Consider the following 135,224-nt stretch of genomic DNA (forward strand, 5'->3'; position numbering starts at 1 on the left):
TTTATTATAAAACTCATCAGTCATCACTGAGTCCGTTTATACGGTTTAAAACTCCGGTGTTGTGTTTGTTTGTGTTGTTCCCGTTTCACTCGCGTTCCTGTTCTGTTTACCGTTGCCATGCCAACGCATGCAGCAGGGAGGGAGGGGGCTCGTGGAGGTGCAGCAGGAGGGAGAGGTGGGTGGGACTTGTGAGGGAGGTGGAGCTGTTGATTTTCAAATGTTTGTGCTGTGCTGAGTGAAATGCCAGATCGGTAAGTATAGACCGTTTCAGAGAGTATAAACAAAGACAGGTGTTACCAAGGATACTAATTAAGGCTCCATTCCATTTAGTGTACCAGAGCGTTTTCTAATGAGCCACACCTGTCTTTGTTTATACTCTCTGAAAGGGTCTATAGAGAGCCTAAGCGGAAGCAGGAAGTAACGGTCACCATGGGACCTCAACTCTGAAAAACTCGCCATTCAAATGAACGGGACTGAAAAAATTATTTCGTGATCCGTTTGAATTGCGCCATGAGAAAAAAATATGTCCTCTACCTGTTTAAAACATCACGTTTCATCCCGAGAAATCAGCAGTTTGTTGTAAATCCATTGTAGAATAAAATTCAGAAGAATCTGTAAGCAGAAAGACTACAAGTCGCGTAGGTGACGTCACACACCAAATGCCGCCCTTTCCCGTGTCAGTTGGTGACGTATTTTCTGTGGGACACAGATCTGTAGTCCGTAGAGCGGTCTTTACACAAAATACATTCTTCTGTTGCTGTTTTGCGATAAACGGCTGATTTCTCTTCATGAAACGTGATGTTTTAAACAGGTAGAGGACATATTTTTTTCTCATGGCGCAATTCAATCGGATCACGAAATAAAATTTTCAGTCTCATTCATTTGTATGGCGAGTTTTTCAGAGTTGAGGTCCCATGGTGACCGTTACTTCCTGCTTCCGCTTAGGCTCTCTATTGCTTTAACAAGTGGTAACGTAGATTCATCCACATTTATCTTTTTTATTGTCGTGGAATTTTTCGTTCTGCCGATGGAGAAACTCCTCGTTGTCCCTTTAAATAATTTTCACGGGAGTTCGCGGCGGCCGTTTGTTTGACGTTGCCTAGGAGATCTGTGCCAAATCTAGTGAGAATGTGTTGTTGAGACTTTGACAGTTCTTGAACAAAGTGGATTTTCTCCTCATGTGTCCGTCTGAAAATTCCCATTTTTGTGTCAAAATGATCAGAAGAGATGTGGCTTATGGAAAAATTAGTTCAAAATTTACTTCAGTGACTGTGGGGAGAAAGGACAGACCATAATCTGTGTTCACGTTCAGTTTTCCCATTGGAGTCAATACACTCTCTGCTGCCTCTGGTCTCCCTAAAGGGGCGTGGCCGAGCAGAAGCCTAGTGACATCATACAGGAAGCTGACTCGTCATGGGGCATCTTGGTAAATAGAGTATCTTTGGTCTTGGTTCATAAACGGTCTTTGGCTGCACCAGAGACGTTCTAATATGTTAGGCTTAGGGTTATGCTGCACTCACCGCTCCTCCCCTCGGTCTCACACCGACGACCAGAGGTCAAAGGTCAAACCGTCCGTCAGGCTGCGGCTCGTTAACGGAGCTGCTGCTGCGGAGATGAATCAACACCTGTCGGCCTCGCCATGTTCAGACTGACTGACAGTTCCCCTCCGTGTTTTTATGAACCACGTGGTGAGTTTATGATTGACAGCTGGCAGGAACCAATGAAAACGCTGCTCGTGTGTGAGGTGACCTCAGATGGGCGGGATGTCACAGTTCTGTGGTGCGTTCACGTACGATCGAGTGTCGGGTTTTATGGTTTTTCATATAGTAGTACATTTTGGAAAGAACTTGAGAATTATATATATGTAAAACAAAACACAAAATCAACATTGAGGGGAAGAACGTTATCACTTATTTTGATTTCAAAGAAAATAAACTATGTACTATAGTAAACCTTTATATTTTATTGGGGAAGTTTCATATCCATAAATGTAAATTTCAGAATTCTTCACCATCATTTAAGTTGTTTTTGATTGAAGTTGATTATTATTTTAAGTCTCTTTAGTTGATTACAAACAATAAATGTATATTAAAGCAGATATCAGCTTCACGGCCGTTTCGGCTAATGCTGCGTTCAAGGCAGGCTTTTGAAACCGTAAGTTACAGCTTCAAGTCACAACTACGACTTGGTAGCGTTCCAGGTAACCCGTAGCTCGTGTTTTTACCATCCTGTTGTCTGTGAAAGTTCCCTATAACGGCCACTCGTAACTTCCGACCCGTGAACTCGTACCAGATCGAACTGGTATGACTTCACAGGAAGGAAAAACACAAAGTACGAGTTTCTTTGAACGCACCATGAGTTAGCAGCCCCCGCCCTTGTCAGGCATCAATTGGTCCTCGTGCTACGTCACCACATTCACGCGCATCCCTTGGCTGCACACACAGCCCTTCATGCCGTTCTCTCTCCTCATTGGATAACACTTGTATCCCACAAGGAAAATTTTCTCCTCGGGTTACAGCAGAGCAGAGTGACGGAGAGACTCGTGTTTAGGCTGAAATACTTCATGTAAGTGATTGCTGACGGAAAATAGGACTATTTAGGACTTATATTAACAAAAACATTCCACTGATATCTGCTTTAAAAGTATAAAAAAGTAATGTTCTTCAGTCTCAGAACAAATATTTGTGTATTTCTGGTGTTTACTTCTAAATTTGGTCCAGTGGGGGTCCGTGGTCTAATTTGTGTCAATTTAGGGGTCCTTGATGTACAAAAGGTTGAGAACCACTGGTCTACAGTATCTGGTAAACCCCAGGTGCCTCTGTATGTATGTATATGTAGGCTTCAGTTGTGTGCAGTCAGGTAGATGTTTATCCTCTAGGGGGCAGAACGATGCTGAAGTATCAGGCTCAGGAGCTGAAAGCTGCAAAGTGTTTTATCATCACACAGACAGATTTAAAGAACAGGTCGAGTTCATCATCCAAACACACAGAGGACAGCGTGTTACCGGACAGACGACACATTCACAGCTATTATAAGAAACAAGGAAATGCAGTGTTTGGCTCTTCTTCCCCTTTTCAAAGCAGGTGAAGCTGCTGCTCTGGTGGACTAAATCTAAAGGTTCATCAGCTCTCTCTGATGTTGACGTCCAACAACATGACCACCTGTAACTGCTTTTAACTGACTGTAAAAGTGTTATAATGTACTTTGACCACCGAAAACAACACAAATCAATTTGTTTTGAACGGCAAATTCCATATGTAATACACAAATGTAAACGTTTCAAAGTCTCATCCAACTTGAGAGGTTTTTTTTAATGTGAATTTAAGGAATACATTAAAACCTTAACATTTATTGATACTAAATAAAGCATCACAACTACAAATCTATACATGGACCAAAGGAGTAATCTGATCTGTTTCCTTTTCTTCTGATCCCCATTTCATTCTTTTATTTACCTCTGTTAATACTGCTCATATCCCTATGCGTAATATATTGATTAAGATTTATGTGACATTGTGGAGCTCCTGTCTGATGTTCTCTGTACATTTGTTTGTACAAATCCTTTCAATAAAGTTCATTGGGGGGAAAAAATCTGGTTAGCATGCTAACTGTAGTAGCTCATCTTTGACACAATATCTGAACTGTCATGTCTTCATGTTGCATTCATTTATAACTTTTTACTGGTTCAAGCCCTGAAACACTGGAGCCTACATTTCCCATAATGCACCTGGATAGTGTCAAACCCTGACACACGTTTCAAACTGCACACGTCCAGTTTGTGAAGCAGATTCATTTTTCTACCAACTCCAACTCTGAGCTGCTGATTAGCATGAGGCTCACAGGTGAAACTGAAAATGATGTGAGAAAAGAGAAATTTGTGAGTTTTCACCATTAGTTCATTAATATTATGCTGCGTCACTGACAAACAGTGTTTCACTCTCACAACACTGAGGTAAATTAAGAAGAAAATGAATGAAATGTACTGGGTCCGGATGTGACGTATGAATAGACCTATATGGACATCGCCATAGCAACATCGTGGCGCATTTTGCCGCCTTCCCGTCCGACTCGGACCGTTTCTTTGTTTTAGCCGTTCCGACCAGGGGCAGCGGCCGTCTGCCGACTCCATGTGAACGCAGCAGTCAGACTGATGTCAATCTTCTTCATGTGTTTGATTTCATGTTGGAGGAGGCAGGTGTTAAAGAATGAAAGAAGCTAAACATTGTTCATTTTATCACAAAACAAGAGGAGGCTTTTGGTAAATTTGAAAAAAAAAAAAAGACATGTTCAATGAGTTATATTATATTAAATGTGAATATTGTAATATATTTTTGATAAATATGGATCCAACGCCTGGCAACCCAGAGACGTCCTCATTGGCTCATAACTGACTGATAATACATTAACACTGTGGAAGATGTCCGGTCTGTAAAGATTAATTGTATTTGAATTGTTTGGTTCTCAATATGAATGTCCCTTTTAAAAAGTATAGAGCAGTAAATACATCATACAAGTCAACATCTGAACCGTACGTATATAAAAGGCTTCTCTCTGTCAAAGTCTGTGAAATAAAACGACACAGGTTTCTGTTACATTATTGAACAAACCTTTATTGATGATCAGACATGAACAAGGCCGTTATAGTGCAAGTCAACAAGGCGACGGGTCGTCATGACGTCAGGCGTCCTGACGCTACAAACGTCAACAGATTTAACTCCAATTTGGTTGAAAGGTGTTTTTTTATTTTTTATTTCTGTAAACGTAAATTCTGAGTAAACTTAAATATCAGTGACGTTAATAAACCTGAACTTAGATTAACATCTGTCTCACTTTATACTTTACACCTCAGGCTGGACCAGCTGTGTGTGTGTGTGTGTGTGTGTGTGTGTGTGTGTGTGTGTGTGTGTGTGTGTGTGTGTGTGTGTTGATCCAGCCGATTCACCTTGTTGCTTTTCAACATGTCTGCCGCCGATGGCTCCAAAACAAAAGCATCATGACAACAGCTACTGTATAAATAAAGGTGGAGTCCAGCAGATTGTGATTGAACAGTTAAACCCTGTGTCCAAGTCTCACAGCTCCATTACAGCTCAGAGGACAGAGGACAGACACACACACAGGACAGGAAACGCTAAGATTTTGGTTAATCGATTGAGCTGATACAGAATCATAATAATATTAATAATAATAATAATAATAATAATAAAGATGATTTCATTCCCTTTAATCAAACAGAAGGAAAACAATCATCCATCAGGTCGTGTGTGTGGGAACCAGCTCCCACACACACAAACTCACACTCACAGTTTCTCATTCACCTGCAGCCGCGGAGTCTGAACCACTGAACCACTGAACCACGACGACCGGACCGAGTCAGGAACCAGGAAAACCAGGAAAACCAGGAAAACCAGGAAACCGTTCTCTAATAAAAACTAAACAGAACCGTTCTCTACTGGAACCAAAGAGAATTTGTGTCCAAGAGATGTAAAGACCAACAGATACAAGACTTGTATCAAGGGGCTATAACATAGAGTGTACATTTCAAATGGCTCTCCCCGCTGCACCACAAGTGCTATTGACTTGAAATTTTACACACACGTCCTCCTGATAGTCCTCTACAAAAAAGCCTTCTGGACCATGAACGCCACTATTACAGATGTTTTGCTAATTTGCATAATGTTAAAAACAGTAAAATAAATAAACTTTTTAAATATTTATGCTATCAACACCAAACTTGGCATGAGGCATCGGGGGACCGAGACAGTCATTTCTATTATAAATGAGCATGATCGGATGAAAAACATGGCCGCCGTAAAGCAAAATATCCTTGCAAAGGGCGGGGCTTAGCGAATATCGGCTCTAAAACGTTAACCGTTTTTCCGATTGTCACAAAACTGGGTGGATATCTTCAGAAGGCGACTAAGAACAGGCCCAAAAAAAGATTTTGAGATTGGCACATAGGGGGCGCCACAAACGTCATAAAAGTGTAACCGAACACTCGGTTTGGAGAAACATGGGGCCTGTAATGGGCGTGTATTGCATGGAGCCTTCAGGGACCGAGCGGGTGATGTCGTCGGCTGCGGCCGGTGAGCGGGTGATGTGTTTGGCTGCGGCGGGTGAGGGTCAGGGTCGCTGGTTTGGGGGGGAACAGGTTAGAACCCGCAGATTGCCACTTGCGGCTATATTTTTATTTTATTTTATTGTATTGTATCACGTGTGTGCTGTATTTTGTATCACACTCTCATGCTGTATTTATTTATTAACTCCACCACCGTTTGCTGAGTTGTTTTATGTGTTTTTATGTTATGTATGTATGATGTAGTTCTTCTTTTTCTCTCTGCCGGCTGCACAACAAACTGCCCCATTGGGGAAAATAAAGACACCTTGAACCTTGAACCTTGAACCTTGAGCCGTTCTCTACTGGAACCAGGAGATCCGTTCTTTTCTCTAAAAGCCGTAAACCTCTGTAAACTGTTGTGAACCGTAGCTACTCTAATAAAAACCAAACCGAACCGTTCTCCTCTGTAAACCGTTGTGCAAACACTGATGTGATGTCACATTTCAACTCCAAATGAATTCCAATTAAGATTTTAATGATCCTCAATGTTTATATGTTCAGGATTAAATGATTTGGGCTTTTTTTTTCTTCCATTTGTTCCTGAGAGAAAATCTGAAAAACAAGAAACTTCACTCAGGAACCAATGTGTTCAATTAATTAATATATCAGCTGTGAGAAATATTGATCAGTCTGTGATCGGTCGCTCCTCGTCAGAGCCACAGTTTTAAACCAGTGGATCAATAAAACATCAAAAATATTAACAACTTTCGGATTTTACAGAAAAAAAAAAGACATTTTAACAGATATTTTGACTCTTTTCAACCAACTGATCAATAAAATCATTGGCAGATTAATCAATAATCATCATTATTGGCACTTTCTTTCTGTCTGTGTCGTATTTATCATGTGAGTCATTTATAAATACGTCTCAGTTCTTCTTTATAACATCGACTGTAAACTGCAGAGATCTGATTGGCCGACGGCGCCACGTTGATCCGAGCCGGTTTAAGACGACGACTTCCTGTTTCACTGTGAAACCTGAGTTCAACCCACTGATACAGACTCACACAGCTGCTGCACAACAACAACAACAACCAACACACACCACCGCCTCAGAGCAGAGAGGAGGAAACCGATGACCTCATCATCATCATGAGCTCACGTTGGTTTGTTTTGAAGTTTCCTGCAGAGAAATGACGACATCGTTCTGACTCTACTATCATTCATTCAAACAGGGAAAAATAAAAAATTAAAACTTTAAATGAAAAGGGAAACTAAAGGTTCAGATGGAGGAGAACGACGAGACAAGAGACTCCCTGAACGTCAGCTGACAGGTGGAGGAAATATATTAGAACTGAACCGTTGGTTTGTTTCCTCTCGTCTCAGAACAGAGATGAACTAAAGACCTGTGATGATGATGATCCTGATCAATAATCAATAATCAATGAAACAGATAGAGAGAGAGAGGGAGAGTCTATTCCCTGAAACACAACAGTGCTCTGCTTTGTTTGGGTCGTGACATGAGACGAAATGAGAGAGAGAGAGAGAGAGACAGGCTGCATGCAGACGGACCAGAGGAGAGGAGAGGAGAGGAGGGGAGAGGAGAGGAGAGGAGAGGAGAGGAGAGGAGAGGAGAGGAGAGGAGGGGAGAGGAGAGGAGAGGAGGGGAGAGGAGAGGAGAGGAGAGGAGAGGAGGGGAGGAGGAGGAGAGGAGAGGAGAGGAGGGGAGGATAGAGGAGAGGAGAGAGGAAAGGAGAGGAGGGGAGAGAGGAGAGGAGCAGGGCCGTTGTATAGGGGAGAAAGGTGATGATAACTCTAGGGGCCCAGCGCCCAGTGGGGCCCATAAAAAAACCCCAGTAGTCTAATCTTTGTATGACTGATTTATTCTGCGTAAGACCCTGACTAATACTCATAGTACACTGTAAAAACTCAACATCTTTCCAAGAATATTTGTCTCATTTCTTGTCAAAATGTCTCATTTCTAGTCAAAACTAATCTCTTTCCACTTAAAATAAGACTCATCACCTAAAAATTAACTTGTTTTTAGATCATTTTCACTTAAATTCACAATAAATAGAAAAATCTGCCAGTGAAAGTAAGTTTTTTGTGCTTGTAATAAGGAAGAAAAACTTGCTCCACTATCATACTATATTTTTTCTACTTATTCCAAGTGAAAATCTGCTTGAAAGAAGTAAAAAGTGTCTAAAAACAAGCTACTTTTAATACGATGAGTCTTATTTTAAGTAGAATGAGATTTGTTTTGACTAGAAATGACATTTTGACTAGAAATAAGACAAATATTCTTGCTAAGATACTTGAGTTTTTGCAGTGTAATGCTGCATTAGCATCAAAACAAAGAAGGCTAAATAAAAAACGATAATACATACGTAGTCTAAGAAAAAAAACTGGGAAAGTTAGGGGGAGGGGCCCACTTTAGTATTCTTTAAGGGGGCCCAGAATTCCTAGCAACGGCCCTGGAGAGGAGGAGGAGAGGAGAAGGAGAGGAGAGGAAAGGAGAGGAGAGGAGAGGAGAGGAGAGGAGAGGAGAGGAGAGGAGAGGAGAGGAGAGGGGAGAGGAGAGAAGAGGAGAGGAGAGGAGGGGAGAGGAGAGGAGAGGAGAAGAGAAGGAGAGACCAGAGGACAGATTGCATAGACTTATCAGAGAATTGTCCCTCGTCTCCTCCTGTAGCTTCAGTCTCTTGTTTCCGTGGTGATTCAGATTGTGAGACGTTGGTTCACATCAACTGTACAAGTCTTATAAATAAAAGCTGAGGGGGGGACAAGGGGGGGGGGGGGGGTAGTGTCCAGGAAGACGAAGACAGCCACGTGCATGTGTGTGTGTGTGTGTGTGTGTTAGCAGCATGCTAGGCTACTTGTGGATGAGCTCTACAGTGCAGCCAGCTGTTTGCAGGGCTTCATGAGTCCACAACCAGAACCAGGTCCACACTGCAACAACTCACAATCTTACCAAGAATATTGTCTTATTTCTAGTCAAAATGTTATTTCTAGTCAAAATAAATCTCATTCTACTTAAAATAAGACTCGTCACATTAAAAAGCAGCTTGTTTTTAGACACTTTTTACTTCTTTCAAGCAGATTTTCACTTGAAATAAGTAGAAAAATCTGATAGTGGAGCAAGTTTTTCTTCCTTATTACAAACACACACAAAAACTTGCTTTCACTGGCAGATTTTTCTACTTATTTCAAGTGAAAATTAGTTTGAAACAAGTGAAAATGATCTGAAAACAAGTAAATTTTTAGGTGATGAGTCTTATTTTAAGTGGAAAGAGATTAGTTCTGACTAGAAATGAGACATTTTGACAAGAAAAAGGACAAATATTATTGGAGAGATTTAGAGTTTTTGCAGTCCAGGTCTACGGTCCTAGTCCAGAACCAGAACCAGAACCAGGTCTAGGGTCTAGGTCCAGGTCCAGGTCCAGGTCTTCAGCCACTCAGCGGATGCAGGTCGACCTTGACCTTCTCTCCGCTGCTCAGCATTCCCACGGTGGGGAACAGGCCTCCAGGAGGAACCAGCATCTCCCTCCGGCCCATCAGCTTCCCGTTCCTGGTGAAGAACACCTGCAGCACGGCCACCGGGGGGCAGCACAGGGCAACACAGAGAGAGACAGAGAGAGAGAGAAAAGTCCTTCAAAATACAAAAAAAATCAATCAAAATAAACTTCCAGATGTATCGTGACATGAAAGCTATTTTTAGCGAGGCTGATCAACAACATATTTTCACTAATGGTTTGCGTTGTAATGTTAATTTTGTGAAACATAAGTTATTTCTTGAGTATAAAGAAAAATGGGCGAATGATATCTGGTTTAAACCAAAGCTCAGAACCTATTGCCAATTGAAAAATGTATATTGTTCAGAACCCGATGTGACTTTGCCACTGGATAGATCTAAGAGATCTTTATCTTTATGGATTCTCCCTCTGGCAGTAGAAGTAGGAAGGTTTAACTCAGTACCTGAGGATGAAAGACTCTGCACATTATGTAATCTAAATGTAATCGAGGATGAACTGTATTTTCTGTTTCATTGTCTGTTATATGACAAAGCCAGAACAGGCAGTTTCTGTTTCAGAAAATGCAAAACCTGAGTTGTTTTGGGTTGATGATGATGATGATGAGGTAAAGTTGGAATGGTTCTTCAGAAAAGAAGTCTTTACTAGAGCTACTTTCATAAAAAGTGCCTGGTCAAAAAGAAAAAGTGAATTATTGATGTGAATTCCATGTGGTTTCTGTTTCTGTTTGGTTTTGTCTGTGCTCTGATGATTTTGTTTGGTGTCTAAATATGATGATAATGTGCCTTGTAAGCCCTTATGGTGCACGACACGTAAATAAATATAAATTCATTCATTCATTCATTCCAGATTATTGCATCTCTTGTCTCCAGGTCTGTGTGTGAGGACCGACACCGACAGTCACGTTCAGTAGAAGGTTCAAGTGGAGAAACAAGAAACACAGACCTGGCAGATTAATATTAAAACACTGGATCAGAGTTAAACAGTATTTAGTTGATGCAGGTCGGTGTTGTTCCTGCCACACTGCCACTCCTGAAAAAAGGTTGAACAAATTGCAACAGAAGCAAACTCAACTGGTTTTGTATCCTCAACATGTCCTGAGTGAGGGAAAAAAAGCCCAGAAGAATCCCATTAGGGGAAAGTTTAGAAAAAGACCCAAATATATCCCATTCATACACCTACAGGCATATCATTATGTGAACAGAGTAACATTTTTTACCTTTAGATATCTCCATGAAAATTACTGAGTTGATTACTTACATTAAGACAAACAAAAAATGTATTACAAGTTTTTGAAATTATTTGTTAACATGAGAAAATTTGCATAAATTCCACCGTTTTGAAGGCACATGTATATATAAAGGTGCTGTGGTGATACCAACATGAAAACTGGAATGAGTCGACTCCAGAGGTTCATAAAGGGACAGTCTGTGTATTGTCTGGAAATTTCGGACCAAGTCACAGAGTTTACTTTCACTTTCGTCAGCTTACCAACTGTACCTTTAATGAGCTAGGTTGCTTAGGCTACCATGTAAAACCAGAACTCTTGAAAAATTGCAGTCATCTTGAAATTTAAAGTGGTCAACTTGTCGGTTGACCGATGGAGTCAACTCATTCTAGTTTTCATGCTGGTACCACCACAGCAACTTCATATATACATGTGCTGTCAAAACGGTGGAATTTATGTAGATTTATGCACATTTGCTCATGTTAACAAAGAATTTCAAAAAACTTGTAATACATTTTTTGTTTGTCTTAATGTAAGTAATCAACTCAGTAATTTTCATGGAGATATCTAAAGGTTAAAAATTTGACCCTATTCACGTGAGAAAAATAATGAATAGGTGTATGAATGGGATATTTGGGTCTTTTTCTTAACTTTCCTCTAATTGGATTCTTCAGGGCTTTTTTCCCCTCAGTCAGGACATGTTGAGGATACAAAACCAGTTGAGTTTGCTTCTGTTGCAGTTTGTTCAACGTTGACTTGACCTTTTTTGGCTTAAAATGACTGGACTAATAGACTTCAACATGAAACTACGGTGGCCCTGAGGTGCAAAACACAACAGCAAATCAGAAAACACAAGGACAAATAGTTACCGTGGTCATTTGTCGTTGTGTTTTCTCTCTTTTTGTGTTGTGTTTTCTCTCTTTTTGTGTTGTGTTTTCTCTTTTTGTGTTGTGTTTTCTCTCTTTTGCTGTTGTGTTTTGTGTTTTGCCACTCAGGGCCACCGTAGGAAACAGAGATAGAAGCAGTAAAATGAGATGTCAAACTGTGTCTGCTGCTCTGTAACGTAACGTAACTGCAACCAGGAAGCAGGAATATTGTTAAATAACTAGGTGATATGTAACGTGTGTTGTCTAGAGGTGTGTGTGTGTGTGTGTGTGTGTGTGTGTGTGTGTGTGTGTGTGTGTGTGTGTGGGGGGTTACAGTGTTTACAGTACATGTCTCTACTAAATCAGTGAGTGATCAAACATCATCCAGCTGAACATCAACAAGCTGCTCAACGCTAAAGACCCACAAGTCTCAGAACAAATACCGACGCACTGAAACAACAAGTGGGAGCTCTGTGGAGTGTGTGTGTGTGTGTGTGTGTGTGTGGAGTGTGTGTAGTGTGTGTGTGTGTGTGTGTTGGATAAATCAGGCTGAGTCACAGATCAAACATTCAGCGTGCCACCCACTCCACGAGGAAAAGGCACGACCGCCGCTCAACGACACACACACACACACACACACACACACACACACAGTCCTGCTGAATACATAAGGGATAATGTATAGTTCGGAGGTGTTTCATACAACATGAAGGGGTTTATTTCTCCATAACAACCGACCAACTTTACATTATCCCGCTTAGACCACGGCCTTTACAAGTAAAATAATTAATTTGAAACAAAATGTTGATCAAAATACGACTTTCATCGATTTATAATTGCATCATTTAGCGAATCTGCCAGTCCGGTCACGGCCGCTGTTTTGCCGAGCCTCCTCCCGGTCGTTGCATTATGAAGCCTTTGATAATCAATCAGTAGATCGATGGATTACCACACATGTGTTATTATGATGTGTGTAGGGATGCAAATTATCGAGTAATTCATTAATCGATAGTTGATAGACCTTATCGATCGATGATCGATTAATTGATAAGCGGCGATTTTCCTGAGAACCTAAATTTAAGGGGAAAATTTAAGCTCAACATTCCTTATGGACTTACACTAGTAGGCTATTTGTTAGTTTATTTTAAGAGCACAGCACAATGAAAATGTTTAAGTAACACGTTATTTAACCTTTAAATAATGTTGAGGATCAAATTATGTGACCCATTTTTACATTTAGGAACAGTAAAAACACCCTAAACATTTTTCCTCTGACTTTAAGTTGAACTTGTTCTTGGCCAACACAATATCTACAGATTAAATGGTCTTTCCTGCCACTACACTATGATTACTGTATTTAACTAGGCTACTTAAATCACAGTAGCATAAACTGATTTGTTGAACTCAGGACAGTCTGAAGACAGAGAGCTCTGAGGTTGAAGTCCTATCATAATGAGATGAGATGAGAGACACCGCTGTGTTTCCATTGCAGATTTTCGCAAAATAAAAGCGATATTTCTGAAACTTCGAAAAAGTGCAATTGCCATTTGCGGGTGTTTCCATTGAAAGGTATTTTGCGAATGAGCCGTAATGCGTCTTGCGTTTCTATGGTGACGGCACAGCGATCTCAGCTGCCGACAGCTGTTGCTGTTATTGTTTTTAACTTTGACGAAAACAGCGCTTGATTGCTGAAAGGCAAAGCCCGTGTGGCGCTGCAGCGGCCATGGATAAGGACGCACTCACACGGGCCATTTGTTCCGTACCGTGCTGAAGCTCTAATGCTCTTTTCACCTCCTCTCCCTCTCTCCCTTGTGTGCTGCAGTGCGCTGCACACGTTTACACAGAGATCTGCTACATTATGTCGGCTTTGCTTGTTTACATTTCACAGTAAAACTCCCATTGAAAAGGAACGATTAATTGCAAGTAATTTAATTTAATTTAATCGATTAAATTCTTATCGACAATTAATCGATAGTCGATTAATTGTTTACATCCCTAGATGTGTGTATTGTGTGTAGTCGTATCTGTCATAAACAAGAGATTAACTTTACTGTTTACAGGGCTCTGATCAGCAGGTTTGGTTTCCAGCAGCGATGTGGAAGGAGCCTCCACTCTCCTTGTAACAAGTTACACGTCATTTATCTAACATCACTATTAGTCCGAAGCTGTTTAATGACGGTAAAAAATGAAACATAAGGTAAACTTCACTGATTGATGAGTGATTGCTCCTCCAGTCGGCCGTTGCTATGGAGTCCCTAGCAACGGTCCGTTCAGCGGTGGTCTATCTATCGAGAAATAAACACCGCAGAACATTGGTGATTGACCAATCAGAATCGAGTATTCAAGAGAGCCGTGTTCTAAATATTGATGAATCCCTGCATGGTGATTGGTGCTGCTCCATCGGTAACCGCCGTACAAACATGGCGGCGCAAGATGGCGACTCTCTCTCTATCTCTATGTCTGCAACCGGTTTTCCTCTGAGAGCGACTTTAAAGGGACATTGTGTCACGTTCCTGCAGTCAGAAGTTTATTTAGTTAGTTAGTAGGAATGGGAATCTTTTACTTTCTCACGATTCGATTCGATTCTGAGTTTTGGGGCTACAATTCAATTCAAAATGGATTTTTGATTCAAAACGATTTGATTCCTAATGATTTCTGCTTCAGTCTGTCGGTGTGAAAGGATCCTCATGATCTACTCCAGTCTGCTTTACAAGACAGAATGACTGAAGTGTCTTTCTCACATTTATTGAGTTTTAAACATTTATCCATGCTTAGATGGAATTGTTGAAACTGTTGCATAAAAGCAATATCACATATTGCTTAAGTAACAAAATGAAAAGTGCCTCTTTATTAAAATAAACAGTGCAGTTCAACATGCTGCCTTTTAAATTCTAAGGAAATGGAGGCCGACAGCAGCAGATTTGTTTCATTTTTTTAAAATTGATTTTGGGACATTTTATATTGATTCTGAATCGTATTAAATGAGAATTGTGATTCTTATGTGCATCGATTTTTTGGCACAGCCCTACTAGTTAGTTCCCTGTCATCCTTTTTGTTTGATTGCTTGTGGGCGTGGCTTGTTACCGTTGAAACCGTTGTGGATGAGACACGCGGTCGGTGTGGAGTCAGTCAGAGACGCTGGTCCCAGATCAGTCTGAACAACAAGGCTGAGTCACTGCCCCCTGGTGGACACACTCTGCTCTATAACATATGTGTGCACTGCAAAATCTCAAATCTTTCCAAGAATATTTGTCCTTTTTCTTGTCAAAATGTCTAATTTCTAGTCAAAACTAATCTCTTTCCACTTAAAATAAGACTCATCACCTAAAAATGAACTTGTTCTTAGATCATTTTCACTTGTTTCAAACTAATTTTCACTTGAAATAAGTAGAAAAATCTGCCAGTGAAAGCAAGTTGTTTTTGTGCTTGTAATAAGAAAGAAAAACTTGCTCCACTGTCAGATTTTTCTACTTATTTCAAGTGAAAATTTGCTTGAAATAAATAAAAAGTGTCTAAAAACAAGCTGCTTTTTATGTGATGAGTCTTATTTTAAGTAGAATGAGATTTGTTTTGACTAGAAATAAGACAAATATTCTTGGTTTGTGTTTTTGCAGTGTGTGTGTGTGTGTGTGTGTGTGTGTGTGTGTGTGTGTGTGTGTGTGTGTGTGTGTGTTGTGAGTGTGTGTGTGTGTGAGTCTTCCTCACCGTGACCTTCTTGCCCTCCTGCCCCTGCTCGGCCTCTTCCTCCCCGTCCTCCTCTTCCTCCTCTTCGTCGTTGAGGTAGAGGAAGTTCTGGACGCCGCGGTGACCCGGTCGGACGTCCAGCCGCTCCCACTCGTCCACGTCACCTGGCGACGGCGAGGAAACAGAGGAGAGACGCTCAGCTGCATTAAAGGTGCAGTCTGTGTAAAAATGGAGGTAAAACCGTGACGTCCAGCGTTCAGATTGTAGATCACAGCGCTCAGAGCACGGAGCGATGAGGTGAAGATCTAAACCGTTTCACCACATGTCTGCTGTTTCCTCCTCCTCCTTGTTCTTCATTAGTTTATTTATGAACGTGAAACTCTTGCTCTCTGATTGGCTGGATTTTGCCTTCAGGCTGCCATACAAACATGGCGGCACAAGATGGCGACACTCTCTATATCAGGGGTCTGCAACCGTTTTTCCTCTGAGAGCGACTTTAACTAAACGAGAATGGCCGAGAGCTGCTCATGTTAGATTAGATTGATTAGATTGTCTTTATTGTCATTGAAAAAAAAGAATTCCAACGAAATTCACGTTGCTTCTCCGCTGTGATACCACACAACACACACAAGACAGAATAGATACAAAACATAAAACCTATAAAAACATCATGAAATATTAGTATAAAAGCATATGGGAACATTAGTCCACACACAAAAAAAGAGATATTGCATATTGCCCGCTGGGGATTGCACAACCCATTGTTGCCTATCTGTTCTTTAGGCTGCTATTTTGTTCTGTAACATTAACTCTTTACACTGGTAAAACAAAACTGTGTTTCCTTCTCTAAATGAAAACAGTCTGTTTTTTTTAGCTTCTATCACACTGATAACTGGATTTATTACTGTCAGGTGTTGTTCCTCCTCTATTAAATGTGAAAGGAGGCTGAACATCACAGGTCATGTCTGTTCTGATGATACAAGTCAGTGGACTGAAATGTTTCTTTCTCTTCTATAAAACACGTTCTACATCTGGAGGCAGAGCTCCGTGGGAAACATTTGGAGAACTGAGGTTTGGAGAAGCAGGTCCATAGAGCAGCTGATTGGTCGATTCTTAAAGTGAAGTTAAAAGTTGAGTTTTTTCCTCTGTGCAGCACGCGTGTGCATGAAAAAACAGGCGCACCGCACCGTCTGCACGCTGTAACAGTCAGTGTGCATGACGCACGTCTACACGTTACATCTGAACGGCCCCGTGCACGCACACACGCTTCAACAGAGGCGGCGCCATAGGCTGGGAAAAACATCATTATTATTAAATTATGTTTTGGCCCTTTTGCACTAGTATTATATTGCATTTAAATGATGTATTGTATTCAAATGATGTAGCACTGTATTTAACGTATGTCTAGGCTGTTCCCTTTGCACTAGTAGTGGACATTTTATTGTTTTAGACATAATTGTACGATATATATTATCATACATTTCCTCTTGTATTCTATCTATCCATCCATCTATAAATCCGGGATATAAAGTGCAAGTTTGCAGAGTGACCAATCAAGTTTGTATGATACATTACGTGTTACGTGAGACCCCTGTTCTAAAGCAAGATTTTATTTCTTTATTTCTGTTTTTTCTATTTTTATTTTATAGCGATTATTCACTTATACAAATATATGCATGGGTAGTTTATTCAGATTTTGCCACTAAACCTTGACAAATGTTTGACACTGGACCTTTAAATGATGAAACAGCAGGTGAGGAGGAGGAGGAGGAGGAGGAGGAGGAGGAGGAGGAGGTGAAGGACATGTCCATTACTGCTTCCTGTGTGTTAATCTGAACTGTTACTACATGTTGGGTAATGTGAAACCACCTGAGAGCAGGAGGAGGAAAGTCTATATTTGTCTCCGCTGGAAGAAGAAGACCAAGACCAAGAAGAATTTCCCCTCTGACTGACTGACTGCTCAGACAGTTTCCATGCGGGGGACCTTGGTCCGCATCCAGTTTCTATCCAACAAACACAATGAACGGCGTTAAGTCCGACTGATGCTGCAACCGTCTCTAGCTAAACCACGGTAATCAGGTTTAAGAGCGAAACCTCCCACGAACACGTCAGTCAGTCGGCCCCCACGTTGTAATGAATGAATGACAGAGTGATTCTGAACCCGGCGAACCTCACCTTCTCCCTCCAGGATGTAGTCCCGTGGGAACATGATGCCACAGCCCATAATGTCGCCTTTGAAACAGCGAGGACCGAACGCGTCTCCGACCCCGCTGCCGTGGAAGATCTTCCCGTCGTCTGTCGGAGAGAAGAGAGAGGAGAGAGGAGAGAGGAGAGAGACAGAGAGAAGCTTTAATGACTCTGTAGCTGTGTTAATGTTACACTGCAAAAACTCTACATCTTTCCAAGAATATTTGTCTTATTTCTTGTCAAAATGTCTCATTTCTAGTCTAAACTAATCTCTTTCCACTTAAAATAAGACTCATCACCTAAAAATGAACTTGTTTTTAGATAAATTTCACTTGTTTCAAACTAATTTTCACTTGAAATAAGTAGAAAAATCTGCCAGTGAAAGCAAGTTTTTTGTTCTTGTAATAAGAAAGAAAAACTTGCTCCACTATCAGATCTTTCTACTTATTTCAAGTGAAAATCTGCTTGAAAGAAGTAAAAAAGTGTCAAAAACAAGCTACTTTTTAATGTGATGAGTCTTATTTTAAGTAGAATGAGGTTTGTTTTGACTAGAAATAAGACAAATATTCTTGGTAAGAGATTGAGTTTTTGCAGTGTGTGTAAGTTTACCTGAGAGCAGAGGTTCAGTCAGGTTTAAGAAAGATTAAAAAAAAAAGAGTTTTAACACCTGTTCACACAGTGATGTTTGTTTTATATATAATGTCAGTGTGAAGGATGGAGGGGACCATATGAACTGGAAATACTGTATATATCACATTGGATATAACAATCTAATCCTAATAATATGATCAATATAATGCAACTAGAACCAAAATGGTTAAATCAATTGAAAATGATCAATTAGTTGAAGTTAAGTCAAGCTTTATTTATATAGCACCTTTAACCACGGTGCTTTACAATTACAAACAAATAAATAATAAATAATAATAAATACATTAGATAAAGGAGCAATGAAATAGAAACAATAAGAACCGTCAAGATAAAAACAATCAGTTTCAGTTCAGTGTTGCTTTATTGCTAAAAACTCAGCGCTTCTCCATTATGAAGCTGCCCGGTTCTTGTCTGTTTTAGTTGTTGTAGCTATATTTTTTATATACAGTGTTGGGAAAGTTCACTTTCTAAATGAACTAGTTGGAAGATCAGTTCACAAATTTTTAAAATGAACTAGTTCAGTTCATAGTTCATAATTGACCTCTGGCTAAGCCCCGCCCCCTCCACTCACTCGGACAAACAGTCAACATTCGGTGACGGTTGCTATGGCAACAGCTGTCACCGTAGAGACATTTCACAGGAGGCAATTGATGATTTTTGGAGACAGAAAGATTAAATATCATCTGGAAGTCACCAAAACTTCACTTAGCTTTACTGCTATGGCTGTCGGTTGCTGCGAAACGCCGATAGCGACGGGCTAACTTCTGTTAGCCTGTCTATGGAGATTTACATTATACGTTAGCATTAAGCTAGCGGACTTTATGCTTAGTTGTGATGCTGGCTAACATCTAAACATCTCTCACAATATGTTGCCTCAAATACGTTGTTGACTTAACTTAGAACAGATGTAGACATCCTTGTTAAGTTTATCCAGGTTTAGTTGGTGTTGTGGTCTACTGCATAACTTTATCCAGAGCAGACACTTCTCTCGGTTGAGATGTGGCTTGGGAAAAGGTAAATAAATCCCCCCCGTGGCCTCTCGGGATACCTAGTGTCAGAGTTGCATGTACCCCATGAACACTATTTGACCATTTTAAACTTAAAATGTCAAGAAAAAACATATAAAAACGAATGAAAACTGACTAACTGCGAAGTATTTCAATGGACGTGGAAGCAGAGAATGTCCCAGTGTATGGGCTAGCTATGCACACTGTGATTGGCTCATCGTGTTTGGGGGCGGGGCTTAGCCATAGGTCAATTCAACATTTTGAACTAAGTTCACGCTTCCGAAAATGAACTACTGTAGTTCATACTTATTTTTTCCCCCCAATACTTTGCTGCGAGCTATTTTTTTTTTTTTTAAATTGCCACAGCCCATTTAGAACCACAGACAGGAATTATTTTATCAGTTTTAACACTGAATCTGTCAGATTTCATCTTGGTTTTCTGAATCCTGATCCGATCAGAGTTTACATTAGCGGTGCGACACTGTGGTGGCTGCTGCTGCCAGACTGGGAGGTTTCCTGCTACATATTATGGCCTGTTTACAGTGAGTTTTAGCTGTGGGTTTCTATGGAAATCTGACACACTCTTCAATAAAGTTTTATTATTAGGTATATTCTGAGAGAGAGAGAGAGAGAGAGAGAGAGAGAGAGAGAGAGAGAGAGAGAGAGAGAGCGCCGTTCACAAACAGCAGAATGATCACGTTCATCAAGCGGAAATACAGCACGTTCAGTTCATCAACGACTGTTCAATGAACGCGTTCAGACTCAACACTGTATAAATATATTTATAAAACGGAAAGGTGAAATCCGGCGATCTGATTGGTTGTTAGCCGTGGTATAATGAGCATATACCACGGCTACTATTCTAAAGCCTTATCACAGCGTAGGCTATCACTCCGCCTCAGGCACGTATGACTGCCATCAAAGATATTCAATAAATGGAAAGATCCTCCATGAGCGGCTGCTCCAATGATAGAAACGGTTTCACTTCCTGTCTCTCTAAATGGGCGTGGCCAACCGTCACCTCCTCTGTGAACGTGTGTGGATGAAAGTGAGATATTTATATTTTCTCATGATAACATTAAATATTTACACTACTAACAGTCATATTTAGCATGACAAAAATAATTTAAATCATTTTCACGGGAGTTCGCGGCCGTTTGTTTGACGTTGCCTCGGAGATCTGTGTCGTCGTAGAGACAGAGACAGGTCTGGAACAAAGTGGATTTTCTCCTGATGTGTCCGTCTGAAAGTTGCCATTTTGGTGTCAAACTGTTCAGAAGAGATGTGGCTTGTGGAAAATGAGTCCAAAATTTACTTATAGACCATAATCTGTGTTCACGTTCAATTGTCCCATTGGAGTCAATACACTCTATGCTGCCTCTGGTCTCCCTAAAGGGGCGTGGCTGAGCAGAAGCCTAGTGACATCATACAGGAAGCTGACTCCTCATGGAAGGTCTTGGTTTATCCAATCGGTAAAGCTTGTCTGGCCGGCAACCATGGGAAAAACAATAAATGAATAAGACTCCTGTTTAAAAGGGATGCCACCACAGTTCCATACGTGATCTCATACTGGAACAATTTTTATGGAGGACACCGACTGGAAGAAGATTTGGCTCTTACCCAACCGATACCTGTTAACTAATAAAGTGAGAGAAATTTCATTTAAGATTATTCATAAATGTTATCCATCCAATGACCACATTGTAAAAAGATTTTAAAAAGACATTGATGTGAATTGTACTTTATGTTCTGTACTATGCTGAAACTGTGACCCATTTGTTTTGGCTCTGCCCTATTGTGCAAAAACTATGGCGTGATATTTATAATTTTGTTGCTATCAGTGTTGATGGTGATTTTATTTTGTTTTGGAGGAATGTTCTGTTTGGGCTCCCTGACCTGAAAAAAAAACAAGGAAAAAGCTAACATAACTTTTATTATCAACCTTATTATTTTAATGGCAAAATTTCATATTCACAAATGCAAGTTCATTAAAAAAAACCTTCCTTTACTGCTTTTAACAGTGAGCTCAAGCAATACATAACCTCCATCAAATTTTCAAGCAACCAGAAAGTGATTAAGACTTTCAATATATGTGAAAACTTGAACACTTTTTTGGAAACTTATAAATTCCCCCTGGCGTATAATGTAAATGTGCTTTATAAATTGCATTTTACCATGAAAAACTGTTTTTGTAATGTGAAACAAAGTTTTGAATAAAAAAAAAAAAAAAAAAAAAAAAAAAGGTCTTGGTTTATAAACTGTCTTTGCTGGTATGAATGGAAGTTGTTGTCATGTATCCATGACAACGGACTGTTGCAGTCCGTAGCCAAAGACAGTTGATGTTTTTACGATGTTAAAAACTGTAGTAAAGTAGTGTAATTGACATGTTTAAGGTGAACTTTCACCTCCAGAGGGTTAACAATGGTAGAGGGGACTGAGCAGTGACAGAGGAAAAGACCAGATGCAGAGCTACTTGGAGCTAACGTCTGGAGAGGTGGGACTATTTGTTTTCACAGTGAGGCTATTTTATTGGATAATATGTATTTCTTGTTGAATAAAACTACATGAAATTGATTGCGTATCCCTCTTTCATATTGTCATTATTGGTAACCGTTTTATAAAAGCAATATATCACTCCAGTCCGTGGTCTATGCTCATTCTACCACTCTAAGGGGGAACAACGCCCCTTAGCCGTGGTAGAATGAGCTTATACCACGGCCTGTCGTGATATATTGCTTAAGTATATACTCCATACATATATATATACACACACACATATATGTATAGTGTATTATGTGTATTATGTGTGTGGCTGCAGCTGTTGGAGCTTGCAGCTGTAGTTTTTGTGCTGTAGCTGTGGTAGTGACAGTGTTTTGCTGTTTCACCACATCAGAAACACAAGCTGCTACTTGTAGTTAAGTGACGACTTCCTGAGCAGCAGCAGCTCCGAGTCTCTGATCCACACAAACACAAACAGACCTCACAAACCTGGACCCAGACTCATCTGAAGGTCACGACCCATCTCACTGCAAAAACTCTACATCTTACCAAGAACATTTGTCTTATTTCTCATGTCTTATTGCACATGCTAAAAAACAAGGCAACGAAATGCAATTTGCATCCGACCAGAGTGCATAGCAGTATAATAACAGTCAAAACAAATCTCATTATACCTGAAGTAAGACTCATCACATTAAAAGCAGCTTGTTTTTAGACACTTTTTACTTCTTTCAAGCAGATTTTCACTTAAAATAATCTGATAGTGGAGGAAGTTTTTCTTTTTTATTACAAGCACAACAAAAACCAGCTTTCACTGGCAGATTTTTCTACTTATTTCAAGTGAAAATGTGTTTGAAACAAGTGAAAATGATCTAAAAACAAGTTAATTTTTAGGTGATGAGTCTTATTTAAAGTGAAAAGAGTTTAGTTTTGACTAGAAATGAGACATTTTGACAAGAAATGAGACAAATATTCTTGGAAATCCATCTCAGTAGCAGCGTCCCTGCAGACTGAGGACACATGTCGACCTGCTGCTGGTTCCTGTTGTGTGTCGCTGACTCTAATGTGTTTACCACAGTGTGTGTAACATGCGTACATGCGACGACGCGCCAACATACAGGACATCCTGACATTCCTGACAGACCATGATGATGATGATGATGATGATGATGATGGTGGTGGTGGTGTGTAAAGGTGAGAGCAGCAGAGTTTGCACAAGAGAGAAGAGACATCGACAACATCCAAAGGAAATCATCAAAACAACACATACTACAGTTGCGAGAGACAACAATGGAAAAAAAAAAAAAAAGTGTAGCGCAGCAGAAGAAAAACAGAGCGGAGGTATCCTGCAGACGGAGCGCAGCGGCGCGGCTGCTGCTGGTAAATATTTATGGAGTTGTCATGGGACCCGTCCCCGGCTCAGGATACTGTTTAAACAATCTCTATCTGACGGAGACACTGTATCATTACTGCTCCCATGCGGGCCCTTGTCACAACACCACACACACACCAGGCAAACACAGCAGAGCAGCAGAGCAGCCACGCCGGCACAGCAGCAGCGCAACCGCTAAAAATAGATGCAGCGCCGCCGCCGCCGCCACCGGCCCGGGGAGAGGGACAGAGACTGGAGCTGGAGGTGAGGAGCTGCTGGTCCAGGTCTGGGCCGAGGATGGAGCTGGAGCTGGAGCTGGGGGGCCGGATTCACTCATCTCAACACAAACCAAACACTGACAGAAGTTGGGTTTCCATCCAAGTCGTATCGAATTTAAAAGCGGATTTTGTGAAAATGCGCAAAAAGCAAATGCGGATTTATGACCGTTTCCATTCATTAGTGTTTTGCGATTAGGAGGAGTGGTGCACTGTGAGATTACGTCATAAGAGAGCGTGAATGTATCCAACAGTTGACACTCAGCTAACACTCAACATCATGGACAATTTACGTACTTTCTGGACTATAGACGCAACTGTATAAGCCGCACCAGCTACATTTTAAAAGAAAATACTGTACATATAGGCCTCACTTGAATATAAGCTGCAGGTTTTCATGTTGTAATATGAGATATTTACACAGAAAGACAGTAGAACTGTGACAGTCTGTTCTGGTGACGCTCCTCTCGCCCATGTGCATCTGTTGACAACAAAGCCGGCGAAACATCAATAAATGGAGCGGTGGATAACGTTACATAACGATGTTACGGAGTGTGATTGTGTAGTTTTAACCGTCATAAACAAAACATTACGGGTTACGGAGCGTTTGTGTCGCGGTGCAGAGAGGAGAGCTGGGAGACCGGGGCGTCGCTGGGTGAAGTCCAGCAGCTTCACCCACAAACTCTGCCTCAATTCACATCATCTGTTTCCATCACAAAAAGTCGCATTTTCCTTTAATCGATACGCTGACAAATCCACCCCCTCCAAGCGTAAAAACTTTTATGCGCATTTACTGCCTTTATTCGAATTTCTGGCGTTTCCATTCAAGTATTTATTCGCAATTTTTGAAAATGCGAATAAAAAAAGGTGGATGGAAACGCAACTAGAGATGACTTTCACTAGTTGCGTTTCCATCAGCTGTTTAGATGCATCGAGATGTATCGCATTGGAAAATGATGATGGAAACGCCGTAATTCGAATTAAAATCCCCTGATTCGCACAAACTGAAATACGCTCGCTAGGGCCGGGTTTTGGTTGATGATTCGAATGGGATGGAAACAGCTGTATGCGAATAAAGTGTGACATAGCGCACTTTCACCCCGTCTGCTCCCATGTTTGCAGTTCACTCACAAGACAAAGATACACAGATAAAAGCCCCACACACCTTCATAATAATGTTACTGCACTTCTTCATAGTTCCTCCTCAGTAAAAACCAAAGTCCGTAGATGGAAACACACATGATTCGAATTTATTTTAATGCGCATTTCCCAGTAATTCAAATCACTCTAAATGGAAACATGGCTACTGATGAGCAGAGGTGGGAGAAAGTCCCGATGTTGAAAAGTCCAAGTAGAGTCTCAAGTCTCTTTGCTCTCAAGTCCCAAGTCAAGTCCAAGTCCTAAGATTTTAGTTTCGAGTCCCAAACAAATCGATTATAATTAATGATACGTATAGATCATGACCACGCCTCAGTTGTTAAAGGACAATTCCGGGCAGATTCAACTTGGGGGTGTATGTTCCTAACATTTTAGGTCTAAAAGAAGGAATCTGAAGGTTTTGCGGTAGTTGTGTCTGTCCCCGCATCGCCACGGCAGCGATGAGTGGGAGTGGATTGAAGTTCTGCTGCTTAGGCTGTTTCCATCCCTCAAAGCCACAGACAGCGTCAGATGGAGACTCAAACATGCAGCCAGAAGTTTATTTACTTCAACAAGCCGACATGTTTGTAAAACTAGATCTAATTCAAAGTCTGGCGGAGTCGAGACCCAAGTTGACGCTCGGTGTGTTCAGGTGCAGTGGGAAGCTCCCGTTTGTGTCATAAACACAGGAATATCAACTCTGGACTTGCTTCAAGTGTACATTTTTTCCCACAGACAGCGTCAGATGGCGACTCAAACATGCACCAAGAAGTTTTTTTTCCTTGAAGCAAGTCAAGAGTTGATATTCCTGTGTTTATGACACAAACGGGAGCTTCCCACTGCACCTGAACACACCGAGCGGAGACTTGGGTCTCGACTCCGCCAGACTTTGAGTTAGATCTAGTTTTACAAACACGTCGAAATAAACTTCTCGGTGCCTGTTTGAGTCGCCATCTGACGCTGTCTGTGGAAAAAAATTGCGGCTTTGAGGGCTGTAAACAGCCTAAGCAGCAGAACTTCAATCCGCCTTCTCATGCCAATAAAGCTATTTAAAATTGAAAAAAATTGAGAGATAACTTGTGTTGGCATTAATTCTACAGCCAAGACTGACAACAGGAGAGTCTATATAGAACGTCTCTGGCTGTCTGCTACAGTATTACACTGATGTGACACTTTTTAAAATATTTTAATATTTGTGCTTGCTGCATGTGACTTGACTCAAATTTCAAGTCAAGAGGGTTAAGTCCAAGTAGAGTCTCAAGTCTTTGGCATCAACTCCCAAGCGAGTCCAAGTCCAAGTCTTTTGATTTGATCAAGCAAGTCTTAAGTCATCAAAATCAGGACTCGAGTCCAAGTCAAGTCTCAAGTCACGAGTCCAAGTCCCCACCTCTGCTGATGAGCTTTTAATTAATTAGTTTTATTCAGTTTACTCTAAAAACTCTGTGAACATCGACTCTTTTCTATTGAGTTTAGTTTGTTTCATGAGTGTCCCATACCGAATCAGTTAGTCTATAACAGAAAATAAAATAATTATTAACCAACTTGGGTAACCCTTTAATCTACAGGCCGTTAATTACATGATAAAGTCAAGAAATATGCAATAAATAATTATTAATTGTGTCATAATGTGTAGAAATAGCCTAGAATAGAAATAATGGTCAGTTTCACAGTAATGTCGAGAAATATCGCCAAGAAATAACGATTGATTTTGTAGAAATAGCCCAGAACTATCGGTCAATTGCAACGACTTGGTGGAGAAAAATTCTGGCCTTTCCCAAAAAATTCAAAGCATGAAAAGCATGTGTAATCTATTACCTTTATGAAAAACATGACAATATGACACTGACTGTTATTTCTAAGCTATTTCTAGAACGGCCTGTAAATGAAAGGCGGGTTACCCGAATTTCATCTCGAGAACTAATTTAAAAGCTACTTTAATTCAACTTAAAGAGGAACTCTGTAGGATTTCCACCTTAACTCTTTAGTATTTCCACCTTAACTCAGCTCCATGTGTCCCTTAGCTCCAGCCTAGTCCTAGTGCTGGTTAAATCAATGACTTGTAACTAGACCAGACCTGGAGAGTTCAGGTTTAAGTTCTTTATTCAGCAGCATATTCTCTGTTTTTCTACATGGATCTGTTTTAAATTTAACTCTAAATTGAAAATGATTGGACAGTTCATGAGACAAGCTGTCATGAACTATGATGAGCACTTTGTAGATTTAAAAATACATTATATTTCCACATATTTTGGGAGACTCACAGGGCACAGACTTTAAAAACAGAAGGACTTTGAGTCACTAATACAGGTCGTGTTGCTCCTAAAAAGCCCGCTGGTCTTTTTTTAAACTCCCTGCAGAACCACAAGACATTATAAAAGTGCTTTCACTGGCCGAGTGTCACTCTTCAATACAAATAAACTGAGCTCCATGTGTAAAGTCTGTGAAGTTTACTCAGTTATTCACTTATTCACGGTGAAAGTGAATTATGTGCAGCAGTAGATCAGACGCTTCTACATGGGTAATGATGATGATGAAAGTCTGTTCTTGGAGGGTTAACTCTGCATGCAGCTGTTTGAGGCTATTTTTGTTTTTTGGGGATACAATAATAGTTCTGTTGCTTTTTTTAAAATGTGCTTTGGTACTAAAACGGGTGGAAATCGATACACAGGAAACAGGCTCAATTTGGAGCCTGGATGTGGCGGAAAAAAGTTAAAAATTTGTGTTGGAGACTTTGAGAGTTTAAAATTAGCATCGAGGTGTTGACCAGCGTTTGGCTCCGAGGCCGGTGATGGAGCAAGAACCTCGAGACGGCGTTAACACCGAGCTGGAGGAAGAGGACAATACAGACTGAAGCTGGATTTTAAACATTCATCTGCAAGGCTATAAGCTTAAAACAAATGTGTATTTCTGTTGCAGGTGTAAAACTGTGGCATTCACAAAGCAAGGAACTGAAAAGTTGTACAAGTATGTCTCAGTTTAAGAAAATGTTTAAGAAAGAAAAGATAAGCATCTACAAAAAAGAAGAAGGAGATAGAGAAAAAGATAGATAGACGAGTGGTGTTTTGTTTGTCTTCTTGTCACAACTATGTTTCATCATCTTTAATATTTTGAAATAGAGAATAATATCGGTGTTGAAGTAAGCCAATGTAATTGTAAATGCACTTATTTTATGTCTTGCTGTTGAATGACTGTTTGTTTATTGTGCAGCTGAGAAACTGAATTTCCTTCGGGATAAATAAAGTATCTATCTATCTATCTATCTATCTATCTATCTATCTATCTATCTATCTATCTATCTATCTATCTATCTATCTATCTATCTATCTATCTATCTATCTATCTATCTATCTATCTATCATAACAACAGAGAGGGGCAGGTATTATAAGTTTTCTTCATCCTGCTCCTTTTCATTCATGGTGACAATGTGTAGCTACATTATGTAATTTTGTGCAACCTTGTGAAGAATGTTATGTATACCATGAATGGAATAAACCAAAAATGAAATGAAAATGAAAATTAGATGATAAGAGCGAGGGAGGGGGTAAGAATAACAGAGAGCGTGGATCCCAGTTCATCCTTGGAGCAACAAGAGGGTGAAAGCTGGATGGGAGCGCGGCGCGGGGTTTGGAGCGCGGCCCACGGGAGGAAAGGGCAGCGGCTCCAGCTCAGAGAACCTGGCTGAGCGCTCGCCTCGCCTCGCACCAGCTGGGAATAGGAAAACAGCCTTTTTCTCGTAACATGAGAGTTTGTCTGGAAAAGACTGGGCTTCCCTCCCTGCCCGGGCAACAATGACTACACACACACACACACACACACGGTCACACACTGCAACATGAAAGATTCAAACACAATATTTATGTTCCTCCATGATCCCACACCCACGCAACGAGCTCCACAGAATTTACTATACATTCCTCCTGCAGCTGCAACAAAGATGTAGAACACACACATCCACTTCCTGGGCCTGTGTGTGAAGAACATGCACAATAACACACACACACACACTGAACTGGTCCCGGGTCAGATGTTCTGTGAGTCTACATCATCACCAAGGGAACTAATCAGCAGATGGATCAATACTGATAAGAAACTACCTGGAACCACAGTTGGTTTGTTTACAGAGGAGATGTTATCATTGATATGAGGCAATCTGAAACGTTGTGTCAATCAATTGATAATAATAACAGCTTGGTTGCCTCGGTTTTGTTATCCTATTGGTATGCTTTTAGATTTTTAACGTGTGTTGTATTTATCTGTTATTTGAATTGCTTTATTTTGCCACTTTGCACTATTTTATCTGTAAAAAGAGCAATAAAAATAAACATGACTTACTTAGTAGTTGAGAAGTTCCTTTTTCTCCTGTCTTTAAAGGGACAACGAGGAGTTTTGGAAAAGCGAAGCGTTTTCACACTACATTTATGAGCCTCCGCGCACCGTGAAATTCTTTGACCGGCGCAAGACAGACTCATGTTTTCATTCATCAAGAATTAAAGTCAGAGGTTGGATGACGATCACATACCGTCGTAGTTCTGACCATAAACGGCGATTCGGCGGCGTTATTCTCATGACTCGCCACGAAACCGAAAGTAAAGAAACGCTGGTCGGCTCGCCCAGCATTTCCACCACCACTAATAATAACAAAATAACCATAGAGACAAAACCATATATTTATCTAAAATGGAGCCATTAACAAGTGGTAACGTAGATTCATCCACATTAATATGAGACTTTTTTTATTGTCGCGGAATTTTTCGTTCTGCCGCTGGAGAAACTCCTCGTTGTCCCTTTAAGGAATTACAATATAAAGCAAATAATGAATAAATGACTCAGTTACTGGAAGAAACAGTGTGTTATAATGATGGATATTGATTATCAGCAGCCCTGACAGTGACAGTAGCTGGCCTGGAACCTGCTGTAAAGTGTTACACATACACAACGTCATCCAGATCCATTGTTGTCCCATTAGGTCAGAGGACGATACGATCACCCTGCACGACATGTTGCTATTGAATAAGAACCTGAGCTGGGATCAGATTAGACCGACACAGGAGTTAGACTGAGCCCTATTATCTGCTGCCGGCTCGTATCGGCGCTGAGGGATGGATGGAGGCGGTGGTGGGGGGCTGCGGGTGTTGAGTCAGAGCACGTGTGAGTCACTGATGGGGGTTTGGAGGGGGTGACAGGGTTAATGAGGCTTGCTGAGGAGCACTCACTGGTTGGATGGCTGGTTGCTCCTGATAGGGCCCACAGGGGCCCACGAGGGCTGACAGGGGCCCGCAGCGCCACACGGCCCATTAACCAGCCGAGCCGACATGAGCCAAGACATAGGATGGAGGTCCGACTGGGCCGAGTCCCAGTACAAACACTGTGGAAACACCGGCCCTGGCCAGAGAGCTCTCTCTATATAAACCATAGTAGAAGCTACAGCTAAAGCTAAACCTACAGCAGCTACAGCTACAGCAGCTACAGCTACAACTAGATTTACAGCAGCTAAACCTACTACAGCTTATAGCTACAGCTAGTTACAGCTACAATAGCTACAGCTACACCTAAAGCTACAGCTACAATAACAACAACTACAGATACAGCTACAACAGCTACAGCTACACCTAAAGCTACAGCTACAATAACAAATACAGATACAGCTACAACAGCTACAGCTACAACTAAAACTACAGCTACAATAACAACAACTACAGATACAGCTAGTTACAGCTACAGCTACAACTAAAGCTACAGTAACAATGGTTCCAGGGTGCCATTCCGAAGGGCCGCCACTCCGAACGTTTACTTTAATTTGTCGGAATGCCGACCCTTAATTATTTATGGGAAAAGGGTGCCATTACGAACCTGAAAGAAAGGGTGCCATTCCGAACCTGAAAAAATCTTGAATCGTTTACGGCACAGAACCCTAACCCAATTGCGGTGGTAGCGTAGTGGTCAGAGCATCTGCTTTTGACGCGGTGGATCAGGGTTCGACTCCCGGGGGAGATACATATTAACTGCGATTTTATTGGCCTCTACCTAACCTTTTTACTAAACTTAACCAGCTCCTTTCTACATTGCCTAAACCTAACCAAAGCACAGAGCAAGGACATTTATTTTCAGCAGGAGTGCCGCGGCTGCATCAGACCATGGATGTAATGCATCAGACTCGCACCTGGGTGAAACTTTGGAGGGGGAGGGGGAGGCGGAGGGGGAGGGGCCGGTCGGGCGCTGTCCCCGCGGCGCGTCATGTCAAGCCGGGCAGGAAGTCAAACCACGAGAGAATCCGGTCAATTTTCAAAATAAAACACATTCGGAACGGCGGCCCCTCGGGAAGTTCGAAATGACGGACCTTCGGGAATTTTCAGACTGGCAGACCGTCGGAATGGCGGTCCTTCGGAATGGCGGTCGCCCCCCGTAACAATAACTACAGCTACACCTACAGCAGCTACAGCTACAGCTACAACTACAGCTAGTTACAGCTACAACAGCTACAGCTACACCTACAGCTAGTTACAGCTACACCTAAAGCTACAGCTACAATAACAACAACTACTACACCTACAGCTAGTTACAGCTACAACAGCTACAACAGCTACAGCTACAACTACAGCTAGTTACAGCTACAGTTACAGTTACAACAGTTACAGTTACAACTACAGCTAGTTACAGCTACAACAGCTACAGTTACAGTTACAACAACTACAGCTAAAACTACCGCTAGTTACAGCTACAACAGCTACAGTTACAGTTACAACAACTACAGCTAGTTAACTAGCTGTAGTTGTTGTAACTGTAACTGTTGTAGCTGTAATTACAGCTACAACAGTTACAGTTACAACTACCGCTAGTTACAGCGGTAGTTTTTTTTTTTTTTTTTGGCGCTGTAATGGCGACAGGTGGAGAGCGTCTCCCGCTGTGCATGGCCTACGTGATTCGTGTTTTTTTTGTGCTTTCCTGAATGAAAGTGTCGAAGTGGGTGATTGATCGGACCTTATGAATGTTTTCCCCTTCTGAATGTGGTCTTGTATTTGAGATCAGATCTTGCTAAGAACTCTTTTTCACGATGAGACTGCTGGTGACACTGCTGCTGCTGCTGGGGACAAAGGAGCTTCTAATGGCCCTCTCAGAAAGTCGCGGAGGAGGCGAGATGCTGCGGTACAGCCGGGATGACCTGCTGCTACTGCAGCACATGGATTACTCCGTACCGGACCTGTACGACTGTGGATCATTGCTACTGAGACAACGTGGACCGGGCCGTGCTCCGACAAGGAAGCGGGGAAGGAGGGGTGGAGTGAGGCAGAGGCTGAAGAGACTTACCGGTAAACAGAGGAGCCCGCCTCTCCCCTCAATCATTCTCGCAAATGTTCGCTCCCTGCGGAATAAACTAGATGAACTACAGGCAAACATCACATGTCAGTGGGCTTACAAGGAAGCCAGCCTGATCTGCCTCACAGAGACCTGGCTGGATAACACGATCACGGACTCAGAGCTCTCGCTGGACGGATTCGGGTCTCCACTGCGACTGGATCGGGACAACGTGAGTAGCCAGAAGAAACATGGGGGCGGGTTGTGTGTGTACTTTAACAATGACTGGAGCAGAACTGCCTCTGTCAAAGACTCCTGCTGTACACCTGACCTGGAGCTGCTCGCAGTGTCATTCAGACCAAAGTATCTCCCTCGGGAGTTCGGTCAGCTGGCTCTAGTACTTGTTTACATCCCGCCCTCTGGCAACGTCACACGCGCGTCAGAGGCTATTGCTGCGTGTGTCCATCAGATTGAATGTGCATCTCCGGATTCTCCTGTTCTCATCCTGGGGGATTTTAATAGCTGTAGGCTGAACAAGGCTCTCCCAACCTACCAACAGTATGTAACATGCGCCACCAGAGGCGATAAAACAATCGACCTCTGCTACGGAAATATAAAGAACGCATATAAAGCATACAATAAACCTCCCCTCAGCACTGCAGACCATAATGTTGTCCACCTAATCCCTTCTTACCACACTAAACTTCAGAGAGAGGGTGTGGTAAAAAAGCTGGTGAAGAAGTGGGACGATGATGTGGCTGAGGAACTACAGTGCTGCTTTGAAAGTACAGACTGGGAGGTGTTAACCCAGGGGAGCAGCCTTGAGGAAGCCACTGATGTAGTGTCTCGCTATATCACCTTCTGTGAGGAGACGACTATTCCCACAAAATCTGTCAAAGTATTCTCTAACAATAAACCCTGGATTACAAAAGCCCTGAAAAAAACTCTGAATGAAAAGAAAATAGCATTTAAATCAGGAAACACAATTGAGTCAAAACACATCCAGAACAGACTAAATAAAGAAATAAAAGCAGCAAAGAGAAACTACAAGGAGAGAGTCGAGAAACTCTTTCAGGAGGGAAAAGCCAGAGACGCGTGGCGTGGTGTTAAAACACTGGCTGGCCTCCCCAATAACAACTCAACACTGCAGACTGCTGACCCCATCAAAATGGCAGAGGATCTCAATCAGTTTTATTGCAGATTTGACCAGTCTGACTACTCACAGGAGAGGAAGGAATTGTTGGTTGAGCTCACCTCCAGGTTACCCACCAAAGCAATCTTGGAGCTGCAGCCAGAAGAGGTTGAACTCATGCTGAAAAGGACAAAACCCAACAAAGCGCCGGGACCTGACCGGATCTCTGGTCAGCTGCTGAAGTCCTGCTGCAGCCAACTAGCTGGTGTTCTCTGCCACCTGTTCAATCGCTCCCTGTCAGAACACTCCATCCCATCACTCTGGAAATCATCAATCATCTGTCCAGTACCTAAAAAGAACAACCCCTCCTGCAATAATGACTACCGGCCTGTGGCATTAACATCTCTGGTTATGAAGGGCTTTGAAAGGCTTATTCTTTCCCAGCTCCAGGAGGAGGTCAGTATGCACATGGACCCTCTCCAGTTCGCATACAAACAGCACAGAGGTGTGGATGATGCCGTTTTGACCCTGTTGCACGCCACCCACACACACCTGGAGAGGCCCAAGTCACTCGTCAGACTGGTCTTCGTAGACTTCTCGAGCGCATTTAACACCGTACAGCCTCACCTGATGGGACAGAAACTGCTGCAGATGGACGTCAACCCACACCTAATCATCTGGATCCACTCATTCCTGTCAGACAGATGCCAGAGGGTCAGAGTCAATGGTCACCTCAGTTCATCCAGATCACTCTCCACAGGAGCCCCACAAGGGTCTGTAATATCTCCAGTCCTGTACACACTCTACACCAACGACTGTAGGAGCAATAACCCGGGCATAACTTACATTAAATACTCTGACGACACTGTGATCATTGACACTACCAACTCACCAGGTCAACTACAGGCTGAGATGGACACCTTTGCAGGGTGGTGCAGAGAGAACTGCCTTGACCTCAATACCTCCAAAACAAAAGAACTGGTCATTGACTTCCGTAAAGCCCCCCCTACCATCCCCCCTCTGTCAGTCAACAACCAGCCGATTGAAAGGATCAATTCATACAGATATCTTGGGACCATAATCGACCATAGACTCACCTTTCACACAAACAGCGAAGCCATCTTTTCCAAGTGCCAGCAGCGTTTATTTTGTCTCAGGAAACTCCACAGACTTCAGGTTCATCAGTCAGTTTTAGTTGCCTTTTACAAATGTTTCATTGAATCTGTCATCACCTTTAATATAACAGCCTGGTTTGGTTCACTGTCCAACATACATCGCAACCCACTTAACAAAATCATAAACATGAGCAGTAAAATAATCGGACTGGCACAGGAACCACTTCACAGCATCTACAGCAGACGGACTAAACAAAAAGGTTTTCAGATAGCTTCAGACACTGCACACACACTACATAATCACTACAGTCTTCTACCCTCAGGCCAGAGATACAGATCCCTTACTTTTAAAACCAAGAGAGCCATGACAAGTTTCATTCCATCATCGATCAGACTATTGAATAGCTGACCTGGCTTGGCTTGGGTGTGTGTGTGTGTGTGTGTGTGTGTGTGTGTGTGTGTGTGTGTGTGTGTGTGTGTGTGTGTGTTTGTGCCTCCTCTCTTTTTAACATTGACTTTGTATTTCTAACTTTTTCTTAACATGTATGTACTTATCTGTTTATTTATCTTGTTTTAAACCTGCACTGACGCTTTTACACAAATGAAGTTCCTAACGGAAAAATAAAGTTCTTTGAATTGAATTGAATTGAATTGAATTGAATTACAGCTACAACAGCTACAGTTACAACTACAGCTAGTTACAGCTACAACAGCTACAACTACAACAGCTACAACTACAGTTACAGCTACATGAAATGAAAGTAGCTACAAACAACAACTACAGCTACAACTACAACTACAGCTACAGCAGCAGCATCAGCTACAGCCACAATAGCTACAACTACTACATTGATGTGAATTTCATTTCAAATTGAAATGTATGACATATTGTGAATTGAAATAAAGCTTTGAAAAAAATAGCTACAATTACAGCTACAGCTACAGTTACAGCAGCAACAGCCTAGCAGTACTAGTAGAATATTCTCTCTCTGTGTGCAGAGCTGGAACGTATCTGGATGTGAATCAAACATGTGATCCGGGTCGACGTTGGTCACGTGCCCAACACAACGCAGCATAAATCAAGGTGACACAAGTGGAGCTGGGAGGTCAAAGTGTACATGTTCAGTATAATAAGAGCTGCGGTGAGTCATTATGTAATTTATGTATTTGCCTTCAGGCTGCACGGTGTAAATTATCTAAATCTGCTATAACGATAAAACCAGTACAAACACACACTCGGGGTATGATAACAACACAACAATGAGCTCTGGACTTAGTTATTTGTCTAGGAAGACGTTTCACCTCTCATCCAAGAGGCTTCATCAGTTCATGTACGCAGCTAACCAGGCTGGGACTGGTCCAACTATCTGGTGTGGAGACTCACTATTTAACCTCTTGTGTGGGCGTTCACAAGTGATGATGTCACTGGTTCCCTTTTGTGCTCCAAGTGCCAACGACAGTCGTTGGAGTGACAGTCGTTGGTGGGAAGTTGGTTTCGACTTCGTTAGTGCCCTATTGTGTTCTAACGGCAGTCGTTGGAGTCACTTGCCACTTGTGAACAGTGGTTGTTCTTTGAGGCTAGATGGTTGAGTCTCCTGGGAAGGGATGAAAGGGCAGCATTATAATATATATATAAATATATATAATATATTTATATTATATATATAAATATATATAATATATATTGAACTGATGAAGCCTCTTGGATGAGAGGTGAAACGTCTTCCTAGACAAATAACTAAGTCCAGTTGCTTTCGATTTAACCTCCTTTGAAATACTATGACCTGGACAAATGAGAATATGCACCGGCCAACAATGAGCTCCAGTATGGAGATAAGTCCTGTTATATTTACTGAGGTCAAATAAAAGCCACAAACATTAATAAACCACATGTCATAGAAACCAGGGGAACAAAGTGTACCGTACATAATAGTACTGTGTATACATTAAGGCTCTGTCATCCTGCCAAAGAGCGCCTGCATGAGATGGTTGAAGGTCCTCAGCTGTTCAGAGAAATATGGGATGCATTCAGATACGAGTGAAGAATAATAATAATAAGAAGAAGGCGACGAGGCCCCGGCTGTTGATTTTAAGTAGCTGGATGGGACCCTGCTCTTTAACCCAAGCATGGGAAGGCAAACCTCATACACACAGCGTGGAAAACCACATACATCATTTTAGTCTCTAACAAATAAGATTAATGGGAGCTGTGCTGGGGCGTGCACATTTCTGTGGTGTCCACCGCGCAGCAGCCAAACCGGGCCGACCGCAGCGCTAGACCTCTGGGACCGGCAGCGCTCAGTCTCTGTGAACGACCGGTCTCGTCTGTCACTCAGCAATGAGGCGTCATCCACGGCCCCCCCCGACAAGACACCCGCCATCAACTGTTATTATTATTAATGTTTCTCAAGTATAAATGGAATCTGCGAAAGGGATACGGGGATTTAGGACGATAAACATCGACTCAAACACGAACGGAATGTGCGGAGTGAACAAGAAAATGTGTTTTGATAGCTGATTTAGAGGTCAGCTGGAAGAAGAGAGTGTATAAACCTTCCTCTAAAAATAAAATCATACACATTTCCTGGTGGAAAAACATAGACACGGAGGAAAATGGCATCTACTGTGTGGCGTGTGAATCATTGAGAGTGAGTGAGTGAGGGCAGCAGAAATCTCCTGTGAGATAGATTAACAATGGGATGCTTCAGACGACCAAAAATAACGCCGATAAAAGCCAGCAAGCTCCTAACTGCTTCACTCAGATAAGACTAACAAGATGTTGACTGTGACAGAGGATCGTCAGATAAAGAGCGAGCTTCACCCACTGCGGTGTAATAACAACCACCGACCGGCCGACTGTAGCCGCCGCTCTGCTGCTATCGGAGCAGCAGCGTTTGATACGTAGCTAATCTCTTAGCACTGATAGTGAGGGATGCTGAGGCCTGGTATGGAGCTGTAGGGGGTTGGTGCAGATGCCTGTGCAGATAATGTTCACAGGCCTGTGGTCACAAACAACCAAGACTGAACGTGTGTGTGTGTGTGTGTATGTGGAAGCATGGGAAGATAAAGATAACTTTGACTAAACTCTGTTTTTTTTGTGTCTTTTCGGTTCATCACTTCGAGATATTTAGATCAGCAAACTCCCACAGAAAGAGATGGAGATTTGATCCTCCTCCTCTTTCTGATGCTGTCACCGTCTCTTTTATCTGCCCCCCGTCCTTTTCATCTGCCTGCAATCCTCCTTGATCTCTGTTTGCACTAGGCACCTTAACATCCAGCTGAGGCGGCGTCCTGTGATGTTAGCATCTAAAGGCAGCAGATAGACCGACGGCTTTGGAGGAAGTATATCCGATTCATGTGTCTCGTTGAAAATAAGACTACAGGGGAATTCCACACACACAAAGAAAATAACACACATAGCCTACAGTATACCTGTTTCTGAGAGACACAAAAGACTGAGAGACAAAGACAGACAGGAGAAGAGGAGTGTGGCGGAGCTCTTACCTGCATGGTAGGCCACCGAGCCCCGGCTCCATCCTGGGTGTCTGTTCCTCGGGTAGTCCTGCACAGACAGAAATAAACACATAGGTCACTGATACGCATCTTCACCGCCGAGAGCTCGCAGCTTGTTGCTCACAGCAGGTAGTTTCACTTTGAACCACAAAGACACACATGTGGGAAAAGCAACAACAAAGTTCATTGACCTCTAGAAGTCCTAAACAGACAAAGTGTGGAGGAAACAACCAGGACTCTTGTCAGTAAGCAGAACGGACCAATCAGGGACAAGAGGTCATCACTGAAGGATCCTCAAGAACCTTAAAGAAGAACTCTGCAGGATTTCCACCTTAACTCAGCTCCATGTGTCCTAGTGCTGGCTAAAGGGATAGTTCAACGTTTTGGCAAATTGGCCCATTGCCATAATCCCTATAGTCATAGCAGTAGGTTCGTTCCCTTTAATTGTCGGTGCAAGCTATTTTTAGAACGGCGGAGCAGAGCCGTGAGCTGCTCAGAGCTACGCTACGGAGGCTCATGAGATTTCTTGGTTTCCCTCATCAAACTCATCAAATACACAATCCAACAACTCCACAACGCTCTGGTGGACAAGTTGTGAGCTGCACATTCACCACGCTATGAGATAATAACACAACGTTACCACACAGAGTTGTTTTATGAGGGAAACCAAGAAATCCCATAATGAGCCTCCGTAGCGTAGCTCTGAGCAGCTCACGGCTCTGCTCCGCCGTTCTAAAAATAGCTTGCACCGTCAATTAAAGGTAACAACCCTACTGTCCAGAGCTCTCAGCACCTCTGACCTGGGGAGGTTGACCGGTCTGTGGACACCAGTCCCACATCTCTGTCCCACTGCCAAAGCTGCTTCAACTAAACTCCTGAGTAAAGACTCTGAGTCTCTGTGATGTTTGATAAACCAGAGATTTTCCTTTTACAAACACTTGTAAAACTCTGTTTTTGTTTTGCCACTGTGGTGTAGCTACTCCAACCTGTCATCATACCTCAGTCATTCATTCAACTGGTCAAACAGACTCTACCCAGCCATTCACCTGCTTATCTAATGGACTGGACTTTCCCCAGACAAACTCCACATTCACTAAATCTGCTGCTGGAATCATCTACCACAGACTCTTCAACTCACTACATTAGTTACCTCAGAAACATCTGCAGTCAGCTGCTGTTTGGTGTCGTTGCTCTCAACCTCAACCTCTCCTCCAGATTCAGACCAATGAGGAACTGATTAATCTAAACGTTTAACGTGGAGCTGCAGCTCATCACCATGTGGAACAACTTCATGTGTCTGAACGGAACAAAAAACTACCATCAGCTACAGTCCAGTGTCCCCCAGTGTCCCCAAGTGTCTCCCAGTGTCTCCCAATGTTTCCCAGTGTCTCCCAATGTCCCCCAGTGTCTCCCAGTGTCCCCAAGTGTCTCCCAGTGTCCTCCAATGTCCCCCAGTGTTTCCCAGTGGCTCCCAGTGTCCCCCAGTGTCTCCCAGTGGCTCCCAATGTCCCCCAGTGTCCCCCAGTGTCCCCAAGTGTCTCCCAGTGTCCCCCAAGTGTCTCCCAATGTTTCCCAATGTCTCCCAGTGTCCCTCAGTGTCCCCAAGTGTCTCCCAGTGTTTCCCAGTGTCCCCAAGTGTTTCCCAGTGTCTCCCAGTGTCCCCCAGTGTCCCCAAGTGGCTCCCAGTGTTTCCAAGTGTCTCCCAGTGTTTCCCAGTGTCCCCAAGTGTCTCCCAATGTCTCCCAGTGTCCCCAAGTGTTTCCCAGTGTCTCCCAATTTCGCACATTCTGTGACAAACTGTAAACTGTTTTCTTGTCTGTAACAACATCTATTGCACGTCTGTACGTCCTGGGTGAGGGATCCCTCCTCTGTTGCTCACCCTGAGGTTTCTCAGATTTTTCCCTGTTAAAAGGGTTTCCATGGAGTTTTTCCTCAGTGGATGTGAGGGTCTAAGGACAGAGGATGTTGTTACGATGCCATGTAAAGCCCTTTGAGACAAACTGTTTGTAAAAACGGGCTATACAAATAAAATTGCCTTGCCTTGCCTTGCCAGTGTCCCCCAGTGTCTCCCAGAGCTCTGTGTTGGAACCAGTGTGTGGATCTGTCAGGATCTGCTGCTTCTCTCTGAGCTGATCATGTGTCTGTCTCTGTCTCCGTCTCTACGTCTCTCTCTACGTCTCTCTGCGTGTACAGTACGTACGTCTTTCTCCAGGTCGGACGATGCCAACAGAAATAAGCAGTGGGCCAACTTTAGGATTAGATCAGAGCATGAGTCAGAGGTAATTACCAGAGATTGTTATCTGTCTTCTCGGCTGCACCTCCATTACTGCAGAAACACAATACTGAGAAAGAGAGAGGGAGGACGGGGACGAGGACGAGGACAATGACATGATGCTTCTCTCTTCTGTCTTGTAAATGGTTTCTTGTTCACAGTTTCTCCTCAGGTCTAAGAAGAAATCCAACACACGACATCCAGAACAGGACAGAGTCGACCTTCAGCAGGTCGCTGTACAACAACAGCCGTCAGTGACTGATGACTGAAGCACACACACACACAAAATACGGCTCGATTAAATTATGAGCATTAGCACCTGTGTGGTGGAGAGCAGTGAGTAATAGGGAGACGCAGGCAGACAGAGCAGCGTTGGAGGCCAGGACATCAGGGAAACATCAGCAATCATGTCTGACAACCCCGGTGGGGATTGAGGAGCAGGAAATGGAGATGGATGGGGGGAAAGCGAAAGAGCGGGAGAAAGGACAGAGTGAGACATCAGCAGAGGAAGACAGAGAGACATGGAGGAATGCAGCTACTGCTCCAAGCCTGAAAACCCTCCATCTGCCAAGTCTGCTCCTCTTCCCCCCTCGTCTCAACCACAAGCCGGAGGATTCCTCACGCTGACTGGCATGTGGGCTCCATCTCCACCAGGAGAACGGGAGCGTCGGGAAGTTTGGCCCCTGATGGATGATCCACGGACACGGGGTCTGATCGGTGATTTGGAGGAACGCTGTGGAACAAGACGGGATCGGGACCGGCTAAACGAATGAGGGATGGATTTATAGTGGGTTAATGTGAACCGCAGACTTGTGTCTGATAAATGGATCAAGCGTTAATGCATGTTTTCATAGCTGTCTTCTTGGTAATTGTGTCCATCATCAATTCAAAACATCTACTCAATGTGCTCGATCCATCAAACAAACATGTTGTTGGTGAGAAACACTCAACCAGCGCTCCCTCCTCTGCAAACGCACAAACCAGCTCCACCATATTGCAACATCTGGATAAAGCAGCAGCTCATATTCAGTATGGTCGACCAATGGCTCCACACTCTGGTTCACACACCGACCAATCTAATCCACCGTTGGAGACTCTGCTGTAAAGTCCTGTACATGTCCACATCATCTACTCCAACAACTCCAAACTACAATGAATCAAACTAAACAAACTTTAAACTCCTACGCCAACATGAGCCCGACTGCTTCAGCAGAACCCGACAGTTTTAGACCTGTTAGGTAACCGGAGCCAAGCCTTCTAAGCCATTAAACACGAGGCACTTTGAGCTGTCAAACCCAACAGTAGAAATACGTAGAACTGCATCAACTTCCTGCTCCGCTCATGTTGGAGCTGTAAACACATTTAAGAATATCAACAAGTTGGAAATCTAAGCTTTTCAGTTTTCCAGTCCTCGTGTCTTCCACATGGATCTGACGCTACGTGCAGCTTCAGCCTCAGTATCCGGCACAAAACCGTCATGTGCATATGAAAGACTGAGATTATTGTTTAAACAGAAGCTGGCGAGCGGCCGACAGTCAACAAACAGCAGAGTTTTGGTCTTCAAATTAATTTGACGTACTGCAGTTACTACACCTGGAAGTTATGCGGGGCAGTCCAAAACCACTGTTTAATAGCAACCGATGGAGAAGACAAATAGACTTTGCCAGGTAGTTAGTATTAATCATGGGATGTCTGGGTACAAAAAAAACAAGCTGACAGTATGAAAACAAGCTCTTAATAGGATTTGTTTTGCAGGACTTGAAACAGCTCATCTCTGATAGAAGAAACATTCCAAACTATTGTGGTTGGAGAATTGCAACAGCTGCTCAGATTTATGTTTTTCATTCAGCAGCGGCAGCAGCGCTACAGCTCACACCTACGCTGCGCTACAAAGGCAAAGTGCAGTATCTGCATTTTTTCAAATTTTCCAATCAAAAGTGTGGCATATTCTCTTCAATCTGGTAGAATTTCATATTGGTACTGCAAAAATTTCCAGAGTTATTGGGCTTTTTATTTTGCTGTCCATCCAAAAAAGCACTGTGAAACCAAGGCAAAGTGCAGTATCTGCAAAGAGTAACTGTACTCCCTACATCCTATAATTTACTCTATAGACCAAATCGCCTTGTTTCTACTTCAGGGTAGAAAACCAGCACGTAATGTGAATGAGAACAGTAGTAACGAACGAGAGTTTAGCTGTATATCATGTTTTTCACGCCCTATCACCGTTTAGACAAATCTGAAATGATTGAAGAAACATTACTATTTCTGTGTGTGTGTCTTTTGTGTTGCTATGTGTTGTATTTATTCAGTTTGGGGGAATCACAGTGTCTAGAAAGCATCAGTGGCTGCAGCTAACAGGGACAGCTAACGGCAGCAGCTAAACTAACAAAAGTAGCTAAGCTAACGGTAGCTAAGCTAACAGCGGTAGCTAAGCTAACATCAGGACGTCAGCTGTTAAAACCCTCCCGTTGTCGGACACGACATGAAACTACTCCAGTTAGCTCAGTCATGTTGTAACTCAGATATCCGCTGGAGAAAATATTTTTTCATGGACCGTTTATTGAGTCACTGAGTTATTAAAGTTAAACAGGTAGCTAACGGTTAGCCCGGCTAATCTATGATAACCATGACTAATTACAAAAACGTGCACACAGAAATAGTAATGTTTGTCCAATCATTGGTTTTATAAACTTTACAAACATTAGATTAGTCTAAACGGTGATATAGTGACGTGGAAAATGAGATATATGCTGGTTTTCTACCTGGTAGCTGTAAACAACGAGAGGATTCGTTCTATAATTCCATTGGAGTAAAACCAAGGCAAAGTGCAGTATCTGCCACAAAATCGTCAAAATTGGTCAGAAAGACAAACTACAAAATACATTTAATTCAGTCCACCTTTATCTAATTAATTATAGACTTGGTAGTTATTCATAATTTGATGCTTAAACCCGACAATGAAAAACACAAAAAGCTGTTTTTCTCAGTTTGGCATTTTTACAGATAGTAGCTACTGCACTTTGCCTTTGTAGGGCAACAGCCCTCCATCAACATACGATGGGATGCACGCTCTGAACCGACCGGTCCAACTCTCAGGTCCACGTTGGATTCACCGTCCAAGACCGTGACCCTGCTACTAGACTGCAGAAGCCGTGAGCGTGGAGCTGCAGGATCAGATCCACGGTGTCATCACAGCTGCCTGCATTTCCACACTGTGGCAGAGTAAACAAGTCTGAGAGAGAAACAAGCGCAGAGATGCGGGCCGTGAGGAAAACCATCATCATCTACTGCACCTATCAGCCTGGCACATCTCAGAGCTATCTAAAAATATAAACTTAAGCCATGAATTACCATGGATGTTGAGCGTATGGGTGTGTGTGTGTGCTGAAGGTTCAGTTTGTAAAGGAGGGAAAGTGGTGTCTCTCTGTTTGTACGTGCCCACACAACCTCACCTATATAGGGGCTGGGCAGAAACTGTGTAGGATCTAATGCAGGTCTGTTTGTTTAACCTTGTGTCATCGGGCTAAAACCTGGAGCTGCACACACGATAACAGCAACTGTCTGACATTAGCTGATAATCTGACTGGAGAGAGCAGAACAACAGCAGATCTGGGAGCATGTGTTGGGGCTTGTCCACCTCTTCTCACTGATGCAAGTGCTCTCTGGATACCAACAGATAAAGCTGATACACTACCACGTCTGCTCTCTTATTCAATTCAATCAGCAGCAGCGGCGGCGTAATATTATCTTAAAATTTGTCCCTTACAACAAATCTTCACTTTGCAATTATACATTTTACAACTTTACATCCTCCTCATGTGAACATGTTGAGGTCGTCTGCTTCCAAAACCTAGTTTCAAGGGTTAACTTTAACGTTTCCACCGTGCCACAAACGTGCTCCGTAACCCGTAAGCTTTTGTTTGTGACAGGTAAGACTACACATATACAGGTCGTAACATTGTATGTGTTACATAAAGTTATCCACTGCTCTATATTGATTTTTCGCCGCCAGCTTCGTTGAAAACAAATGCACATGGGCAGACGGGGGGGTCAGCAAAACAGCGGAAAAGCGACCAGACTTGCATAGTTTGTTCATTTTCAAACATTTAGGCCTATTTATTGAAATGTGGTGATATCTGATGACCCGCGGCCGCTGGTGACGACTCTCTGACCAATCAGCGGTCTGCAATGTCTACACGTCACATTTTAGTACCGCTTCACCCGTTTTGAAACCGTGGCCGAGCAGGTACTAAAAAAATAGTACCAGGTACCAGATTCCAGGTACTTTTACGTAATGGAAATACAAAAAGGCCGAGACAAGTCGAGTCGAGTGGAGTCGAGTGAAGCCGGTACCATGTAGTGGAAACGCGGCTTTAGAGTTGAGGAGTTGAGGAGCTCCATCCGGAGGTCCTGCTCCATCCGGTGGTCCTGCTGCATCCAGAGGTCCTGCTCCATCCAGCGGTCCTGCTCCATCCAGAGGTCCTGCTCCATCCAGCGGTCCTGCTCCATCCAGAGGTCCTGCTGCATCCAGAGGTCCTGCTCCATCCAGAGGTCCTGCTCCATCCGGTGGCCCTGCTCCATCCAGAGGTCCTGCTCCATCCGGAGGTCCTGCTCCATCCGGTGGTCCTGCTCCATCCAGAGGTCCTGCTCCATCCGGTGGCCCTGCTCCATCCAGAGGTCCTGCTCCATCCAGAGGTCCTGCTCCCGGTGGTCCTGCTCCATCCGGTGGTCCTGCTCCATCCGGTGGTCCTGCTCCATCCAGAGGTCCTGCTCCATCCAGTGGTCCTGCTCCATCCAGAGGTCCTGCTCCATCCAGTGGTCCTGCTCCATCCAGTGGTCCTGCTCCATCCAGAGGTCCTGCTCCATCCAGAGGTCCTGCTCCGTCCTGCTCCATCCAGAGGTCCTGCTCCCGGTGGCCCTGCTCCATCTGGTGGTCCTGCTGCATCCAGAGGTCCTGCTCCATCCAGAGGTCCTGCTCCATCCAGAGGTCCTGCTCCATCCAGAGGTCCTGCTGCATCCAGAGGTCCTGCTCCATCCGGCGGTCCTGCTCCATCCGGTGGTCCTGCTCCATCCAGAGGTCCTGCTCCATCCGGTGGTCCTGCTCCATCCAGAGGTCCTGCTCCATCCAGAGGTCCTGCTCCATCCTATGGCCCTGCTCCATCCGGCGGTCCTGCTCCATCCAGAGGTCCTGCTCCATCCGGCGGCCCTGCTCCATCTTTCTTTCTTTTTTGTGTCATTGTCTTGTGAGCTACTGGACTAATTTGAATTTCCCTCCTAGGGATGAATAAAGTATTCTCTACTCTACTCTAAAAAGCTCAGATCCATAAAAAGAGCAAAATTTAGGAGGATATTGAGATGGATGACATGCGGCTTTCAACAGGCTTAATACAAATGCCATGACGGCCCGTTATTGCGACAACAACTGCACTGTTGCGAAGTCACGTTGCTGCTTTGACATTTTATTTACATTTGCTTCGCACATGGATGTGACAGCAGCGGATGTTACGACGTGCACAGCTTTGACGTCATATCGGAGCCTTATGTCAGTAAATTCGAGTAAAAATACAGACTTCACTTATCCCCTGCGAATGCACCACAAGAAACACAGACGTGGGGGGGTAATTTACAAATTACCAGACGTCCCCAGGTAATACTAATCCCGTGCGAATAGGGCTTTAGCTTGCGAGGCACAGATATCAGCACCCAGTGATGTCACTTCTCTGAGGTACATGAGGGTCGCCATGACTACGTTTGTTGTTTTATAAAACCAGGAGATCACAGAACTGATTCTATTGGGAACTGATGTGTTTTCTTCAGATATTTCAACCAAAAATAAAAAAAACTGGAATCTCTCGTTTCTGGTGGAGCGACAGAAAAAGTTCAGCAATCATCACCACAATTAATTCTGTTGAGTCTGGCGACGTCGGACATCTCTGAATTTAAACTTAATTGAAATCAGTCGGACCTGTTTCAGTCTCTGGACTCTGAGCGTCTCCACAGCTGCATTTTGTCTTGGTGCTGTTTTCAGTCTCTCTTTCCACGTCTGAACTATGTTCAACTGTGACAGCTTCACTTTAACAAATAATAATAATATCTGATCTGGAAGCCCGGGCTCAGTCTTTATCCGTCATCTGTTGAGTAACACGAGCTACAATTCTTCAGCAGCTAAAGGAGCTTTCAGTCCCTGATTTACTTCCTGTCATTGAGTTCTCCTGGCTGGTTATCACCGACCTGATGGAGCAGCAGCAAAATATTTAATAATCAGTCACAGATTATTCACTGTGTATATAAAATGTCTGAAAACAGCAAAGAGGGAGGAAGACGTTGAGTCCATGTCCCATTTTAACCACTTCCACTGGAGTTTGGGCCGAGCACTGGAACTACGCGTTCTCCTGTAAGAGTAGAGAGTCCAAATTCTTTAAGAGCAAAAGGGGAAGTGCTTTTCAACCCTTAAAGGGATAGTTCAACATTTGCCCATTGCCATAATCCCTATAGTCATAGCAGTAGGTTCGTTACCTTTAATTGTCGGTGCAAGCTATTTTTAAAACGGCGGAGCAGAGCCGTGAGCTGCTCAGAGCTACGCTACGGAGGCTCATGGGATTTCTTGGTTTCCCTCATCAAACTCATCAAATACACAATCCAACAACTCCACAACGCTCTGGTGGACAAGTTGTGACCTGCACATTCACCACGCTATGAGATAATAACACAACGTTACCACACAGAGTTGTTTTAGAGGGAAATTCAGAGACTGCTTGATGAAAAACTGTCCCTGAAGGCAACGCGCATCAGCGGTTTTGCATTAATCAGCAAATATACAGTAGCCCACATTAGTGAAATTGTGAATATTTCCCCATGTGTTTCAAATTCAAACTTCAAATTTCAACATTCAAACTTCAAATTTCATTAAATTCAGTTTGGGGAAATGTTTTTCAGTTGCAGATTATTCAAAAGTTAACTTTATTTACTAATGACTGTTATGGTTTAAAAATTAGGTGCAAAATCAACGTGATCTAATCTGATCTCAGAATCCGTTTTTGGTTTTGAACAACCCATTTTCAAGATTTGATCCAATCCATTATCCAAAATCCATTCAGATTACTTTTGAACAACTGGGCCCAGATGTTTGGTAGGCGGCCACGCCCACTGCTGTCAGTCACAGAGCTCCAATCATGCAAAGGTACAAAAAGAATGACCTCTCTTTTGTCGTATATAATAATAAAAAACCTTAGCTATTGAAAGGTGTCCGTCGACATAATGAATTCCATGGAGCCGAGCTGCATGAATGTTTCATGGACTAAGAGAATACCACTGACTCATGGTTGCAGCTCTGAACCAGGACCTTGTACATTGTTGTGGTGCTGCAGCTTCCACATCAGAGGCCTCAGCACCGTCGCTGCTCTTTTGTTTTTACACCAAATTGACCCTGTTTGAGTAAACAGGTTCACTGCTGCTGCTGCTACTGTTAATGCTGCTGCTGTTAATGCTGCTGCTGCTGCTGCTGCTGCTGCTGCATCACCACAGGAGGAAGAGGAAGAGCGCTGTTGTTCCCAGGACCCGGCCGGCCGGGGCAAACGAGGACAGAGGAAAACGCTGCCGTTCCCGTTTTCTCCTGAGCAGGTTTTTATTTCTTGTTGGTGTGTGAGAGAAGAACACACTGTTTGTGGTTTGTGTGTGTGTGTGTGTGTGTGTGTATTAACAGAACAGAGCCGGAGCCAAACAGCCGTCAGCGAAACGAGGTCAGGGGTGAAACACAGAAAACCATCTGTTTCATTCACTGAACCACATCAGTCCCTTCATTCCTCCTTCACAACCATGACACCTATCCATTCATCTCTCCGTTTTCCAACCCCCCCCCCTTACCTGCCTCTTTAACCTCCCCTCCCTCCCTCCCTCAGGGTTACGATCTTTCTCTTTTTTCTAGGGTTTTAGGGTTTGTTTTTCAGGACATGAGGGTTTTCCTGTGTTTTTCATATTCTGAATAACTTCCCTTCATTTTTCTACCTCTAAACTTTCTATCTTGCCCCCCCACACACACAAACACACACTTACTTCCATCTCACCCCTACACTCTTCCACCTCCTAACTAAGGTTAGATCTCTCTTTGTCCCGCTGCCTGGCAACCGCTGTGTGTACCGGATGAAAAACAACGGTGCTACCAAGCGTATGCATGCTGTACATTCATGGAGACCTTATCTATCTCCAGAGGAATGAGAAGGAGAGGGAGAGCGAGCGAGGGGTCACAACAGGTCTAGGAACGGCAGCGGGGTCGAACCAGATGTGAGATTAACCCACATACACAACAACTACACAACAACACGCTGAGCCGAGCCGAGCCCACCTTACATAAAACACCATCACACTCAGCACAGGCTGCAGATTCCTGATACTTCCCTGTCGGACAGGAAGCTGCCAACTGCAGCTTGGGGGATTCAACTATTTACTTCCAGCTCATTTGGTTTTAAAGGAGAATTCCGATCATTTTTGACCCCTAAATCGTTGTCCTGATGGTCACCCAGTGCAAAAAACGCAACTAAAATTGATGCAGGCAAACCGGAGTTACCATGGCTACCCGGCACTAGGGATAGCCACAACGCTAACCCATGGGGGCAATTCTTTCAACCACAACAAACACTCAGAAAACAATCAAATATCTCTGGTACATGACTGGAATCCTTAGAGACACCACTGAACTCATATAGTGTAGAGTATAAACAGTATAAACTTTGTGTTTTTGCATGTAGAGTAGAGTAGTAGAGAATACTTTATTCATCCCTAGGAGGGAAATTCAAATTAGTATTAGTAATTAGTCCAGTAGCTCACACGACAATGACACAAAAAATAAAGAAAGATGGAGCAGGGCTGCCGGATGGAGCAGGACCGCTGGTGAAGGGGCCAAATCATTTTGCTGATCTGCCCCACTACTATATTCCTCCATCTTGCAGCAAGGAGAGAGGAGCCGTCCACCACCGCTGCTTTCCTGGTCAGTCAAGGTGCCATGAAGTGGATGATCCAGGCCGTCCAGAATTGACCCTTCGCCAACTCCTCCCACAAACGGCTATTGTCCAATCCTACGTTAGCAACCGTAACTATAGGCCTGGCAAGCTTTCAGCAGTGAGTCATTACGTTTTTCTTTTGTGGACACATTTTGAGACTAGGACGAAAAACATTTGTTTGTAGAGAAGGATGTTGTTGTTGCTGCTGCTGCTACGGCGGTGGCAGCAGCAATATAGAGATGTTCAGATACGAGCGGACTTGAGCAAGTGTAAATAAGGGGATAACCATATGTTCACATCCGAAATTTGCCTGCATCAATTTTAGTCGCGTTTTTTGCTCCAACCAACACTGGGTGACCATCAGGACAACGATTTAGGGGTCAAAAATGACCGGAATTCTCCTTTAACAGGCTCTGTTAGAGGACAGGATCTGTATGATTTGAATGGTCGGCTGGAACAGACGCTGAATGGCCTCAGACCCGTGCATGTGCTTGTCCACACAAAGCTCAGTGTTTAAAGCTGTGCAGACTCTGCGTCGTACGTTGATGTGCCGAGTCGATATCCGGCTGCAGCACGTTGCTCGGAGCGACCGGTGGCGAGAACGCTCCATGTGACAGCTGCTCCGTCTGCTGCGCTGAGCGGCGAACCTTCAAATGTTCACCCTTTGTTTCATTGAGTGGCCTTAAGACATCTCCTCTGCTTCTTATTGCAGCAGGAGGCAGACAGAGTTAAAGTTAACAGTGAACAGTGTGGGAGTGTGGGAAACGTAGGAAATCATGGAACCTCCAACGACTTCAGACATGACGAGTGGAGTCTGCTGCAGGTTTTCTGGATGAAGCTGAAGCTGGACGTTCTTCCAGCTTCACGGAGGAATCGATCAAACTCCAAGTGATGGATCGATCCCGGAGCAGCTGAGATGTTTCTGTCTTTACTCTCTCTCCTCTAAACACAGAACTGAACCCGACTGAATGAAAACAAGAGACGTGACTGTGACTGTCTGCTGCAAAGTTAGAAATATTGATTACAAAGCTGGAGGCAGAATAACCAGTGGGGGGGTGAAGTGTCAGACTGTGTGTTGGTATTCTGGGATGCTCGGTGAAGCAGAGCAGCATGCAGCTTGTGACTGCTGCTGCAGAGTAAACAGTCATTATCCAGCCCTTCAATTTGCTGCTTTATCACCTCTCCTGGACTTAAGCTTAATATCTGAATAATGAAAGCCAGATGCAGAGGCAGAGGACAGGGGGGGCAGCTCTGGGGGGGGGTCTGGGGGGGGGTAATGGGACCGAGTTACCACCACTCAGTTTCTGTCTCACCCATGGGAGCAATGTCTGTCTGTGTGTGTTAAACTCAGACAGTGTGTGTGTGTGTGTGTGTGCGCTGTTTACGTCCATCTGACTCTGTTATCGCTGGTTTGTCTCTGGAGAAGAGTTCAGATGTGTGTTTGGTAGCTTAGCGGTGTAATAAAGGCTTTGGGGTGAAGTTACATTTTAAATCAATTTGTGTTGATTTATGGACTTATGAGATATTCAAGTGTTAATATTTTTCCTGCAGTGTTTTATCTGTGTTTGCAGGCAACCGTACAATTATATTATGTCATTATCATTAATCATGATATATTATCTTTGTATTTGACACATGAGCATGATGTAAACATAATTTATAGCTGTGCTGTGTGAGTCATTTGTAATGTTTATATAGATGATCAGGATTTTAGATAGATAGATGGATAGATAGTACTTTATTAATCCCTTGGGAGGTTACCCTCGGGGTTTAATCATGAATCATGAATATAACCGTTGTTGTCCATAATTCTGCTTCTTTGCTGCTGATTGACACAAATATTATTACTTTATATAACTCTGTTTTGTCTGATTGATTTGTCTATTTACTGTTTAGTTGATACTTTGGTTTGTTTGTTTGTGTTGTGTATGGTTTTGTCTGTTTGTGACTGTTTTGTACATTGTTATATGTCGGATCCCTCGACAGTGAGACAGCACATCTAATAAAGAACTCATTGTATTATATTCCTGTGTGTTACAGTGTGTTGTGTTATTTCCACAGGTCTGATGTGTTTCATGACTCTGTGTATAAATCTGCTTTGTTCTCTTGTATGAAAACTGCTCTACTACAGTTTTGTGTGTTTATTAACATCATATTGTGTAGCATACAGAGTGCAGATGTTTTGTCGGTCGGGTCGTTTTCTGAGAAACACACCTGGATCCCGTGAACATGGACAGTTCATAGAAACCCAGACCTTGTTGCTCCCACACACTCTGAGTGTCTTCTAGAAACTCTAAAGTCTCAGATGTCGGCTGCTGGCAGGAGACACGTCGTCCTCCCTGAGGCCTCGAGCTGTTTCCACTAATATTTCCAACAAAAAAACAAAAACGTTCTTATCCTCTTTCGAATAAAAGGACAAATATATTACAACAATACAGTGCAAAAGCTTTGAGGCAGCTGTAAAGAAAGAACGCTTATCCATCATGCAGCTCCATCAAGGAGGCATCTGATTGGCCCCAAATATACAGCCAACACCATTAAGAACTATCTTCAGTATAAAGACTGAAAGTATGAATAAAGAGTAAATAAATAATAAAACAAAAGAACTATCCTCAGTGTCTGTCTGGGATCACATGAGGAGACTGAAGGATCTGAGATCTGAGGTCGTTCTCCAGGATTCCGATTCCTCTTCTGCTCATTCACTGCATTTTGTTCATGAATGAAAATAAACTATTAACACTTCCATTTTTGAAAGCATTCTTAGTAAACTTTACAGTATTTTTGCACAGTACTGAATATACAGTGTCATCATGAAAACGTTTGTTAGTCCCTGTCTGCGCTCTGCTGCGTAACTACACACAACCATGTGGGTATTCCTCTATCAGCACATCTTAAAGAAGGGTTAGCCTGTTGAGTAACGCACATTTCCTTATATAAAGCCTTGTTGGAATGGTGGGACGTTAGCATGTCGGAATAGCAGTATGTCTAAATGGTGGGATGTCGGAGTGGTGGGATGTCGGAATGATGGTCTGTCTAAATGGTGGGATGTCGGAGTGGTGGGATGTCGGAATGGTGGGATGTCGGAGTGGTGGGATGTCGGAATGGTGGGATGTCGGAGTGGTGGGATGTCGGAATGATGGTCTGTCTAAATGGTTGGATGTCTAAATGGTGGGATGTCTAAATGGTGGGATGTCGGAGTGGTGGGGTGTCGGAATGGTGGGATGTCTAAATGGTTGGATGTCTAAATGGTGGGATGTCGGAGTAGTGGGATGTCTGAATGGTGGGATGTCTAAATGGTTGGATGTCTAAATGGTTGGATGTCTAAATGGTGGGATGTCTATATGGTGGGATGTCTAAATGGTTGGATGTCGGAGTGGTGGGATGTCTAAATGGTTGGATGTCTATATGGTGGGATGTCTAAATGGTTGGATGTCTAAATGGTTGGATGTCTAAATGGTGGGATGTCTATATGGTGGGATGTCTAAATGGTGGGATGTCGGAGTGGTTGGATGTCTAAATGGTTGGATGTCTAAATGGTTGGATGTCTAAATGGTGGGATGTCGGAGTGGTGGGATGTCAGAGTGGTTGGATGTCTAAATGGTTGGATGTCTAAATGGTTGGATGTCGGAGTGGTGGGATGTCAGAGTGGTGGGATGTCTAAATGGTTGGATGTCGGAGTGGTAGGGTGTCTAAATGGTTGGATGTCTAAATGGTTGGATGTCGGAATGGTTGGATGTCTAAATGGTTGGATGTCTAAATGGTTGGATGTCTAAATGGTTGGATGTCTATATGGTTGGATGTCTAAATGGTGGGATGTCGGTGTGGTGGGGTGTCTAAATGGTTGGATGTCTAAATGGTTGGATGTCGGAATGGTTGGATGTCTAAATGGTTGGATGTCTAAATGGTGGGATGTCTATATGGTGGGATGTCTAAATGGTGGGATGTCGGAGTGGTTGGATGTCTAAATGGTTGGATGTCTAAATGGTTGGATGTCTAAATGGTGGGATGTCGGAGTGGTGGGATGTCAGAGTGGTTGGATGTCTAAATGGTTGGATGTCTAAATGGTTGGATGTCGGAGTGGTGGGATGTCAGAGTGGTGGGATGTCTAAATGGTTGGATGTCGGAGTGGTAGGGTGTCTAAATGGTTGGATGTCTAAATGGTTGGATGTCGGAATGGTTGGATGTCTAAATGGTTGGATGTCTAAATGGTTGGATGTCTAAATGGTTGGATGTCTATATGGTTGGATGTCTAAATGGTGGGATGTCGGTGTGGTGGGGTGTCTAAATGGTTGGATGTCTAAATGGTTGGATGTCGGAATGGTTGGATGTCTAAATGGTTGGATGTCTAAATGGTTGGATGTCTATATGGTTGGATGTCTAAATGGTTGGATGTCTATATGGTTGGATGTCTAAATGGTTGGATGTCTATATGGTTGGATGTCTAAATGGTGGGATGTCTAAATGGTGGGATGTCGGAGTGGTGGGATGTCTAAATGGTGGGATGTCTAAATGGTTGGATGTCTAAATGGTGGGATGTCAGAGTGGTGGGATGTCTAAATGGTTGGATGTCGGAGTGGTAGGGTGTCTAAATGGTTGGATGTCTAAATGGTGGGATGTCGGAGTGGTGGGATGTCTAAATGGTTGGATGTCGGAGTGGTGGGATGTCGGAATGGTGGGATGTCGGAGTGGTGGGATGTCTAAATGGTTGGATGTCTAAATGGTGGGATGTCGGAGTGGTGGGATGTCGGAGTGGTGGGATGTCTAAATGGTTGGATGTCTAAATGGTTGGATGTCGGAATGGTGGGATGTCTAAATGGTGGGATGTCGGAGTGGTGGGATGTCTAAATGGTGGGGTGTCTAAATGGTTGGATGTCTAAATGGTTGGATGTCGGAGTGGTGGGATGTCTAAATGGTTGGATGTCTAAATGGTGGGATGTCGGAGTGGTGGGATGTCTAAATGGTTGGATGTCTAAATGGTGGGATGTCGGAGTGGTGGGATGTCTAAATGGTTGGATGTCTAAATGGTGGGATGTCGGAGTGGTGGGGTGTCTAAATGGTTGGATGTCGGAGTGGTGGGATGTCTAAATGGTTGGATGTCTAAATGGTGGGATGTCGGAGTGGTGGGATGTCTAAATGGTTGGATGTCTAAATGGTTGGATGTCGGAATGGTGGGATGTCTAAATGGTTGGATGTCTAAATGGTGGGATGTCGGAGTGGTGGGATGTCTAAATGGTGGGGTGTCTAAATGGTTGGATGTCTAAATGGTGGGATGTCGGAGTGGTGGGATGTCTAAATGGTGGGATGTCGGAGTGGTGGGGTGTCGGAATGGTGGGATGTCTAAAGGGTGGGATGTCTAAAGGGTGGGATGTCTAAATGGTTGGATGTCGGAGTGGTGGGATGTTGGAGTGGTGGGATGTCTAAATGGTGGGATGTCGGAGTGGTGGGATGTCTAAATGGTTGGATGTCTAAATGGTGGGATGTCGGAATGGTGGGATGTCTAAATGGTTGGATGTCTAAATGGTGGGATGTCTAAATGGTTGGATGTCTAAATGGTGGGATGTCTAAATGGTGGGATGTCTAAATGGTGGGATGTCTAAATGGTTGGATGTCTAAATGGTGGGATGTCTAAATGGTGGGATGTCGGAGTGGTGGGATGTCTAAATGGTTGGATGTTGGAGTGGTGGGATGTCTAAATGGTGGGATGTCTGAGTGGTGGGATGTCTAAATGGTGGGATGTCTAAATGGTTGGATGTCTAAATGGTGGGATGTCTAAATGGTTGGATGTCGGAGTGGTGGGATGTCTAAATGGTTGGATGTTGGAGTGGTGGGGTGTCGGAATGGTGGGATGTCTAAATGGTTGGATGTCTAAATGGTGGGATGTCTAAATGGTTGGATGTCTAAATGGTGGGATGTCTAAATGGTGGGATGTCGGAGTGGTGGGATGTCTAAATGGTTGGATGTTGGAGTGGTGGGGTGTCGGAATGGTGGGATGTCTAAATGGTGGGATGTTGGAGTGGTGGGATGTCTAAATGGTGGGATGTCTAAATGGTTGGATGTCTAAATGGTGGGATGTCTAAATGGTGGGATGTCTAAATGGTGGGATGTTGGAGTGGTGGGATGTCTAAATGGTTGGATGTCTAAATGGTGGGATGTTGGAGTGGTGGGATGTCTAAATGGTGGGATGTCGGAGTGGTGGGATGTCGGAGTGGTTGGATGTCTAAATGGTGGGATGTCGGAATGGTGGGATGTCTAAATGGTTGGATGTCTAAATGGTTGGATGTCTAAATGGTGGGATGTCTAAATGGTTGGATGTCTAAATGGTTGGATGTCTAAATGGTGGGATGTCTAAATGGTTGGATGTCTAAATGGTTGGATGTCTAAATAGTGGGATGTCTAAATGGTGGGGTGTCGGAGTGGTGGGATGTCTAAATGGTGGGGTGTCGGAGTGGTGGGATGTCTAAATGGTGGGATGTCGGAGTGGTGGGATGTCGGAATGACAGCATGTAACCGCATAGTTAGTAGCTACAACCCCCCCCCCCTCCTTTGTAAACTATCCCAGTGTGTAAATAGTAAATCTCTTGTCTGATCTTTGGTCAAAGTTCTCTGAGAGCTCAAGTCTCCTGGGTTTCCCATTCTTTTGCTGCTGCTGCTTTGTTTCCTTTTTTCCCTTTGAAACTGTAGAAAACTAAAATAATACACTAAAATATTGAAAAAGAGTGTTTCATGTTGAACTGTATGTCTTTTGGAGATCATTTATATATAATATAACCCAGTAGCAGGAGAACTACAGTTTATCTGGAGGAGGGAGGGACGGAGTCACTGTCTGAATTACTGTCTATAAAATCTGGAAATGCAACAACCCTGATAAAAGGTTATTCAGCTTTTAACCACTTATTAATATTGTAGAATAACACAAACACACACAGGCTCTTTGTGCGTCTGCACTGTAAAAATCAAAATCTTTCCAAGAATATTTGTCTTATTTCTTGTCAAAATGTCTCATTTCTAGTCAAAACTAATCTCTTTCCACTTAAAATAAGACTCATCACCTACAAATCAACTTGTTTTTAGATCATTTTCACTTGTTTCAAACAAACTTTCACTTGAAATAAGTAGAAAAATCTGCCAGTGAAAGCAAGTTTTTGTGCTTGTAATAAGAAAGAAAAACTTGCCCCACTATCAGATTTGTCTACTTATTTCAAGTAAAAATCTGCTTGAAAGAAGTAAAAAGTGTCTAAAAACAAACTACTCTTTATGTGATGAGTCTTATTTAAAGTACAATGAGATTAGTTTTGACTAGAAATAAGACAGATATCCTTGGCCAGAGTTTGAGTTTTTGCAGTGTGCAGCTCTCTCCTTCAGGTCTTCAGTCTTCTTGTCGTTCACTGACCGGTGCATCCCTCCGGTCCAGGTTTATAGAAATGGCCTCGGAGGCCTTGAACGATGTTGAACAAGTTTCATCGTTTATTCTAGTTATTAAAAGGAGCAGAGTTGTTGTGACCCTGGACCGGACCGGGCTGGCAGCGCTCCACGGGCCTTGGCTCTGGCACTCACTCATATTTCACATTCATAACCCTTTCAGGGCCGAACTCGCCGGCGTAAAGACTCACAAATCATCAACTCTGCTCCGTGGAAGACACAGATCCTGAGTCAGAAGAATAACATTAGGTGAAATTGTCATGCAAACAGGTTTTTATGAGAGAATCCATGGATGAGACAAGTTTAACCCTGTCCTTCAGAGATCCTAAATCACTGCTGATGCTTCCCAGCCCTGCAGCTGTGCATGAAATATTAACCCCCCGTTTTATTCTCTCTTGGCATCAGCCGGCGGATCGTTCTTAGTCAGTGCCCAAACATCTACAGGTTTTGTTTGTTTTATTCTTCAAAGCGCGACGTCTACATGCTAATAGCCTCGGTGCTAATGCTCAAATGGGAACCGTATGTGCATTCTTTGGAAAAAGAAATGAGGGGCTCAAATGAGAGGTGTTAAAATTTCTCTAATTGTATTTTCCTCTTGGAAGTGTTTCATGTAGCCAAAGTAGGCCATTAGGTCCAAAGAGAAGGGCTCAGCTGCTGGATAATGGGACAGACACTTCTGCTGTTTACCACCAGCACACTGTGTGTCTCCTCATATCTGCTCCATGTATTCGGGGAATCCTGAATCCTGCCGTCACATGGACACGACCAGCTCTGCTGATAATTACCTCTCTCTGTCTCTCTCTGCTTTTTCCCAATTCAGGTTTTCCGTCATTAATATGTTGTTAGTTCAGCCACTTGTTGAACTACGGAGAGCACACAGAGAGAGTAAAACTGGAAGAATTAGCCAATGGGGGGGCTTATTCATGCACCCCCACACACACACACACACATCCCTGGGGCTCATTGAGCTAGACTGCCTAATATATGACAGTGTGGAAAAATGGGGCAGAGGCCAAATGAAAAAGTAGAATTACCGCCTTGTGGTTGAGCGTCTGGGCCAAACCAGCCCGGTTCGCTCTGCTCTTGAGTTACAGCGCTGAACCCGGGCCAGACGTGTCTTTGTGGAACATTATGAAGTCACAGCGAAGTTGACCGATGACCATTTGGATATGAAGTGTCATCGTTTTTTTTTTGTTTTTTTTAATTATTATTTGTATTTTATTTGTTTCATTTTATCTTATCAAACATCTGCGTTTCATCATGTGGTGTCTCAGTGAGGTCACACTGCAAAAACTCAAAATCTTTATAAGAATATTTGTCTTATTTCTTGTCAAAATGTCTCATTTCTAGTCAAAACTAATCTCTTTTCATTTAAAATGAGACTCATCACCTAAAAATTAACTTGTTTTTAGATCATTTTCACTTGTTTCAAACTAAATTTTCCTTAAAATACGTAGAAAAATCTGCCAGTGAAAGGAATTGTTTTGTGCAAGAAAAACTTGCTCCACCATCAGATTTTTCTACTTATTTCAAGTGAAAATCTGCTTGAAAAAAGTTTAAAAGTGTCTAAAAACAAGCTACTTTTTATGTGATGAGTCTTATTTTAAGTAGAATGAGATTTGTTTTGACTAGAAATGACATTTTAACTAAAAATAAGACAAATATTTTTGGTAAGATTTTTAGTTTTTGCAGTGCAGTGATGCTTCTCAGGTCAAAACTGAAGTCCACGTGAAACTTGCTGGTGTTAATGAGACGTGACGTTCAGGAGAGTGGAGGTGTAAAAACCTGCCTCTGTGTTCAGCTCAGTGTGTGTGAGAGAGAGGTTGTTATTTTCTTAGAGAGCTCACCCTTCTCGCCAGCCCCAGAGCGATGTAGCACTTTTCTCCGGCATCAACAATCTCCACTTCGTAGTAGTGGCAGCGGGTGGTGAGAGGCTGGCGGGCCTGAGCCAAACCCACGTCCATGATGCTCTTCCCTTTGCCAACGTACTCCAAGAGCTGAGGAGGGCAATAAACACACAGAGGGGGGAGTGGGGGGGTTAATATGGTTCACATGAACACAACAGATTAATACTGATCTTCATCGTCCTCTTCATCATCTCCAACAGCAAATTATTAACTATCGAAGCAAAAACTCATTTGTGCAACTCACATATTTTCACATTTTGGACGTTATTATTGCACAACCAGCACATAAATTACATGACATCACTGTAACTTCTCCAATAGAGGCCGGGGCTTTTATTCTCCTCAGCTGAACCGAACTGAACCGGCTCAGATCTGAGACACGCGTCTGTATGAGGCTTTTCATTAATTTAGTTCAGCAAAGATCAGACAAAACTCTCTAATCGACTGTTTAAAATATTAATGATATTACTGCCTGAGTCAATTTTACAACACTTGTGCTCTGGCCTTTTGGTGCCGGTCCTTTAAGTTTAAAAAGATGATGGCAGAGTTGAGAACGGATCTCTCCCCCGTGCAAAACAAACAAAAACCCAAAGCCATAGAGTCGAGTAATGTCGAGAAATATCGCCAAGAAATAACGATTGATTTTGTAGAAATAGCCCCGAAATATCGGTCAATTGCAACGACAAAAAATTCAAAGCATGAAAAGCATGTGACATTACTATGAAATTGACCGTTATTTCACATAATTAACAGCCTGTAAATTAAAGGGTTACCCAAATTTCATCTTGAGAACTAATTTAAAAACTACTTTTAAAACAAATTAAAGAGGAACTCTTTAGGATTTCCACCTTAACTCAGCTCCATGTGTCCCTTGTCTCTAGTTCTGGTTAAACTGATGCCTTGTAACTAGTTCCAGGGAGAATGGAGCGTCTCTTGGCTGAAAACCAACCTTGTAAGATCAGAGCCTCCGACCCGGTGTCCCAGCTCTCGTCTCCATGGTGACACCGCCACACAAACGCAACGCGCTAACCCGTAACCCGTAACCTCTTGTTGATGACAAATAAGACTACACACATATACACATGGTAACATGGTAGATGATAAATAACCTTATCCACCGCTCCATGGATTGATTTCTCATGGAGGAGAGGAGGGTTAGAGACACAGAGGAGGAGACGCCAGACCTGGGGCCTCATTTGTCAAAAAGGGTGTAAAAGTGCTACTAAATTTTCACGTACGTACGTTCCATTGATAAATCTCACCGGACCCAAGAAAAGTGCGGATGTGAACACGCCTCATATTCCGCCCTCAACACACCCATATATGGTCAATGCAAATCAGAACGTGCATTTAAAGTAGCCATGTGCGCTCTGTGGAGTGACGTTTAAGACAACAGACGGAGAGCGGGAAAGAAGTGGAATTTTTCTGAAAGCGAGATACACAGCAATATCAGACAGAAAAATCATCTTGCATTGAAATAGGCTACAATAATAACAAAAAACTCCCAAATCTGAATGAAAAGGAGCAGAAAGAAGAATAATCGTATTTAATCTGCCCCTTTATCCCAGAAAAGTGCGTACGCACAAAACGGGGGAAAGAGTGTAAAAAAAAAGGTGTATCCACAATGATAAATGAGGCCCCTGGAGAGTTCAGGTTTAAGTTCAGCCTCAGTGGTTAGACCACTGGGGCCAAAGGAGCAGCAGTTGATGAAGTTTATAATATTTAAAGCAGAAGGAGCTTGGACTCAACAGGTGAAGGAGTTTGTGTGTCCAGCTCTGCTTGACTTGACCCGGTCAAACTGAACAAACTGAACCTTCCACGGTGACGACCGTACCAACAAGTACCAACAACGGCTGCAGACTGAAAATACACTCAACTGTTGAGTCTATTTTGGTCTTAAGCATCTAAACAGGTGAAGCTGGGTGGGTACAGGTGAGTAGGTGGGCAGCTAGGCAACCACAAAGCCTCTAGGCTCAGCCGCTTTTCCATGTGTGAGCGTGTGCACAATGAGGAATACGCCCCCGGCCTGAAAGGAAAGGATAGGATGACAGACAAGGTGGGGGTGGACAAAATCATTTCTGCATTAAGCCTTTGTGTGTGTGTGTGTGTGTGTGTGTGTGTGTGTGTGTGTGTGTGTGTGTGTGTGTGTGTGTGTGTGTGTGTGTGTGTGTGTGTGTGTGTGTGTGTGTGTGTGACTAGCCAGCCACTTGAAGGACACACCTGGTGGGAACAGCTATTCATGATCTATGTCAAAAAAAAAAAAAAAAGTCAAGTGTCTCAATTAAGTTATTACCATTTTCCACTTTTGTTTTTCCCTGTTGCTTAGTGATTCATCAAACTGAAAACTACTCAGAAACGGAGCTCGGGTTTCAGCCTCCGAGCTCGATGATTGATTCGACCGGTTGCTGAGAACTTTGTATTTGTGTGGTTCCTGTGTAGCTATACATCATCACACGGCAGCAGACGCACTGTGGTGAATCAAAGGAGATCAGCAGGAGGAGAAGGTGAAGGTTGATAAAAGCTGCAAACATGTTCAAACTCAGGACGTTGACCTGTAGGAACATTTATCTGAGGTCTGAAGATCTAAAGAACCATCTCAGATCTCCGAGTAGAGCCACGTTCTGACTGGTCCAATCAAAACAGAGCAGATTTCAGAACAAAACAATCAGAAAAGCATAATCCTGCAAAGTCGTGGTTGTTGTTGTTGGATGTTTGGGTCCAGGTGGTGAGGGGGCGGGGCTTAGTTGTGACATCACAAAGTGACAGGAAGTCCTGACGGCTGGTTTTAAGGCTCAGTTTCTGAATCCAGGCTGTGTGCATTTCTCTGTGGACTGAGGCTTTGATACTTTCACAGTATTAATATAGAACCTAGAGCTGCTTTATAATCACACTACACATGGACATCTACCTTTATACCATGGGCGAGCGGTCATAATAAGCTATAAATGCAGTGCATGCCCAAGCCCTTCAATAAAAATAATTGAAAATATTAATCTGGCCGTGTGTTCAATTATACAATACCTTAGTTCTACTGTTTTGGTCTTAAATCGGTGCCTTATCTGTCCCGTTTTGCTTGCGAAAAGCTGGAAAGCTGACAGCTTGTTTCGCGCATGCGCACTGTGACACCGACTAGTACAGTTACTGCTAGAGGCTGTGTTTACTGTAGATGAGCATTTTGAATGGCAAAAAAGCTGTCAGTGAAGCAGCTTATCTGCCAACACGCATGCGCAAAACTGACTTGTTTGAATTGTTCAGCGGGAAACTGTCAGTGGTTCATTTCATCGTGTAGCCTGGTCGCTCTGGCCTGGTCAAAATGAGTGAAAATATTAATTCTATTCAGTCTTTGCGTTCGGTGCCGTTTTCGCTGAGAACTTTTGAGGAAAAGAAAACTATAATTTGTCGTCAGGAATAGATTTTCGGCTTTTGGCCCGTTCCGTTCATCTCCACATAGCGCACGTTGTCCGTTATTGGCAGAGAGAGAGAGAGAGAGACTCTCACTGACAGCAACGCGCGGCAAAGTGAAACTCATACGGCCCGACGGGTCCGGTCTGGTGGTGTTAGCCTGCCTCCACCTAAAGTCGCTAATTAGCTTATCTCAAACGATGGAAGTGTATAGGTAGTGTTTGTGCTTTTACTTTGAAATAGGAAGCTAACCTACCCTCAATGTAGCTAGCTTGAACCAAAATAAAGCGTCTTTGCTTGAACCCTCCGCTTTGACCGATCTGGTCCCGTTACCGGCATTCAGTGTTGCCAACTCCTCAGTAAGCAAAGTCGCTATTGGCTGTCCTAAAAGTCGCTAAATGACGTATCTCAGCGGGGGGGGGGGGGGGGCGGCGGCCAGCGGCGCTCTTTATGTCTGTGGCAGTGCGTCTCTGAATGCAGCGGAGGCAGCTCCGTGACACTACTGTGTAGGCTGACTACCTGTGAGACAAAGTCGCCAAGTTGGCAACACTGCCGGCATTTGACCGCTCAAGATGCCTTACCGGAGAGTTTTGTCAGCTCTGAGACGAAGATCGGCCCGCCGGTTTCCCTTTAGAGTTGCTGAAGAGTTTCTCTGATGACTTTAGGTGGAGGCAGGCTAACACTACCCATACACTTCCAGTGTTTGAGCTAAGCTAATTAGCGACTTTAGGTGGAGGCAGGCTAACACTACCCATACACTTCCAGCGTTTGAGCTAAGCTAATTAGCGACTTTAGGTGGAGGCAGGCTAACACTACCTATACACTTCCAGTGTTTGAGCTAAGCTAATTAGCGACTTTAGGTGGAGGCAGGCTAACACTACCCATACACTTCCAGTGTTTGAGCTAAGCTAATTAGCGACTTTAGGTGGAGGCAGGCTAACACTACCCATACACTTCCAGTGTTTGAGCTAAGCTAATTAGCGACTTTAGGTGGAGGCAGGCTAACACTACCTATACACTTCCAGTGTTTGAGCTAAGCTAATTAGCGACTTTAGGTGGAGGCAGGCTAACACTACCTATACACTTCCAACATTTGAGCTAAGCTAATTAGCAACTTTAGGTGGAGGCAGGCTAACACTACCTATACACTTCCAGTGTTTGAGCTAAGCTAATTAGCGACTTTAGGAGGAGGCAGGCTAACACTACCTATACACTTCCAGTGTTTGAGCTAAGCTAATTAGCGACTTTAGGAGGAGGCAGGCTAACACTACCTATGCACTTCCAGTGTTTGAGCGAAGCTAATTACGGGCGATACGGCTCTATCTCCCTTGTTACTGCACACACAGTCGAAAGGATGGTGTCTATCTGCTGGTCATGGACTCGGGAGTGCAGGCAAGACACGAAAAAAAATGTTGGTGTATCCCTTTAATGGAGACTAACTGTTCACCTGAGAGCTGAAACTCTTTGCTAACTGTCAAACAGCAGCTGAACTGAAGGTTCATTTATTAGTCAGTAAACCAACTTCCCCCTGAATGAGGCCAGACACCATGAGATCAGGTGATCACGCCACATGAAGAAGAGTTGGTCTATAAAGGATCATTACACAGACTAACGCCTGTGGCACCAGCTACTGGTTTGACAGCGTGATTGAATAAAGCTGCAGCAACACTCGGTGTGTGTTCCCTGTGGTGGAAGCCCAGCAGCAGCAGCAGCAGCAGCAGCAGCAGCAGCAGCAGCAGCAGCAGCTCGGTGCTGGTCGACCTGGGCGGCGGTGATTTAACATGAAGAACGTGTGATTCAAGCAGCAACATCCTGTGACTGTGGATTATTCACCACAATGAAGCACGGAGCCAGATTTCCTCCTGGTGTCAGACTGCACACTGTTGCTGTTGTGTGTGTGTATTCTTATATATATAGAAGCTTTTTCCATTTCTTTCTTCGTCGTGTCTTTGCAGCTTTGCAGCAGATTAACTGTTTGCAGGTGGAGAGCTTTCACCGTTAACCTCCTCCATGCTCTTTGTTCCTGTCTCCAACCTGCTGCTCTCTGGCTCCGTCATGCCTGGACAGCTGCGTGTCTTCTGGGAGACGAGGAAAAAACTTTTTCGTGTGATGATCAGTCAGTCACACCTTTTTTTTTTCTTTCTTTTTTTTTTTTTTGCTGCTTGCTGCTGAGTAATGGAAGGAGGAGAGAGACATGAGGGCAGAGAAAGAGACGTAGCCTTGAGCGAAGCATGCCTCACTGAGATACCTTCAATCTCTCTCTCTCTCTCTTTCTCTCTCATTCCTGTATTTCTCTGAGTGCTGAGAATCGTGATGATGGTGTGCAAGGCCGTGTTTTGTTGTTGAGCTGCTGCCTGGGAAACAGATGTAACGCCCAGAGAGTGGTCCTGCCAGCTTCCTGTCACACCTAATGGGAACTTAGAGAAAGGTGAAACTGAAATTAGGAGACCTCCTCTTTATTATGTGAATCACATTAGTCAAACAAACTAAAACTTGATCTGACATCACAGAGCAGTCAGGGAGTCTCGGTGACTTGCCTTTGTTTTTACTGCGCCTACGTGATTAATTATTGTATTTTAATGTGCAATGACAATAAAGGCTTTCAATTCAATTCCATTCCATTCAATTAGAAGCCGGGTCTATTTTCTTTGCCCTAACATTCTTGTGAATGTACCAAACCTGTCAAAGCCACTAGATCGCCCGTTTGATCAGTTTCTAAGCTGAACCATCGGCCGAGTCCAAATCGCACCGATTAAACTCCTTCTAAATGAATCCGTGCTCCGGCTCTTTCCTTGGGTCGGTCGGTTGGAGTGGCACCAAAGGCTGGAGCGCAAGTGTTGTTAAATTCACTTCAGATGTAATGTTCACACTCTTTAAAGAGGAACTATGGAAGATTTGCACGTCAATTAATCAGCTTTGGGGTAATTGTGATTGTTGAATGACTTGTTCCGGGGAGAATGGAGGCTCTCTGCCTTCCACCGAGCGTCTCTTGGCTGAAAACCAACCTTGTAAGAAGTAAGAAGTCCCAGCTCTCGTCTTCTTTACGGCATTACGACACAAACACGCCCTGCAATCTGAAATCTCTTGTTAATGTTACTGTCCTCTGTAGACATTCTTACTGGCTTTGTTGAAAACAAATGCACATGTCCAAGAGGAGGGTTAGCACTGAGTATTTACAACAGTGAAAATATGTACTCTGAAACTGTAGGGGGGGCTCTGTGGGGAAAAGCCAACCGGACCTGCATAGTTTTCCTTTAAAACAATCGATTTGAGAGTATTTCCCATCTTTATGTGAAATGAATGAACAGCCCGTCCCAGACAGACGCCTGTCTCCGATATGAACCGGTTTAGTTTAGTTCAGTTCAGTTGAAGCAGATCTATTGGAGAAGTTACGGTCAGTGTTGTTCTTGGGTTTGTGTCTCTGAGTATTCCTGTTGGTCCTTATCAAAGTGACTTCATGCCTCCTCTTCTTTCAGCCTCTGGTCTTAATCTCAGACATTCCTTCTTCTTCTTCGCTGCTATTTCTGTGCTTCAAAACCAGAATATGGACATAAAAATGCGACTGGTCCAGACAGGACGTGCCACTTTAATTTGTAGGATCTGTGAGTCGGCCTTGTCCTTGGAACAGAGGCTGTGGTTCTCTGCTCTAATTCATCTCTCACTTGGGTTGGACGCCCTCCAGGAGCTAAATCTGACTTGTCCATCAGTCACTGTTTGGTGCACAGGACGACCAGGATGAATGTCCTAATGGACCGAGAACCACGGAGACGACACCGCTGCTGTTTTAATGGGCCTCCAGCAAACAGGACACGTGTGCAGTGAACGCATCAGCGATGTTTGAAAAACGCTGTTTAAGTTACTCGACCAAAACCGCGTCATCACTGTGTTCAGATCGCACTGAAAAAGCCATTCACTGGTTCTAATTACAAACCAGCAGAATCACTCACACGTTCAGATTTAATTTCATACCTGAGCCCTAAAACATCAGATTTAGTTAATTAGGCAGCACTTCTTTTTTCTTTTCTTTTTTAAAGACGTGAACAAATTTTTGTTTAATTTCCTCTGAAAACAAAACTCTCACTCATTACAGAGCTTGTTTGAACGTGTAATGTGTCTCATGGTATCACGAGCACTTTGAGAGCGACTGACACTGTGTAACTGGGCCAGAAAGTTCAAAGAGGCACTTAGCTCCAAAACGATATGCAGAATCAAAACACAGCCTGTAATTACCACCGCTCTGACACAGTAAGTGAGGTGGAGCCCAGCGAACAAGTATTTACTGTTAGAAGACGAGATGATAATTGCCTGGATGCGTGCAGCAACAGCAGCAGCAGCAGCAGCAACAGCAGCAGCAGCAGCAGCAGCAGCAGCAGCAGCAACAGCAGCAGCAGCAGCAGCATTAACAACAGCAGCATTAACAGCAGCAGCAGCAGCAGCAGCAGCAGCAGCAACAGCACTATTAATCACTATGCAACCGGTTCAAAAGTATGTTGCTGCATTCATGTGCATTCACCTGCAGTCGGGCAGACGGCCGTCGCTAACAAACCATTTGTCATTTTAGTCACAGAAGTCCAGAGAAAGCCGGTAAAATGTGGGTCAGGTAAACAATACCACATCGCCATGACAACACATTGTCACATCTATTGTTTTGCCTCGTGCTGACGGACCACTTGTTTACATAGAGGCTTGTTTATGCCATTACGTGCAGCGGCTGTCGTCCGTCTGCTGTCTGCCCAATTTCACATGAATGCAGCATGAAAAATACGATTGAGTTGCTTGAGATATTCAACCACAACGCTAGATGGGAGGAATTCCTACACAATGGACCTTTAATTTTATATATTTAATTGTTTATTTTAAGTTGATAGAGATAAATCTGTTCGATTCTTCTGGAAATATAGAGAACTGACGATAAAAATCTTTGAAGCTCTTTGAATCTTTGAATCATCAGAGGCGTTCAGGTCCTTCCCACTGGCTGGGATCTCAGCCCTCAGGCTTCTTGGCCCGTCCACCTCCCTGCACCTGGATTTGTGGATTTTCAGCGTTTTTTCTTCTTCTCTGAGTTTCTTCAGCTTCAGTCTTGTTGGATGGAGAGACTAGCTTTCCCTTTCCTTCAGCTCTAACCACCAGTTAAAACAACATCTCCATGGTCCTCCAGACCAAGGCCAAGGATTAAAATCTTGGTTCTTGTCCACACAGAAACGGACCTTCTTCTCCCAAAACAAATCTTTTTCTTGTTCGTTTTCACAAAGTTTTCCGTAAACATGGCATTGTTTCAAGAATCTGCGTCCCCTTGGATCCACTTAAAACGACTCTAAACGCTGCAGTACGTCCACCAGGCCCGTGGGTGGCGCTCTGGGACCCATTCTTCCAAAAAATACGACCTGATGCATGACGAAACAAGGAATTTTCATGACACCAAAACGCCGTTTCCGTCTGGACGAAACGATAAAAAAAAACCTATGCAGATTCACTTAAACCTGTATGGGTGTGAACGGGGTCTGGGTCTGATCAGACTGAGGATTCTTGTTCCTCTCCGTCCTTTTGTTGCTTTTTCTAAACTCAGAGCAGCTTCGGCTGAGGAGAAGCTCCATCCGGTGACTTCACCATGAAGCATCTTCTCCACGCAGGCCATCTGGAGCTCAGCCAGAACGACTGTACGGTCGGTACGGCATGAAAAAGAAGTGACGTGGGTCTGAAGACTTTTTAAATTCACTGTGCGCACCAACACTCTTCAGATTAAATGAATCAATCATCCCTGTGAGCTTTTCTGTTGAATCCACATTGTTGCCCTTCACCGACACCTCATCACTCACTGGCCATGTGGAGCTTTTCATCACCTTTTAATACACTCCATTTATTATCGCCATTACCACTGCTGGGAAGATGTTGCCCAAATTAACTTGTGGCTGCAGTGCCAGCAAGCGTTGCCTCTGGCACTGATTTATTTGGACGAAGTCGTAAAAATTTACGGTTTCACGGGAACATTGCGGAAAAACACAGCGTTACTCTGGGGCTCGAGCTAAACAGAACCAGAGAGAGAGAGAGAGGATGAGGAGACATGTAGGTCGACAATAACACATCCAGTTGTTCTCCATGGCGCCAAAATATTGTTGTATCTTAGTGATGGTTGAAACAAGTGCAGCGTTCAGGGGGATGAGAAGGTCTTTATAATGATATATAATCATATGTACAAGTTGAAAACAGGCCCCGGTGGAATCCAGTGATTCTCCAACAAGATGAAGGTTTATGAAGGTCCAGGTGAGTGTGTGAGTGAGTGTTGAACAGGTTTACTCACGATGGAGTCACTTCCTGGTTCTGACACAGTCACTGAGCTCCGTTCAGTGGTGCAATCTGCCAAATATCACAAAGTTCAGAAAAATGTAGGCTGAAGTGAATCACTAACAACTGTGTTGAAAGAACTTCCTGCCTCATGAAACATCTGCAGAGCCGAGTGTTTGAAAGGGAGAAACAGAAACAGCTCTGTGTTTTAATTCTGGGGCAGATCTGAATCTGTCAGAGGGAACAACACGGATTAGATTCATCTATCAACTGTTTTTGAAATTCATATTTGCCAAAATGAGGGATTAACTTCCTCCAACGGCTCTTTTCTGTCCGAAAACACAGAAACTTCTTTGCCGACTCTCCAGCTTACACTGATGCTGCATTCACCTGCAGTCGGGCAGACGGCCGTCGCTAACAAACCAGATGTCGTTTTAGTCACAGAAGTCCAGAGAAAGACGGTAAAACGTGGGTCAGGTCAACAATACCACATCACCATGACAACATATCGTCACGTGTATTGTTTTGCCTCGTGCTGACGGACCACTTGTTTACATAGAGGCTTGTTTATGCCGTTACGTGCAGCGGCTGTCGTCCGTCTGCCGTCTGCCCAATTTCAGGTGAATGCAGCATGAAAAATACGATTGAGTTACTTGCGATATACAACCGCAACGCTGGATGGGAGGAATTCCTACACAATGTACCTTTAAAGCTCAATCTTTGCATTTGCACATTTCCTCAGGTAATATGCACATCTTCACTACATGTTGGGCAAATATAAACATGTAAAATCTCTCATATTTCTGCCCGATAGCTAGATGTTTAAACTGAAAACTACCACAGCTGGTGCTTGAGTCGTCCAGAGTCACAACAGTCTCATGAATGAACTGAATAACTGAGGACTTGGTGGATCCACTGAAGTTCACAGACCTGACTGTTGCGATCCATCAGCTGATCCACAGCTCACAGCACCCAGACGGACGGAGGTAACGACCACCTCTGTTGTAGAGATGTTATCAGTAGACGTCAAAAACTCCTCAATGAAAAATTCTAATGTATTTTGAGAAAAAAAAAGGATCTGCTCCTGAATCAACCGACTTCATGACAATCTCAGATTTGATCTGCAGCTGCACAGCGAGCCAAACACACATCATATTGTTGACTTTCACATGCACACATTTACACATGAGGTTTGATGAACAGTGTCCATGTGCAGCCCAAAATAACGTATGTCCCTGCAGACTGTACATGTGTGAACACGGCTCCTAATGTAAACACAGTATAAACACAGCAGCTGCACCGTCCACCTCAGTCTGCAGTAGACACAGAATATAAAACATGGACGCATTAAATCTATAGCATGATGAATGCATCGCACAGACAGGTGAGAGTGTAAATTTCCCCAAATATGTTCAAACCTAAGTGAGAAAACTCAAACTCAACAAACATCAACAACAAAGATAAAGACTCTGACCTTCTCTCTCCTCACAATGCAGAGTTAACAACTACTTACAGCAAAAGCTTTGTATCCCCCACGCACGCACACACACCCCAAAGACACACACACACACTGTACCAACCTCAAGGGAAATGGAGCTTACAACCAGTTGTGTGTGACAAAGCTGAAAATAAATGAGCTGCATGGTGCTGTGGGTTTGAAAGGGCACTTGCACACAAATCTGTCATCTCAGAGTGTTTTACTGCCTCTGCAAATATGTATATACATATATATGTGTGTGTGTGTGTGTGTGTGTGAAGAAGTGACGCTGTGAAAGTGAAGGACAGAGAAAGAGCCTGGTCATTGTGTGTGAGTGTGGGACGTGGTGGGAAGCGTCCGGAGGCGGAGAACAGGTGAGCAGTGTCATCTCCTGGTGACAAACGCCAACAACCGGAGCAGCGGAAGATAAAGCACAGATGTGAAGGTGTGAAGGTGTTAAGGTGTGATTTACACTGCAGACCCAACACCAGGCTGCTTCCTGCTCCTCTCTGAGCCAACATACGCTGTTCACTGCAGTCACTTATCTGACTGAATCCACAGCCACAGTAATCACAGATGAATCAGTTGGTGAGTGAGTGTGTCACCGACAGTGAAAGGATATGAAACACTGTACAACCAACCTGAGCACAGCCCTGGACAGCAGCATTATCATGTTAATAAGCTGGTCGTATAATGAAGGTCAGTCCTGTCATTAGAGACGCACCGATCCATTATTATTAAGATCATACGTGATGTATATAAGATGTTGACTAAATAGACCAGGTATCATATAATGACGCTGATCTATTCACTTCAGTTCTATGACTGTGACGCAGCAGGTTGACAACAACACAGAGCAACGACACGGAGCAACGACACGGAGCGAAGAGCTGGATGGAGGAATTTACCACCTGATACGGCAACAAGGTCAATGGCTTCTAGAAATATCTGGATGGACGGAAGAATGGGTGGACGGATGGATGGATGGATGGATGGTCGGACGAATGGGTGGATGGACCAATGAATGGAAGAATGGAAGAATGGATGGACCGATGGATGGATGGATGGTTGGATGGATGGACCAATAGTTGGATGGATGGATGGATGGATGGATGGATGGATGGATGGATGGATGGATGGATGGATGGATGGATGGATGGATGGATGATGGACCGATGGATGGATGGACCGATGGATGGACTGATGGATGGACTGATGGATGGATGGATGGATGGATGGATGGATGGACCGATGGATGGATGGATGGATGGATGGATGGACCGATGGATGGATGGATGGATGGATGGTTGGATGGATGGACCGATGGATGGATGGATGGATGGACCGATGGATGGATGGATGGTTGGACCGATGGACTGATGGATGGATGGATGGATGGATGGATGGATGGATGGATGGATGGATGGATGGATGGATGGATGGACCAACAGATGGCTGGTTGGACCGATAGATAGATGGATGGATGGATGGATGGATGGATGGATGGATGGATGGATGGATGGCTGGATGGACCGATGGATGGATGGATGGATGGATGGATGGATGGATGGATGGATGGATGGATGGATGGATGGATGGATGGATGGATGGATGGATGGATGGATGGATGGATGGACGGTCAGATGGATGGATGGATGGATGGACGGATGGATGGACCAATAGTTGGAGCGATGGATGGACTGATGGACGGATGGATGGATGGATGGATGGATGGATGATGGACCGATGGATGGATGGATGGATGGATGGATGGATGGATGGATGGATGATGGACCGATGGATGGATGGATGGATGGATGGATGGATGGATGGATGGATGGATGGATGGATGGTCGGACGAATGGGTGGATGGACCAATGAATGGAAGAATGGAAGAATGGATGGACCGATGGATGGATGGATGGTTGGATGGATGGACCAATAGTTGGACCGATGGATGGATGGATGGATGGATGGATGGATGGATGGATGGATGGATGGATGGATGGATGGATGGATGGATGGATGGACGGTCAGATGGATGGATGGATGGATGGACGGATGGATGGACCAATAGTTGGACCGATGGATGGACTGATGGACGGATGGATGGATGGATGGATGGATGGATGGATGATGGACCGATGGATGGATGGATGGACCGATGTATGGATGGACCGATGGATGGACCAATGGATGGATGGATGGGTGGATGGATGGACCAATGGATGGATGGATGGATGGATGGATGGATGGACCGATGGATGGATGGATGAATGGATGGATGGATGGATGGATGATGGACCAATGTATGGATGGATGGATGGATGAATGGCTGGTTGGACCAACAGATGGATGGATGGACTGATAGTTGGACCGATGGATGGATGGATGGACTGATGGATGGATGATGGACCGATGGATGAATGGATGGATGGATGAATGGATGGATGGATGGATGAACCCAGTGTGTCATTAATCTGTGTTGAACTGACTTCAGGTCAGTTTCCCTCTGTTTTTCTCCGTGTGTGAATCGTTGTCATTTTGACATTCAGTTGTTTTGGAGACGGTGACTCATCTTTTCATTCAGGACGTTTTGTCCGACGCTGTAACTTAAGTCCGACCTCTCCTGGTCACGAACAATGCCAAACGTCTTGTGTTGCAGCGGTGACATCATCAGGTGGTGGTTATCCGTGGCAACGCTCCCTCTCAGCCCTGAGGTCAGATCTAACGGACATCAGGAGTGACGCAGGTCCACTCCTCCGCCTCCAGCCTCCGTCCGTCCGTCCCTTCGCTCTCCTTGGATCAACTTCTTCCCGGTTTCCTCTTTCTCACGCTGCCGGGGTCAGAGAGCCGGGGCCGGCGGCCGTCGCGGTGCCACTGCCGGGCCTGAGGAGGTTGTGACCAACAACTACTGGATGGGAAAGTTGTGAACTTTCATCTACGAGCAGCAGTGTCATGTTGGGGATTCATGACTATTGTTCCCAGAAGGAGGAAGGAAGGAAGCAGGCAACTTTAGAGGGGCGTTGGTACTAACTAACAGCTGGCTCTGGAAAAGGTGCAGGGAGGAGAAGTGGAGCGGCGATGATTACCACAGTCCACGTCCAAGTCACAGAGAGTTGAAGCTGCAGCGCACGAGGAGACCGGGAGAGTGGATACTGCAGAGCGTGGCCAAAGTGTTAGAAACTTTTCAACACGTCTGCAGCACAGAAAATGTGTCAGAGGGTAAGATGCATACATCCGGAAGAGTTTTAATCTCCACAGGGAGGGAGGGAGGAGGGATACGTGTGATATGTGCTGTGAGGAAGCGGCGCTGCACTCTGGAGGACTGATAAGTGCAGACTCAGGTGCTGTCCACTTACTGTTGGGCCCACTCATCCGCAGCTGAGGGGATTAAGTTGGTGGGCACGGCGACTGCTGTGACAACAGGAGGCAGAGGATTGGAGGCTGGTGTTCATACCGAGCTGCACGTACGCAGTGGAACGCCGGCCAAAGAACTGCGCTCAAGAAAAACAGCAGAGGAGGAGCAACAACACACAAAAAAAAAACATAATTCATGTGGTTTATCAAACATGTTGTGTTTGTCTAAGATACCTTCCACTGAGGGTCATGACGGAGGCAGAGCACACACACACACACACACACACACACACACACACACACACACACACACACACACACACACACACACACACACACACACACACACACACACACACACACACACACACACACACACACACACACACACACACACTATTACATAAGTCATCTCATAGAACAAGAGGTCACAGGAACAGTTCATGTTCAACACAAATGTTCTGTTCAACATGAACATGTGCAGTGCCATGAGAAAGTATTTGCCCTCTTCCTGATTTCTTACCCTTTTGCACATTTGTCATCAAACTCATTTTAATATCAGACAAAGATAATCCAAGTTAAAATAAAAGTTTTTATGTTATGTTATGTTTATTTATTTGATATGGACATCACAAATACATTAAGACTGTTCCAGTGGACAGACCAGATGCTTTGCTTGAGTGTGTTTAGCACAAGTGCTAATTTTCAACACCAGTCCATAGGCGGCTAATCTAAAAATACAGAACATATTATCAACAGTATGAGATGAAACCAAGTGCATGACACTACAACATGACAGTAACATACTAAAAAATACAGAGCACAAGATCAACGAGAGGAGATTGAGTAAACAGAATCATGATCGTAACAGTAAAAGTAGTAACAATAAAAAAGTCCATATTTATACATGTGAGCATTGTTGTTTTGCTTTTAACCATGCTTTTAGTCCTCTATTAAACGAGTTTGTGTCAGTCTCCAGTTTCAGGTGAGTGGGTAAAGTGTTCCATAGGTTAACCCCTTTTATTGAAAAGGCAGACTGTCCAAATGATGTTGTACACTTGGGAACAATGCAGTCGCCATTGTGGGAGGCTCGTGTGTTTACTCGGCTTGAGCTACAGCGTCTTTTTATCAGTGCAGAAAACAGGGATGATACACAGTTATGAAGACATTTAAAAACGAGTCTGATATTACAGTAAATTATAAAGTTTTCAAATGCAAGAAGGTTGTGTTTTCTCAGGATGCCGCAGTGGTGCCATCTCATTGGTTTTTGATCCATAATTTTAAATGATTTCAATTATTAGGGGGAGAAAAAAAAGCTATCCAAACCTACCTGACCCTGTGGGAAAACTCTAAAACTCTCGCCTGTTGAATCATGATCAACTGTGATAAAGCAAATTCTTTGGAAAGCTGAGTTCAATTTGATTCTCCACACCCAGGCCTTATCACTGCCAGACCTGTTGAATCCAGAAATCACTTCAATAGAACCTGTCTGACAGAGTGAAGGAGGCTCAGAGATCTCAAACAGCAACACATCATGATGTAATATTAAAATAAAAAATCAAGAAAAGATGAAATCATTGACATGTGTCAGTCTGGAAAGTTTTACAAAGACATTTCTCAAGCTTTGAGACTCCAGAGAACCAAGGTGAGAGCCCGTGGACAGCTTTTTATCCCCTTAATAAATGAAATTATCGTTCAAAAAATGTATTTTAGATTTGCTCAAGTTATCTTTGTCAGATATTAAAATTTGTTTGATGATCTTTGAAGGGATAGTTCACCCAAAAAAAGATTTCACTCATGATCTCCTCCCCCTCATGTGGACTAAGGGCTGGGAGAAGTTTCAGAGTCCTCCGTGGCTTCTCTGAGTTACAGCGGGGCTCCGTGCAGCACTGCATGTCCATATAACGGTTGAGAACGGAGCTCACTTTTCTTCGTCCAAAAAGACACCAAAAAACATCCAAAATTTCTCATGTTGGGGCTTCAATACAAGAGGGACATTACAGACGAGCACTATGGAGGTATTTGGATGTTTTTTGGTGTGTCTTTTTGGACGAAGAAAAGTGACAAATGGACAAATACCCCCCTGTAACTCAGAGAAGCCACGGAGGACTCTGAAACTTCTCCCAGCCCTTAGTCCACATGAGGGTGATGAGTAGATAATGAGTGAAATTTCAATTTTGAGTGAACTATCCCTTTAACATTTAAGTGTGACAAATATGCAAAAAGGTAAGAAATCATGAAGGTGTGACAGTTGGTTGTCAGCACAGTGACGGTGACTGGACTGAACTCTTTCATAATGAAATACTTACTGTATTATTCTGTTGAAATTCTACATTACAATGCACAAATCTGTAAAACTGCAGCAACACGCCTGCACGATATCAGCAACATGTCCGATGTGCGATGACACCGTTCAATATCACGATGACGATATGACTCAATAGGCTGTAGTACACACACCAGGCCTGTGGTGGCGCTGTAACACTACCACACAAATACACACTGCAAAAACACAAACATTTTCCAAGAATATTTGTCTTATTTCTTGTCAAAATGTCTAATTTCTAGTCAGAACTAAACTCTTTCCACTTAAAATAAGACTCATCACCTAAAAATTAACTTCAAACACATTTTCAATTGAAATAAGTAGAAAAATGAAGTGAAAGCAGGTTTTTTGTGTTTGTAATAAGAAAGAAAAACTTGCTCCACTATCAGATTTTTTTACTTATTTCAAGTGAAAATCTGCTGGAAAGAAGTAAAAAGTGTCTGAAAACAAGCTTCTTTTTAATGTGATGAAACTTTTGCGATGTGTTTAACTTGCAGGTTGATAACATGAAGACGATATAAATAAGATGAATCTGTCAGCCCTAATTAAATACTTATAATTCTGTTGAAATTCTACATACATTACACTAATACTGTGGTAATTAATATATATACCTACACCGATCAGTATCTGTCTTGGAGTTATGTGGATGTTCTTTATGTTTACTTTTATGTTATACATCTACTAAGACCAACTCCTGTGTAAATATGAGTTTCAGATTCCTCTGATGATGTGGACGCTCCGGTCTGAGATCAACACGTGCACTGTAGTCAGGATCAACACAGGAACAATGTTGGATAGGTTTTCAATACGTGTAGAAATTCAACTTGTTCTTCCAAGAGAAGAGTAAATGTTTCTTCAGTGAGCTGACTCTGACAGGTTAACCCTCACTCACCCGCTCAGAACCCAGGGGAATTCTTGCAAGTCCAGTTTCTTTTTGTGTTTAATAAATGCCGTTATGGGACTTTCCTAAGTTTCACTTTCATTTTGCTGTGGCCAGACTCAGGTGATCTTCATCTTCAATCATCAATATCATCAAAGACAATACCCACCCAGCACACAAACTGTTCTCCCCCTTACCATCCGGCAAACGCTACCGCAGCATGCGGTGCAAGACAACCAGACTCAGCAACAGCTTCTTTCCACAGGCCTTCAGACTACTCAACTCACTCAAGGACATACACATACACATATGAACATAAACTCCTTCCATCATCATTTCATTATATATTTGCATACAACTATCAATTTCACACCTATTCCACACGTAACTCTTGCCACCTTAGAACCCAATATTGTTGTACCTCTCAATCACAGTTCTGTTACTTTATCGTGGGCCAAGAATATGGAATTTATTACCTGTACATTTTTTTGATTTATCTTTACAACAATTTAGGAGAGCACTAAAGTCTCTCCTGCTAACCAGTCAATACTTTCCACATGATCTGCCTATCTAAACTGGGATTATTTTATATTTCTTATCATATGTTTATCAAGCTTTTTGTATTGCATTGTACAATGTTAAATCATGTTAAACCATGTTTGTATTTATTATGTATGAACGACTTTTGTACCTCACAAATGTAGCTATGCTCATTAGCTTGTAGTCGGAGAATACCACCCTACAAGCCCCTGGAGGGTCTTTTGGCATTTCCCCTTCACATTGTTTTGGATTTTATATGTTATATCTTTTTTAACTTTGATATGTGAAAATAAATAAACAAACAAACACATACATAACATATGGACTTGTTTCTGCCGCTCTGCACTTTGCACTTTTCACATTGCACTTTATTATCTCCCCACAACATCATAGGCCTCTGTCAGTATATGCTTTTATGTCATGTATGTGTGGTATGATGTTGACATTTTAAAATGTTTTAATGTTTTTAAATTGCACATTTGGAGTTTGGGGAAACGTCATTTCGATCCCCTGTGTAACTGTCAGTTACATTGTGTGATTGACAATAAAGTTTACTGAACTGAACTTCACTTTAATAAAGTGTTTGTCTGACTGTATAATTCTTGTGCATTTCTGTCTGTTTGTGTGTTACCTGCCAAGGGACTACGGATGCAAATTAGCAAGTTGCTAACTCTGACGCATTTACATTTGTGCACACGTACGAATGTTCATTAATGTGTATTGTCCCTTTTAAATAAATAAATAAAAAATAAAAAATAAAAAAAGTTGATGGATTTGTCCTGAGGAGCCTTTTTTTGGTTGCAAAAGTTGGAAATGCTGTAAATAGCCTAATAATAAGTGTTGAGTTGAGTTCTGGAGGTTCCCAATTGGCCAGTACTCAACCAATGGTGTTACTCGATGACTGAGTCACATGGCACTCAGCTGACCAATGGTGTAACTTCATCATACAACTCCATCACTCAGTCAGTCAGTTTATTTTCTGTTGGTTGCTCAGTGCCGTTATGGCGCTTTTCCACTACACTTTCACGGCACTAGAGCTAAGTTCTCTATACCCAGGGGGCAAAGCAAAAAAACAGACACGAAGCGTTGTAAAAGGTTTGACACCAGAAATGATATCTAGGAACTTGAAGGATTAAAACCTGGGTGGACAACCCGGTCAACTAGCTGCTGGAAAGCTACAGGGGACAAAACCCCTTTCTGGGGGAGTTTTGCTGGCAAAATTATGTAAATGCAAATATTTAGGTACTACAATGGCATAAATAGTCATACAACTATAACATTTGGCAGAGAGTATCTTGACACATAGGGGGAGGCAGGAAAAAAGATTCTGGGGTTTGTTGCAACTCAATTTTAAGATATCACCCTCAACTTTCCTTAATTCATAAGCTTCCATTTGAGTCCAAGATAGCCTTTCTACTAGCTACTGGAAAGTACTTTTTTTTTGTCTTTTTGCGATGTTGAGGGTGATATCTTAAAATTGAGTTGCAACAAACCCCAGAATCTTTTTTTTCCTGCCTCCCCCTATGTGTCAAGATACTCTCTGCCAAATGTTATAGTTGTATGACTATTTATGCCATTGTAGTACCTAAATATTTGCATTTACATAATTTCTCCAGCAGAATGACCCAAGAAAGGGGTTTTGGCCCCTGTAGCTTTCCAGCAGCTAGTTGACCGGGTTGTCCACCCAGGTTTTAATCCTTCAAGTTCCTAGAGATCATTTCTGGTGTCAAACCTTTTACAACGCTCCGTGTCTGTTTTCCAAAAAACTGGGATTTTACTAGTTCTAAAGCACCATTAGTTTATACATAATAAAAACAGCACTTGTTTCTATTGCAGCTCTAGTGGCATCATGGTGTTTGGTTTCTAAAGACACCGGTTACCACACAGAGTTAAGGTAACACTGACGGTGCTTTGATCGCACTGTAAAGAGATTTGTCTTTATTTGAAGTGGTATCATGATTATTATAGGATATTTAAGAAGCTGAGGATCAAACGTTGGTTTTGATTTTTTTGCACAATGACAAATCTGCTTTCATCACATCGAAGCCTGTGAAGACAGAGGAAGAGCTGTCGAAGGGAAATACACCGCATCTATGTACAAGAGAGGATTCATCCTCACCACCGATAAACGACCTTCAGAGGAGAGATTAAAGAACAAGAGAGGAACAAGAGAGGCAGAAGAAAGACGGAGAGAAATAAAGATGAAGGTCGACAGAGAGAAGCTGTAATGTAAACAGTTCACAAAGGGAAAAGTCACTTCTCTGTTCTGCATCATCAAATAACTTGAGTTAGGAGAGGAGAAGAGGAGGAGGAGAAGAGAAGGAGGAGAGGAGGAGGGGAGGAGAGGAAGAAGAAAGGAGAGGAAGAGAAGGAGGAGAGGAGGAGGAAGAAAGGAGAGGAAGAGAAGGAGGAGAGGAGGAGAGGAGGAGAAGAGAGGAGGGGAGGAAGAGAGCAGAGAAGAGGAAAAGAAGGAGGAGAGGAGGAAGAAAGGAGAGGAGAGGAGAGGAGAGGAGGAGGAAGAAAGGAGAGGAAGAGAAGGAGGAGAGGAGAGGAGAGGAGAGGAGGAAGAGAGGAGAGGAGGAGGAGGAGGAGGAAGAAGGGAGAGGAGGAAAAAAGAAGAGGAAGAGAAGGAGGAGAGGAGAAATTGGAGGAGAGGAGGAAGAGAGGAGAGGAGGAAAAAGGAGAGGAAGAGAAGGAGGAGAGGAGGAAAAAGGAGAGGAAGAGAAGGAGAGGAGAGGAGAGGAGAGGAGAGGAGAGGAGGGGAGGAAGAAAGGAGAGGAAGAGAAGGAGGAGAGGAGGAGAAGAGAGGAGGGGAGGAAGAGAGCAGAGCAGAGCAGAGGAGAGGAGAGGAGAGGAGGAAGAAAGCAGAGGAAGAGAAGGAGGAGAGGAGAGGAGGAGGAGGAAGAGAGGAGAGGAGGGAGAAATCGGAGGAGAGAGGAGAGGAAGAGAAGAAGGAGAGGAGGGAAAAGGAGAGGAAGAGGAGGAAGAGAGGAGAGGAGGATAGAAGAAGAGGAAGAGAAGGAGGAGAGGAGGAAAAAAGGAGGAAGAGAGGAGAGGAGAGGAGGAGGAGGAAGAAAGGAGAGGAAGAGAAGGAGGAGAGAGGAGGGGAGATGTACATATCTATATATATATATATATATATATATATATATATATATATATATATTAAATGTTATGAGAATGTGTCAACTTTATATTTAAAGCAGATATCAGTGGAATGTTTTTGTTAATATAAGTCCTAAATAGTCCTATTTTCCGTCAGCAATCACTTACATGAAGTATTTCAGCCTAAACACGAGTCTCTCCGTCACTCTGCTCTGCTGTAACCCGAGGAGAAAATTTTCCTTGTGGGATACAAGTGTTATCCAATGAGGAGAGAGAACGGCATGAAGGGCTGTGTGTGCAGCCAAGGGATGCGCGTGAATGTGGTGACGTAGCACGAGGACCAATTGATGCCTGACAAGGGCGGGGGCTGCTAACTCATGGTGCGTTCAAAGAAACTCGTACTTTGTGTTTTTCCTTCCTGTGAAGTCATACCAGTTCGATCTGGTACGAGTTCACGGGTCGGAAGTTACGAGTGGCCGTTATAGGGAACTTTCACAGACAACAGGATGGTAAAAACACGAGCTACGGGTTACCTGGAACGCTACCAAGTCGTAGTTGTGACTTGAAGCTGTAACTTACGGTTTCAAAAGCCTGCCTTGAACGCAGCATTAGCCGAAACGGCCGTGAAGCTGATATCTGCTTTAAAACACTCCTGAAAACGTATATTTTCTCCTTGGCCTTCACTTCCAGCTAAACGAGTAGCCTAATCTCGGCTCTTTGTCTCACTTTTTTATTCTAAATTAGTTTTAAATTTAGTTTTTATTATTCTTTGTATTGTTTTTATTTATTATAGTGTCTATGATGAACTATATTGTATTTTTACAACTCTACTACAGTCCTTTGGTCTGATGAGGTTGATGTGGAGATCATCTCATCTTCCACTGGTTGAACTGTTCACATTAACAGACATTTAAACCAGGGGCGGTTAAACTATTGCATGACGCTGTAGGGGTGTGTGTGTGTGTGTGTGTGTGTGTGTGTGTGTGTGTGTGTGTGTGTGTGTGTGTGTGTGTGTGTGTGTGTGTGTGTGTGTGTGTGTGTGTGTGTGTGTGTGTGTGAGAGAGACAGATGTTTTTGTGCGACTGCAGATAGACATGTTTATCACGCAACCACATACGGGACCCACACACCGGGCCTTCATCTCCTGGGTGTGAGTCCAGAGCAGAGTTGTGATGTGGTTTAGGTTTAGAAAGTGGAGGTGATGATGATGATGATGAGCTCTCACACCTGAGCTCAGAACAAAGGTGTTACAGTGGCTCAAACCCACCGATACGCCTGATGACGTCACCGTGGCAACAATGGATCTATTCAACCTGGATGAATCATATCTGAGTCTGTGAAAACAGCTCCTGTATCACTTCCCTCCCTGTGTCGGACGACTGCTCAGTCCTGTTGTGAATGTCGACATAAAGACTTTTCCAACGTGGACACACAACACACGTTATAAACGATGCTCACTGATACGATACGATACGATTCTCACTGATACGATACGATACTCACTGATACGATACGATACGATTCTCACTGATACGATACGATACTCACTGATACGATACGATTCTCACTGATACGATACGATTCTCACTGATACGATACGATACGATATGATTCTCACTGATACGATACGCAGGGCTCCAGACTGCGACTAAATGGTCGCATTTTGCGACTAAAATTTGATACAATGCGAGTAAATTTTTCATCTACTCGCGCATGTGCGACCAGTAAATTTGCCGATTTATTATTATTTATTTTTTTTAATGACCACTGTGATTGGCTGTGTGGAAAGAAACGTGTTTCTCTTCTCTACACCTCGGAGGAGACGTCTTTCCACAGCGCAGCTCCGTGTGAAACAGCAGGAGACACACAGACCGGTGACCTGCGTGTGTGTGTGTGTGCGCGCTGTGTCACCTGCATTATTTTTTTTTTTCGACGGCTCGCTACAAACCTTTAAACATCCCGTAATATGCTCGCGCTCTCAGCAGCGGTACTCAAATCGTCACGGCAACCAAGCAGGTTGACTCGCGCTGCAGAACGCGCTGCACAGACTAGGCTCGGATATGATTGATTGATTGTTGATCGATAGATTTTTTTTTTATGGCCGTGCGGGGGGAGGGGGGGCATGCCACGGAGTGCGACGAGTTTGATGCCAAGGAGGAGTCCGTGCACATGTGGCTCAGTCAGGGTCAACAGACAAGGAGGCCAACAAGGGCTGGCCTACACAGGCACCTTATCCCCTCCCCCAGGAGGAGGAGGGGCGGGGGGGGGGGGTCTGTTCTAGGATGAGTTTACCACAAGTGGTGTGTCTACTTGTTCTGTTATTGGTCATTGGTAGCCTAAACATTAACTTTATATTTTCAATATTTAAACTGTTGCACAATAAAATGTGAATTTAAAACATTATAGTTTCTGCATTTATGCAGTATTTATCAGTAATACAGTGAAAATTAGAGGAAATGTGCAAATTTACTTTGCAAGTCGATTTCGGTGTGCGCCCCTAAATTTTCTGCTTGCGCTCCTAAAATTTTAAGTTAGGGGCCACTGTGCTCCTAGTCAAAAAAGTTAGTCTGGAGCCCTGATACGATACGATACGATTCTCACTGATACGATACGATACGATATGATTCTCACTGATACGATACGATACAATTCTCACTGATACGATCGACGATACGATACGATTCTCACTGATACGATACGATTCTCACTGATACGATACGATTCTCACTGATACGATACGATACTCACTGATACGATCGACGATACGATACGATTCTCACTGATACGATACGATTCTCACTTATACGATACGATACAATACGATACGATTCTCACTGATACAATACGATACTCACTGATACGATACAATTCTCACTGATACGATCGACGATACGATACGATACGATTCTCACTGATACGATACGATTCTCACTGATACAATACGATACGATTCTCACTGATACGATACAATTCTCACTGATACAATACGATACGATTCTCACTGATACGATACAATTCTCACTGATATGATACGATATGATATGATACGATATGATACGATACGATAAACTTTATTGTCCCATTCAGGGAAATTTGTCTTGGACACTGTAGCTGCTCCATAAATGCCTTGATGGCCACAATGACAAAAACAAAACTATACACCTCAGCCATATCAACCCAGCAAACACAAGACATAACAGCATTGCACATATCCCATAACATAACACATAGTCCACAACATAGCACATACATACACCTCATAAATTCACCATGGTAAGAGCACTATAAGAATTATTGCACAAACTCGTTAAGAAATTTGATGGAAGTTGGGATAAAAGAATTCTTAAAACGGTTGAGTTTACAGCGAGGGACTGAGACGAGCACACACAGTCAGAGCCGCAACAATTAATGGAACAATAATCGATTATTAGATTAATCGTCAACTATCTTGATAATCTAATAATTGGTTTGAGCAGTATATTAAAGAAAAAAAGTCAAAATTCTCTGATTTCAGCTTTTTAAAGGTACATTGTGTAGGAATTCCTCCCATCTAGCGTTGTGGTTGTAGATCTGAAGCAACTCAATGGTATTTTTCATGCTGCATTCACCTGAAATTGGGCAGATGGCAGACGGACGACAGCCGCTGCACGTAACGGCATAAACAAGCCTCTATGTAAACAAGTGGTCCGTCAGCACGAGGCAAAACAATACACGTGACAATATGTTGTCATGGCAATGTGGTATTGTTTTACCGTCTTTCTCTGGACTTCTGTGACTAAAATGACATCTGGTTTGTTACACTGCAAAAACTCAAAATCTTACCAAGAATATTTGTCTCATTTCTAGTCAAAACAAACCTCATTATATTTAAAATAAGACTCATCACATTAAAAGCAGCTTGTTTTTAGACACTTTTTACTTCTTTCAAGCAGATTTTCATTTGAAATAAGCAGAAAAATCTGATAGTGGAGCAAGTTTTTCTTTATTTTTACAAGCACAAAAAAACTTGCTTTCACTGGCAGATTTTTCTACTTATTCAATTGAAAATTAGTTTGAAACAAGTGAAAATGATCTAAAAACAAGATCGATTTTAGGTGATGAGTCTTATTTTAAGTGGAAAGAGATTAGTTTAGACCAGAAATTAGACATTTTGACAAGAAATAAGACAAATATTCTTGGAAAGATTTTGAGTTTTTGCAGCGTACCGACGGCCGTCTGCCCAACTGCAGGTGAATGCAGCATCAGTGTAACGCTCCATTACCGTGGTGACTTTTCACAGACGCCACCTCCACCTGAGCCGACAGCTCCGGTGTCTCCGCTGAGTTTCCGTGGTTTCCTACCGTCACGCTGCCACTGAACGTAAAAACATGGCGACATCACATGGCAGCAGCACCGAGCTTACCCGCTCCATGTAGATATGAATGATATGAACGGCTCATTCAGAGCTGAAAGGAACACTTCACTTTGTTGATGGGGGGGATTACTGGTTAATGAAAAACAGACTGAAGAACCAAATAATCGATTTTTGTGAATAGATAACAGGAGAAGTTACACAATGTCCCTTTAAATGTGAATATTTCTGGTTTCTTTGTTCCTTTATGACAATAAACAGAGTCTCTCTTTGGTTTGTGGACAAAACAAGACATTTGAGGACGTCGTCTGGTGGTTTAGTACTATAATACTATTTCATTTTTTACTCTGTCATTACGAATCATCATATCCTGGCAGGTTTTTACCCATCTATCTATGGTTTTTATTCTGAAATGACACCAAATTCAGCTAAAAGTGCAGCCTGGGGTTGATTTACATTTAATCTTCAAATTGATATAGTACTGGGATACTGAATGTCACCTATAGGTCGACTAAAAGTAACAAAATAAACCAACAGACAATGCATTTACTGTAAAGACAACATCTATACTGCAACAGAAAAGTGCAACAACAATTTGAAATGCAACAATAATTCAAGTTTTTTGTAATTACACAGTGTTTCTCTAAGGATCGACAAAAGTTACGCGCTACAATTTTAAAAGGTTAGTTGCCTTTTGGGGGCCTCCCAATAGTCATGGGGCCCCAAGCAGGTGCTTAGTTCGCTTATGCCTTGGGCCGGCTCTGGGTTTAGGAAACACTTATTGACGTTTTTTAAACTTTTTAAAACATTTTATTGACCAAACAACTAATCAATTAATCGTTAACATAATCGACAGATTAATCGATAATGAAAATAATCGTTAGTTGCAGCTCTACACACAATCTGTGTCTGTGCTGTTTGTCAACTTACTAACATAACATAACATAACAGAATACACTTTGACTTTTAGTGGTGAATAAACACAAACAGTCCAGCTACTGAACACACTCTCTTTGCTTCGTGTCTCAACACACCTCTCGTCTTCTTTCTAACATCATTTGCATTTTGGCCAAAAGAAACACAGCGAATCTGAGAGCTGAATTATGTTTCATGAGTTCTGGTGGATTTATGCTTCTGGGTCAGGGAGTGGTGGTTTGTGGGATATATGTAGGCAACATAGGAAATTGCCCGAGGGCAGTGTTGGATGCATGAAGAAGAGGGAAAAATAAAAAAGACTTGGCGCTGCCGTCGCACTTCTTCTCTTCAGAGTCATAAATCGGTCAAACAGGGACACAAGACATGATATATACACGCCGCTGGAACCAGCTCCACTGCACAGATTAAAACAACAACAAGGACAGAGCTGCTGCATCATCAGACTCAGACGTTCCACCACCACCGTGCATCCAGAGATAGATAGAGGAAATTCAGTTTCTCAGCTGCACAATAATAAACAAACAATTATTCAACAGCAAGACATAAAAGAGTAAAAAGTCGTGCTACTAACACAGAGGGAACAGGCCTCAAGGTTCAAACCTGACAAGTAAAAGTGCTCGATATAAAAAAGAAACAAGCGCTCTCAGGAAGAGGAAATGCTAACAGCTAATCTATGAATGAATGAACATTTTTTTGGTGTTTCCTGCTCTGGAACAAAGACCACTACATCATGAGCGGACGCCTAAGTCGTTCAGAAAACGGACGCAAAAAAAAAAAAAAAAAAATCCCAACCCAGTTTTTTTCAGTTTTCTTTCTACGAATCCAAGAAGCAGCAGCAGTTTTACCTCCAGATCTGACACAACTGACGAACTACAGACCTGATCAGGCTTGTACCAGGTAATTACACTGAACAGGGAAATAAAAAAAAACCCTGCAGAGACGGAGAGCAGCGAACGCAGCATCGGTCCTGTTACACCGCATTTTATTTGAGCTGGATTTATATTCAACAAAGTGAAAGTATAGAATAAGTTGTTTAACCAGTGCAAAGATTTAAAGGGATAGTTCAACATTCTGGCAAATTGGCCCACTGCCATAATCCCTATAGTCATAGCAGTAGGTTCGTTACCTTTAATTGTCGGTGCAAGCTATTTTTAGAACGGCGGAGCAGAGCCGTGAGCTGCTCAGAGCTACGCTACGGAGGCTCATTATGGGATTTCTTGGTTTCAAACTCATCAAACTCATCAAATAGTATATACACAATCCAACAACTCCACAACGCTCTGGTGGACAAGTTGTGACCTGCACATTCACCACGCTATGAGATAATAACACAACGTTACCAGACAGAGTTGTTTTAGAGGGAAATACAGAGACTGTTGATGAAAAACTGTCCCTGAAGGCAACGTGCATCAGCGGTTTTGCATGAATTTCCCTCTAAAACAACTCTGTCTGGTAACTGAACTTTACTTCTTTCTGTTGAACCAATGAATCGATGAATTGAATCTTTATCCAAATCTCCTCCAAACATTTAGTTTCTTCATCAGACCACTGCAGATTTATTAGCTGTCGGCTCAGGTGGAGGTGGCGTCTGTGAAAAGTCACCGTGGTAACGCAGTGAGGAGGAATGGAGCGTTACACTGATGCTGCATTCACTGCTGCAGCCGTCCGTCTGCCATCTGCCCAATTTCACGTGAATGCAGCATGAAAAATACGATTGAGTTGCTTGAGATATACAACCACAACGCTAGATGGGAGGAATTCCTACACAATGTCCCTTTAATGAAGAGTCGAACGTCGAGCAGGTGAAGAACAAAATATCTAACATGCATCATCAGTTTTGACTCTGTGTGTGTGTGTGTGTGTGTGTGTGTGTGTGTGTGTGTGTGTGTGTGTGTGTGTGTGTGTGTGTGTGCTCGTCTTTGAGTGACAGGTCGATAGAAAAACCAAAAGCAGTGTGCTGCTGTGTGAATTAGGTTTAATTATAATTCATTAGCTTTAATTGGTGTATAATAGCATAATAACAGGCCTGTTATGACTTACGACATATTATCACTGCAATTATATTGTGATTATGATGTGGCAACCGTTCTGCCACATCCGGCAACCAGAGGCGGCTGCAGCTGAAGATTTATCTCTGCCTAGGTAAACGACTCGGCGTGCTCTCCTGCATGTGTTCCTGAGATCTGGAGCCAGATTTGCAGCCAAAAACTGTTGCATAATAATCCTCCGACTCCGATGAAGCAGAGCAGGAATGAAAGACGGACTCGACGTCTTCACCCAGACACCGCCGCTGCTACCGCTGCTGCTGTTTATCTTGTTGCTGAAGCCGCTGTCTACAGAACTCGAGGAAGACATTCCTGAGCTGATGTCATGAAAGAGATCTGCAAAAACACTCCACACACACACATACACACACAGACACACACACACATTGCAGGGTGACCCAAATCCAGTCATGGCAGGATCACACAGCACCACCGAGACAAAATAATTCAAATTCAAGTTGAGAGAGTCTCTCTGGAAGCTTTTTTTCCCCCCTCAAGCATTAAGTACAGTTGTCAACAAAGAGGGATTTGGGAAAAGAACAGGCAGATGAATGATCTTGTAAAGAGCGCAAAACAAATAGAGGGAAGCTGGCAACGAGGAGCTGCAGAGAAGCCCCAGTGTAATCTGTCCCATTCAAAAGAGCTGCTAGAAAAACACTGCAGTGTGTTTGTCTTCACATTTCTGTCCAACCCACCGGAGGAGATGTGAACAAGCAGCCGGGCTCAGTCAGTCATCCTCCAACCAAACCAAACCAAACCAAACCAAACCAAACCAAACCTCCATAAAACAACAGCAGCAGCTAAGTGATTCACACAGCGATTATGGAGAGAAATGAGAAACTTAAACAGATTATATCGTGTTGTTTTATAACGAGCACCGGAGGAGGAGGAGGATTCATTTGTTTGATTTTCTGTCTTAAATGAATTCAGGTTGATTAGTTTTCTTTGGCTGCCGGTCACAACAGAGTGAGCGCTTGTTGTTTTTAACGTTGTACAGTCTGAATGTTGATGTGAGTGATCCAGCTGTTTAGCACCACGACATGGTTTTAACCTTCAGTTCAACACAGAGGGACGAAGCAGCAGCTACAGATCTGATGCAGAGGTTCGGCCTGTCACAAGTTCACCACCATGAAAGTTTAGATGACGATTAATTACGATTTATGATGCAATTGTCTTTTTATGATCATATTTTAGTCTAATTCTGAACATAGTTTAAAGGAATAGTACGTAGGAATTCCCCCCATCTAGCGGTGCGGTTGCATATCTGAACATATTCTTGATGTTGCATTCATGTGAAATCGGGCAGACGTCAGACAGACAACAGACGCTGCATGTAACAGGATAAACAAGCGTCTATGTAAACAATACAGGCCTGACAACATGTTGTCATGGTGATGTGGTATTGTTTTACCCTCTTTCTCTGGTGGAGTAAAATGACATCCGGTTGGTTTGCCGACGGCCGTCTGCCTGACTGCACCTGAATGCAACACCGGTGCCTCCGTCCTTCCTCACACTACACAGTGGTGACAGTTTTAACAGGCCGTTTCCGTGGTTACCTACGGTCACGATGCAACATGGCCGCCTCGGTTCGGTGCGTCGCCCACTTATGTATTTGTAACGACTTGTAACAACTCATTCTAAGGAACCAGAAAGCTTTCATTTGTAGCAGCTGTGATTCACCTTCAGTTAAATACGGATTTATGAAAGACAGGTTTGATTTTTGATCATAAAAAGACAAATAAGTTACAGACTGGGGCTTTAATAATAATGCATATAAGAAGAAGAAGGGGGCACAATGAGATTTTGTTTTTTTTTGTTTATGTAGATCCCCTCAGCTTTTGCCACGTAGCAGCTATTCTTCCTGGGGTCTTTTCATCTTAATAAATGACATCTTTAAAAGACGACCAGTCAAACCTCAAACGGTGGAAATCTGACATTTCTATTGGTTTCATCCAGATGTTTTTATACAGATGAGGGGAAACCATTTGAACCGTTATGCAAATGTCCGCACGGAAACAGAGCTTCACGCAAAACTATCTTTTCCTTGTTCATTTTGGAAAAAATCTAGGGGGGGAAAAAACGACTCTAAACGTTGCAGTACCTCCACCAGGCCCGTGTGTGGCGCTTTCGCTTTGGTCAACTAATATGAAGAGACAATTTAGCAGAGTTTTTGTTTTGTAAACCACATTTAGTCACATGGCCACTGTTTATGTTGCATCTCATCTCGTTTTCGTCACGTGATAAAGGTTTGTTGACGATGATATTTCGTCATAATTTTCGTTGACGAAAGCAACACTACTCTACACAATAAATAAATAAATAAATAAATAAATAAAACCCCTGAGGAGGAACAGTGGGGCGTTGGTTTCTTACCGTGCCGCTCACCCTGACGTCGTACAGCCGGCCCCAGTCGTCTTCGTGGCTGTCCACCATCATCATGCTGTCGTCCTCCTCCAGCAGCCACTCGGCCTGCAGGTCGACCTTCACCTCCTCCCCCAGCGAGTGCATCCCCACGGCGGGGAACAGCCCCTCGGCCAGGACCGGCACCTCCACCGAGCCCACCTGACGGGACACCAGAGGAGGAGGAACAGCATTATTCTCTAAAACCACTCTAAAACAAAGTGATTTCTCCCTCTCAACATAAACAACACAGAGGTGGAGATGGGGAGCAGCTTTAAAGAGACAGTTCAACCAAAGACGGTTTATAAACCAAGACCTTCCATGAGGAGTCAGCTTCCTGTATGATGTCACTAGGCTTCTGCTCGGCCACGCCCCTTTAGGGAGACCAGAGGCAGCCTGGAGTGTATTGACTCCAATGGGACAATTTAACGTGAACACCGCCGATTATGGTCTGTCCTTTCTCCCCACAGTCACTGAAGTAAATGTTGGACTCATTTTCCACAAGCCACATCTCTTCTGAACAGTTTGACACCAAAATGACAATTTTCAGACGGACACATCAGGAGAAAATCCACTTTGTTCCAGACCTGTCTCTGTCTCTACGACACACTCTGGCCAGATTTGTTACTCCCTTTGGTGCAAATATCTATTCTCTGTGTTATTTCTCTTTATGGTATTTCTATTGCATTTTATTTACTTGTATTTCAGTTCACAGGGTCCTACAGTATGTCAGTGAATGTTTTGTTTTGTTTTGTGGAAAAATGAAAAATAAAAAGTTTAACAAAATAAATAAATAACTGACTCTGACTCTGATCACTACATCACTCACCTCTTTGCCGTTTTTGGTGAAGAAGACGGTTGTGAAACCAGCTTCGATGTTCTCTGAGTGTATTCCACAGCCGATGCGGTCGCCGCGGGCGCACTTCGGCCCAAACTGCTGCCCCACAGGGTTCCCATTGTACAACCTACAGAGGAGGGGGGGGGCAGATGGAAATCTTCTTAACAACAACTAACGCTCCCTCTTTGTTTTCCTGTGTTGTACCAACACTGGTTCAATCAGGATTATTTTCTTAACTCAGGAAATAGCTGCGGTGATTTGCAGTGATTTGCAGTGACAGCGTCGTGCCGTCGCCTCTGCTCTGACTCCAAACCACATCAATGAGCCCTGAAGCTGAATAATTAATACTTGTGTTGTGGAGGTTACAGTAAGAGCTATTAAACGTGTATGTGTGTAGACTGAGGCCCCGCTGTAGGTAATCACTTCACTTCAAGGTGAGAGTCCTGCAAGTTTCCACTGGCAGTGAAGGCAGCAGCAGCAGCAGCAGCAGCAGCAGCAGCAGCAGCAGGTAGAAAACAGAGGCTAAGTAGTGTCGTTGTGTCGACTCTGCTCTGCCACCACAACCTGCAGAAACGACTGTAAACAAGACGACTGTCCTGTTAATAATTAAAATGCCTGCGATGTTTCCTAATCCCATCATCATCACAGCTGCTGACAAAGTGAATAACAGCCGCTCTGAGGTGTAGATGTGATAATAACGGTTTGTCTCGTGTCATCAGACACTGAAACATGAAGCTCTTCCCGACCGAAGGCGTCGACCGGTCGACTCACGCTACCGTCACACAACCACATCATCAACGTCACAACCTTAAACTCTGACAATAGAAGTAGAAAACACCTACTTCATTATTCATAAACCTGTTTTTAGCTGCAGGCTGCTAGGCTGTTACTATTTATTGTAAACTCTTGACAATTAATCATGTTTTATTTTTCTAGCTCTGCCTCTTTATATCAGAGTCGTCACGAGACCGAAGTTCAAACTCGATAGCGAAACCCAGGAAAACACTCGATACCATTACCAATTCTATGGGTGAGAAAGTAACAAAATCAAAGATTTCTTAAATAATTGTCATCACTGGTTGGTTTTTAATTTTAAAGGAATTTCATTTTGCACTGCCACAGATAAGATAAAACTGTTTTTGTTTCTTTGCACTACCATTGACAAATACATGTGCAGGTATGTTCATGTCTTTTCTGCACTATGTTTGTATTATTATGTTTCCCAGCAGGACGATGGAGGAAAGACGTTAATATATATATATATATATATATATATATATATATATATATATATATATATATATATATATATATATATATATATATATATATATATATATATATATATTTGCAACAGTATCGATATTAACACATATATATATATATATATATATATAACAGTATCAGTATCGATATTAACACATATATATATATATATATATATATATATATATATATATATATATATATATATATATATATATATATATGTGTGTGTTAATATCGATACTGATACTGTTATATATATATATATATATATATATATATATATATATATATGTGTTAATATCGATACTGATACTGTTATATATATATATATATATATATATATATATATATATATATATATATAACAGTATCAGTATCGATATTAACACACACATATATATATATATATATATATATATATATATATATATATATATATATATATATATATATATATATGTGTTAATATCGATACTGTTGCAAATGAGCATCAAGCTCGATATCAATTTTAAAGTATCAATTAGTATTGAGTATTGGTTATTTTGACTACTCTACATATATTGTATATATATTGTATTGTATTGTATATGTTGTATATATATTGTAACTTACTTTGCAGTTTGCACACTGCAGAATCGTTTCAGTGTCATTTCACAGCAGTTTTAACGATGCAGCATGTGATAGATAAATCTTTTTCTTGTCTTTTTTTTATATCACAACAAAATTCATATATTTGGGTTTTGATATTTTGACATTATATACACAACCATTTAAAAGTTTTTTCTTTATTTTCATTGTAGATCCAAACCTAAGACATCAAAACTATGAAGGAACTCGTATGGAGTTATGAACTAAACACAAAAGTGTAAAACAAAGCAGAATATGTTTTAGATTTTAGATTTTTGGAAGGATTCACCTTTTGCTTTTTGCACAATTGTGATTGTGTCATCAGCTTCATGAGGTCGTCACCTGGACATTGTGTTTATTACACAACTCCATATGTGTTCCTACATAGTTTTGATGTCTTCAGTTTGAATCTACAATGTAGGAAGAGATCAAAATAAAGAAAGAGCACTGAATGAGAAGGTGTGACCAAACTGACTGGTAGTGTGTGTGGGTTTGGATATTTTGACATATCAGGGTTTATACAGGAATCTTGAAGTTAATTTTAATACCTTTTTAAGACATTTTCAAAACCTTCTCAATATTTTTTAATACCTCATCGCCACTTCAACCTGTAACCATTTACATCAGTGACACTTTTAGTTTGTGATAAAGACTAGAATAGGTTTGGATAATAAATCAAAGGCAAAGTTTATCCCAAAAAAAAAAAACATTGCTCCACTCTCAAAAAACAAAAACAACAATCTTCTTTTCTATTTTATGTACCGGCTCACCTTTGTTTTTTAATAAAATGAATAAATTCACACACTTTTACAATATTTTTTAGGACTCAGACTCTTGGACAGCTAATTCAAAAAAATACCTTCAAAATGTAAGACTTTACTTTAAGTTGTGAAAAGTTTTTTAAATACTTTTTAAGGGTCTTAATTTTCCCAAAACTGATTTATCACCTTTTAATACTTTTCAAGACCCCGCGGATACCCTGCATATACAACAACTGCATTAGTTTGTAAGCTGAAGTGATAATAAAAAGTGATGTGAGATGTTGCAGGGTTCAGAGTGTAAACTTCATAGTCAGAGTAGAAACCAAACAGAGAATTACTGCTGTGGTTTCATGTGGATGCAGCAGCAGCAGCAGCAGCAGCAGCAGCAGCAGCAGCAGCAGCAGCAGCAGCAGCAACAGGCCACAATCCATTTTCCCAAACCATCCCAAAAGAAAACAGAACGCGGAGCAGCTCGGCAACGTGCTGGACAGACGATGTGGTTTGGTTTGACTTACTTGCCGTTGTCAGCGTGGTAGGCTACGGAGTAGGGCAGCCAGCCAGGCTGGTGGTCCAGCCGGTAGAACTTAGGCACCAGACCCACGGCGATGGTTCCCCTCACCCCCGAGTCCACTATCGTCACCTACACACACACACACACACATATACATATTATATATTAACTCGGTGCCTAAACAGCGTGAAGTTACAGTGAAAACATTAAAGTCATAAACACAATATACGTAACTAATGACGTACAGCTGCAGAAAAAATGAAGAGAACACTTCAAAATGACGAGTTTCTCTGGTTTTACTATTTACAGGTTTGTGTTTGAGTAAAATAAACATTTTTGTTTTATTCTATTAACCACTAACAACATTTCTCCCAAAACTGAAATAAAAATATTGTCATATTGGTAGAAAATGACTAAACTATTCAATATTTTAAGTCTTTTCAGACCTTGAATAACAATAATGCAAAGAAAACCTAAACAACGCAACATATCAACACAGGGTCTCTGCAGGTTTCACCAGCTCACATTTAAGACTTTTTAAGACCATTATGGATTAAATTTAAGACCTATCATGACAAATAAAAAACGTACAAAAGAAATGCAGAGTCACAAAATTAGAAATTGATTACAATATATAAGTTGCGTGTTAGGCTTGTTTGTAGTTGAAAATACATTCAATAATGCACAATGAAGTGTCGCAGCAGCATTTTATTGAACATTTGCGGTGGCGAGGGCTCTACCATAACATTTTCCCCAAGGAGCACGCCTAAAGTAAACTATTTGGGGGCACAAAAAGAAATTGGGGAGTGAAATTAAAAATGTTTATGTAACACATTATTGATTTAATTGACTGGCAACCAACAGGCAGATGGCTTCAAGCCTTGAATAATGTTAAGGGTCAAACGTGACCCATGTTTACATTGGAGAACAGTAAAAACACCAACACTTCACCTTCTAATGTGACCCAGAATAGACAAACATGGAAATATTTCAACTTCTTTAACCAACAGACACGAGCCACAACCTGTTCTGTATTATGACCAACACAATATTTGACACATGAAGTAAATAAATTGGCCTTTGGTCACTTCTATATATTATTGTATTAAACTAAACTACATCTTTTTATTTAACTAGGCTAGTTAAATCACAGTAGCATACTGATCTGTTGAACTTACAGGCTTGTTACTAAGTATGTATTAATTATCATGATAATCAGCCTGATGTAAATAAAACTCAACCTGTCACACAGCTCCATGTTGTCTCTGTGTGGTGTTCAGGGACAGTCAGGACAGCTCTGAGGTTGAAGTTTATATTAATATTAATGCACCGTGACACTGTGGCAGGTCTCTGTCCGTCTTCACCACAGATCACAGATCAGCTGGAGGAGGAAAACTCAGCTGTTCTCGGTTCCACCGCGACGTGCGCCTGACGTTTTCTTTTTTTTTTCCTCCATATCGAGCTCCAGTAGCGACCCAGGTGAAATCCGGGAGGACACCGCGCTGAGGCACCGGCCGGTCTGAGCTGCGTTCATGTGCCTCCTACTTTAAAACTCTTCAGTCAGTGACCTGGTGGCGGCTGTTTTGGCCGTCGGCATTTTAGCCACGCAGCGTGGGACTATAACACAAGCCATAATAAAAAAGGCCAACCAGAGACTATTCCCCCTCAGGCAGCTCAAGAAATACAAAGTCAAACGCAATCTCCTCCTCCAGTTCTACACAGCCATCCTATCAGCATCCTCACAGCATCCATCTCAGTCTGGCACGGCAGTCTGGACACTCACTCATGCAGCAAACTCCAACGTATCATAAAAAAAGCATCTCTAATCACAAACACCCCCCTCCCATCACTTGATTCACTTTACCATAAACGCACAATAACAAGAGCACATAAAATAATCTCTGATTCAACACACCCAGCTAACCACCTGTTCCAGCAGCTTCTGCTCACCTGAACTCTGTGCAGCTTCTTCATTAAATCCAAACAGTCCGACACAGCGACGCACTGCTCCTCTTTGACTCTAAAGTCTCTGTAGCTCATCAGCCCGGAACTCGCCGTCATGGAGCAGAGACGACAGCGGCGTTTGGCCTCAGTGTCTCGGACTTCCAGAGCAGCTACAGCGCAGCGTTGTGTGACCTCAACCATGGTTCATGAGAGGAAATGTTGTTGTTGTTGTTGTTGTTGTAGTGAAAATGGGCGGGCTCGTGAATTTTTTGACATTTAAAAAAAAAAAAAAAAGGAATTTTTTTGACACGAGTCAAAACGAGCGATAAATCCCGTATCTCGCGTATCTCGCGTTTGGTCGCGCGTAAAAACTCGAGCGAAAAAAAAGCGTTCCTCCAGACGAAGACGCGAAGGTCCCGTCGCCCAAAAAAAATCGTGTGTATTGTCGCAAAAAAAAAAAAGTCGCGTTTACCGCGTCGCCCAGCGCACGCGCCTAACCGCGTCTTTGCATTACGGCCTTTAACACCGCCACGCGGACGTAACGAATAAACGACACGTGACGGTGTGTTCACCGGACACCAGTGTGGCGTTGTTTCCTCTTCACCTACCATAGATATATATACTGACTAGATGCCGCGTTCCTAGGCAACTCTATTGAGTGGAATACGTCAACGCGGCGGCCATCTTGGTCAGGGGGAAGCCGTGTCTACTTCCTGCATTAGAGGTCTATCAACTATTAACATCACCATAACTCACTGAATATTCAACCGATTTTCAAGCCGTTTGGTTTATTATAAATGTCAGACATATATGTATGATACAACAACAACAAAAATGTTGAAATTTTTTTATAATTTCTTTTTTAATGTATTAAACATACACTGACATACTCAGACACAGACCCACATGCATAAATACACTGAAATGTGTTCTACAAGGGTCCGATCGGGTCTGACTGCTGGTCAGACGTATATTATGTCTATGGTCAGAACCCCGAACCAAGATGGCGGCGCTATTGACGTACGCTGAGAAGCTGAAGGCAGCATCTAGTCAGTATATATTGTATATCTATGACCGGACACCAGTGTGGCGTTGTTTCCTCTTTTCACCTACAGCTCCACTCTCCCTTACTTAGGCTACACGTAACTACTGTTATTGGTGCGTTGAGGCCAGAGAATTGTGGGATTTGTAGTTTTTGAACGATCGCAGGTTGTGATCTTTCTTTTTTGTGATTTTCCCGGTTCACGCATGTATTTTTTTTAGGGGCAAATGCGAGTGAAATGCTCGCCCATGGTGGGCATAAGAAAATTTAAGACCTGTCTAAAATTACACAATAATTCAACAAATTTAAGACATTTTAAGGCCTAAAATTTAGATTTTCAAATTTCGGCGGATACCCTGTATATGATATTTTAACTCAGGAAGAGTTTATAAATCAGTTTTTTGTGGGATAATGTCAATGTTTAATCCCAGCAGTGTTTTTTATAATCTTCCTATAAAACCAGATGTGGTTCAGGTGATTGAAGACCTCATCAGTGTCAGTGTTAAGGAGAACGAGTTGTGTTTGTGTTGGTGTTTAAAAGAAACTGGGATGTAATGAGCGTCGTACATGTAGAGATGCTTTTTAAGAAACATTTGTGAAAGTGGTCTCTTGCAGCTGTTTATTCTCCTGCTGGTTCTTCCGTCTGCTGTGACTCAGCTCAGTCCGACTCTCCACAGGTGAACGACACCTGTATGAGCCGGTGTGGTGGTTTTAATGTGAACACTGACAGCTGCTGTGTCTAGTACAGTCAGCACCATGATGTAGGACAGATACTGGTAAAACCATCAACCTCCAGCTAAGTAGATGTACAGCCTCACATGACTCCACCAACCAGCTGCAGTTTTTACATCAGGTGTCTCTGAGGGAATTTACTTAAGAGTTAATTAATAGTGTTTTGTCACAATGAGCATTGGGATTCTTTAAAGGGATAGTAGGCTATCATTTTTTTTTAAAGTGGGGTTGTATGATCTCCAAATAGCCCCTAAGTACTTTAATTGCAGTAGAAGACTCTCTGCACTCCTCCCGTTAGCAACGCCAGCCCATAATAGCCCTGCCCAGAGATTTACAACATACAGTGTTGTGAACAGACCCAAAGAAACGGCCTATTTTCACGGCCTAAAAGAGGTTTTACCTGAAAAAAAATACACAGTTCCATTGTTCACTATAATATAATTTTTTCCAGCCCTTCAAAGTGCAGGAAAAACGCAGTTTTTATTTGGACCTAACCAACTCACGTATCCCTCCGCCCAGGGTTAGCGCCCGCCGATCAGCAGTTGGTGAAATGAATTGCATTTCCGGGAGCGGCTGGTTTACGAGGCTACCGTGTCACTCCATTCAGCACTAATGACAGCATTACAGCATTATACTGTTACAGCATTACAGCATTATACTATTACAGTATTACAGGGCAGTTTGATGATTATTGTGATAACACCGTTTACTGTGTGATGGTCTCAGCCACAGAATCACAGCACTGGAACCCCCGAGAGGAGGAAGAGGAGGAAGGCTCCAGCTGCTCCGTCACAGTGAGATGACACAGCAGAATCCAGTCTGATAGAGCAGCTACACATCTGCTGCTGCTGCTGCTGCTGCTGAGTCACATCTGTCTGCCTCTGCTCTCCATCATCATCATCATCACCTCCTGTACTCCTTCCTCCAGCCCAGACCCTGAGACCCTGAGACCCTGAGACCCTGAGACCTCGGCGTTGCCCCCGTCTGGGTTTCCCTCCCCTCCGCCAGCTGGACCGTCACACTTCACACCTTTCTGTTTAACAAGTGAATTCTTTTCCTTGGCCCAGTCCGACTTCCACACCCGAGCCGTTAAAATACCACGAGTGTCCGGACGGATAACGCTCGTAAAAACATGTGAGAACACTTAGAGTGAGAAATGGCAGGAATGCAGATCGCTGATGAGCCGTTCAGTTATGTTGGTATTAATTTTTCAAATAAATCTATTAAAACAAGTGGAATGCTGCAGATGTTGGATTCTGGCGGTGACGCAGACGTCGACAGACGCCTGACCTTTATGAGAATAAATGCTCCCAAATTTTCAAGATATCTAGGAAACTGACAGCAGCGCGTGCGTCAGCGAGCGCAGAGAGACGAGCCGAGCAGAAACTCACTCAAATCCACTTGTTTAAATGTCAGCAGGATCCAAGTGTGATTCTCATTTAAATATGAGCAGTGTAATCTGCATGAGAGAAGGGAGAGAGGAGAGAGAGGGGAAGGGGTGAGGGGGTTGTGGGGGGGTCTGGAGCTTAAAAACACATATAGATGAAATGTCACATCTGTTAAAGATCAAGAGGAGGTAGAGAAGTAAAGTGAAGCACGGCGCTGCGGCTTGAAGAGTCTGAGTGAAGCTACACAAAGACAGAAAGACAGAAAGTCTCTCATGTCAAGACAGAGGAGTCGTCACCGGGGGAACTGGTCCTGGACCTGGTCCTGGTCCTGGTCCTGGTCCTGGTCCTGGACCTGGTCCTGGTCCTGGTCCTGGTCCTGGTCCTGGTCCTGGTCCTGGTCCTGTCTGGGTCTCTGCAGCGCCGCACACACACTTTTAAATGTGGTACTGAATCGGATACGTATCGGACATTAAATGCGACTTTGACGTCGTTCTGACCCGCGGCCGCGCTGCACTGTTTTGTAAATGAATGACAAATAAAGTTGATTGGAAAAAAAAAAAGTGTGGCCACAGGCGGGAGCCAGAAACAGAATCAAAACATGGACGTCGGAGTTAAGTTGATAGCGAAGTGAGGAGAGACGATACTCTAGCAAGTTGGAGACCAGGGTTCGAGTCTGACATGGTTTTTTTTTTTTTAGCATTAAAGGGATAGTAGCATTTTTTTAAGAAAGTGGGGTTGTATGATCCACCATACTCAACTCTGACCTGAAACAGATCCACTAACATCTGCCAACATAACAGCAATAACTCACAAAATGCACTGCACTTTGTACCATACACAGCATATGCACTTTCACTGTCTCGTTTTACTGAGTAAATGTGTGATGTACGATGACGTGAATGTGACTGAATGGATGAGACGTTGTATGGATGAGTATACTTTTTAATTTTACTAGAGTATTTAATTGTTTTTATTTTGTTGCTACTGAGCCCAGCATATTGAGTGCAATGTAATTTCGTTGTATCAACCATACAATGACAATAAATCTATCTTGATCTCTCTTGATCTTGATCTTGATCTATAAATAGCCCCCAAGTACTTTAATTGCAGTAGAAGACTCTCTGCACTCCTCCCGTTAGCAACGCCAGCCCATAATAGCCCTGCCCAGAGATTTACAACATACAGTGCTTTGAATGGACCCATATATTATAGTGAACAATGGAACTGTGTATTTTTTTTTCAGGTAAAACCTCTTCTAGGCCGCGAAAATAGGCCGTTTCTTTGGGTCCTACAATACCGGTTGCCGTTGCCGTGGTCGCTTCTGTAAACACCGTTGTGGCGTGATGATGTCATCAATGATCAACTGCGCATGCGGGTCGCTTCAGGAGCGAGAGCTGTTCACACAGCGATCCGAAGACGTGATGTGAACAGCCAAACAAAACATCGGATTTGAGCAATAAATGGGAATTGTGCATTAAGACCTGCAGTGTGAACGCAGCCTAAGTGAACAACAGACCAGGTGTGAACTGCTCCTCACCCCGCTCTGTACACGTCGACCTACGCTGTGTAAAGAGTGTGTGAAGGGAAGACGTAGCTACCGTGCCATGGAAAACAAAAAACTAAAACATATGCGCGGTATGTTTTTGTTTTGTTTTTTCCCATCGTGCGGTAGCTACGTCTTACGTGGAAAAGTGACTGGACTGATGAGTTTAGTTTTATTTGACCGGACCATGACGACGCTGAGAGAAAGACAAAGTGACGCCTGATGCTCTCTCTCTCCTTGCTCCTTCCTCGCTGTGTGTCTCTAGCTAATCATTTCTTTTTGCCTTTTGTGAATATCAGAATATTGTAGTGAATGGACTTACATAATTCACCCTTGCATTTTGTAGTTCTATACACTTATGTCATGCGATTAGTTCTTATTGTGTTATGCATGTAGGAAGTACTGTTCCGGGATCACGGTCCCTTTAAGAAACTATGTTGTTGTCCTGACGACGAGCCCCTGCTCGTTTTTGGTTACTGTACGTCGCCATCTTGCAAGTTAGTTTACTTCCTGTGTCAATAAACGAGGCACACAGTTTGTGCACTCAAGCTGAGAAATTGTTCTTACCTTTTCTATACAATTTCCACATTGGTGACCCCGACGTTTGTTGCTGGACGTATCCAGAACCACGACACGACCATGACCGCGAATGCTGTTACCCTCAAGCTTCCAGAATTCTGGGAATCGTCAGCGTCAGCATGGTTTGCTCAAACCGAAGCACAGTTCGCGTTGCGGGACGTTACCGCTGATGCAACACGGTACTACTACGTTGTGTCGGCTCTCGGAAATACAACGGCGTCCAGAGTGGTGAGCCTCCTTAAAAATCCTCCAGCGACTGAGAAGTATCTCACGCTCAAAGCCCACCTGTTGAAAACGTTTGAACTGTCGGACGCTGAAAGAGCCAGCAGGCTTTTCTCCCTTCAGGGGCTGGGTGACAGCAAACCGTCTGAGCTCATGGACCGTATGCTGGATTTACTGGGGGAGCACAGACCCGATTTTCTTTTTGTGCAACTTTTTCTGCGCCAGCTGCCTTCCACAGTAAGGGCTGCGTTAGCCAACACCACGATCACTGACTGCCGTGAACTAGCTGGAGAAGCTGATAAATTTTTCCTGGCGAGTCAGGGACAGTGTGTCATGGCCGCGCTGCCCGCGCACATTGCTCCTGCAGTGGATTCCACGCTCGTCGCTGCAACCTCTTCCCGTCAGCTGCACTCTTCAAATCAGCGGCAGTTTTCAAGCCCCCAGCAGTCTTCAGACTTGTGTTTTTACCATGCAAAGTTTGGACCGAAGGCTCTTAAATGCCGTGCGCCATGCAAGTTCGGCGGCTCGGGAAACGCCAGGGCCGGCACTCCGTAGTGGCCATGAGTGTCGGCCGCGCAGGCAGGCTACTTTTTATCCGGGACAGCATCTCCGGGCGACGTTTCCTATGCGACACGGGAGCACAGAGGAGCGTCCTGCCTGCATCCCGTCTGGACACGGTGACCGACAGCCACGGCCCCCCTATGGAAGCAGCAAATGGGACCCCCATCCGCACGTATGGACAGAGGTACGTTGAGCTATGTTTTGGCGGGCAGCGGTTCGGCTGGAACTTTGTCATAGCGAAGGTCGCCGTTCCCCTCCTGGGCGCTGATTTTCTGTGTGCACATGGACTGCTGGTGGATGTACAGAACCGCCGTTTGATTGACGCTGTCACATTCTGTTCATATGCATGCTCGCTGGGGGGGGCTGATGCCATCCGGTTGTCGAGCATGCTCTCCTCCTCAGATGATTTTCACCGTCTGCTTGCCAGTTTTCCAACCCTCACTCAGCCCACTTTCTCTGCGTCTACTGTGAAGCATGGTGTGGAGCACCACATCGCCACTACGGGTCCACCCGTCTACGCCCGTGCTCGGCGCCTCGACCCGACCAAGCTAGCCGTTGCTAAGGCTGAGTTTTCAAACATGGAGCGCCTGGGTATTGTACGCAGGTCTGACAGCCCGTGGGCCTCACCCCTTCACATCGTCCCCAAGCCTGGTGGCGGCTGGCGCCCGTGTGGTGACTACAGGCGGCTGAACGAAGCGACGACACCTGACCGATACCCTGTCCCCAACATTCAGGACTTTTCAGCACACCTGGCTGGTATGGTGATTTTTTCTAAAGTGGACCTCGTCCGGGGTTATCATCAGGTGCCTGTACGCTCACTGGACATTCCCAAAACAGCAGTGATCACGCCGTTTGGACTTTTTGAGTTTTTGAGAATGCCTTTCGGCCTTAAAAACTCAGCCCAGTCTTTTCAACGTCTCATGGACTCTGTGTTACGTGACCTGCCTTTTCTTTTTGTGTACCTGGATGATATCCTGGTGGCGAGCGCGTCCAAATCCCAGCACCTGGTGCACCTCAGAGCACTTTTCGAGCGGCTCAGCCAACATGGACTGATTATCAACCCCGCCAAATGTCAATTTGGGCTCTCCACCATTGATTTCCTGGGGCACAGAGTCACCAAAGACGGGGTGGTCCCACTCCCATCAAAGGTGGAGGCGGTCACGCATTTTCCACGCCCGCCCACTGTCAAGGCTCTGCAGGAGTTCCTCGGCATGGTAAACTTCTACCACCGTTTCATCCCTCGGGCCGCTCAACACATGCGACTACTGTACAAGGCCTTGAAAGGTAGTCCCACACACGCTGTGGACTGGACTGAGGAGAGAGAAAAAGCTTTTGCCGGCACCAAGGTCGCCCTGGCGGACGCCAGCATGCTCGCACATCCGTCTCCCACAGCCCCCATCGCCATCACCTCTGACGCCTCGGACTACGCTGTCGGTGCCGTCTACGAGCAGTGGGTAGGCGGGGCCTGGCAACCGCTTGCCTTCTTCAGCCGTCAACTACGCGACAATGAGCGAAAGTACAGCACTTTCGATCGAGAGCTGCTTGGGCTCTACCTTGCCATCAGACACTTTCGCACCCTGCTGGAAGGTCGCCATTTCACCGCTTTCGTCGATCACAAACCACTCACTTTCGCCATGGCCAAGGTGGCTGAACCGTGGTCCGCCCGCCAGAAACGTCACCTGTCCTACATTTCAGAGTTCACCACAGACCTACGTCACGTGGCTGGAAAAGACAACCCGGTGGCAGACTGCCTGTCACGGGCTGTGGCAGGAGCAGTCCATGTTGGCTTGGATTACAGCCGCATGGCAGCAGACCAAACCACAGACCAGGATGTGCAGCTCCTGAGAACCTCGACTACAGGTTTGAAAATAGAGAACGTGGTTTTTGATGATGCCGGCACCACGCTCCTGTGTGATGTTTCCATGGGCAGCCCTCGGCCAGTTGTTCCAGCAGGATGGACACGACGAGTTTTCAACGCCATACATGGTCTGTCCCACCCCGGTTCGAAAGCGTCACAGAGACTGGTGGCAGCAAAATTCGTGTGGCACGGCCTCAAAAAAGACGTTAGAGACTGGGCTAACACTTGTATTGACTGTCAGCGGGCCAAAGTACACCGCCACACAAAAGCCCCGTTGGAGATGTTCCCGGTGCCGGAGAGACGTTTTGATCATGTAAACGTGGATCTTGTCGGCCCTCTGCCCTCCTCTCATGGTTTCACTTACCTGTTGACAATGGTAGACAGGACCACACGTTGGCCTGAGGCTGTGCCGCTGTCATCACTGACGTCTGTGGAGGTGACGCGGGCATTCATCGGCACCTGGGTTTCCCGTTTCGGCACCCCTTCGGACATATCCTCTGACCGTGGGGCGCAGTTCACGTCTGAGCTGTGGAACGCCGTTGCCCAGAGCCTTGGGGTGAAACTGCACCGCACGACTGCTTATCACCCGCAGGCTAACGGCCTCTGTGAGCGGTTTCACAGATCGATGAAGGCTGCTCTTCGTGCTGGCCTAAAAGACTGTAACTGGGTTGACAAGCTGCCGTGGGTTATGCTGGGCATCAGGACTGCACCAAAGGAAGACCTACAGTCCTCTTCCGCGGAGCTGGTTTATGGCCAGCCTCTGCGGGTTCCAGGGGATTTTGTCCCCAACACCACCGTACCTTGGTCAGCAACTCTACAGCGGGACACGCTGCTGGACAAGGCAAGGCTTTTTGCACCTGTTCCTACCTCACACCACGGCCTACCTCAGTCACATATTCCCGCTGGGCTGCAAGCGGCTGAATATGTCTTTATCCGGCACGACGCCCACAGGGGACCCCTGCGCCCACCCTACGACGGCCCATTCCGCGTGTTGGAGACAGGGGACAAACACTTTGTGGTAGATGTGGGCGGCAACCCGGAGCGGCTCTCCATCGACCGCCTCAAACCAGCTCATCTGGATGTAGCTAGGCCCGTTGAGTTGGCTCAGCCCCCGCGACGTGGGCGGCCTCCAGCTCTGCCCCCACCCCCCGCTCCCCTCCTCTCCACCGCCCCCACGCTTCGACCACCACGCCCGGGTCGTGGCGGGACACCTGCCGCAACAGTACCTGTACGGCGCAGTCGTTGTGGCCGGGTTATACGGCCACCTCCCAGATGAATGTTCTTTTTTCCCTCATATGGTGAATTCTGGGGGGACGTGTGTAGTGAATGGACTTACATAATTCACCCTTGCATTTTGTAGTTCTATACACTTATGTCATGCGATTAGTTCTTATTGTGTTATGCATGTAGGAAGTACTGTTCCGGGATCACGGTCCCTTTAAGAAACTATGTTGTTGTCCTGACGACGAGCCCCTGCTCGTTTTTGGTTACTGTACGTCGCCATCTTGCAAGTTAGTTTACTTCCTGTGTCAATAAACGAGGCACACAGTTTGTGCACTCAAGCTGAGAAATTGTTCTTACCTTTTCTATACAATTTCCACAATATATTCCACACACAACTACTGCTCCCTTCTCGTTGTCTTCCTTTATGTTATGCCTCTAAATTAAAATGCTAGGATGCTTTTGTTTTATCTAAACAGCAGCAGTGCAATTTTTCTTGTTTGACCCTTTGAGACTCACATGCATAAATTATTACTTCTAGAATGTACTACGCTTTTCTTCAGTTTTATCAACAATGATAACAATGAGAGCAGCAACATTATCTGTAATGCAAAAACTCAATATCTTTCCAAGAATATTTGTCAAAATGTCTCATTTCTAGTCAAAACTAACCTCTTCCCACTTAAAATAAGACTCATCACCTAGAAATTAACTTGTTTTTAGATCATTTTCACTTGTTTCAAACTCATTTTCACTTGAAATAAGTAGAAAAATCTGCCAGTGAAAACAAGTTTTTTGTGTTTGTAATAAGAAAGAAAAACTTGCTCCACTATCAGATTATTTTACTGGAAAATCTGCTTGAAAGAAGTAAAAAGTGTCTAAAAACAAGCTACTTTTTAATGTGATGAGTCTTATTTTAAGTAGAATGAGATTTGTTTTGACTAGAAATGAGACAAATATTCTTGGTAAGAGTTTGAGTTTTTGAAGTGTGTACAAAAATCAACTTTTACTGGCACGATGGGAAAAAAAAAACGCTGGATGTTTTGGCGCTCGGTTTGGCTCACTTCACATACTTTGGCCCTCGCCGAAAACTAATTGATGCTTCCTCCGTCCTCCTCCAGTCGTCCTGCCTCACCTGCTGCTCTCTGGACGTCACGCCGTCGGCATAAATAACCACCGCGCTGCTGCAGCCTTCAGCCGCTGATTCATGAGCCGACTCCGGCTGCAACTTTCCTGCGTTAAATCACCGGGACACGTCGGTTGGTCTCTCTGCTCTACTGTACGGAGCAGAGCGAGCAGCGCTGCGTCGTCGAATCGCTGCGTCGCTTCACACCGTAGCAACGCACCGTTCTCCTGCTTATTTCTAGTCAAAATGTCATTTCTAGTCAAAACAAATCTCATTATACTTTAAAATAAGACTCATCACATAAAAAGTAGCTTGTTTTTAGACACTTTTTACTTTTTTCCAAGCAGATTTTCACTTAAAATAAGTAGAAAAATCTGATAGTGGAGCAAGTTTTTCTTCCTTATTAGTATTAGTATTAGTTCAATTGGCAGATTTTTCTACTTATTTCAATTGAAAATTTGTTTGAAACAAGTGAAAATTATCTAAAAACAAGTTAATTTTTAGGTGATGAGGTTAGTTTTGACTAGAAATGAGACATTTTGACAAGAAATGAGACAGAAATTCTTGGAAAGATCTGGAGTTTTTGCAGTGTTGGACTAATCTCTGCACAGAGAGATACCACCTCACCCTCTCCCCCTCCCTCATTCCAGTGCAGCGAGGACATTTTTGAGGTAGTGGTGAACTGGGACTGTGGGGGGGCACTCAGGATTTAATATGAAGTTGAGAAAATTGTCTGCGATGGGATTCCAGGGGATAAAACTGCTGGCTGGATGGAAAAGCAATCTAGAGCCCGAGCAGGGAAGGATGGTATGTGGTGAGTCGATCACAGTGTGACCACACCAAACATCTCAAAATGAATAAAATGACTGATTGCTTCTTCTCCTTTCTCTTTTCTCAGAGATAGCAGCAGCACGGCGCAGCGAGCTAACGTCCTACTGTTGATGCTTAAAGAACGGTTACTGTCCCATCAAATCTGCTCCCATGAATGAAATATCTACCAGCACTTTAATACAGTACTACTGTACACTGCAAAAACTCAAAATCTTACCAAGAATATTTGTCTTATTTCTAGTCAAAATGTCATTTCTGGTCAAAACTAATCTCATTCTACTTAAAATAAGACTCATCACATTAAAAGTAGCTTGTTTTTAGACACTTTTTCCTTCTTTCAAGCAGATTTTCCAGTAAAATAATCTGATAGTGGATCAAGTTTTTCTTTCTTATTACAAGCAAAAAAAACTTGCTTTCACTGGCAGATTTTTCTACTTATTTCAATTGAAAATTTGTTTGAAACAAGTGAAAATGATCTAAAAACAAGTTAATTTTTAGGTGATGAGTCTTATTTTAAGTGGAAAGAGATTAGTTTTGACGAGAAATGAGACATTTTGACAAGAAATGAGACAAATATTCTTGGAAAGATTCAGAGTTTTTGCAGTGTAGCCCTTATTTCTTATCATATATTATTCTGTATTGTAATTTTATTGTGAAACTGTTGCAAATATTCAGTTTTCTCTTATATTTATGCAGGTTGCTATCTGTTTTCTTATTGTTGTAACTGCTGCTATTACTACACTCACGCAGGTAGCTTCCTGTTGTTGTTTTTTTGTGTGGTATCATGTCTGACAGTCTTTAAATGTGACGACTATACAGATGGAAATTAGTGACGTGATGTGCCCGCCACTAATAGTCCATTAATGTGCACTGTCCTCGTCAAATAAACTATAAATGAAATGAAATGAGTCGTTGTCGTCGTCGTTGTCGGTGTGTTTCTTACCTCGAAGTAGCAGTTTCCCTTTGATAAAGGATGGCCAGCCACATAGCAACCCACTTCCTCAGAGTTCCCTTGGTAACTACAGAGGAGGAGAAGAAAACACAGGTGAACAACAGGCGACTCCTCACAGGTTCAACACATCCTCGTCTGCAGAAAATACAACGTTTTCTGTCCTGCTGCCCTCAAAACTACATTATTACAATAAAGAATCAATAAATAAAGAATCGCCGGGCACTTTCTAAACACTGCACACTAGTAGTTTAACGTCTACATCATCTATTGTCTTGTTCTTCTCTGCTTGTTTACAGGTGGAAATCAGCCTGGGGAAACAACAATCTGAATCTAAATCAATAAAAATCATAATAAATAAAGTCACACTGCAAAAATTCAATATCTTACCAAGAATATTTGCCTTATTTCTAGTCAAAATGTCATTTCTAGTCAAAATAAATCTCATTATACTTAAAATAAGACTCATCACATTTTAAAAGTAGCTTGTTTTTAGACACTTTTTACTTTTTTCAAGCAAATTTTCCACTTTAAATAAATAGAAAAATCTGACAGTGGATCAAGTTTTTCTTTCTTATTACTGGCAGATCTTTCTACTTATTTCAATTGAAAATTAGTTTGAAACAAGTGAAAATGATCTAAAAACAAGTTAATTTGTAGGTGATGAGTCTTATTTTAAGTGGAAAGAGATTAGTTTTGACTAAAATTGAGACATTTTGACAAGAAATAAGACAAATATTCTTGGAAAGATTTTGAGTTTTTGCAGTGCAGATCCATTCATCTGTTATAATTGGATGGCTTCAGCTGGAGCTCTTTAAGGCCACAGTTCCTGAGCTGTTCTGGAAATAAAAAAATAAAAAAAACTCTTGATTCATATGAACGGTGATGAAATGAGAAGAATTTCCTCCCAGTAACTGACCAGGAAATATGTGACAATGTGTAATAAACCCACGACGGCACAGTTCTGCTTCCAGTCGCACAGAAGCAGAACAAAGGAAAGAAAACCAGAGCATCGTAGGCTACTTTAGGTGATGAAATTTACTGCTCTTTTTTCTACAGTCTATTATATTATAATACTGCACCGAGTTTACTGGTGCGAGACAAATGTCTTTCGTTTCCATGCAGTTAGTATTCGGGTTTCTGAAACATTCAGAATAACCTGTTTAGATGCGCGATAAAACAGGGTTATTCCTGTTTACATGGTAATTGTAATCAATGGGGAAATCCCGACAGGCCTATACACGACCAGATATTCAGCTTAGAAAATAAGTAAAGCAGTAAAGTAAAACTGGAATATGCTCATATCCCTATAGTCATAGCAGTAGGTTCGTTACCTTTAATTGTCGGTGCAAGCTATTTTTAGAACGGCGGAGCAGAGCCGTGAGCTGCTCAGAGCTACGCTACGGAGGCTCATTATGGGATTTCTTGGTTTCCCTCATCAAACTCATCAAATACACAATCCAACAACTCCACAACGCTCTGGTGGACAAGTTGTGAGCTGCACATTCACCACGCTATGAGATAATAACACAACGTTACCACACAGAGTTGTTTTAGAGGGAAATTCATGCAAAACCACTGATGCACGTTGCCTTCAGGGACAGTTTTTCATCATCAGTCTCTGTATTTCCCTCTAAAACAACTCTGTGTGGTAACGTTGTGTTATTATCTCATAGCGTGGTGAATGTGCAGGTCACAACTTGTCCACCAGAGCGTTGTGGAGTTGTTGGATTGTGTATTTGATGAGTTTGATGGAGGGAAACCAAGAAATCCCATAATGAGCCTCCGTAGCGTAGCTCTGAGCAGCTCACGGCTCTGCTCCACCGTTCTAAAAACAGCTTGCACCGACAATTAAAGGTAACGAACCTACTGCTATGACTATAGGGATTATGGCAATGGGCCAATTTGCCAAAATGTTGAACTATCCCTTTAACTTGAACATTGACTGCATGTGAGTGTAGTCGGTCTCTCACCTGAGCGTGTCTCCGTCCTTCTGCAGCCTCAGGTATCTCTCCTGTGCAGGTCGTCCATCTCCGACGCCTCTGATTCGACGCCTCAGGTTCAGGAAGCATCGGTGTTGTAGTGCGTTGATGTCGTCCATCTGACGGAGAGAATCACAACGTTAAAGGGATAGTATCATTTTTTTAAAGTAGGGTTGTATGATCTAGAAATAGCCCCTAAGTACTTTAATTGCAGTAGAAGACTCTCTGCACTCCTCCCGTTAGCAACGCCAGCCCATAATAGCCCTGCCCAGAGATTTACAACATACAGTGTTGTGAACAGACCCAAAGAAACGGCCTATTTTCACGGCCTAAAAGAGGTTTTACCTGAAAAAAAATACACAGTTCCATTGTTCACTATAATATAATTGTAAATCTCTGGGCAGGACTATTATGGGCTGGCGTTGCTAACGGGAGGAGTGCAGAGAGTCTTCTACTGCAATTAAAGTACTTAGGGGCTATTTGGAGATCATACAACCCCACTTTAAAAAAATGCTACTATCCCTTTAAAACCTTCAACCTCAGTAGTGTGTGTGTGTGTGTGTGTGTGTGTGTGTGTGTGTGTGTGTGTGTGTGTGTGTGTGTGTGTGTGTGTGTGTGTGTGTGTGTGTGTGTGTTGCCGAAGCCCCAAACACAACACAACCACCACGACTGAGTCACAGTTTCATCACAGCGTGCTCTTCCTCTTCCTCTCTCACGCTGGGAGTTAGTAACAGCTTTGAGAGTTTCTGGTTACTTAATATTCTCAGATGTTTCGCTGCAATAAAGGGTTTTTTATTTTTAATGTGTCCACTTCCATGACGTGTTTGTGACATCACAGCGATGAGTCAGGTCCCAAACATCACACAACACTTGGGAACATTTCCGTTTGTTTTGAGAATGATTCAGACATTCCTGGTGGTGCTGTTTTAACCCTGTGGTTCCTGTCAGTTGGGAAAACTACAGATGATTCACTAGAATATAATATAATAGAATCGCCTTTTATAGTTAAATCTGAAACCGACAGTGGACCAGTGAAGCTGCCACTCACACTGATGGTTAACACACATCTAATAAGGTGGATCTGCAGGTATTTGTTTCCACATAAACTCGTCACACAGACACTCTTCATTACAGAATCTGACATTTATGTCATTGAAAAACAGTTTTTTGGAAAACAGACAGGGAGCGTTGTAAAAGGTTTGACACCAGAAATGATATCTAGGAACTTGAAGGATTAAAACCTGGGTGGACAACCCGGTCAACTAGCTGCTGGAAAGCTACAGGGGCCAAAACCCCTTTCTGGGGTCATTTTGCTGGCGAAATGATGTAAATGCAAATATTTAGGTACTACAATGGCATAAATAGTCATACAACTATAACATTTGGCAGAGAGTATCTTGACACATAGGGGGAGGCATGAAAAAAAGATTCTGGGGTTTGTTGCAACTCAATTTTGAGATATCACCCTCAACATCCCAAAAAAGACAAAAAAAAGTACTGTTCGCCTGACAAATTCTCATGAAAACTATTATTTTTCAGCACTTTATGGAGAATATCTATGCTTAACATGTATATATAGAAAACTTCCTTAATTCATAAGCTTCCATTTGAGTCCAAGATAGCCTTTCTATCTCCAAAGCCCCACTTGCTGTGGCCAACGGTCTTCTCTATCTATCTGTTCACTTTGGGGAGACCAGAAATAGAATGGTTTCTGATCATGTCAGTTAACATGGAGTTTTTCACAATAGGTGTTGCATTGTTTGGAGACAGCCTGTAGCTTTCCAGTAGCTAGTAGAAAGGCTATCTGGGACTCAGATGGAAGCTTATGAATTAAGGAAGTTTTCTATATACATGTTAGGCATAGATATTCTCCATAAAGTGCTGAAAAATCATAATTTTTTCTTAAAATTGAGTTGCAACAAACCCCAGAATCTTTTTTTCATGCCTCCCCCCATATGTCAACATACTCTCTGCCAAATGTTATAGTTGTATGACTATTTATGCCATTGTAGTACCTAAATATTAGCATTTACATCATTTCACCAGCAAAATGACCCCAGAAAGGGGGTTTTGTCCCCTGTATCTTTCCAGCAGCTAGTTGACCGGGTTGTCCACCCAGGTTTTAATCCTTCAAGTTCCTACATATCATTTCTGCTGTCAAACCTTTTACAACGCTCCGTGTCCGTTTTTTTGCTTTGCCCCCTGGGTACATTTAGCAAACTACAAACTATTACAACGAGATGCAACTCATTCTATTTTCTTGGACACTGCTTCATATTTGGCTCCATTTGTTTATAACTCAGAGCTCCAGACTAATTAACTGAGCACAGTGAGCCCAAACGTTTTACATTTTAGGAGCTCAAGCAGAAAATGAAGGAGCACACACTGTAAATCTTCACATTTCCTTTTCATTCATGAACCTCACACACGTCGACCTGACACCTGTGATGACAGATAACAGATTATTTGAGTCGCTCCTTCAATGTTTTACCAGTGTTATTTAAAAAGAAAAAAGAAGGTAAATTTACTGGTTGTACGTGTGTGAGCAGATGAAACATTAACTAGCACTGTCTCAGGTTGTAGGGGCAGACTGGAGCTCTGTAACCTCAGAAACTGTTTCCTGCCACTGATTCCAGCCTGTTGCATCAGGTAGAGAGGACCCAGACCATAATAGATCCATGACCCAGACCCATGAAGAACAGACTGTTACACAAACCAATTGTTTCTACCAGCAGGAAAGAAAACCTTTGAATGACCACAACTCTTCTCCGTACAACCACAACCCTGAGTCAGGACCAAGTATATCCAGGCAACTTCTATGTCAGTCTTAGACTATGGAGTAGGCCTGGGACGATAATCAATAAATTAATTGACGATAAATGAAAATGAACTCGATAATTTTTCTGGCCTTGATATATCGCCATGTGCGCACGTATTTGTTTTGGTCTCTGGCCTCCAACCAGGCTGGATCATGGATGTATGGGCTGGATGACAAGAGGCTTCACTCTCTGCATCGGTCTCAGCACCTGGGCCGTTTGTTTCATAGCAGAATGAAAGGAGTGAACCCTCTTGTCAGTCATCCAGGATCTTTGTTTCCCAGAATGCATTTCGTGGCAACCGGCAGCGATAGCGGTAGAGCTAAAGCTACGCAGCTAACAGCTGTTTTTATTCTCGATGCAATACGTCACTTTTTAAAGTTTTAATATTTTTTCACTGAGAAAGTCACAGCTTAGACCCCCAGTCTGTGGTCAGTTTATCTAGATATCGCCTGTTAGGAGGTTTACTCCGACGTTTTAATGCAGAGCCACTGCGGGAGCAGCGAGCAGGAGCAGCGGGGGCTTCCCAGAGGCTGCAGCCACCAGCTGGGGAGCTGAGCTCACGGGCCGGGCAACCTCCGTCAGGGGAGAAAACAAGCTGAGTAACTTTAATACCAGCAGGTTTTTAGAGGTTAAATACTTTATAGGAGATAAATGCTGGTCTCATTGATGAAATCTAACAACTATGGTAGTCAAATTAGTTTGTTTGAATAAAAAGTAAAGCTTCAGGTGTATTGGACAGAAGCTGCGCTGCAGTGTTTAGCCAATTTTTGTTTTATTTATTTAGGATATTATATAAGTTCTTGACATTGCAATTACAATGGTAAAAAAATATATACAAAAATCAAAGTTTATTGAATTTGAAAGAGTCTATTGCATTATTATGAAATATTATTATTACATTAGTGGTTAATTTGTTTATCGACGATAATTTGTGGGACAATATATCGTCCAGCAAAATGTGTTATCGTCACAGGCCTACTATGGAGACATCTTGTATAAGCATGCATCAGTTACAACCTTACATCCACTTGACACTGTTTATCACTCAGCCCTGAGGTTCATACTGGCGACAGCTACAACACTCATCACTGTGGCCCTCACTATCTACCAGGCGTGATCCACACTGGATTTTTTTTATTTTTAAAGCTCTCACTGGTCTTTTACCATCTTATATTAAAGCAGAAGTAAGCGATCCGGTCGTTTTGGCTAATGCTGCGTTCCAGGCAGGCTTTTGAAACCGTAAGTTACAGCTTCAAGTCACAACTTACGACTTTGTAGCGTTCCAGGCAACCCACTCGTGTTTCTCCGACCTGTTTTACCTGTGAAAGTCACTATAACGGCCACTCGTAACTTCTGACCCGTGAACTCGTACCAGATCGAACTGGTACGACTTCACAGGTCAGAAAAACACGAGTTATGAGTTGCCTTGAACGCACCATAACGTCTTGTCAGCCGATGGAGTTAGCAGCCCCCGCCCTCGTCATGGATCTATTGGTCCTCGTCCCTACGTCACCACATTCAGGCGCATCCCTTGGCTGCACACACAGAGAGGACTGCCCCTTTATGCCGTTCTCTCTCCTCATTGGATAAAACTTGTAGGATACAAGGAAAGTTTTCTCCTGGGCTCAGAGCAGAGCAGAGTGACTGACAGACCCGTGTTTCGGTCCAAACACTCTATAGAAGTGATTGTTGTCGGAAGATACAACTATTTAAGACTTATATTAACACAAAAATATCGCTTACTTCTGCTTTAACTCGCTAGTATCTTTTTAATGCAGGTTCCCATTGCACACGCTCTGTCAACACTCAACTTGTAAAGACTAGTTTCTCTTACTGTTCAACCTGGAACTCTATGCAAAATCATCTGAAACTTACCTCACTTTTACCAATAGGGAAATTTAAATCCATAATTACATCATATTTGACCTCTAACTGCTCCTGCTTTTAACTACACTTATGTATTCAAGTTATGCTTATGTATGTTTGTTATGTCTGAATATTTATGTATGTCTCAATTGTTTTGTCTTCTGTCTTTCTATGTTCTGTGTTTCATCTCGGCTATATTGTAAATTTTAAATAAAGGTTATGTAAGTCTTTATACACCACCAACAGCAGCACTTCTGCACTTTTCTTGCACAATATTACATTGATTAGCCTATTTATTCCCTGAGTATTTATGTTTAAGTGTCTTTTATTGTTTTCCCAGGTCCCACTTTGAAAGAGTTTTTAATATCTTGTTGTTTTATTCTGCCGAGTAAGAAATATGGAAGGGGATGTGTGAAGAATTAAAACAATGTCCAAACATAAAACAGTTTCTCCCAGCAGGAAATAAAAGATTATTAAATTAATCGTCAACTATTCTGATAATCTAATAATCGGTTTGAGTAGTTCTTTAAGAAAAAAAGTCAAAATTCTCTGATTTCAGCTTCTCAAATGTGAATATTTCTGGTTTCTTTGTTCCTTTATGACAATAAACTGAGTCTCTCTTTGGTTTGTGGACAAAACAAGACATTTGAGGACGTCATCTGGTGGTTTGAGAAACACTGATTGATATTTTACAACATCTTTTAACATTTTATTGACCAAACAACTAATCAATTATTCGTTTAAATAATCAACAGATCAATCGATAATGAAAATAATCGTTAGTTGCAGCTCTAATAGAAGTAAAGTTATTATGATGATGTCTATCATTATTAATTCATCCTAACTGATCTGTATAGGAAGGAACATTGACAAATCTAATGAGTCAAACTGTGATTTCCATGGAGTCTGGTTTTCTCTGACAGACTCGTTCAGACATTTTATTTCCACTAATTAAAGATAATAATTGTGTAAAACAGAGAGAGAGGAGGAGGAGGGAGTGGGCGTGTCAGTGTTTACATCCAGCTAACGCTAACTTACCACGGTTTGGAGGCTAACAGGTCAATTACATTAAATTAACAGCGGACGTTGCCACAGCTGACTGTCGCCGTTCCCGTCCACACCGACGTGTCCTTTAGTGATAATTTAACTCTATTTATAAACAGTTAAGAGTCGTTTTCTGGTCGGTAGCTGAAGGTTTAGTCGAGTTAGCATCGTTAGCGGCTAGCGCGTTAGCTCCCATGCTACCAGCTGGAGCTCTGCGCTTCACTAACAGGAGGAAGTTGTTGTTGTTTCTACAGGTTTAACCGGAGCAGAGGGCTCACCTGGTTCACAGAGTCTCACCTGGTTGTGTCGGCAGGTGAATATGACCCAGACTCAGTCCTGTCCATCCGTCACTGCTGCTCCATTAGCACCACAACAACCACAACAAACTTTACTAACTGGAGAGTCCGTCCGGCGCTTCCTACTGACGTCACGCCTCCGTCAGCAGCGAAACAACCAATCACAGCGCAGCGCGGCCTGAGGTAAGTGACAGCAGGAACACAGCTAATGATGCTAACGCCCCATCTTTCCCCCTCTGTGTGTGTGTGTGTGTGTGTGTGTGTGTGTGTGTGTGTGTGTGTGTGTGTGTGTGTGTGTGTGTGTGTGTGTGTGTGTGTGTGGATATACATTATGGGGACTATAGAGATTTACATAAACCAAGTGTTCCTGATGTTAATCATCCAATTTAAAGAAGAACTATGCAGAATTTCCACCATAACTCTGCTCCATTTGTACCTTAAAGCTGTAGGGGAGAGTGGGGTAAGATGAGCCAGTGGGTAAGTTGACCCACCCCTTGTTTCTAGGAAACTATAGGAAAAAGTTAGCATGTGACCAAATATTTGGGAGGCAGGCATCATTTCATGGAGTCTGTGAAGATTAGAACCACGTGAGTAAATGGTTTAATATTTATGACCAAAAAAATCATTTTTCACTCCCGAGAGTGAATTTTGTCGATCATAAGTTTCATGAGAATTGTGTTTAGACCAAAAGAGATGATTGCAAATTTGTTATATACATGGGTTGTGGTATCTATGAGCTACAACATGAGGTAGTAGGCCTAAACCTTTTTCGCATTGGATAACGCAGGCACACGGATTATACGTCACATTGCTCACGATTCATCAGCCACTGATATTGGATCCGTCATCCGCCAATCAAACGTCTCAGACAACACACACACACCGAGCTCGGTCTCGCCCAATAACGACCAATCAAATTAATTTTCCTTACTCGGGTAAACTTATGCGGCAATTCGTGACAACTCGGTGCAACAAACGGGACAAACGGCCATTTCTGTACACCTTTAAAAGTCAGTACGATCGGGGTCGATTGTTGTCATACCACCCGAAACCGCGGCCACAAACATTAACCATTAATTAATCCAAAAATCCGAAACCATTCATGATTACATTTTTTTCCACAATCTACACATCCATGGGTCACATCACATCATGTCATTGATATGGACCAACATAAGTCGCCCTAGGCCATTGGCTGGGTTCCTGTTTGGTTATCATTGAAACTTAGCTTGGACACTCTTTGTTTTGTGTCATCATCAATCACCACAGATCAGCCACCGTGACTTTCTTTTATCTGGGCTTGGAAAAGAGAATGGCACCACAGTTAGTTTTGGTTAAACTAAGCCTGCAGTGCCAAATGTTTTGTCTCCATTGTCTGACATTGTCAACACAACAATCCCTCATGTGGATATAGTGAATGTAATTGGCATCAACAGTAATCTGTTGGGTTTATCCTCACTTTTCTCTATGGTAAATGTTCCACAACCACTCAAAGTGCTTCTCACTACTAGTCAGTTGGTCACTTGGACATGTGGACATGTGGAGGAGCCTGATATCAAACCACAGATCTTCTGGTTAGTGGACAACCCACCAAACCACCACACACACACACACTTTACTTTATTGACTGTTTCTGTCAGTGAGGAGCAGTTGTGTTTCACCTCCATCAGCTCCATAGTTCACATACTGTATGTTGTGTGTAAAACCTCACTTGTAAAGTAACTTGGAGCTATGAAGCTATATGAAATATATACTATTCCCCTCTGAACTGTGATGCAGTGAGTAGTTGAGTGAATGTACTTGGTGGTGTTCCAGCGGCGGTGCAGCAGCAGTAGGTGAGGGTGCGTGAGGACTCTGGTTGCTCGCTGCAGCAGCTGTTAGACCGGAGCCTCGCAGCCAGAGAGAAGGAACAAACTGAGGAAGAAATTGTGCGGCAGCCCGAAGGAGGAAAAATGAATAATCCAGGGCAGTGTGGAAAAGAGAGCCCCCGTCGGTCTGGCGTGGGCCTTGGAACATTCTCCCTGAGATGTGGAAACAGAGCAGCGCTGTAGCTCCAGAGCTGATGGGAACACAAGACGGCAGGTGATTTCTGCCCCCGGTGCCAGGACTAATCAGAGCGACAGGCGGCTGATGGCCAAGGCCGGTTCTGGCCTCATGTAGCCCCGGATTCCAGAAGAAGTACAGGCCAGCCGGTGTGGGTACGACTGAGAGCTCCGTCCTGCCTGTGGTGTTAACTGCCCCAGCGCCAGGCAAACTGCTCCGACTCTGCACATCTCAGACCATTAATCTGCCCATTATCCTCTAGTTCAGACGTGGGCAACCTGTTCTACAAAGGACCGGTGTGGCTGAGGGTTTTCCTTCCAACAAAACCAATGAGCAAACTGCTCCTACTGTGCGTTCACACCAAAAGCGTTGGGAGCGTTTCAGCGGCCAGAAGTCATTCATTTTCAACGGAGACTGGCCGTCGGGAGCGGCGACGCGTGAAGGAGCGTCGAGAGCGTCAAATTAGAAGTTGAGAGAAGTTCAACTTTATGCAAATGAGGAGCGTTGCGGCGGCGGCGGCAGCCAGTTGCAGACCGGGAGAGTCTCACAGCGGGAGAAATTGAGAGCGCCTGAGTGGACACATCTTCCGCGCTGCTTGAAAGTCCCGCCCCTTTGGCCGCCGGCCGCTGGAGCTGAACAGAGCGTTGAAAGTGTCTGCTGCCCATGCTGCTGACGTTCCCGACGCTTTTGGTGTGAACGCACCATTACTCTGCACATCTCATACCAATGGTATACTAATAATATGAGATGTGCAGAGAAACCTCTTCTACAAAGATGGTTGAGGGTTTTCCTTTCAACAAAACCAAAGAGCAAACTGCTACCACTGTGCCAATGGTATGAGTACCAATGGTATAAGATGTGCAGAGAAACCTGTTCTACAAAGGGCCGGTGTGGTTGAGGGTTTTCCTTTCAACAAAACCAATTCTGCACATCTCATACCATTAATCTGCCAATTATCGTATAGTTCAGAAGTGGACAACCTGTTCTACAAAGGGCCAACATGGTTGAGGGTTTTCCTCCCAACAAAACCAAATAGCAAACTGCTCCTACTCTGCCCATTTCATACCATTAATCTGCCCATTATTGTCTAGTTCAGACGTGGGCAACCTGTTTTACAAAAGGCTGGTGTAGCTGAGGGTTTTCCTTCCATCAAAACCAAGTAGCAAACTGCTCCTACTGTGCTCTGCACATCTCATACCAATGGTATGAGATGTGCAGAGAAAACCTCTTCTACAAAAGGCCGGTGTGGTTGAGGGTTTTCCTTCCAACAAACCCTTCGCTGCAAATTTCATACCATTAATCTGCCAATTATCGTTTAGTTCAGAAGTGGGCAACCTGTTCTACAAAGGGCCAGTGTGGTTGAGGGTTTTCCTTCCAACAAACCAATGGAAGCAGCAGCAGCAGCAGCACACCAGACCTGACTCATTTAATCAACAGATCTCAATCCTCAGACAGTAAATTGGTCAAACTGTGTGAGTTTGTTTGGTTTGGAACAGAAACCTGCAGCCACGCCGGCCTTTTGTGGAGTAGGTTGCCCATGCACGGTCTAGTAATATCAATCATTTGATTTCTGAACAGAAAACAATAAAAAAAGACGTGTCAAGGTCACTACTCGATACTAAAACGCGCTGCTATGTGGAAGAGACAGTGAAGGCATCTGGCTTGGGTTTAACGTTACTTTCCTCACTTTGTAAAACGTTGTTTCTCTGTGTTTGTTGTCTAGAACTGAAGTGAACAGATCAGCGTCATGGATCAGCTCCGTTATCCGATACCAGATCTAGATATTTAGTCCATATCTGGGCCGATGTCCGATCTTATCATTAGATCGGTCCATCCCTAATCACTGTGTCCTCATCATTGGTGAACATCTTGTTTTGTTCAACCAAACCTCCAACTCTCTTCAGTTTGTTATGAACTGTCACAGAGTTCTGTTCGTAACGACTTGGACCCATCGATCGTTTGGTGTTTCTGTTTGAGACCTAAGTTGTCCATTGATTGGTCGTTACAGTTGAAGACAGACTTAGTGGATGTTTAACCCATCAGCATGTTAATATCCTGACTCCTTCCATCAACCGTCTTCGTGTCCCCTCACATCTGTCCACGTTTGGACCCACGGCAGCAGCACAGACCAGATAACACAGGAGACAATGGGACTCTAGATAAGAGAGGAATTCATTCCTCAGCTCTCGACTCGACCCACTGCCAGACTTCACCAACCAGCTCCACGTGCACTGCAGAGCCGTCACCACACATACTGTACAGACATAGATACGTATGTGACGACTGTGCACATGGAGCTGGTTGGTGAAGTCTGGCAGCAGGTAAAGTGGGAGAGGAACCAATTAGATAAGAGAGGAATTCATTCCTCAGCTGTCGACTCAAACCCACTGCCAGGTGCCACCAACCGTCTTCACGTGCGCTGCACATAGACAGACAGTGGAAGCAGAGGTGAAGGTTGAAGGTTGGTGAAGTCTGGCAGTGGGTCGGTCGAGAGCTGAGGAATGAATTCCTCTCTTATCTAGAGTCCCATTGTCTCCTGTGTTATCTGGGTCTGAGCTGCTGCCGTGGGTCCAAACGTGGACAGATGTGATGGGACACGAACACCGGTTACCAAGCACATAGGGAATTTTGGTCCACAGGAAGATCCAGATCTCAATGAGACCACCTGTTAGAATAAAGGATTTAATACTGATTATATTAATAACGATACAGGTAGAAGTTCAGTCAAGACTAACTAACCTGAGACCAGGTCCAAGACCATCACTGTGTTCAGTCCCAGTCTTTATAACAACCATGTGTCTTGATATTTACATTATTCCTACTCAGCTACAAAGAAAATATGATTTGATGTAAAATCATAAACCATCTAAACATTGTGTAGGAATTCCTTCCATCTAGCGTTGTGGTTGTATATCTCAAGCAACTCAATCGTATTTTTCATGCTGCATTCACGTGAAATTGGGCAGACGGCAGACGGACGACAGCCGCTGCACGTAACGGCATAAACAAGCCTCTATGTAAACAAGTGGTCCGTCAGCACGAGGCAAAACAATACACATGACAATATGTTGTCATGGCGATGTGGTATTGTTTTACCGTCTTTCTCTGGACTTCTGTGACTAAAATTACGTCTGGTTTGTTAGCGACGGCCGTCTGCCCGACTGCAGGTGAATGCAGCATCAGTGTAACGCTCCATTCCTCCAAAGACCTTGAAGATGTGGTCTCCAGTACTACAACTGTAATCTGCAGTGTGATGATCGTTACTGAGCAGTAAAGGTGGAATAACAACATGTTGATGATATAAAACTCCTTTATAAAAACGATCCAGGTGGAAGCAGCGGAGCTCTCTAGTTTAGTTTAGTTTAGTTTAGTTTATTAGTTTAATAAGGGACAATGTGCTAATCATTTAAAGGAAAAAAATGAAAAGATGGTTGCACCAGATTTAGCTCCAGTCCCTACCTACACATAACATAAAAGTAGTAAAATACACAGAATACAAGCTATTATACAAAGATGAGGCATAAACAGATACAGATTGACAATGGACAACACTTAGACAACAACATGTATGAGGTAGGCAAAGTGCAAAGTGCTTATAGCCAGAGCCGGCCCAATGCATAAGCGAACTAAGCACCTGCTTGGGGCCCCGTGACTATTGGGGGCCCCAAAAGGCAAGAAACCTTTTTAAAGTGTAGTGCATAACTTTTGTCGATCCTTAGAGAAACACTGCGTTTACATTACAAAAAACGTATTAAATTATTGTTGCATTTCAAATTGTTGTTGCACTTTTCTGTTGCAGTATATTTAAAACGAATTTTTTTTTTTAAGCAGATGATGTGTTTACAGTAAATGCATGGTCTGTTGGTTTATTTTGTTACTTTTAGTCGACCTATAGGTGACATTCAGTATCCCTCAGTATACTATATCAATCAATATACTATATCAATATACTATATCGTCGCTGTCGGGCACAAACCTCCTATGTCCAAAAATCATGATTTTTATTTTTTTCCATAAATCAGTACTATTGGTCACCTTTTACGTCTGACTGTGGTTTTACAAATATTTAACTAATGAAAAGTTTTTAAAACTGCCCGTGACTAAACCTCCTAACTCCATTGGATCCTGAAACTGTCGACCAAACCTCCTAACTCCACCCCCACCAGATCGACCCGGACTACTTCACCAAAGGAGCAGCTGGGAGCGCGACTTTCACGTCAAAAGTGTAAGTTTACTGTTGTCTAATGTGTAGCGGTTTTAAGACCATACAAACGCCAACCAACACATCATACAAGCCAACTATTTGATTTGTCACCTACTTGAAACGAGAGCATAACGATCTCTAATTGATCCACGGCGATGCTAACGGGAACTAACTCGGCTCCATTGACTTGTGTGTTAAGCAGCTAGCGGGCTAACGGGCTAGCGACGTAGCTGCTGTGTTGATCAATTTTGCGGCTTGTGGTTTAATTTACAAGGGAATTAATCTGACGTACATCATAGCTTAACTGTTTTACACTTACACCAACCTGTTAAGAGTTTATTAACGTTATGCAGCGGACTTTTTTTCTTTTTAAAGCAGGCTACCTGTGCTGTGTGCAGACCATTAGGAAACGTAAAATTACGTGAACAATACAATTCATTCAGAAGTGTCAGTAATGCTGGTGGTGATATCATGTTTTGGTGTACATAATGACTATTTCTGTGACTATTGTGGATTTCTGACTATGACAAAGATATACTCATACACCGTCTCTTTTTACTTTCAGAGCCCACTCGCAGCCATAGACCACTCGGCAATTAACTGCTAATAAGGACAACAGTGCAACAGTACAAGTGTTGGAAATCCTTGGAAACCTTGGTGTTTGGATTTTGAATAAAGTGCTTGAAACTGTACTTGAAATAAAGGTCTTGAAACTGCTTGACATTGTGATTGCATTATTATTTATAGCATAAGCCCATAGCTTGGTCAGTGACCCGATCTACAGTATAGCCTAATACATCCATGGATTGGAGACACTCAGCCGGTGTATGCATTGTTAGACTAAATAACTTTTCAATACATAGTTACAATGTTTAATTTACACATACGCTGTAAAGGAAAATGATTTATTTTGAGGCCTGAGATGCGGAAGTGGAGGTGCTGGTGGAAAACGGTAGGTTGAAGTGCAGTTCAGTCCGTCATTTACCTGTTAATAGTGCACTTATCTGGCCACATGCATTAAACAACAGGAAAAACATAGTATTTCAAAAAAAATAGGATACAATAAACGATGTAACCTGTAAGTTGATGATAACGTAATGCAATAAGCTATAGCCGATGCGTCCGTCAATAATCAGTGACGGCACAAACCTTCTATCTCCACTCTTTCGTTGGTCATAAACCTCCTAACTCCACGTGAGCCTGATTTGGGTAAAATATTAATAAAGTAATGACACATTCAAATATCTGACTATTTGTAAAGACACAATACCAAGTTTGATGATGTTATGTCCAATTATTACAAAACCACAAGGTTTTTTTCATTTCCTGAAAAATTAGAATTTTGGACATAGGAGGTTTGCGCCCGACAGCGACGATATTCAGTATACTATATCAATTTGAAGATTAAATATAAATCAACCCCAGGCTGCTGCTACTTTTAGCTGAATCTGGTCTCATTTCAGAATAAAAACCATAGATGACAGAGTAAAAAATGGCATAGTATTATTGGCAGTAATAGAGGGCACCAAAATAAAGATGTTGCTGAGGGCCCCATGGAGGCTTGGGCCGGCCCTGCTTATAGCAGCAAGATGTTGACAGTCTCTACAGACTTTCATATAAAAAAGTGAAAGAGCGGCAGTGCGTCCATCAGTTCAGATCCACTAACTGAGGCTGAAGCGTGGGCGTGTCCTCGCAGAGCGCTGTGATCTCAGCCGGGACGCGTCCGACCGACCGACCGGCCGGCGGTGAGTTGAGTTGTGTTGAGGCTGAAGCGCTGCGCTGGGATCTGTTTGAAGATGGCACCCGTGTAGAAAATCCTGCCTGGCTGAGTGGAGCGCTGGATTGCATTATCAGCAGTTTGGCTCCGGCTGGTCAACGCACATTCCTGCAAAATTGAGTCCTTTCCCTCCTCCTCCTCCTCCTCCTCCTCCTCCTCCTAATTATCCAGATGATTTCTCTTGCAATTCAAACAACTGGCGAGCAGTCGTCTGCTCTGCCCTCGTACTTTTAACATGTGATATGGTCCATGAAGTCCAGTAATATCTGATAGCTGCTGAAAGTTGAGCTGCTTATTACAGGCTGGATTAGCTGTTTATATATATGTGTGTGTGTGTGTGTGTGTGTGTGTGTGTGTGTGTGTGTGTGTGTGTGTGTGTGTGTGTGTGTGTGTGTGTGTGTGTGTGTGTGTGTGTGTGTGTGTGTGTGTGTGTGTGTGTGACTCAGCAGCAGGGACTAGATTAGGTTTCTGTTCATAAATAAAGTCGTGTCAGATCTCCCATTCATCCAGCTATTCACTAAACTTTGATATATGTGACACGAGGCTCCGACATTATTAATATTATTATTAATAATACGTCATATTCTCCTCCTCCAGCAGGAAACACACAGATGACATTGCAGTATAGTGGCAACAGAGAACACACATCATCATATAATACATTTATATTTGTGTTACCATGTGACTCTGGACAGGAAGTGTCTGAACACGACCACTGACTGGTCTGTGTGCAGGATGATGTCGTGTGATGTTTCATTTCTTTTTTTTTCTTTTTCTTTTTTCATTTTATTGTTTATTTGACGAGGACAACGCACATTAAAGGAGAACTCCGGCCATTTTTGGCCCCTAAATCGTCATCCTGATGGTCACCCGGTGTTGGCGGGAGCAAAAAACGCGACTAAAATTGCTGCAGGCAAACCGGAGTTACCATGGCTACCCGGCGCTAGGGATAGCCACAACGCTAACCTATGGGGGCAATTCTTTCAACCACAACAAACACTCAGAAAACAATCAAATATCTCTGGTACATGACTGGAATCCTTATAACACACTACTGCACCCATAAACTGTACAGTATAAACCTGTATAAACAGTAGAAACTTTGTGTTTTTGCATGTAGCCACTCACCTCAGATAGCCCAACTCTGAAACATCCCAGAAAGACATTAGGCTACTATCCCATCACAGAGAGAAACTAACACTTTGTCCTTGTTGTGATGATTTCTTTACTAAAATAAACGGTGGAGCAGAGCAGTGGTAATGTCCAAAATATCTCCAACCGTTTATTTTTTTTTTTATCTTTCCAGGATGTTCCAGAGTTGGGCTATCTGAGGTGAGTGGCTACATGCAAAAACACAAAGTTTATACTGTTTATACTCTACACCAGTGGTTCTCAACCTGGGGTCCGGGGACCCCTAGGGGTCCTTGAGAGATCTGAAGGGGGGCCCCAATTTATTTCTTGAAAATTTACCACTTTTTTCTGGAAGTTTTTTATTTTTTATTTTACCACTTTTTTACTTTTTTGTTTTAGAAATTTTACCACTTTTTTCTAGAAAATTTTTACTTTCTTATTTTGAACATTTTCTTACGAGAAATTTTACCACTTTTTTCTATAAGTTTTTTTTTTTAATTTTACCACTTTTCCTAGCTTTTTAAAAAACGTTTTTGTTTTAGAAATTTTACCACTTTTTTCTAGAAAATGTTTACTTTTTTATTTTTATTTTGAACATTTTTTACGAGAAATTTTACCACTTCTTCCTAGAAATGTTTAAATGTTTTTGGAGGAATTGGACCACTTTTTTTCCAGAAATTTCTCTCTAATATTTCCAAAAATTCACGCCATTGGCCTTAATTTAAAAGTATAAAAAAGTAATGTTCTTCAGTCTCAGAACAAATATTTGTGTATTTCTGGTTTGCTTGAAAATTTTGTCCAATGGGGGTCCGTGGTCTAATTTGTGTCAATTTAGGGTCCTTGATGTACAAAAGGTTGAGAACCACTACTCTACACTATATGAGTTCAGTGGTGTCTCTAAGGATTCCAGTCATGTACCAGAGATATCTGATTGTTTTCTGGGTGTTTGTTGTGGTTGAAAGAATTGCCCCCATGGGTTAGCGTTGTGGCTATCCCTAGCGCCGGGTAGCCATGGTGTAACTCCGGTTTGCCTGCATCAATTTTAGTTGTGTTTTTTGCTCCAAACAACACTGGGTGACCATCAGCACAACGATTTAGGGGTCAAAAATGACCAGAGTTCTCCTTTAATGAACAATTTGTGACACCGAATCACGTCCTGTAAATAAATATGCCGGATTCAGCTCAAAGCTAATTTCCATCCGTAGTCAGACCATACCATAAAAAAAGATAACAATAGCATAAGTATAGGAAAAGACACAGTATTAGCAGCAGTTACAACAATAAGAAAACAGATAGCAAGAGGACAGAGTATAACAGCAGTTATAGCAGTGAAGGATAAGATATAAGAAAACAGATAACAATGCCATGCAGCTGCATGGCATTGTTATCTGCAGGAATATAAGTTGCACATGAAGTGACAGAAGGAGGAGGAGGAGGAGGAGGAGGAAGGTGGATGTATGTGAGAGTATAGAAGAGAGAGAGAGAGAGAGAGAGAGGGTGGAGAGAGATTTTGATAATTTCTGAAAGGAACATAATCCACCCCCCACTTGCTCTCTCCCTCCCTCCCTCCTCCCTCCCTCTCTCTCTCTGAGTCCCAGCCCCTGAAGGTGTCATAACTGTGCTCTCTCTCCCTCTCCCTCTCTCTCTCTCTCTCTCTCTCTCTCTCTCTCTCTCTCTCTCTCTCTCTCTCTCTCTCTCTCCCTCTCTCTCTCTCTCTCTCTATCACCGCCTTTCAGATCTTTAAAAGCTGGTGCTTTGCTGTGTGTCTCTCGATCTCCATTTGTCTCCTCTGGCACTGCAGGGGACTGAACCGGCACAGCACCAAGGAGAAAGCTGCTGCTGCTGCTGCTGCTGCTGCTGCTGCTGCTGCTGCTGCTGTGGAGGAACGGGAAGAAGAAGGAGAAGGAGAAGAAACAGAGGAGAAGACTGAGGAAAGGGGGAGAGAAAGGGAGAGAGAGAGAGAGATATACATCCAGAAATAGCATCAGCCACATTGAACTGACAGAGTGACAGTGGAGAACCTGAGAGCTGGACACAGAATGCCTTTCCTGTCTAACTTCCCGGCCGTTGTGGTGCTGCTGCTGGTGGCCCAGTGCGGCTCGTGGAGCGCTGCCAGCCGCCTGGGGCCCTTCAAGCTCTGTCCCTCCTGCAGAGACCCGCTGGGGGGGGCGGGCCGGCCCCCCAGGGACCACAGCACCGCCGGCAGCACGTCGGCGCTGGCCGTGGGCGAGCCGTGCGGCGTCTACACGCTCAGCTGTGCCAAGGGGCTGCGCTGCGTGCCCCCGCCGCGCGAACACAGCCCGCTGCAGGCGCTGCTGCAGGGACGAGGCGTCTGCGCCAAGCACAGCCGGACCAGTCCCACCGAGAGGCCCCCCCCCACAGGTAGGACACACACACACACACACACACACACACACATGGAGGGATGTCACCATTAGAGATGTTCTTGGTCACAGTGTTACGATTATCACCATTATTATTGACTATTATTCTGATATCTGACCGTTTGTGGATTAGCTGGGGTTAGGAGAGCCTTGTGTGTGTGTGTGTGTGTGTGTGTGTGTGTGTGTGTGTGTGTGTGTGTGTGTGTGTGTGTGTGTGTGTGTGTGTGTGTGTGTGTGTGTGTGTGTGTGTATGTAAATCCTATAATGTGTTTCTTTTTTCTTTTATTTCTTTACCTGACATTGTATCATTGTGTCTTTTTGCGGAAGGACCCCCTCGAAAATGAGATGATTCATCTCAAGGGGCGATCCTGAATAAATACATTAAAATATTATGCATCAATACATATGAATCAAATATAGTCACAATATAACTACATTACTCATCTCTTAATATAGGAGCAGTTATTAATCCCCCGGGGGAAGTGTTTGAGATATTTAAGTCATTAACTGTCATCTATACCAAGTGTTTAAGTTTATTTTACAGTAATAATTTCCATTCTAACATTTAAATTTCTACCAATTCACTGTTACTTTAGATAAATGGACCAGTATCTGTGCATTTACCTTTTACTTTGGTGCCACATCTGCCGATACGGTATCGAGTCGACATAATAATCTTTTTCGGACAGTGACGGTATTTAGGAATCTTTACGATCAATTAATTATGAACACAAGTAACGGTGACATCCCTACACACGTGCATGGGATCACGTATGTGTGGAGGCTGCAGGTAGTTCACTGGTTTAGAGAGGATTCAGTCCCAGCTGTGTGCAAAGTGTGTGTGTATGTGTGTCTAACGAGTGTGTGTGTGTGTGTGTGTGTGTGGCATGTGATGCTGTGTCACTGACCAACAGAACAGAACAGAAAGAGAGAGAGAGAGAGAAAAAAAGGGCCAATTAGTGTGTGACATTTAAGCCTGGATGCGTTCAGCGCTGCAGACGTCCAGGAGCCGGCGGTGCTGCTCGCATCCAAATGTCATGTGTCATTACTGCTGGACTGTTCATCAGAAATGATGGAAAATCCCCAAAACACACAGAGGAGGAGGAGGAGAGGAGGAGAGGAGGGGGGGGGGGGGGGTATACTGTCAGTTCTATATTATATTATATTATATTATATTATATTATATTATATTCAGGGTTTTATTCAGTGTGTGAAAGTGAAGCTGTGTGATGATGTGTCGGTGTGTTTCCCTGTGACAGGACCACGATCTCTCCTACAAGTCCTCTTCTGTGTGTGTGTGTGTGTGTGTGTGTGTGTGTGTGTGTGTGTGTGTGTGTGTGTGTGTGTGTGTGTGTGTGTGTGTGTGTGTGTGTGAGACTGACACAGTGTCACCTACTACGCTGTGATCTGGAGGCTTTTTGTTGCAGTGATCTCCATCTGCTGTTCAAACAGAGACACTGCGATTCATTTAACTGTCAGAGATGGACCGGTGTGTGTGTGTGTGTGTGTGTGTGTGTGTGTGTGTGTGTGTGTGTGTGTGTGTGTGTGTGTGTGTGTGGCTGCTGCACAGACATGTAAAGAACACAGTGTAGTGTGTATATATGTGTGTGTGTGTGTCAGATGGTTTAACGTCGCTCTGTCTTCTCTCAGGTCCTCATCCCTCACACAGCGGTGACATTGAAAAAGTAAGTTCATGCTCTTCTTCTTCTTAGTGGCATACACACTCTGCTCTGAGGCCGTCGTCATGGTGATGATGTGGTGATGTGATGATGTGATGATGTGATGATAACCATATTGTTACACAATGCTTTGGCCTTTCCGGTCACTGGATGGTTTGAAGTGACTGTGCGTTTTTTTTATTGTGTCACTCTGTGGAATTGACCTTTCGCTAAAGCCCCGCCCCCCTTAGTTACCGTTGCTAGCCCGACAAGCTTCTCGACGCCGCCCGAGTGTCCACAGTGTTTTTATAGGCTATTGAGCGTCTTGCTCAGAGGCATATGAGCGCTATATTATGAATATTAAAGGGATAGTTCACCCAAAATTCAAACTGCACTCATTATCTACTCACCCTCATGTCGACTAAGGGCTAATGTGAAAATGTTCCGAAAAAAATTAAATAACTCTATATTTCAAGCTTGTTTGTAGCGGACGAACCAGAAAGAGGAGCTTCCGCTACAAACAAGCAGTAGCGGAACAATTTCACATTTCGGGGCTTCAATACAAGACGGACATTACATACGAGCAGCATGGAGGTATTTGGATGTTTTTTGGTGTGTCTTTTTGTTACGAAGACAGTTGGTATCCATTTGCAACCGTCATATGGACATGCACTGCTACGCCGAGACCCCCTGTAACTCAGAGAAGCCACAGAGGACTCTGAAACTTCTCCCAGCCCTTAGTCCACATGAGTGAGTAGTGAGTAGATAATGAAATAATGAAGTGAAATTTGAATTTTGAGTGAACTATCCCTTTAATAATCACTAAACATTCTGACACCACTACAAAATTGCGTGCTCACAATGTAAACATAATGCTGATCAAAATACGGCTTTTATCGATTTTTTTTTTGTTTTGCTAAGCCCCTCCCCTCGGTCCTCTGCATGTGTTTTCAACGAAGCCTTTCATAATCAATCAGTGGATCGATGCATTATCATATGTTACGATGTATAGTCTTATTTGTCATAAACAAGAGAATACGGGTCGTGGACCGAGACCAGAGCTTCTTCTTTTCTTGTTTTCTCCCCACCGAGAGGAGAGCTGTGACACCGTTCAATCTGTGGAAGTGCACTATATAGTACAGTACAGCTCCTTCTATTATTTTTTTAAGGTGTACAGAAAAGAAAATTGAATTTAAGCCCACTCTGGGTCATAAAATTAGTGTAAAAACTCATCTATTAGACGATGTAGGCCAAACTTTTAAAATTCTTTGAGTATTGAGAATTTTTGAGTAAATCCGGGATGAAAGTGTGTATTTTTTTTCCCGCATTGCATAATGCAGGCGCACGGATTATACGTCAGCCTGTACACGATTCACCAGCCACTGATATTGGATCCGTAATCCGTCATTCAAACGTCTGAAACACACACACGGAGCTCGGTCTCGCCCCAAGCTTTGAATATCCCGCCCGCTCGATAACGACCAATCAAATTCGTTTCCTTACTCGGGTAAACTCGTGGTGCAGCTCGTGACAACTCGGCGCGACAAACAGGACAAACGGCCATTTCTGTACAACTTTAATTGTCGCAAATACACTGCTGCATGTCTTCTGTTCATTCATCTTCTCATAGCGCTGTTTGTTATTGGCATTTACACAGAGAGAGAGAGAGAGAAGCGTGCGTGAAAGTGAAAGTTGTATGCCCCCCGCCCCCCCATATCCGACAGCCGCCACTCAGAGGAAACAGTGAAGTAGTGAGTGATAGTAGTCCTGCTAGTTAACCTTGGAGCAGATGTAGGCTGTATGACTCTTCGGTAACTACTGTCCAACAACAATACACTTTGCTTGTCGGAGGTCCAAAGCTTGACGGACCTTGTTTACATAGTAACGGTTGCTAGGATGTCTGATTGGACAATGACCGTTTGGGGGCGGGGTTTCGCGAAAGGTCAATTACTGTAAACTTGATCACATCATCACCATGATGTGATGATTTGATTTTGTGGTGATGTGATGATGATTTGAAGATTTCATGATGTGGTGATGTGATGATTTAATGATGTGATGATGATTTGATGATTTCATGGTGTGTGTGATGTGATGATGTGGTGATGTGATGATGTGGTGATTTGGTGATGTGATGATTTGATGGTGTGATTTGATGATATGATGATTTGGTGATGTGATGATGTGGTGATTTGGTGATGTGATGATTTGATGATGTGATGATGTGGTGATGTGATGATTTGATGATGTGGTGATATGATGATGTGGTGATTTGATGATGATGTGATTTGATGATGTGGTGATGTGATTTGGTGATGTGATGATGATGTGATTTGATGATGTGATGATGTGATGATGATGTGATTTGGTGATGTGATGATTTGATGATGTGACGATTTGATGATGTGATGATGATGTGATTTGGTGATGTGGTGATTTGATGATTTGATGATGTGGTGATTTGGTGATTTGATGATGTGATGATTTGATGATGTGACGATTTGATGATGTGGTGATTTGATGATGTGGTGATTTGATGATTTGATGATGTGACGATTTGATGATGTGGTGATGTGATGATGTGGTGATTTGATGATGTGGTGATTTGATAATGTGATGTGGTGATTTGATGATGTGGTGATGTGGTGATTTGATGATGTGGTGATTTGATGATTTGATGATGTGGTGATTTGATGATGTGGTGATTTGATGATGTGGTGATGTGATGATTTGATGATGTGGTGATTTGATGATGTGGTGATTTGGTGATGTGATGATGTGGTGATTTGATGATGTGGTGATTTGATAATGTGATGTGGTGATTTGATGATGTGGTGATGTGATGATTTGATGATGTGGTGATATGATGATTTGATGATGTGGTGATTTGGTGATGTGATGATGATGTGATTTGGTGATTTGATGATGTGGTGATGTGATGATGTGGTGATGTGATGATGTGGTGATTTGGTGATGTGATGATTATGTGATTTGGTGATTTGATGATGTGATGATTTGATGATGTGGTGATTTGGTGATGTGATGATTTGATGATGTGGTGATGTGATGATTTGATGATGTGGTGATTTGATGATGTGATGATGTGGTGATTTGATGATGTGGTGATTTGTTGATGTGATGATGTGGTGATTTGATAATGTGATGTGGTGATTTGATGATGTGATGATGTGGTGATTTGATGATGTGGTGATTTGGTGATGTGATGATGTGATGATGATGTGATTTGGTGATGTGGTGATTTGATGATGTGGTGATGTGATGATGTGGTGATGTGATGATGTGATAATGATGTGATTTGGTGATTTGGTGATTTGATGATTTGATGATGTGACGATTTGATGATGTGGTGATGTGGTGATTTGATGATGTGGTGATTTGATGATGTGGTGATTTGATGATGTGGTGATGTGATGATTTGATGATGTGGTGATTTGATGATGTGGTGATTTGGTGATGTGATGATGTGGTGATTTGATGATGTGGTGATTTGATAATGTGATGTGGTGATTTGATGATGTGGTGATGTGATGATTTGATGATGTGGTGATATGATGATTTGATGATGTGGTGATTTGGTGATGTGATGATGTGATGATGATGTGATTTGGTGATTTGATGATGTGGTGATGTGATGATGTGGTGATTTGGTGATGTGATGATTATGTGATTTGGTGATTTGATGATGTGATGATTTGATGATGTGGTGATTTGGTGATGTGATGATTTGATGATGTGGTGATGTGATGATTTGATGATGTGGTGATTTGATGATGTGATGATGTGGTGATTTGATGATGTGGTGATTTGTTGATGTGATGATGTGGTGATTTGATAATGTGATATGGTGATTTGATGATGTGGTGATTTGATGATTTGATGATGTGGTGATTTGGTGATGTGATGATGTGATGATGATGTGATTTGGTGATGTGGTGATTTGATGATGTGGTGATGTGATGATGTGATGATGTGATAATGATGTGATTTGGTGATTTGATGATGTGACGATTTGATGATGTGGTGATTTGGTGATGTGATGATTTGATGATGTGGTGATTTGGTGATATGATGATTTGATGATGTGATTTGATGATGTGATGATGTGATTTGATGATGTGGTGATTTGATGATGTGGTGATGTGATGATTTGATGATGTGACGATTTGGTGATGTGATGATGTGGTGATGTGATGATGTGGTGATTTGGTGATGTGATGATGATGTGATTTGATGATGATGTGATTTGATGATGTGGTGATTTGTTGATGTGATGATGTGATGATTTGATGATGTGGTGATGTGATGATTTGATGATGTGGTGATTTGGTGATGTGATGATGTGATTTGATGATGTGATGATGTGGTGATGTGATTTGATGATGTGATGATGTGGTGATGTGATGATGTGGTGATTTGGTGATGTGATGATGATGTGATTTGATGATGTGATGATTTGATGATGTGGTGATGTGATGATGTGGTGATGTGATGATGATGTGATTTGATGATGTGGTGATTTGATGATGTGATGATGTGGTGATTTGATGATGTGGTGATTTGATGATGTGGTGATGTGGTGATTTGATGATGTGGTGATATGATGATGTGGTGATGTGATGATGTGGTGATTTGATGATGTGGTGATGTGATGATTTGATGATGTGGTGATGTGATGATGTGGTGATGTGATGATGTGATGATTTGATGATGTGGTGATGTGATGATATGATGATGTGATGATTTGATGATGTGGTGATGTGATGATTTGATGATGTGGTGATTTGGTGATGTGGTGATTTGATGATGTGATGATGTGGTGATTTGATGATTTGATGATGATTTGGTGATGTGATGATGATGTGGTGATTTGGTGATGTGATGATGATGTGGTGATTTGATGATGATGTGGTGATTTGGTGATGTGATGATGATGTGGTGATGTGGTGATTTGATGATGTGATGATGTGGTGATTTGATGATGTGGTGATGTGATGATTTGATGATGATGTGGTGATGTGGTGATTTGATGATGTGATGCGTTGCTATGCGGCAGAACTAACTGAGCATGATGTGAATCAGGAAAGTTTCAAGTCGGCCGCCGCTGCCACATCTCTCACTTTGCAAACCAACTGATCATCTGCAGCAGTGTGTGTGTGTGTGTGTGTGTGTGTGTGTGTGTGTGTGTGTGTGTGTGTGTGTGTGGTTACTGTAGTTGCACAAATGATCAAGTTAAATCCCACAAAGTGACACAATAAAAATGCACAGTCATTCCAAACCATCCACAGTGACCTGAAAAGCCAAAGCATTGTGTAACAATGTGGTTATATAATGTTATTCATCTGATATATATATATATATATATATATATATATATATATATATATATATATATATATATATATATATATATATATATATATATATATATATATAGAGGCTATATATACTGTATATATATAAATATACATGTTCACAGCCTCGGGCTCTGTCGCTGCATCCCAGTAGATAATCCTCTGTGCTTCACATCGACATGTTTGCCACCACCTGAGGCTCTGCTCCTGTTTGTTGGAGTCTCACTCTGCCAGTCTGTATATACATACAATTAATTATCTACAGTTGCTAAACAGTAGATAATTAAAGCAGAAGTAAGCGATCCGGTCGTTTTGGCTAATGCTGCGTTCCAGGCAGGCTTTTGAAACCGTAAGTTACAGCTTCAAGTCTCAACTTACGACTTTGTAGCGTTCCAGGCAACCCACTCGTGTTTTTCCGACCTGTTTTACCTGTGAAATTCACTATAACGGCCACTCGTAACTTCTGACCCGTGACCTCGTACCAGATCGAACTGGTACCACTACACAGGTCGGAAAAACACGAGTTACGAGTTGCCTTGAACGCACCATAACGTCTTGTCAGCCGATGGAGTTAGCAGCCCCCGCCCTCGTCATGGATCTATTGGTCCTCGTCCCTACGTCACCACATTCAGGCGCATCCCTTGGCTGCACACACAGAGAGGACTGCCCCTTTATGCCGTTCTCTCTCCTCATTGGATAAAAACTGTAGGATACGAGGAAAGTTTTCTCCTGGGCTCAGAGCAGAGCAGAGGGACTGACAGACCCGTGTTTCGGTCCAAACACTCTATGTAAGTGATTGCTGTCGGAAGATATAACTATTTATGACTTATATTAACACAAAAATATCGCTTACTTCTGCTTTAAATGTATGTATATACAGACTGTTCACGGCTGTTGTAACCTGTTGCATTTGCACTTCAGGCCCCTTGCTGTTTATTATTTATTTGTTTGTACAGTGTACATTATTGGCACCTTTTAATCATATTTTATCTTGCAGTAGGTCCTTTTAATCTGCCCATTATATGTTACATGTTATATGTTACATGTTATCTGGTGTTGTCTATTTGTGTATGTGTTTGAATGTGTGGATCTTCCTGGCTGCAAATCAATTTTCCCTTTTTGGGACAAATAAAGACACTTGACTTTGGCCTTGCTGAGGTTTTTTTTTGTTTGTTTGTTTTTCAGGCGCCGTGCCGCAAGCTGCTGAACAGCGTCCTGAGGGGTCTGGAGCTGACCGTCTTCCAGTCGGACCGAGACATCTACATCCCCAACTGTGACACCCGCGGCTTCTACAGGAAAAAGCAGGTGGGGGGTCTGAGTGTGTGTGTGTGTGTGTGTGTGTGTGTGTGTGTGGAGTCAGAGCTGCACCACCACTGCAGATTTCTGATTTGTCTGTGACCACA

The 135,224-nt window shown here is 43.1% G+C and overlaps 2 protein-coding genes across 2 annotated transcripts in view; one reads left to right on the forward strand and one right to left on the reverse strand.

Moving 5' to 3' along the window:
• Window positions 1-9,229: 9,229 nt before the first annotated feature.
• Window positions 9,230-115,377, reverse strand: spryd3 (SPRY domain containing 3). Its single transcript, XM_083975347.1, has 11 exons — window positions 115,254-115,377; window positions 109,219-109,346; window positions 107,240-107,315; window positions 93,254-93,378; window positions 90,073-90,208; window positions 89,217-89,405; window positions 58,077-58,226; window positions 37,534-37,591; window positions 17,536-17,655; window positions 15,382-15,524; window positions 9,230-9,634 (listed from the first exon to the last, which is right to left on the reverse strand). Exons 2-11 carry the CDS (start codon window positions 109,344-109,346, stop codon window positions 9,500-9,502), a joined length of 1,260 nt encoding a protein of 419 aa, XP_083831473.1. The 5' UTR covers window positions 115,254-115,377; the 3' UTR covers window positions 9,230-9,499.
• Window positions 115,378-126,348: 10,971 nt separating this feature from the next.
• Window positions 126,349-135,224, forward strand: part of igfbp6b (insulin-like growth factor binding protein 6b) — a gene marked incomplete at its 3' end in the record, with an annotated part of 10,279 nt that continues 1,403 nt past the window's right edge. Inside the window, exons 1-3 of the mRNA XM_083975223.1 lie at window positions 126,349-126,789; window positions 128,442-128,476; window positions 135,007-135,126. Coding sequence (XP_083831349.1) covers window positions 126,447-126,789; window positions 128,442-128,476; window positions 135,007-135,126 — 498 coding nt within the window. The 5' untranslated portion in view covers window positions 126,349-126,446. The remainder of the gene's footprint in view (window positions 126,790-128,441; window positions 128,477-135,006; window positions 135,127-135,224) is intronic.

The sequence above is a fragment of the Trachurus trachurus genome, assembly GCF_905171665.1.
Source record: "Trachurus trachurus genome assembly, chromosome: 7".
In the NCBI taxonomy this organism is placed as follows: domain Eukaryota; kingdom Metazoa; phylum Chordata; class Actinopteri; order Carangiformes; family Carangidae; genus Trachurus; species Trachurus trachurus.

Bases quoted from the DNA above. Each gene is read 5' to 3' on its own strand.
- spryd3 (XM_083975347.1), bottom strand. From the start codon at position 109,346: ATGGACGACATCAACGCACTACAACACCGATGCTTCCTGAACCTGAGG. The intron at 90,209-93,253 runs GTAAGTCAAACC...CCTCCTCTGTAG, and splicing joins TACCACGCTGACAACGGCAA to GTTGTACAATGGGAACCCTG. The intron at 37,592-58,076 runs GTGAGCTCTCTA...CTGTCTGTGCAG, and splicing joins CTCTGGGGCTGGCGAGAAGG to GACTACCCGAGGAACAGACA.